The sequence below is a fragment of the Sturnus vulgaris genome, chromosome 3 (genome assembly GCF_052056855.1).
Source record: "Sturnus vulgaris isolate bStuVul1 chromosome 3, bStuVul1.hap1, whole genome shotgun sequence".
Lineage (NCBI taxonomy): Eukaryota > Metazoa > Chordata > Aves > Passeriformes > Sturnidae > Sturnus > Sturnus vulgaris.
In genome coordinates, this window is record NC_142245.1 from 59,346,934 (window position 1) to 59,491,112 (window position 144,179).

Below are 144,179 nucleotides of genomic sequence, written 5' to 3' on the forward strand. Positions count from 1 at the left end.
CGTGCCGCGGCGGCGGGGCGCGGGGCGGGCGGACCGGGGCCGCGCGCCCCACGGGGCCCTGCCGCCCCGCCCCTCCCGCGCGGCAGCGGCGGGAGCTCCCCGCGCCAGCGCCGCCGCCGCTCCCGCGCCGCGGGCCCTCGACGGCGCGCCCGCAGCCCCCCGTGCCCTGCGGCTGTCGCTGATGGAGCTGTCGGGGCGGGGGGCAGCCCCTCTCCCCTGTGCACGGCGGGTGGGGAAGGCGAGTCTCGCCACGGGGCGAGGACTCTGGGGCGGGACCCCGCGGGCAGCCCCCGGGCCACGCCGGTGCCTCCCTGGTGCCGGCGAGGGGAGGGTGGGCTGGACGGGTGCACCTGCTCCGCTCCCTGCGTGGCGTGCGGGCTGCAGCGGCTGCGGCCCTCGGGGGGCGAGCAACCCCCGCTGGCAATAGAATAGGAACTCGGAGGGAACTCGGAGGCGCCCGGGGCTGCCCGGGGCTTGACTGCGGTTGCCTCGCCGCGGGGGATTTCTGCTATAGTTCCCCTTGCTGCTGCCCGGTGGTGGATGCTGACTGCCGCCGTGGCGGCGGGAGGGGCGGCGGGTGTCCGATGAGCTCCAGAGAACACGTTTTTTGATACAGAAATGAGTCAGGATGTGAAAAATGGCGAAACATGCAAAGTTCCCAGGCTGCGCTGCTGCTTGAAAAATCATGGCTTTGCAGCGGTTTCGGCGCACTCGCCCTTTCCTCAAAGGCCCGCGGCTCATCAATGAGCTGCCGACGGGGCGGGCCGGGCCGGGGCGGGGCCGCGGGGCCGCTCCCGAGCCCGCGGCGCCGCTGCCGGAGGGCGCAGTGGGCTGCGAGGCGGGGCGGGCCGGGGCTGGGCGCTGGGTACAGCCCGCGGATAGCCCCGCACCGCCCCGCTTTGCTCCCGAAGGCTCCCGCGTAACGCGAGTCAGCGGCGCGGGCATGGACACGCAGCCGGGGCTTTACCTCCCCGAGCGGACGCATCGCTTCTTGGGATCACACCTCGTGCTGAATTAGCCGGAGGGTGCGCGTCGTTCCTGTTTTGCCCTACCCAAACCTCCGGCAGGAGGTGCCGTGCCTGCCGGCCTCTGTGTGCCTACCTGGAAGATGGGTCTGCTGCACCGGGGGCCAGCGTTAGTGCAGAGTGAAGTGTCTGCAAAGCATTTCTCTGCGAGGAAGCAGCGGGGAGTTTAATGCTAATCTGGAAAATTGAAGACTAATTCAGCTCTGTTCTACACTTTTGTATAAAATGCACTTTGGCATCAGCAGAGAACAAGGCGACTCCTATCCATTTTAAGTTGTTTTGTAGTTAGGTGGTTTTTTTTCCCTAGTAAATATGTATTTGGGCAATGAAGGAAATCAGGAGAAAATACAGAAAAACGTCTTAGTGTCCACAGTGTTTCCGGGTGTTTGGGATATTGCTGTTGCAAAATAAAAACTGATAATAAGCCACAGGAGTGTAAATTTTGTGTGTGTAAAATGTTTCTGAGCCCTTTACAGAAAGTTATTTAGAAGTAAGAGAGTTTTCTGAGTACTGCTCCACGGGTGAGCGTTGCTTACATACACAGAGGGCCCAGTGCTGGGCCTGTCATCAGTGCAGCTGTAAGGATATGACAGGATTCACTGGATCTACTGTTAAGGATATGTACTACTACTCTGTGACTGAAAATGCACGTTTCGCTGAAGTGGCATGGTCATTTTGCCTACAGTATCCCAGAGAGGCACAAACAAAACCGTGCAAGGTTATCTCTTCCTTCTTCTGCAAGAAACTCTTTCCCTTATTGATTTTTGCAAATATTTCGGTGTTAACTGAGATAAATCCAACATCTTCCCGATTTGGATGTAAATTTGCTGAATAAATGCAAAGAATGTCTATTATTGCTCTCAAGAGAGTTGTTAATATGCACAATTTTCTTCTGACAGCTTTTTTGCAAGACTACATTTCTTTTCCAGTGACTCTGAGGAAACACATTTTTTCATCCCAGATTGAAAAAAAGAATCCAATACATTTGGTTTGTAAGATTACATAAAATTGCAAATAAAACACATCTTACTGTGTTCAAAACAGAGAGGGAAATGACACCTCTGCTCCAGGTTTAAAGGTCAATCTTCCACAACTTTGCATATATAAACCCCACTAAAATCCGTATGGTGTGTGCATGCACTCCACTGATGTTGCTTCTTTCTTAATGTTTAAAATTTAGCTAGAAGCAAGCCACAACTCTGCTATTTTACTTTAGTTACCGAGCATCTGTAGCCTGGGGGACTTTACTCTGTGAGGGTTCTTTATAATATATTCTTGCCAAAGCCTAAAAGAAAAAGAAATCACCCTTCTACATCTCAACTTAGCTATCATATGCCTTATATGTGAAATAGCAGACTTCTTTCTACATTACCCTTCCAACTTCATTAATTAGTGATATCTCTGAGCCTATTTATAGTAATTGCATCAACTGACAGAATAATTGTAAACAGTGTAACTGAATGTTCTGGAGATTTTTTTTTAACTTACACAAATTATATAGGCAATTTCATAAAAGTAATTATATAAATGGTAAATACAAGTTGAATTACTTGATTTCCTGCACCTCCACTACAAACATAAACCTCAAGATGAAGTTTAAAAGCATGTGAAGAAAGGCTCAGGAATCCTGGTTAAACATCAAATCTGAGCTATGTTGTCTTCCTCCTTAGTGTTTTCCTGTTGTGATCTGCTGTTTAGCTGGCATGACTTGGGCTGAGTATTGCCAACGTCAGTTAACTGGGCATAACCAAGTAGAAAAGGAATCATGAAGGAAGTGAGAAGAACAGTAAGCCTGAAAACCAGGATTTTCCAAATGTACAGGAGATAGTTGCATACTTTCCTTTTAGACTTTGGAAAATCTCAGCAGCAGTCTCTACCTATGTGTTCCTATTTTTTCTGTGTTTGTCACAGAATCTGCAAGGAATACTGTGAAATCAGTGTCTAACAACTTGTATGATCACATGTGTTTTTTTCCTTATCAAAAGTCTTATAAATTGCCATCTTTCCCTCTGGTGCAAATATATCTTAGAATTCGAGAAGCATTTTTATAAAATGTGTGTTTATGTGTGCTTTTTTGTTTACTTTCTGCATTTCTTTCAGCCTGTGTATCATAAAACAACAAGCAACTTTCACTTTTTTAGTTTCACTTTTAGACTGTAGTTACGGTAAAGTTTCAACTGCAGTTCTGGTATATTTATAATTGAACATAAGGTGATTTTTGGTATTTTGGCCAGAAATGTTTTTAATACGTATTGTTAACACATCTGAAGCAAAATAAAAATGTATGTTTTCCTTTGATGTAGACTTCCTTACAAGTTCCTGATAAAAGGAGATAAGAAGATTGATTAAAAGTTCAGGAGAAGGGGGCAGGAGACCAGGGTTTAATGCCTCTTTTATCACTATCAAGTCACTTAGAGACAGATATTTAGCCATTCTTCCCTACCTGTGGATACAAATTATGTCCAACAATGTGCATTAATATTTTTGTTCCAGTAACCTGTTCAGAGTGTGAGGGCCAAGCTGGTGTCTTCCTGAGGGATACCTGCTCAAAGGTATCTGGATATGTTACCACCCAGATTTGCATTTTTGCTGGGACTCCAAGAACAGCAAACACTTTGGTGTGAGTGGCAACCACCTCCCCTGCTGAAAATGGACCTAACCTCGTCCTGGGTAAGGCCAAAACAGATGGCAACAGATGTGGGCCAGCAGGAGATGCAGCTACCTCCACACCATCATACTCACCTTTTCTTGCAGCCAGGCTGGAAAGCAAGAGGAAGGGTAGGAATCTGACTGGAAACTTTCAGCAGCTGGAAACAAGATCTCTCCTAGGATATGCATCCCTGTGCTTAGAGAAAGAAGAGGTGCCCTGCTGGCTCCTGCTCCAGCAGTGTAGATGGTGTAGCCTAGACCTTTAAATCTGTACCTCTGGTTTCTGCACATGCAGCTTTGGAGCCCTCTAGACCACTGTTACCCTGATTATAGCAGAGCACCTACAATGAAAACCCAGTGTGTTCTGGTGTACAACAGAAATAAGAGCAATGGTTCAGACTTACCAGTTGATTGCATTATATATTTTTCTTTATTTATTTTGAAAGTATAGTTGACCTTAGGTCAGGTAGCAATAAGAATTAAATGATAAGGTGAAACTGAATTAATTGAAATTTTATAGAACTTGATGAAATTCGGATCTTGAGCGAGGGAGCAAAGGTAAACCTTGCACTCTTCAGCAGAGTCTTTTCTTTGTGGTAAACCCTCTTTGTTTGTGTATGGCTTGGAAGGATAGTAATGCCTGAGGCCTTCCAACTGCAAAAATAGCTTACTATAGGAACTGAACATAGGCTGTACAAAAGCTGTTTTTTCATTTGTTCTGAAACAGCACGGTAGAGTAAGTGTAAAAGGAGGCTTGGGGCAAGTGGCACCAGATCTTTGGACACCAGCAGAACCCCATGTCCAGTTGTCTGCCCAAGCACAGTGGGCTCTGGAGTGTTCCCAGTGCAAGGCCTCCTCTGAAAATTAGCCTTTCCATGTAATGCCCTGCATCATCACACAGAACAATCTAATATCTTTTTAGAACTCAGTACTAACAATAAGAAGCATTCATTGCACTTACTCCAGCTTCATCTTTTTAGCCTCCAGCAGAGCACTGACATTCAAAGTAAAAGAAAATTTTGGTGGGGTATTGACATTGTATGTTACCTGTAGCAATACAGCCTTTCCAACTACTTTCATCACACATGAGACTATGTGGTTTCTTGACTTTATTATATTGCTAGCAACTACTGCTTGAAAGGCCATCATTATGTTTATTTATTTTTTAAAATATAAAATATTATGCGATAAAAATATTAGACAAATTTGATTAGTAACACAGGACAGGACAAATAAGTGTAAACATAGGCAAATAAGCTTATTTCCTTAAATGATTCCTTTAAGCATATTAATATGTCAAGGAACTGCAATATGCATTTCAAAATGATAAAGTAAACCCTATTCACAAAAGAAGTGATTTGTTCTATGTACATGTTTACCTACAAGGGTGTGGTTACTATAATGTATGCCTGGCTGGCAAGCAGAAAGGCTTTTGTTCTTTGGTTGCTTTTAAAAGTGTCCTCTGAGGGAGGTGCACTTTTGCACCGGTTTAGCTGAGAATTCCATCTGTTCCCTCTCTCCCATTTTTGCTCTTGTAAATACAAAGCAACTCTGGCGATGTTTCTCAAGGTTCTATAGGTATACCTGGCTGTACCTGAAAGCAGAGCTTAGTCTATAAACCATAGCAGTGTAGCTGAGAGTAAACACATACAAATGAGTTTGCACACCTATTTGTGCAATGCACAACATAGCAAGGTCCTGCAGACACCAACTGCCTACATTTAGCCTTTTTTCACTGTCATGCAGCTGGAAAGGCCTGGTTCCCCATTACAGCAGTCCTTCTTCCTTCTTGTTCTATTGGCTTGATAAATTGGATGGAAATACAAGGTGATTTACGCCAGTTTAAATAGAAGTGTGGGCAGACTCTTGTCAAGTCCATTGTCTGTAAAATTCATTAATTTCTCCTATTACTGGAAGATATGTAAAGGAGATTTGTTTCCTTCTGTGGTTCTAATTCACTGGTTGCAGTAATTTCTTACATGTTTTCTTTTAGATGTTAACCCATTATTAATCTCATTTTTTAGACTTGTCAGTGACACACTTCTCACGCAAAGCCCTATTTCCCATGTAGTCTGTTATTATCTTATTAAAATATTTTGTATTTTATATGCTTATAACCTTGCCCCTTTCAGACCTTCTCCCATCATTTAATTGACTCAATATTGTGAAGTGGAATCAATCTCTTTCCACTTTCCTGCACACTTACTCTACTGCTGTGATAGAGCCATGAAAGACTACTGTAGGCTAGCTACTAAAGCTTTTCATTTTCACCGTATCTGTTTAACATCCTCAGGCCCTATGTCACTCCATTAGTCAGTAGGAGGTGCCAAAATATTGGCAAGAAAAGTAAGTTTTTCAGGCCAAGACAGAATTAATCACCTCTATTCCTGTATCTTGCAACCCTTGTTACTCACTGCTGTTTAAGAGGTAGTCAAATTATGTTTGCAGTAAAGCTGTGTATACAAATGCAGCAGTGCTCCTTCCTCTCTTCCTTGTGCCCATAAGGAAAGCCATTCCTTGTACTGCCGTTTAATTCAACTATGTTACTCCTACATCACACTGGTAGTTTTTAAAGAAGTTTGCTGGATCTTAGAAGCAAGGCCAAGTGGTTGAAGAGGTGATTGCTATCACTTGGATAACTCTGAAGCAATCACTATGCTACTACTGAGTATTTGTGTCCAACAAAGTTTGGGTATGAACTTTGAAAATGTGTTCATCAAATATTTTTTAGCAATAATTCTTCAAATTGCATGTTTACATGCACTGTTTTTTTTTAGTGCTGGAAATAACTTCTGAGACCTGCAAAAATATTTCCCAAGCTGTCTTGTAAATGTCAATTGACAACATCAGGCAGCTTGGGCTTTGAAAGCTCAACCAGATAGGAAAAGAATAGTCAAAAATATTGGAAAAGCTTGTGCTCAGCTTCTTGAAGAGAGAAGTGCTGGGTGCTTAGTTTTCTTTAGGGAGCCTTTCTTTGAGCCTTTATAGGATTTACATGGCAAAATTTGCTGGAAAATTATTTTTGGTGGATAATTATAAAATGGAGATGGTTAAATGGACCCATAAAGAAAGTGAGTAGAACACCAAGTCTGTGGCCAGAGAAACCTGCTGGCAGTGCTTAGCTTTAGGTCCTGTGCTGTGCAGTAACTACAAAGATAAATTGTGAAAATGAAATCAGCTTTGAAAGACAGGTGTCAAAGTGGAATTTTCTGTGCTTTCCTTTACTTCTCCCTTTAGTGAAGCCTGGTGAGTTATATAGAAAATGATACTTGGAAGACTCTTTCATACATTTCTTATTTAGATACCCTGTTCTTTTTCTGCACACTCTCTCACACGTGTAAAAGAACCCATTAACTTTCACATTTACACTTCCAATGCTTTCATTACGTTCATTACTAATGACTGCACTTTCTGGACATGATGGTGTTTGTATCCCCATTCTTTAATGTTTTATTACTTCTGTTTTGTGCTTCCCATATGTTTCCGGGGAGAATTCCCTTCTTTCTTTTACTTGTCTTGTTTCTGCTTGCTCTTTCTGTGTATGCCAATTAATAATGAAGGCTATGCCTGTGCTTCCCCTCCCTATGGCACAATATGGTTTTCTCTAGCTCTCGCTTTTTGTGAAAAGTAGGCCATCTACTGTTGCTTTCTAGTATGGATTACAGATCCCCCAGCAAATGGCCATGCCATGCATATATCTCCAAACTGGGCTTCACAAGTGCCTGTTCTCCTGTTTATTGGCACTTCTTATTTTGCAGGCATATTGTGATGTAGTAGTTTCAATAGCAAACTGAAATCTTATTTCTTTTTTTTCCTTCTTGTGAATAGTAACCAATATAATTAGTTTATGTTCATCTGCCATAAACCAAATTTTTTATTTTGCAATCTAGATAGTATTCAGTGTTCTGGTTTGCTAATCTAAAACTTTTCCTCAAATGAACATTTTTCATAGTTATACATCAAGCACCTTTCCGCTTTTCCTTCCCCACTGAAGTTAGAGGGCAAGAGATGACCACCTATTGATTTAGGCAGCTATTAGTGACAGTTTTTGTCAGTTTAGCACATCTTTGTTGTGGGGTTTTTTTTTGTTTTAATTTGGGGTTTTTTTTCTTTTTTTTTCTTTTTTCTTTTTTTTTCAATGTGGTTTTGAACAGAAAAGTGACTTTAAAAATTGAATCTTGGTAGTACACATTCTCCATATGTCTTCTGAGTCATATCTGGATAGTACACTAATGAAAACAAGCTCCAGCATTGTCAGCACTGTAAAACACAAAGAGTCTTGAAAGGGGAGCTGGCCCATCATCTGCCTGTTGTACAGACCTGTGCAGGTCTGCAGTTGGGTTCTGATTCCTCAGCTATTTTTGGAGATGCTACAGAAACTGAGCATTGATAGTGCTCAACTTCTTATCTAAGGTGAACTTGCTGTGGGGGCAAGTGTTTGGACTTCAGTTTGATGGGGGTATTATTGCTAGATTAGAATCATATGCACCCAAATACAGCTTTTCTGGTCTGTACTTTTAGGTCAAAGTTGGATATTTCTTCCTTTCCTTTCTAAAAAACTGTCTGAGGGGCTTATCATACAACGTTACTTTTGTGAAAAAAAAATCCTTTGTTTAGTGACTTATTAGTCTTAGTTCTGCAGTAAAATATTTACTGCTTGTTTCATTAAGAATAAAGCATGAGTATAACAATTTTATTACATTCAGTTAATTTTTTTGTTCACTTGCAATTACATATTATTTCTCAGTGCCTTGTCTCTCTTTTCACATTAAACTGTCATTAATTTTTTTTATTTCAGTTTTAGGTAAGTTGCAGTTTTCAAGGATGTTCCCTTTTCTCAATTAGAAATATAAGGGATTGCAGTTTATCTGGGGAGTGATTTTTAAAAAATACATAAACAAAATTACAGAACCATTTCATCTTCTTGAGTATCTGACTCTTTAAACTGGTCACTAACAGGGAGGCAGTCTTCCTCTGGGTGCAATTGCTGTGCAAAAGAAAAGGAAACATAAAGTAGGTAAAGGCACCTTTAGTAGCTCTGAGAATGATAAACTTACATAGATCCTTAGTCCTTTATGGGTAGAAATATAAGGCAAGTGGAGACAACTCACTTTTCTTAAACAAGACAATTAGGGAACCAGCTAAATTGCTGAGGGGTTCATATGAATAAATAAAGCATCTGTCTTTACTGATCTATCACTTGTCAGATGCTGTTTTAATTTGATGAGGAGGCCAATATCTGCTTATGGCCCCACTGTCTGCTCAAATATGACTGGAGAGCAGGACTCAGCTCTTAGGGTGAGGCACTAGAGCTCAACAATGGCAACACACCAGCTAAGTGCCACGGTGGAGCTGCAACAAACAACATTTTGATAGGTGCATAGGAGCTACCTGATTACATTGGAAGGGGTATTAAAATTAACCTCAGATGCCCTAAATCTCAGTGTGGTAAGCTAACACACAGGCACAAATTCTCTTCCCTGGAGCCAGTGGCTTCTAGAGGTACAGAATGAAGTTGGAGGCATTTACTGTTGGTTAGAAGAAGTCTAAGTCTAGAGGAGTTTGGACAGAACTGAGAAACATTTTTAATGTTTCCAATATAAAGGATGAAATATTCAATGACAATGCTTAAATGGTCCATCTCTGGTTTTCAGACTTAGTCAAATGAATGTCATGAGCTTATCACAGGAGTTGCATCTTCAGACTGCTTTTAAACAGAGGCATAAATCCCATACCGGTTCAAATTAAACACATTTGACTAAAGAAAATATACATTAAACCTATTTTTACACTATCAGAAGTTGCTTTGGTGTCAAATCTTGATTTTTTTAACCTCAGATACCTCTTTGCAAGAAATACAGGCAATGTTGCTGTTTCTGTTAAATATACATTTTCAGGTACTCCTGGTAATAACAGACTTCAGCATTTTTGTAGAAAAGTACTCACAATTTGGTTTTGCTCCTTACCTAAATTGCTGTCTAAATGTTTCAGAAACGGCTGGACATTGTCAACATGGTCTGTACAGCCTCTATGTTCTGTGAATAGGTGGGTATATAGAGCTTTTTCTAGCGTCAGTCACTGAGATGGTAAGTGCTTCTCTGTGAAGTCTGTTTTATTTAGCTGACATAACAGGAGCTGATCTGTACGTAACTGTGCCAAGGAAGGATCATCTTGTCTGCACATTTCTTCCAGTCTCTGCCTTTGCTTCAGGACATTGAGGGCTGGTGATAATGCAGTAGAAATTATATCTTGCCAAAAAAGCTTTGAAACCTTGCCCTATAAACCCTGGCCTTTTTTTTTCTTTTTTTTTTTTTTTCTCCCTTTCCCCAGTAAGAGTTCCTCTGGAATTCCCCAGTAAGAAAACATACTCTTAACCTTCCTAGTGACATTTTAGTTGTACTTGACAATCACACAGTTCATAAGTGTTTTGGCTAATATTCTAGCCCAGCTGGCTATTTCTCTCCCTCTAGCGCACAAAGATTGATATCCACCCTTCTAGTCTCCCTCAGACAAAGCTGGTATTATCAGAAAATCACTTTTTTTTTTTTTTTACTTCCTTACTAAAGTGTCAGAATTCAGAGATTCTCATGCTTTTTTTACATGCTGTAGGCCACTCTAGAAATAGTGAATTTTTCAGCAGTTTCTGAAGGCCTCAGGGCCATCCTGTCTTCTATTTTCAGCTTCCTCTCCAGGTTTTAGGGATTACCCTAAACCTACAAAAAATATGCTTTTTTTTGTGCTTGTAGCTAGCAATTCACTACTGTTTGAAAAGGCAGGCATGACTGCCTTTACTCCACTCTGTAAGGTACTGGTCAGGCAAATGTAGTTCTGTTGGTTTTGACTTTCTCAAAGATCAATGGCCTGTGGAGTTCCCTGACCCTCTGGTGTTTGTTCTTTCTTCTACAGCATAAATATGAGAAGGAAGGAAGGAAGGAAGGAAGGAAGGAAGGAAGGAAGGAAGGAAGGAAGGAAGGAAGGAAGGAAGGAAGGAAGGAAGGAAGGAAGGAAGGAAGGAAGGAAGGAAGGAAGGAAGGAAGGAAGGAAGGAAGGAAGGAAGGAAGGAAGGAAGGAAGGAAGGAAGGAAGGAAGGAAGGAAGGAAGGAAGAAAGAAAGAAAGAAAGAAAGAAAGAAAGAAAGAAAGAAAGAAAGAAAGAAAGAAAGAAAGAAAGAAAGAAAGAAAGAAAGAAAGAAAGAAAGAAAGAAAGAAAGAAAGAAAGAAAGAAAGAAAGAAAGAAAGAAAGAAAGAAAGAAAGAAAGAAAGAAAGAAAGAAAGAAAGAAAGAAAGAAAGAAAGAAAGAAAGAAAAAAGAAAGAAAGAAAGAAAACAAAACCATTTTACTTTCATGTGGAACCATTCTTTGTGTTACAAGAAAACATTTTCAGGCAATTTGGAACACTACATCATTTTTTTAAATGGGTGTTGGAAAGGCCTCATCGTTCTATATTCCTTTCCTTTCTGATACAGATTAGCTGACTGCACAGAATGACCTCAGCACTAGTGTAGTCAGCAGTGAAACTCACAAAAGACTCATTTGTAGAATGTCTTGCACTGGTCTCATATCACAAAACAGCACAAAGCCCACCAGCTACTTCCTGCCTGAGGAAAATGCTCTCCACTTGCAGTGATCTTCTCCATGTTGAGAAATGAGATATGATCACTGCACCACTGATGCATCACTCTCCAGTTTTTCATCCTTCGTGACACTTTCAAGAGATCCACATTCTTCAGATGTCTCCTTTACTTCTGCATCAGCTGCATTGGTATGACACTACAGCTTAACAGACTGCAAACCTCTGTCTGTCCTGTGCACGGGGTCTCAATCAACAGCCCCAGTGTGCTGTCTCCTCTGTAAACTGCCCTTTGCCTTCCAGTTTTCCTGCTGAGCTACAGGGCAACACTGGCTTATTTTAGCTTGGATTGATAATGAAGGTAATTGTATACTGGCTCTGACAGTAGAAATACCAAGCCTGTTTTAAAGCTCCTGTGCTTGCCATGGAGTAGGAAACCTGCTTTCCAGGATTCATCACACTTAGCAACACAAGTAATAGAGCCTGAGAAGAACGGCTCTGCATGCTCCTTCTGGGTGCCTTATGTTCAGCACAGAACTGAAAAATGACCCTTCCTCTGTCATTTCCTACATTTTGCATTTCTAGCACATCTCTGATTAAGATTATTCTTGAAGGCCAATTTCCTATTTCTTAGGATCATCTCAGTGGTGTTCCTTGAGTGTCAGTGTTATGTGACTAGAAAGCTATCCACCAACCCTTTTCAGAAATAACAATTACTAGGTTTGTCTAAAATTTCATTACTTTCACAGTTGTGTCTTAGCAAGCACTTTGCACTGTCCCTTTGGCTGTATTACCATCTCATAAAGTTTTATTTAGATATTAAGCTATAGCTAAGTTTCTTGGTGCTTTCAAGGCTTTCATATTTTCTTTTCTTTTTTTTATTTTCCTCCCTCCTTGATTAGGAAAGCTATGATGGGCAAACCAACGTTCTCTTCCTACACAATTGCAAACTGATGTATCTCTCCCCTACATCTCACTGTCAATATAAAAACTTGGTAGCTGCCTGTGGGAAAGCCTTCTATTTTGGCTATTCTGTAACTTCATCAGTGTTATACTGCTTCAGAGTACTAAGGCCAGACTTAGATTTTCATCTTTACCAAAGTTAAGGTTGTTTATCTTGAAATCACACTGGAAACTGAGTGAAAACAGAGTGAAATGTGGCATAAAGCATATTCTTTTTGTTCAGCCTGACTCATTAATTTATCTCTAACTATCCATTTGGGATAAAATTTATATGAATGACACACGTCAATTATTTGTACTTCATCAGCTTAACTGAAAATGTTTTTAAACTGTATGGTCTTTCGTATAGACAAACCTATACTATTTACTTTCATTTAAATTTCCTAACTACATACACTTCTTGATGTACTGAGTTAGTAAAACCTACAATCTGAAGCTCTTGGAGAAGTTACTAGATTAGAGATAATAATATTTATTAGAGATAATATATGGCTGACCTCAGTGTTTATTGATTAGCTGCTTCATTCCTCTATTGAGGTTTGGGCATACAAACAACAGTTTTTGGCAAGGTCTCATAGACTTACAAAGATGGAAGGTGAGATGAAATAGAAGTGTACACTAGTCTAAGGAAAAGGTTGTTAGATACTGATAGAAAAAGATATGTACAAATATGAGTATATACATCAATTTAGACAGAATTCAGACTTACTTGGATGCAACCCTGAATTTGGTTCTTTAACAGGCTCTTTGCACGTCATGTTCCTGCTCCTGTTCATAGCAGAGTTTTCTATTCATCTAAATAAGAAAAGGACAAAGCTCAGAACATAACACGTGAAAGAAGGTCAGTCCCAGATGTAATGACTGCAAGAGCAATGGCCAGCAGAAATTCACACAGGTACAACTTCCTCAGGTGCTCAAGTGTAACTTGGAGCTGCTGAGCTCACTTGCCAGAGCTTAAGAGAAAAGGACTGCAAGCTGCAATTGATATGCTGCATGATCCAAAAACATATAATCTATCTTCTGCGGGTCTACCTTAAGGAATCTTACAAGGGTTAATAACATCTCCGTTCTTTAGAGGACATTGCAAAAATTAATCCATTAAAGTTCATGACAGTCACGAAATGATTGTGATGTAAATCAAATGGAAAATTACTGAAGCAAAAGAATTCTGAGAGATATCCCTCTTTTAAAACAGTTTTTTCTGTTCCACTTCTTTCTTCTTTCCACACAGTGGAAGTCAACAGAGACATTAATTTTTCTGATATCTACAGATTTTTATTACACAGTATTTAGGCAATTTTCTAAAAGGAAAGCAGTATTTATGCCTTTTTTTAGAGTCTTCCACATCTCTGGCCTGAGAAAGTTCAGCTTGGGCTCTTCTGTCAGATACTAAGGTCTGTTTCATTCTGGAACAAAATGCAACATTGAAGAGTAATGGTACTGCTGCCACCCATACAAGTGCGACCAGATGAAATATGGTGGGACTTCTTCTTTCATCTGGATCATTCCAAACTACTTTTTTCCTTTACAGCTTAATCACCACAAATGCATAAACTATTAGTGAGAAAAACTTCCTTGTTGATTTTTAATATTCTTATCTTTCTGCTGAGGCTTGAGAGATTTCAAAACATGGGGAGGACCTCTAACTAGGGCACATCTGATACATAAAAACAGCAAAGAAAGCAAAGCAAACAAAAAATTTGCATGAGTATAATGTTCTTTTGAAACAGCAGAGACGAACATGCCGTGCCATAGTTGTTTCCTACTCTTACAAAACATCAGTGCTCAGAGCCTCCGTTACAAGTGATAATGGCAATATTAATGTGGGTCCTTATCTGAGACCTGCTGAAGTCAGTTGAAGGCTTTCCATTGATTGCAGGGAATATTAGATCAGGCCCTTTCAGAACGTATTTTGGTCAACTCTTGCCCAACCGTTATTTCACATAGGAGAAATGGGGTTTATCTCCCTTCTGCACTCTGGGCTTCTATCAGCAGAGTGACATCCAAGTGAAGGATCCCAGCACGAGAAAGGTCCAGGCTGTCCTGGTGGTGAAGTACAGAGGGTGTGGATGTTTTAAAGAGTCTCAACACGATGACACATGAGAGAGAAAGGGAGAGTGAAACAAAATAAATCATAGGGCAAGACTGGAAGGCAATGAGGTAGAAAAGTATAAAAGCAGTTTTTTCTTCAGTTTTTCTACCAAAAATAGCCCAGTCATGTTAAGACGTGAACAGGTGGGAAAGTACAGCTTTGCAGCTTTAAATCTATATATTGTTTTTCATCTGTAACACAAAAGGGAGTTTGAAAAAAGTGAAAAATGTTCCAGCAGGTTTTGGAGCAGGAAGGAAATCATGCCAAATTACTGCTGATGTTCAGTCTTTACAGGTGTGCTTTCTCTTTCACCTTGATGGGAAATCCCCTCATTTAATCTCATACAATGTAGCAGAATGACTGTAAGCAACTTCCTACCTGCTGTCCTTTTCTTCTGCTTTTCAAACCACAGCGAGGCAACAGGAATTAAGACCCTGCAGGTTATGGATTATGGATGAAATCATATCAGCTTGCACAGCATCTCTGGCAGTGAGGTTCTGGAGGATGCTGGCAGCCCTGTGGAAGGAAACATTTAGCAGAACAGGGACCAGCTTGAGCTGTTTGCTATGGTTTGGTCTTCCTCTGAGTTACTTGCTCCCATATTTTCCAACAAAATTTGCTTTCCTCTGACAGGGGATTGCATTTCAGTAGGGAAGTGTTGACTGTAGGTGTGATGAGCATTTGTTTTATATTATTTCAAAATAAAGATGATTCATGGGGAAAAAGACCTTTAAAACCATATCCTATCACATCCTGCCACCGTTATGCAAACAGAACTAGATACTAATACCGCTGTTGCACATTTTATTGTTCAAAAACCAAAATGACAAAAAAATAAAAGGGCTAGCATGACCCAAAATGTATAATTTCCCTGAGATTGTCAGATTCTTTTAAAATATTGAAAAATTATCGGAAGACACTGTTAAAATACAAATATTTCACAAGATTTTACTTAACTTTTAAGTAGTTTGAATCTTATGACCATTATCAGCTTCCATATGTTATTGTCTTTTTCTTGCGCTATTTAATTTTTATTTGATTTTTAAGTTTTTTAAAACACTACATTACTGCTATGATGTCTATATTCTGTTAAATATTAGAGAAAAGAATAACACACTGTGCTTCTGAGTTGACATCATGTAGCAGAACCATTTCAATGTATAGTCCTTTGATACAATTGCTTTGATGTTTTTCCAGAAATATTTTGGAATTTTTTTTTGTAGAAAGCATATTGCAATATTTTGAGACTTTGCCCCAAATTTGGAAATGCAATTTCTTCTTACCTGGCACTAAGCTGATCGTCAGCACCATTCTCAGTTTTCGTGGAGTGCATATGAAATCAGATATTCTTGTCCATGCTCATTCCTACCCTGATTGCAGAGCCATAAAACCCACACTAGTCCTCTTCCCTGTACACTCACCCAACCACCTGGGACTAGAGCTGAGACATTTTTCACTTCCTGTAGGAGCACAGACTCTGGGACCCTGATAAACCTAGAGAGTTGGAAAAAACCAGGACCACATCTTATTCCACATCTTTTTAATAAGATACTTTTTAATTTTTTTGTAATTTATTAGTATAAAGGACAGAATGGGGGATGAATACATCTTGTATTATTTTGCAAACATACCACAAGAAAATGTACACCTCAGAATATTTGATAACAATTCATATAAACATTACTATTTGTGTATGTGCAATGAAAACATAAAGAATGGCAGTGTAATTTAGAAAATGTTAATTTTTGAAGAGATTATTATACATAGAGAGAAATATTCCATTAATTTTATTTTTAGTCATTATTGGTTTTCACTGTTTTTTGCACTCAATAAAGTGTTATAAATTAAATATTTGACTGGAGCAAATTAAGCAACAAGTTAGAACAAGCCTTGAGAAAAAAAGTTTTTCATTACTTTTGATCAATTTCCATACCTTTAGATTTTAGTGTGATGAGAGATATAATTAAACAATTTTCAACAAAGACCTCATCCAAAACTTGTGAAAGGTAGTAGGTACCATCACAATTTCATTAAAATAAATTGGCAAGTCTCCTTCATTAGAAGGAGCAAGATTTTGAGCATGGTAACTTGCCTGAATTTTGAAAATTCAAGCTTTATGTTTTGAGATTAAAATTCCTGTTCATACAAGTACAGCCTGTAAAAAGTAATGAACGGAAAGCAGGGTGGAAATCTAGAAGTGCTTGTTCAATTAAACAAGGAAAGAATAATGTGAATTACTGAATTTTATAATACTTTGGCAAGAAATTACAAAAATGGTTGACATTTCAATTTTCACATTCTGTATATTGATATACTAAACTGATGTTTGGATTAAATATTAGAAAAATAAGAAGAGTGGTCAGGCACTGGAATAAATTTCCCAGGGAGGTGGTAGAGTCATTATCTCTGCAAGTGTTCAAGAGGTGTCTGGATGTGGCACTTGGGAATTTGGTTTAGGGGTGACTATGGTGGTGCTGGGTTGATGGTTGAACTAGATGATCTTGAATGTCTCTTCCAACCTTGAGCATTCTGTGATTCTGTAAACTGGCAGGGCATTCTATACTTACTATTGCTGCTTTTTCTATCATAGAATTAGCCAAAATCTTAAGGCCTAAAATAAATCTTGTCATATACTGACAACAAAGTGTAATTCAGAATATAACAGAATGTTTCAGTTTGAAAAAAAATCAAATATTTAACTGCTGATTTGTGATGAAACAAAGTGTTGGTATCTCAAAGCTGCTCAGGGAGTGACACTGAGTTGCCACACTGGTGGTTGCTTTCTGCAGTCGTGCATGGCTTGCCAGTCCTTTGTCTTGAAGTCAGTGGAAATTTTGCCACTGAGAAAAACAGGATGACAGCTAAGAGTTTTATTTTCTTTTGAATAAGTATCTTTCACAGCATTTCTCTTCATCTCAACACCACCTTTTTCCTCTTGCATTCCCACAACTACCTCTTATTTCATATGGCTGCAGCCATTTCATCTCTGACAGACCACTGTAGGCTCAGTCCAGCTGGTTATGTGCCACATGGACTTTTTGTGATCCAAGTGTCCCCATTTCAGGGAGAGCTGTCTAATTGCAATGTTTGTCACAGCCCCATCTCTCTGTGATCAAAATCTATTCTTCTCATGTGATTTCAAGCTGGTTCTGCCCAGCCGGGAGGAAGGAGAAAAGAGGAAGGACGTCAGTGCGGTTATGGTGTTAGCCAGAGCCTCTGGGGATGAAGGTGTATTTCCCTGTTCTGCCACAAATGCCTGTCGTGGCTTCAGGCAAATGACTCGAAGTAGTATACAGGTCCCTAAAATGTTGCTTAGGCAGCAGAAAAGTGCTTTAAAAGACACAGGGCTGAAAACACTGATGGCTGCACCCTAAGCTTCTGCATCTCTCTGCCCGTGTGAGAAAAGCCTCAGTGAGGGCACGACTGAACAGCCCGGGGCCTGGCTCATGCCTGAGCTTGCCTGGCCAAAGAGCTTTGGTGCTTCTCTGCCTGCTCGTCCCGCTGGGACAGGGCCTGGCTAGTGGGTGTCCTGCTCTCATCCTGCCCGACTGCGCCCCAGGTGAGGGGACGCGCAGGGCTTTCACCGCACCTCACAGCTGCACCTCCCAGGGGAATGCCCTGCTCATCCTGCCCCACATGCCCTGTGCCCAGGGAATGCAGAGGCTGGGTGTTCTCTCAGGTGGAAGTAAGCTGGGAATGCCTGGCAGGAGCTTTCAGCTTTCACCTGGTGCCAGACCCCAGCTGCTCACAAACTGAAACCTCATGTAACATTCAGTGGGTGGACACTGGGTCATCAACATGAACTCATGTTGTGCCATGCAGTGCATCCATGCCTCTTGGGCTGCCCTATCTGCTCACCTAGATGCAAGAGTGAATTAAGAGCAGGGAGACTCCATGGCATCCTTTCTGGACCTTATCTCCCAGGGCTCTGCAGCAAGGATCCCCACCCAGACGGGAGAATTTCACACTCGCTTTAAGTTGGGTAATACCTTGCTTTAAGTTGAGTATTATCTTGCTTGAGTAAAATTTCATTTAAAAAAGATAAAAATAAATTCTCTCTTGGAATGAAAATTATTAGGCCAAATCCTGTGCTTAGTTGAATACATATAATAACCAAGATCTTGGGAATTTTCTTCCTCTATCATTGTAGAAGAGTCAGAGAACCTCTTAATCTGTCCTGATTTCCTTTACTAAAAGTCAAATACTGTCCTCTATTATTTTAACAAAATTGATTGGGAAGAACGGGAGCTCAACAATCTGTTTTCAGTGTCTTACAGACTTTTACATTTCCCTATTTTTTCTTAAGTGAACTCTTCCCCACACCTACTTTCTCACAGGTGTGAGAAACTGATGTACATTTGACCTCTCTCCCCTCTGTTTGGACTCCACCACTGTCAGGTGATTAGTTTAACTTCTGCAAAACTGTCTTTCTGTCTATATTGTTAAAATCTTCTGTTTTAATATCCTGACTCTCCTGGTGGTAACTTGAAAAAAAAATTAAAATACAGACTTTCATTAAGTAAAGGGATGCGTTGCAAGCCATGTTAATTAATCTTTGATAAAATCTTGAGGAAGACAAGACAACTGAAGTTTTTAAGCCCCATTGGCCAGTGGGGAGGGGTGAATGATTTTATGAGAGCTGAAAACACACCAAAAAAAGGCTAAAATTTTGAGTTTTTAAATCTTGTGCATTCAGTCTTTGAAGGAGATGAAAACTGAAGTAGAAGTCTAGAATACTTCAATGGCTGGTATCCAAGGGACAATGATTTTTCAGAAAGCTTGAGAAAATTTAAAAAGCTAGGTACAGTTCCAATGTACTAGTCAAAATAACTACAGTATGTTCCTCAGGCACTCCTTGACTAGATGAGAAAGATTAAAGATTGGGTTTTTTCCTTGTTTCAGGATTGTAGCGTGGATCGTGAATGAAATGGATCAAAACCAGCTCTCACTTTGTTTTTCTCTTCTTCATTTTAGAGAAGACAAGGTCTGTATACAGACCACATACCAGGTGCCTACAAAAGCAATATATAGTTTCAGTATGAAAACTATCACCTCTGTCCCTCAGAATCCTGTAACATTCACATCATACTACTTAATCTGGTGTATGTTATGACTGCCACTTTCAGGAGCATGAGAGCATAAGAGTAATACAAGCCAGCCGTGTCCTTCAGTCAGTCTTGGACTGGCCCTTGGCTGTCCTTTCTGAATTAAGCACTGGCTCACTCAAAATCCTTGTAAGAGCCACTTGGGGAAATATTTTCTAAAAAGTCCCCCACATTTTGAGTTCTTCTTTTTTTCTAAGATAGCCTAAATTAGACACCTGCTGGTAAGTCTTAAAGCCAGACAACCGTAAACAGAGGCATGCAAAGTCAGTGAATACTTTTGAGCCCTTTCAGCCTTACCTCTGTATGGCTGAATAATTTCTGATGTGATTTGGGAGGCCCAGATGAGATATATCAGGGCTTAATTGTGAAGTTTATGTTTTTATGTATAAAATTTGTTGAGTTTGTTTGTTGAGGGTTTTTTTTTTTTTTTTTGGTGTTTTGTTTTGCTTTGTTTTATTTTCCCCAAAAAGCTGATCAAGATCTTCATACTGTAAAGACTGAAGGTGAGACCTCAGTCTACCTGCATACCTGTCTATGCAATAGGGCCTGCTTGACAAGATGTATCTCTTGACCAAAGATGAAAGCAATGTATCTTCCATAACTTTAAGCACTTAAGACTGAGCTGAACTTCTCACTCCAGTCTTATTGCCAACAAGAAGACATGATTTGCAACTTAGTTCAAAACTGAAAAGGAAGGTACTATGAGGAGAAAACACGTCTGGTGGTGACGGTTTTACTGCTAAACTTGTCTCTGTCACAAGGAATTAAAAGGATAATCAATAAACAAAACATTAAAAACGGAGAAATCCACAAGAAAAAAAGAATATGACTCATGAAAGGTATGCTCTTACTTTCCCTTATTGGTAAAAATGAATCACAACTGTGTGTGAGAGCTAAGTGAAAAAAAAGATCAACTGTAAATACTGCTTTCTTTTTCCTACCTTTTATCCTGTTCTTGTACCTATGAAAAGAGTTGCTATGAAAAAGAAATTACATTTTCTGAAGCAATATTCACAGAGGCAGAATCTTCAAAACACTCAGCCAGCTAACCTGGAAGTTAACCGACGTTCACTTATTTTGTTCAGTTGCCAAAGCTTTGGGTCAAAGTGAACGAGGTAATTTTTTAAGGTTCAGCTCATCTGTCCTTGTACTTAAAGCCAGTATTTTTCCTTTCTTGGGAAGCTCCTGTAGTCAGCTAAGATGGAGAGGTGGTGTTTTGTCTGAGCAGGCTTTTGAATCTTTGATTCTGAAACCTCGTGCTTGCAATTTTAGTTTGCTATGTTTGATCAAACTTTCTTGTGTCTTGATGCCTATGAATAAGCCTGGCCTTTTTTCTGGGCAGTCTGTGATTGAAAAATAAAGAGAAGAAGTAAGGGTGATTTGACTTTGAAGTTAACAAAAAGTATAGGTATGATTCAGTACCTAAAAGAAATCCTGCCCCTAAACTTGACCTTAGTGGTTATTTGATGTTCAGTAAAAACAAAAGTAAACTAAAATCTATTGATTAATTGATTTTTTTTTACAATAAAAGATACCATATAAACCAGAAATGTGTATATATATTTTTTAATTCCTATAAACTGCCTTAATACTCCCATGTAAAATATCCACACAACATGGATGGATATATTAACATTTGAACAGGTAGGGCGAGATCCATGATCTCAGAACAACTTACATCAGACAAACTTACTTTTCCAAGTAGTGCTGCAGCCAGTTTTCCTCACTGAGGATCAGTGCTACTGCAAATTAATGATGGAAGTGTGGAGCTACTCCTGGAAGACTATTGCCACTAAAGTAAAAACTAGTGCAGTTGTGAGATTATCATTCAACCTGATCTTTAAATACTTCAGTCATTCTTCTAGGGAAGTGAGTAAAGTCTTCCAGAATCTGTCCAAAAAGCTTTTATCACCCATTTGCATACCACTACCATTTGTATTGTCTGAAGTAGTCTCTGAGTCAAATCCATGGATCCTTTTATCAACTTCACAATACCATATGCCTCCTCAAACCTACCCAGCACATGCAATATCCTGCCACCTCTGATTTAACAGGAGAACCAGAATGGATCGCAGGCTTGGCAAGAGGGTTTAGAAGCAGAATACATCTAAAATGCAATATAGATGTGACTAGAATGCTTTTGGGGCCCATAGTATTAGCACAGGTGGTGAAGGCACCATCAGAAATATCCCCAGCTCAGAATAAACCAGTATTTCCTTTTTTTCCCTAGCCATGTGATATGTCATCTCTCTGCTGTACTGGGCAATTTCTACTGTACTGTGCTAGTCACTATGGAAACATTAAACACAGCTGGATTCAGCAGACCCAAGGAAGAGTCACATCCACTTGAGCTACTGGGTTTTCTTGGTGAGAAGTCACTGATAAGCAGATTTGAAACCAATTCAGCCAACCTTATCTACCTGATGGTGACCATATCAAGATTCTGCTTCCTTCCAAGAACACCACATGGACAATGACAAACCTTTACTGAAGCAGAAATACAGCGCCTTCTGCTTCTTCCTTCTGTGCTTCTTATGTCTATTACCTGTCAAAGAAATGAATTAGTTTGGTGTGAAGTGGGCTGTTCTCAACACACCCCTGTTCCTTTTGTTAAAATCACTTTATTATCTTTAAGGCTGTTGATGTGGATTGTTCAGTAATTCATTACAGTATTTTATAGACTGATTAGTTTACGATGCTCAGCATCTTCACATCTTTCTTTCTCCCTCTGTAAAAGATTTCTGCCTTCTCTCATTTTCTAGAGTTTCCCTTGCCCTCCCCATGTTCCCACATGCAATCACTAATATTTGGGAAAATATTTTGGTTATTTCCAAAATCAGCTAGTTTGGCTACTTCAAACTTTTTCTCGTTTTGTCTAGGGTAAATTTCTTCTACCTCTTCTGGCTAAAACATTAATTTTTTTTATTTAACCTGCTTTTTCTGTACTCTGTCTGATACTCTTCTGTCCTTCTTAAAATATATGTTTTCTACATGTTTGATTGCAATATATCTTTCATGTTTGTGTGTATGTAAAGCCATGCTTGCTTGCTTTCTACATTATGTAATGGACCTATATATTGTTTTCCTCCTCTTTCTAATACATTCATAGCTACTTTTTTCCTTGCATTTTGTGCTTCATGATAATTTAAATATATTTTTCATCTGAGATTTTTCTGATTTTTCCCCATTTGATCATACTTGGAAATAATGCTTTTAAAATAATGCACATTTCAAGAGTGCTTGTTTTAGAAGAGGAAATCCTAACATAAATGCCAGGAAATACAAGTTTAAGTACTTAGCTTGCAAAATAAAGTTCCAAAAGAATGAGAACTAAAGTGACTGGGAAACAGGCAGCAGTCGTTGTTTAAAAAGAAAATTACTTCTTCCTTTCACTCAAAGCTAAAACCAGCAGCTGCATATTGTATGACACTAGGAACTAACTCAAATATATTGGATAAAGTATTTGTAATATCATGAAAATATGGAAGAAGGTGACTGATGTTATAAGGAAAATAGTGTCAAGATAACAAGATAAAAATTCTATTCTTTTTCCTATAGAAGACTGTATTTTAGGTTTGACATACAGATGCTGTAGCTGTATCATGAGATGTGTTGTGCTTCTCATGTGAATGACCTAAAATCTTTGTAAAGTATCATATGTCCTTCACAATTCTGTGAGTACATATTGCCCCTTGTATGGTCATGCATCTTTCTCTCTTCTGTTTAGAAGCCTAGGCTTTTATAAAGAATCTATGTTTTCTTTTAAAAGCTGTTGTGATATGCCTTTGAGCATGTTTCATTTGCTGTTTTGACTGGCTTGACTTTTCACTTCAACAATGCAGCTGAATTACAAGTCTTGCATTAATTTTAATTCATCCTTTTGATAACATTAATAACAAAGAAGTCAGTCTTATCAGGGGTAAGAATCAAGAAGGATTAAGAAGCTGAAGCATGTGAGACAGAAAAGAGCATGAATCAGGTCTGGAAGATGGAAAATGAAATTATGAAGAGTGAAGAGTAGGGGTAGCTCATGAAAAAGAAAAGAATGAAATTGGTGAATTTCGTGGGAATTCACAAATTATCAGACTTGCCTTCAGACATCCCAACCTTCTCTGAGAGGCACTGTGAGTACTGGCACTGCAGTTCTGGTATGGATGACACAGACAGAGAAAGGTGGCTGTCCGTGTTCCTGTACTGCATGAAACTGGGAGCAGGTCACACGTGGTTGCCATGGCAAGATCACATGTGATGAGATGAGCCTGTGAATGCCTGTGTGTTCAGGGATGCCTAGAGTGGAAGAAGAGGTTCCAAACCCTTTCCCACCCCTTCCATGGGGCAGTGGTGCTACAGATGAAGGAAAAGATGCTTCACCTCCCACCTGTCACCACATCCTCCCCAGGATCTCTTTGCTTGTACTCTGGAGATACATGCTGACCTTCTTGCCCTTGGCCACAAGGAAATTTTTTTAAGTGGCCTGGAAGAAATAGAAGAATTGGCTGAAGTAGATGGGTATCATACAGCCAAGGGCAAAGACTAGCTATGAATTTCTAGGTGCTGTTCTGGCCACATTACCTTGAAATGGAGACTGAGTTTTTAGCATGTTACTATTCATAATTGGATTTTCAAAACACTGAAGGGCAGTTAGTCACTTGTCCCCAGTGAACATCAGTGAGGACTAGACACTCAGCTCTCAGCTGCACCTCCCTTCTGCATCACTTACAGACTGACAGAAAGCTAAATCAGGAAAGAGGTAGACTAAGGAGTTTTGCTGGGGTGAGTAGGAATAAGAAAGGGAGAACAGCAACAGCAGAACATAACCTTGTCTTTGGCTTAAAGGACTACTATATTGACAGGGATTGGCAATCAGCCATGGGAAGTATGGATGCAGGAAAACACTTCTGTGTGGTTCTGTGGATAGAAGTAATTTTTAAAACAAAAGTCTTTAAACAAAACTTGCAGGTTGCATGTGTTGAAATCAATTCTTGCTTCATTAGAGTGTTTGCAGTGTGGCTGGTCAGTTTGCAGATATATAGATATATAGGTATATACATACATACATACACACACACACATATATCTCCTTGGGAATCCAAGCAGCTTTTCTCTGACTTCTAGTGTTATGTTTAAAATAGCATGATGGCTGTTACTATAATACAGCTTTATCATGTGTACTATTTAAGTCTGCCAAAATAAATGGGGATGTAAAGGAAAGAGAAGGATGGTGGCTGACTGAGTAATGTTCAAACTGTCAAATTTCTCATGAACAAATTAGCTGATCCTAATCTAGTTGACATTGGGAAACCATCCAGGATTTTTTTTATTATTTGGGGTTTTTGATATAAGATGACTTTTTATTGGAACTGAAACAACTGCTTCCTTGGCTCTGATTACATCCTTCCTCACCACAGAGTGCTTGGTAGGGCAAGCAGAGAGAAGTCTTATTCTTATGCATCCTGCCTGTGCATCAAGACAAACGGTTTCAGGAATAGGATAAGAAAAAAACTCTTTGCTGAAGGCAGCCTGGAGAAGAAAGCCTATGGTAGGCTGATGCAGATGTGAGAATGCTAAAGCTTTGCAAGGTTAGGCTAGAGCTGGGTCATTCCATCATATAAAAACAGTCATAATTTTGTCATGATCCTTCTGAAACTGGGCCTTTCCCATCTAGTTGGAATAATTATGTGCTCTTATTTTGTCCTTGAACATCTTGGAATCAAAACCCTGACAACAAATGCATAGAAGATAAGTCCTGATGTAAAAGACTTCTGTTGTTATGTAGGTGAGCCGTGCCAGTTTTAAATTGTCATGGGAAATCTCTGGATGTGCATATGATATGCTTAAATGTGGTGCTTGGGAGAGCTCTTCAGAAGTCTGCTCCTCAAGTTTTGTTCCTGTTCCAGTTCCAGCAGGCTGATCTACCATCTCAGCTTTCTGGTTGAAGAATGAACAATTTGTTACTTAAATACCTTTGGGTTACAGATTAAAAGTGAGGTTTGGCTAAGTATCACTGGATGGTTGCTGGATGCTGGGGAACTAAAAGACGACAACCAGAGGGAAAAGAAAGAATCTCATGTCTTCTGTTCAGAAACAAAGACAGAGAAAAAAGAAAACCCTTAAAGGGGGAAAATTAAGAGTTACAGCAACCACATATTAGAGCTAATTGCCCGGACACTTTACGAAATTTGATTTCAGTGTGGGGGAACTTAATTTGCTCTTGGCAACAGGGTAGAATGCTTAATTCAGCTTAACAAAAATACGTTTTTTGAAAGAGGAAACAAGACTGACAGAATTTTGGCATGTCAACAAAAGGCAAGAATACAAAAAGAAAAGGATTAGTGAAAAGAAGATCAAGAAAGGATCAAAAATATATTGGCTAGAATCCAGGAAACATTTGTTACATTTTATAAGCAAAGCTATTCTTCCAAAGTGTGTAGAACAGAGGAACTAGCTGATCTTTACCTAAAGCGATATTGGCCACCCTGTGTGCTAATGAACAGATGTCCCCATAGGAATCAGAAAAGCGTTGATCTCCGTATGGTAACTGAAATGGCATAAACTGCCAGGTCTACATGCATTTTCCTGAATGGAAAATTCAGTAGTGACTTGGACATCCAGACTGATTTACAAGTAAACAACACTGACCATATATTTAATACAATACAATAAAATGATTTTGCATTTAGTAAAAGCTTTCTTGGTTTTCACTTCTATTTCTTGCAACATAAGCACTTGAGCCACTCCATAAAATGGTCAGGTCTAATAGAAGGAGAATATTTTTTCCATGTGATATCCAAGTGTACTGTGGCAAAATCAGTGCCACGGGACAGCAAGGAGGTCAAAATGTAGATTAATTAAAAGACATCAATCAAATCAACACAGGATGGATTTATCAGGAGGTTTCAAATTGAGAGAGCCCTCATTTGCTAGTGGCCAATGTAGATGTTGAATACTGAGCAAGATTAGTCTTAGGTCTCACCCAGAACAAATATTTTTACAGTCTACTCTTGCACTCCTAATATCTGATTTTGTATCTGCCATATTTTTCTAACAAACAACTTGGGAAAAATTTACTCTTAGCTGCTATTCTCAGGTGAGGCTTGGTAACTAAATAAATAAGCATTCTGTTATGAAGTCAAATAGATTAGATCAAGACCAGCTAAGATTGGTTCAGTTAGTAGTCAGCCTCTTCAATATTGCACTGAAAGTGACTAGGAGTGTTCACAGGGACAGCAGTAATACAAGCAACAAATAATCCCAAACCTGATGTTTTTTCAATCACTAATGTATGCCTTGAAGTAGAATAAAAAATTCAGAGCAGAATTACTGGAAGAATTATCTGACTGTTGGTGCTGCTCACCCAAAATTTTCATGTTACCTGTTTTTAATAAGATACAGAGTGAACAGAGTAAAAAAAAATCTTCCTGAGGTATAGACTAGGAAGGGTATAATTTATTTTATTCAAATAATTTCTCTGCGAAACAGATTAAATTGAATGACTTTCCAAAACTATTCAAAGCTATTAGAAAACTGTATTATGTCACTTTTCAAAAGCGTTGCCTGCAAAATTTTTCTAAATACCTTGATACAGCTAGGATACATTTTTACCTTGCCGAAATTCAGATTAGCTGGGGAAAAAACATTTAGGACAGAAGACTGTGGGAACTGTCAAGAGGACTAGTAATTGTAGGCCAGGGTCTTTCACTGCTAAACATGGACACTGCTGAATACATCAAATTACTTTGATTTAGCTAAACTCAAACGACCTACAACTGTCTCTTTCTGATATGAAAAAGCTTTTTTTTTTGTTTTCAGTTTGTAGTACCTCATTTGGAAAGGGATTCATGGTTGACTGGGAAGAACCTTCTCATACCTGATAGAAAGTTCAAGCTATTTTTATCTGAGCAATGATACTGGTGTAAGCAAGCGACTCAACCTTCCTTTGTAAGTAAGGCAGAAATAACAACTCAAAGGCCATGGAAGTAACCAAGAGGCATAATCTGGTGGCATTACAGTGGTCTGCTAGCATGGATTCTGTTCTCTTGGTCCAGTTCCTGGGAGATGAACATCACCACCAGAATTCCAAGTAATTTACCGTCTGAGAGCAGTCAAGATTGATTCTCTGCACTGGAAATGACCTTCCAAGATACAAGGAGCTAGTAATGTAAGCAATCTTACCCATTAGAGCCTGCTGGTATGGCTGTTTAGAGGCTTAAAAAGAAGAAGAAAACTAAATCACAAGTTTTTAATATGAAAAGTTACCCAAACTATTTATTCACAAGGAAAAAAAAAAGTTTTTGAAACAACTAGAGATTGTTATGATTGTTATCAGAGTTTTTAAAATGGCAGTGAATCATCAGAAGTCACTTGCAGTGACTCATACTGTGGTCAGAGCTTTTATATGTCAAACAGGTATTTTTCTCAAAGAATACCTTTTCATGTTTCTTTGTTTATATTCAGTTATTTAGGATATGTCTTTGTCTTTAGTCTTCTCCACAAGTCCATATTATGAACACATTCACTTCATTCTGTCACACTAGCAAACTGTGCAACACTATGTTCTCTACCTCTTCTTGTTCCACGACTGTAAGCTTTGGATAGTCAAAGGCAGCTCAACTTGCCTTTGGATTACAGTGTGTAGGTACACAAGAAGAGCTCTTTTGCTGATTGCCATGGGATGGGTTGTGTTGGCTTCTGCCCAAGCACTGAGAGCAAATTCTCTGCCTCCTGCAATCAGGCCCTAAATCCAGTGCCCACCCACTGAAGCTCACTCATGTTTGACTTCACTGAGCTTTGGACCTGGATACTCCTTCAGAGTGTAGCAGCCATACTGTTATTTGACAGTGCCCTCTTTAACATCATCAGGATGATTTTAGTTGTCTGGAGCAATGCTAAGGCACTTTTAAGAAGGATGCAGTTGTACTCCAGACTTCCTTGTTAGCTCCTGCCTTTACTAACCACCTGTGCAATGGCAGTTCTTAGAGGTTCAAAAGCAACTAGATGGGTAGGATTTCACTTTCCTGTAATGCACTATTTATGCTACTTCCTTCATGATATACTCCTAAAATCGCTTCATTTTCAATAACATCTGTTAATTATTCGGTGGAATTTTTTATTTTTACGACTTCTCATTTGGCTTGAGTTTTAGTATTCTTTTCTGTATGGTATATAACATGCCTATCTTCAGAATTTTTCATTATTTTTACTATTAGTGAAGAACTGCACTGAATAAATGTGATATATTAATGTTATTCCTTACAGACACATTTGGAAGATGTGATAACATATAATGAAAGGACCAGAGTTTCTCTGAATAGTTCCTTAGAAATTAAAACCTTTTAAAAAACATTTTTGAAAGCTGCTGTAGAAATTTTTAAAGAAATTCATTTTTGGTTAATTTTAATGGTGTTCCTAGCATGGAGAAGACTAAAGACAAAGAAATATCCTGAATAACTGAGTATAAACAAAGAAACACGAGAAGGTATTCTTTGAGAAAAAAAACTGTTTGGCATGTGAAAACTCTGACCACAAGTAATGACTTCTTTTTAGAGGAATTTATTGCTGGTTTGGTGATTTGGGGAAGAATATTCTTTACCAGTACAATACAGTCTTTTACATAAGAGGCCTGATCCTTTACAAAGGTTCAACTTAAAATCAAAAAATTTAAAGCTGTAGTGTAGTTTTGCCAGTAGTTGCCTCCACACTTCTCCCTCCTGGCATTTTTGGAGAGATCGAGGGTTTGCCACAGGTGGAGTAAGCGTGTCTTGGAAAGTGTTCCTGGGGCACCACAGTGTTTCAGCTGGGCAGAGGAGTCAGGAGCACTGGCTAATCTACAGCAGTGACCAGGCTGATTCCCACGGCCCTTGTTAATACTAGTCTCATTTACAGTTTTGTCCTTTGTTCAACTCCCCAAAGCTGACATAGAGTAGCGCTTGAAGAAGTGGCTGGATTTGAGGAAGCAGTCATTTTGAGACTCCTCTTCTGGTATGTTAAAATAAAACTATGGAGACTTGTAACAGTGTGGTCTATGGATGTGTTATCTCTGTTCTGTTGTTTGACAGGCTTTTGATGCTGTGATGACTCATAAAAAAAAAGAGTTGGCAGAGAAGCCACGATGGGCATGTGCCCCACTGGTGATAGCAATGAAAAAACAATGTCTTGGACTAAAAGTTTGTCTCAGCCTTTGTTTCAGAAGATACCTTTTGTTATCATTCTTTGCTTTGAAACATATATTCATACAATTAATTATGCTCAATTTTTGGTCTTGCACTAATATATTAAAATGCTTCTGTGACAGTTATTCTTTTTTAATTGGACTTGGGATTTTTGTCAGTAGTCTAGAGAAAATTGATAATGCTAATCAAACTGAAATGATAATAAAATGTTCTGTGTGCCTACATTGCAAATGCTATAATTGTACATTGTATTTGTTTATGCAAGTAAACATTTGAATGTTTAGAACCGATGCATATACATATCAATATATTCCTTAGCTATTTTGTACACATACCTAATTGCATTTAAAGATGCATTTGGGGTATTTATTCATGCATATGCTTATTAAATAGCTTACTGCATGCTGAATATTTCTGATTGCTGGGAGGTTTTGTATTTGTAATTAATAGGTGGTTCCATAAGCAAAGGAATTGATGGCTTCCTACAGATTTGAATCTTTTGTGCCTTAGCCATTTTGACCTGTCTCAACAATAATTTTTTCATGGATGACCTGGCAAGACTGATGTGCTCTGTGGTGAGCCAGTATGTGTAGGTTCATTGCACAACAAGGCAAATATTTATTGGAACTACTGAGTTCTTCCTTTTGCTCTTCTGCAGTACTAATGTACAATGGTATTCCACTAAGTAGTTCAATTCCAAGAAGCATTTAGGATCATAATTATCTTTGAGATACATGCTACATTTTGAAATGTCTAGAAACTGGCTGGTGAAATCAAAAGGTATGGGGCAGGAGAAATGCAAAGGAAGAGATAGACCTCTGGACACAATCAAATGCACAATCAAATGCTCATTACCTTAGGAATTCAAGTTAAAAAAAGAGGAAAATTTATGACATTTGACTTACAGTATCTAACATACCTTTTCAACAGCTCTAGGACAGAGTTTGCCTCAGATCTATGGCTACCCTGGAATCCATGTCCTGAAACTAAGTTCAACTGAAAAAGCAACAACTGAAACAACAAAATCTTGTACAGCATTACTGTTGCAAACAAAACCTTCCCAATAAAGAGCAGTAAATCAAAGGTTTTTTCTACTTGGTCTTAGAGAAAACCTGATGTAAGAGTAGGGAAATCTTACAATCACATGATGATATGGGCTGTAAATACATTACTCTCACACAGTAGTTCCTCTGATCTAGCCAGAATAACCTGTAATTCCCTTTGCTTGGGTTGTTTCTACCTTGAAAAAATTTTCAAAATTTCTGGTGCTGTTGTATCTCCTTGGCCTAACTTTAGTCTTTTTTCACTTTTTTCTTGTTTCTAGTATTCAAGGTCTCTTAGCACCTGTTGACTGTCTCATTTCCCACAGTTTGTGTCATCATGTGATAACACCAGCTGAAGGGCTGCTTCTAAAACAACAACCACAAAGGCAGACTGTGGTTTTGAGAAAGGCACATTTTGCAGAGGGTGACATCCAACATTATCACGATGCCACCTGCATCTATATTTGAAGTAGTCTCAAAAGTAATATGAATCATGTCTGATTTTGTGTAAGTGTCAGAGGTCCAGTGTAGAAATTTGAAAAGAAAATTAGCTGCTTTTATAAAGAAGTTAGTTATTAGCAAGCAAAAAGAACATTTTAAGCACTGAAGTAAATTACCTCCACTAGGATAATTTGAGGCCCTAACCATATCATCACATACCATGACTCCTATGTCTTAGCTCTTTCCCAAATACAACAGCCCCAAACTCTGTACCACATTCCCATCCTACCTTGTGATCCCAGTAGCAGCTGTATACACAGAAGGTCTTTTTGCTTGGAGTTGCCCCTTATTCAATACTGTGAACATCTTCTTTCCTAAGACCTCATTCCTTGCCTTCAGACATATTGAGTGAAGAAGGAAGTGACACCTGCTGCCTACCTGAGAATAAAATTCACCACCCTCATGGAAGACTTATGATTGGGCAGCAACAGTCAAAAACTCCCTCTTTCCTCCCCAAAGACCCAGACAAAACCAGGATGGTATCAGTAGGTGTCTTTCAATGTTCAAATACTTCAGGTAGAAGGGCTGGATCTTTCACATCACTGCCTTCTCCTAGAGGATATGATACCTTTTGAAAGAAAGGTACTACCAAAAATGCCCCCAAGCCATGAGAAATACTAAAAAAACAAACCTAACCAAAAGATGCATGGATGACTATTTTAAAAAAAATACTTTCTATTATCCCTTCCCATGAATGAGAACAATGAGTGGCCTCCTCTTTCCACCTGAACCTATGAAGAAAATTCAATGTCATAAAAACTAACACTAACCTTAAATTCATACTGAACAGGCACCTATATAGTAGGTCTTCATATGCCACCCCCCCACCTCACAGTTCAGGAATAAGTTTGCTTCTAAGACAACTTCAGAAGACAATTGTATAGAGTTGTAACCAGAATAATTCAGATCAGAATAATTCATTCTCCTGTAAATGCTCAGGATTTTCAATTCTCAAAATGGTACTTTGTAATATTATTACAATTACAGTGATCCCACGATCAATTGCACCAGTTGTGAATGTTTCCTCAGATGTTACTTTCCCTGGGATGGACAACACCTGTCCATTTCCTCGGCAAGGACAGTCAGCTCTGTAAGCTGTTAGCCTGCTTTAAGGATAGCTTCCACACCACATATTTACTTGGGAGAATAAAGAGGAAACAAAATACGTGAGGACTGGGATGCAGGTTGAAAACGTAAGAATACACATCTTGGGGATTCTGAGGCTATGGTATACGAGCTATGTTTATTAGATACTCAGGAGTCAAGACAAATACATGGGAGGAGTGGAGTATGTGGAGAGGGAGTGTTGCATAAATGACAGAGTAGTAAACTGTAGATGAAGAAACCTAAGAGAGTGGCTGCATGCTTAGATAAAGGTCACGGAGCTTTTCTTACACATGCAAGTAAAACAGGGTCAGAGCTCAGACTCGTGCACCATTCTGCAGTTTCTGGTACTTCTACAGTTTTAGCACACTTTGATCCTTGACAACTAGCACTACTACCCCAGAAAATGTGTCAGTATCACTAAATGGACAGCATGTTACACAAACCTTTCCCATTAGTTCTGGATAAAATAAATCTGGTTGGGATGGAGTGGTGGGGATTTTTGGATCCACATCCATGTCATGTGTTTTCTGGGTCAATGCACAGTTTCCAGTCTGGTTTACCTATAAATGTAGTCCAAAAGACCTGTTGTAGAAAGGGAGCCAGAACAGAGTGGTCAGGGGTTGTTGGCTGCAGGTCTCGACCTTTTTTTCTGTCTTTCAAGCATTTACTCAAGACATCAGGATAAAATACTACATTAAAAGCCACTAATCAATTAAAATAAGAACTTCTTCAGATAGTTTATGTAGGAAGCCAGGTTATGTAATAACATCAGACTCTTCTTCATTTATAATCTTTAAAATTATCTGTATTGCTGGACAGGACAGAAAAGAATGTCAGAAAGGAACAATAAACTCGCAGAGAAACCAGGTAAGTAATTTGTGGGATGATGAAACCTGTCTCAAGGTTAAAGGCAGTTCCATTATTACTGAATGCTGGAGCTAAGTTGTAAATCAGCAGGAACTTGTGTGTGGGTTATAAATGAACATAATGTATTGTCTTCCAGCTCTCACTGCTGATACCAGGAAAAGCCTTACATCTTCACTGGCTGTTGAAAGAAGCATAATGAAGTGTAGTATTTCTAGTTAAACAAATCACGTTATCCTCGGTAATTACTCATTGCCTTTTGCACCCAGGCCAGAGGTTTCATTCACCTTTTTTGTAAATGTTTTCTTGTTTCTGCAGAGATCAATGTTTCATTTTGTGATTTTTTAAGGGGACACATTTTGATTTTTCAGAATCAGGTGGGGTTTTGAGAGCAGAGATGGAAATACTGAAATCAACTAATTTTTGTTTCTTAGTGGGAGGCCCACAGGAAAGAGCAAAAACAAGTTTCCTCAGCCCAGACAAGTTTAGCAAGATAGTGTGAGCTGAGAGCTCAGACATATACACTGATCATCTGCAGGCCATGTATCTGATGAGCATAGAGCCCTTATTGTTGATGGTGTACAAATCCCCCAGGAATTGCCACACTAATATTGCATAGCCAACCACTTTGTGCTCAGTAGAAATAATTTACCCTAATGAATGAAGGCACTCTTTGAGAAACACTGTTATGTGAATTCTCATATCCATGAATCAGAAATGAAAAAAATATAGCTTATTTTTTTTAATTTACTGATGATGGCTCAGCTATACTCCTTTATCAGAAGGGACTGTCCTAAGTCCTGATTGCACCATTAAGGCGATGGTGTTACACAGCTGCCTCAGATCATCCACATTAGTGTGTGTGTCCCTGACAGATACCTGAAGGCCACACTTGCTTCTTCCCTTGATCTCATCTGCCCCTCCTGTCACTGAGTCATATCAACATTGTTCCACCTCCAACCACTTTGCCACTTGAAAGGCTAAGTGTGGGCTTCACTTCTTGCTTTTCCAGGCTAAGTTTAGTTCATGAGAGGCTGCAGAAATACAAACAGGTATCATGGAACTGGAGCTCATTGCAGTTGTTTCGGGTGAAGCCAAGGTCACTGACAAACAGCAGGAAAGCTGAAGTCACAAACACTATTAATATAAGAGCTTTGCAACATATGGGAACGTACCTGTAGCTGGTTGTACTTGCAGAGGATGGATGGATGAATGTACAACATGATCTCCAGAATAAGCATGGCAGTACAGCTTGCCTGCTGCTCATGCCTTCCCAGCTCATGCCTTCCCTAACTCCTACCATCAGGAACCCTAATAAAGAGTAGTTATTATAATCTAGAGTTTGCACACTCTGACAACTGAGATCTACATTTTTAAGCTTACTTTTCTTCACTCATCTGGTGACCTGTGGTTATACAAGTTCATTTAATTAGACATTTATCCCTCAAGTAAAGAAAGGAAATAGAGTAAATAGTAAACATCTATGTCTGTGCTTCATAGAACTGGTAGAAATGATTTATTTTTTAAGTAATGATTTAATCAAATTGCTTTTCAAAGGTTTTTAAAGATTTGGATTTTTTATTATTACAATTGCCCTTTTCCTTGAAGATCTGATTGTAGGGAAAATGTGTATAGAAGAATCCATTATTCCTTTCTTGCCTGGGGCTGCAATTATTATGTTAGGCCAGATAGTACCTATTACCTGCCTGCTTCCTGTTATTTTTGGAATGATCTTAAACAAGGTGAAAGTGCTTATTCAGGGTGTGGGAATAGGAAGGTTTTATTTCACTTATCTAAATATAAACTCTGTCTTTAGCCAGTATTTTACATGACAAGCTAAGGACCAAAATCAATTCATCTTTATGTGACTCTTACAATAATGTCAAATAAATTGGATGAGACCCTGAAATAACAAGAATTACACATCCTGTGGGAATCTGCAGATGTTGCATTGTCGTTCTCAGCAAAAACTATACACTATGTGGCAGTGCCTGCAAGCAGCTCTTTTTTCACTTTCTAACTCTCACAAAGTATTTACTGTTCACAGAGTCAAGTGTGTTATGTCTGTATTAGGCTCAGACTATAAATAGTCACATAGCTTATAACTGGAACAGATTGATTGTTTGAGCATTCTCGTGAAATAAAACTTTTTACATCAAAGCAACACGTTCACACTTTCACCAGCTAAAACTTTCTCCTCAATACTCCTGATGCAGAGATCACATTTAAACTATATTGAACGTCTGTCTGTGTTTTGCTTTTTGCTGCTGATGTAAAGTACTGTAAGAGACAAATTTAGCTTCCAGAGAAACAGGATAGCATAAAAATTAGCAATCTGTTTGGGTAAAACTGGATGTAGACCTAGTTTTACAGATTTTGCCCTTGCTGAAGGAAATATTTGCAATCATTTTGACTCTCCTTAATTATTATTTTCGTTTCTTCATGTATATATCTTTATTATGGCTATATTTTTGTCCTCCATTCTCAATTGATTGATTTCTCCCTGGTTATTTACAATGGAAAAACATCTCAACAAGATTTCAATAGCTCATTTTGTGCCTTGGAAGCTCGGAACCAGTGTGACTAACCATGGGTTCTTTAATTTACTTTGGTAAGTAATACAGTTTTCTACTATTTCACACATAGCTTAGGATTCTTTTCAGGATGACATAATGACATAAAAGAGAAAAATCAGCTCCTCTGGGTCTATACCTGAACAGATTTTTTTTTTAGAAAGATATGGTACTTGCATAGAGTTATAAAGTGAAAGTTTTAAATCCTGTAAACTTAATGTGCCATCACATTAAAGGCGTCTGCAGAGTCAAGCAATGATGCTCATTTGGACATTAATTTATTTCAGGAGCCTACAGAAGTAATGCCATGTGTACAAATGCAACTCTGCTGTTAAGACTCAGAAGCGGCCTTCCAATACATTGACAGTGTTTTGACTGGTCATAAATATGAGTGCTTATTTTCATCTTTGAGATACCAATGTTTTACTGCTATTGCTCTTGTGTGTCATTTCTGGAGAAGAATCATGCTGTTGTAAGTTGGATAAAAATACAGGAAAAACCACAGACAATCCTTTATCCAAACAGCTTACAGCCCGAGACAAACATTTTTTTTCTGGCTGAGGAATAGTGACTTTTCAACAAACAAGAAGTTTTCTTAAAAATTTCAAATCAATTAGTCACAAAATACCTCTTTTTTCCTCTTTGTTTTGAAAGGTGATTTTTTTTTTCTGGATATGCACTCAAATATAACATGTCAAGTCTGCTTTAAAATACTGGAAATGGTAATGTCTTTATTGCAAGGTGAAGTGCTTATACAAGCACACAGTACTTGCTAAGTCCCCGTATTTTTCTAAACTGGCAGGCTTCCTCACCTGCCGAGGAAAAAAACCCCAGTACCACACCCAGGCCTCTTTAGGGCCTTCCCTCAGGCACAGTTCATTACCTGAAATGCAAACCCTACCAAACAGCAAAACACAACCTATTTCCCCTGAGTAAGGCACCTACAATCAGGAGTCCATGCAGCCAGTTGAGTTTCTGGTCCTCAGCAGAACTCACTTGATGCCTTCCCCTTTGGTCAAATAAAGGCTCAGGACTGGCAGGTTCCAGTGCTACTTTCTCACCTCCTCAGGCTCAAAGGGGCCCTTGGTTATTTGCCTTCTCTTTGCTGTATTTCACTTTTTTTTTAAATACCATCTTGTGTTTCCACAGATAAAATCCATTGACATTTTCTTGCTGCCTGAGAACATAGATAAGAAATTTGCTATACCTATTATTATCTTTTGTTGCTCAGCTCATGGTTTCTCTAGCAGTAATAGGGTGTCTAACACAAATTACTCCACTGGAACTTGATGCAAAATTTTGTGCTTTTGTTCTACCAAAATCCTCTTATTTATATATTTTCTTGGTCTGGTTAGTGTCAAATTAATTCAAGAAAACAAATGCAATTATCTCTATTGACTTCCTGAAGGATTGAATCGGGCTCCAAATTTTTATAAAATTTTTATAAAAAGATTACCAGTATCTTGTAGTTAGACAGTATTAGTAGCATTCTGCTGTAGCTTTTATTGGGAATGAAATGTGGATTTCCTCATGACCACAGATAAACTAAAGTGAAGTAGGAATATTTTTTGTTACTGTTGCAAAGGATGCCCTTACTCAGTCTGATAGCAACATTTCCAATCATTCTAAATTTTCCTTTAATAGAATTATGTGACCAATACAAAGGACTGACATTCCACCATAGCTGTAAATTATAACCTCAAATTTTTGAAATCCAGCAAATTACTGATGAATCTATCTAATGCTTCACCAGATTAAGGGTTTTGAGTGGCAAGTGGACATTTTATTATTAAATTTATTGCTACAGGATTAAAATGTATTCTTGATTAAATTTCACTTAATACACTATTATACCTTGCAAAGTAGATGACAGTGACTTAATTAATTCACTCTAAATTCTGCAGAGTGTCAATTATTAAACACTGAATAGAAGTAATTTCAGTAAGTCCTGTATTCATCTTACCATCAATTGAAGTAATGTGGATAGTTTTTGACGATTTCTATTAAATACTTCAGACTGTAGAAATTGTTTATGTCGAATAAAAGAGCTATTTCACAAGCATTGAAGGGATGAAACATGAATTCTTTTGCACTGTATCTGTTGTCCCCTAACTAATCTTCACAGCAGTAACCAGAATTGTCTCTATATCTCTGTGAACCATCACTGGGCCCACACTATGACTAATGTGAAACTGCATATACACAGAGCATGTAACACTCTGTGAGAGCGAACATGCATCAACATCCACTTTTTACATCTTTTTCCATCTGAGGGAGCACTAATTTGAGTCCCCCTCTTGCATCTTGCCATTGAATTAATGATGATTAAATATACAAAAATGGTTATTTTCGTAAACTTTGCTTCTATAAAAGTTTACAACACCCCCCCTCCCCTTACAAAAGCCTCCACAAAAATTACCAACATAGAATGAAAATTAAGTTCATTCTTTATTTCCATGAGTGCAGGGCAAAGAGAGACTTTATTGCTGCAGGGATCCCCTCCATTCAAAAATCATGTAGTTGATATTGCAAGTCAGAGATGTTAGCCTCTGGTGTTGGACAGGTATTGTCTGCAGGAATGGTTGGTGCAAAATTACCAGTATGAAGTATTGTGGGAAAATATTTTATCCATAGCAGAGAAACAGAAAGAACCATTGTCTCCATGCATGGTTTGGGGGAAAAAAATACTTCAATGCTAACTGAATTTGGCTTACACTGCAATGCTCTTGTCTTTCAGAGAATTCATTCCATGAATACAAACATAAAACATGTGGACTTCAATACAAAGATGAAAGTTAACCACATCTGCAATCAACAACAAAATCACAGTATATAAAACAACCCAATTAACAATTCTAAAACAATTATAATTTTAAGTACATTAAGCAAACATTTATATAGTTCACCCGCCTGTCCTCAGAGATAGCTTAGAAAATGAGACAATACTGTTTACCGATGGGCGTTTTTGAAGGTAGCATGATGCTTAATTAGAACATCCACATCAGTTCAGCTTTGGACACCACTATTAAAATATTGATCCGTAAGGCCTAAGCCATGTTTGCTTTTATAGAGCACAGATATGAAAATTGGGGAGATGAGTAAGATATCTCCACTTAAACTGAAATCATGCTGTCACCCATGAGGTAGCTGCTGCAGCACACTAAGACCAAAAGCTTACATGCTGCCTTTCATAATATATGGCGTACAAACCTGGAAACTTTGGACTGGTAATTTTATTTTTTAATTGGTGTTTCTCCTTTACACTTTGTGGCTAATGTTTTCCTATTATCGAGGTCTTGCATATTTTAAGCACCCACCCAATTCTGTGGTATTATGTATTTTTTTTAAGGTCTGAGTGACAAGTACATTGATATAAGTGAATCATCATTTTGCAGGCATAAATTTTTATCAGATTGGTTTTCTAATAGATTTATACATTTAAGACAGTGCATCTGCCATAAAAGATTAGCTCATGGAAGATACGACATTGTTCTAATAGCAAGTGATAGAATTTTATACTTTGAACATGTGAAACAAACTAGATAGTAAATGAGCATCTTGTTGTTTCTGGTTATCAGATAAAAAGAAAAAAATGGAACAAAAGGATATTATTGTACAAGATTTCCATTCCCTGCTAGAGTCACTGCTTTGTGCTGCAGAACTGCATTTGACTCTAGGATACACCAAATATAATCAGATGACAAAGCAAAAAATGCAAAATAAAAGAGCATCTGAAGTGCATTATATCCTCTGATTGCAGGATGAATTAGCAATACCTGCTATGGGATTATTCAGTGTGCAGTACATGAGAATTGTTTGAGAGATAAAGTGGGACTTGATAATTTCTTGAAGAACCAGTCTTTGAAAGTGAAATTTTTGGGGGGAGAGGAAACAAAAACTTTACTCAAAGACTGACGTATAGTATCAGTCTGAATGAAGCCACGTTTCTTATTCATCAAATGATGCTCCCTGACACACTCAATAACATCATATAAATATTTTCTGCCTCATGTATCTATCCCAGTTTTACAGATTCAGTTCTGAGCCTCATGTGTGAAGAAATGTGACTCAGAATAACCACGGGGATAGTGGATTTTTGAGAGAGGCAAGTACAGGGGGTTTCCCTGACTCAGTGGCCCAAACTACATACTTGGGATTGCCAAAGGCAGGTCCCAAAAATGTAAAAGTGCAGAACACAGAAAATCAGAGTAATTCTAACATAATTCTTAGACTTTAACAAGCTGTCTTCCCAACAAACTAAGTATGATTGTATCTCCCAGAAGCATACATGTGTCATCATTTGTTTTTATTTAAAGTCTATAAGAAGACATCAGTGGTGGAATGTCCCAGTCATATATGTGTCATTAATTACTCTATACAGAAAAGCGATGGATTTCTCAAACTATATTTACCCTGCTCTGATTTGCAGCTATGGATACTGGTGTAATGTCTCTCAAAAGACGTTTTCCTGGATATATGTTCGGTTTGTTTGGTGTTTTTTTTTCTACAGATGCAGTAGAAAAAGGTCTCACTGCTGTTACTAAAAGCTTGATTGCATCTCTATGTCCAATTATTACAGACAAACTGATGAAGTCACAGTTTATGGTAGTAGCCAAGATCCATGACAAACTTTTAAAATAGCTTGATAAACTGATGTATATAATCAGACATAACAGAATGCTGCCTATATGCAGTATAAATATATATATGTGTCATTCTAAATTGCTGTAGTGTGGACACATGCATCATATTCAACCAAGTCATAGTGGCAGCCTTCCATTTTGCCTTTTCCCTAGGTCTGCAGTTCCCTTAATTTATCCTGTCAGTTACCTGTAACAAGAAAAGTAGATGGAACCTCTAAAATGAAAATTTTAATACCTTGCAGAATTTTATATAAACTTTAAATATTTACTGTGATCATGTTTAAGTATCTTGTCATCTACACGAGGATCTAAACTATTTTAATCTTGCTAATTTTTTTAGCCATGATAATTTATTTTGCTCATGAACTTTGTAGTCTAATTCTATGCTGAATAAAAATGGTATACTTTTATCAGCTTAAAATTTGCCTTCTTTCAGTTTCAAGGAAATTGAGAAAAGCTGTTACTATGAGAAAAAAAACACCCAATGGTTATTTCTGAGCCATTCCTAGTATAAACTTTGGTCATGTTCCATTTTATACACCTTCTCTGTAAGACAAACTCTTAATCCTTTTCATCTTTCTTCATATAAGAAACTTCCCATACCTCTGATAATTTTCATCACGTCTCTCTCTCTGTACCAACAATAAACTTCATAGATCAACTAGAAGTGAATGTCACTCTGTTGTAATAAAATACTGTTTTTATTCAGGGGTAAAGCCAACAGATAATAGGTTTTCACTGAGTGTTTCACAGTGGCTTTAGCTACCATGCTCTTGGCAACCATGCGTGAATTTGAACTCCTTCTCTCCCAGCTGTGTGGTTCAAGGCAGTTGCCCTCCTTGAAGAGACTGAACTTTCCTTTCTGGGCCAATATTTGGGTCACTGTAGATGAGAAGCAGTCTGAGAGCCAGCAGGGAGGCAGCAGAGTGACAGAGGAATCTGGGATTGAAATCAAAATATTTCAGAAAGTATAGCTGTACCTAAACCCACTGAAATATTTTATTCCTTATTGTAACAGGAAGTTTACATACTTGTGAGGAACACAAATGTGGTTGACTTGGCAGTTAGGTTTATGGTTGGAGTGGACTCAATAATCCTAAAGGCCTTTTCTAGTCTTAATGATTCTATGTTAAACTACACAAATAGGTCACTTTTCCAGATTGAATTGCCATTACATTACCATTTCCCATCAGCTGGCATCTAACTTAGCTGTTAATAGATCCTGTTGAAACTGTGTAATGTCTTGACTTAATATAAATCACTCATATGTGAAACTTGTTGTTCTGCATTGATCCATTCCCAAAGAAATAATAAATATATTTAACAAGCTCATTCATACTGTGGAAAATTGGAGACAGTTGCTATTTACCATATGTAGAAAATGATAATTTATTAATACTCTTTGTTTTCTAACTTTTAAACCAGCTGCCTGGCATCATTTTAGACAAAACCAGACATGTATTTACTGGCTGCAGTTCTTTTGAGCTAGTCAGATAATTTAGCGACTGGAAATGTGTTTAGTGACATTGATAATATCTATATTTTAGAGCTTAACACTCACACCTGGTAGTGTGGTAAAACATCTGGAATTATGCTGTTTTTTTCCCAGACCAGGTCTTGCTTGACTTTGGTTTAAAAGGACAATACAATATTGAAGTAGACTGAATATTGTGTAACTAAGACTACTAAACTACTAAAAAGCTTGGCAGTTTCACTTTAAGAAGAAGTAACATCATATGAAAGACTTTCCACTTAGCTAAAATGGAATTACTGAATATTTTATTAACTGATTCTTATAGTTAGAAAAAAAAAAATCACAGTGCTGGGCCTGGGAGTGCCCAGCAGACTGCTGAAAAAATGAGGATGACCAGAAATGCTGCCACCTGGATTGAGACCAGTGATGTTAGTTCACTTAAGGCACACACCTTAAAGGAATATATAATCTCAGTGGGCAGGAAGGAAATGAATGCCAGAAGTGACCTGGTTAGCCATTCTTCAGTCAGAGCTGCTGGAGCCAGACTGACGAGGCTCTCTGATGATACTTTAATTGCTGCTGAAGGAATAATGTTTAGTTATAGACTGCTTTGCTACCACATGAATACTTTTAATGAACCTTACATTCACATACAAGTAGCACTGTCTGAGGTATAGCTAGGGCTTGTGGAATAAAGCTTATTATTTCTTGAACATCTTTCCCTAAAATATTTACATAGGTCTCAGAATTAAGAGAAGGCAAGGAATAATCACAGTTTGATTATTTATGACTCTTTGAGATACTAGTATAATATGAAATTAAGAAGTTGTTGTCTTTGGGTTCTTTTTCTTTAGGTCTTGTATGATATAACCTATTACACGTCAAATGAAGAAAAATAGCAACCTTTCAAGTTCACTGTTAATGCCATGGAAAGACTACATAGTATATCATCTCCATTACCTTTATATTCACCTTTATGTTTTTACAACTGTTATTTACTTTCCTGTTTTGAATTAATTTTGAAGTCTTGAAAACAATGTTACATTTGACTATCAAGCAAATGAAATGAGCATCATATCTGTGGAGGTCACAGATAATCAAGAGAGGCAATAAAAAAATTCAAACATGAAAAATTTATTATTTGATAAGCAGCTGGTGATTTATGTAAAAAGCATCAATAAGAAGGATAAAAGAAATATCTTTCCAACATAATGGTCAGGTGTGAGAAATGAGAACTGTCATAACCTGAAAAAAACCCTAAACCAACTAAATTTACATTATTAATATTTACTGGATTTTTTAATATTTGAAGAATGGGATGGAAGTGATTTCAAAGGCTGGAAAGTGTGCCATTTCCAAAGTAAAGCTGCTGGAGGCGGACTGGCAGGATGCTCTATAGTTGTAGTGATACAGTGCCTCAAGTTACTTCACTGAAGGCTCAGAAAGCAGATGCTGGAATCAGGTTTTGAATTTAGAAGTGTGCTACTGGCTGTAGTAATAATGGATGATAATAAGTCTTCACTTTTGTATCTTTGACTCATGTCAAGAGATTGGGACAGATAAGGATTAGCAAAACTACTGTCAAACCTCTGCTGCAAAGAACATTTAGGACTCTAATGGTCAACAGGATACCAGTATTAATCAGAATTCTTTGTTTCCAATTCTGCTTTAATCCTAGCACTGTATGAAAGTCATTATACAGAGCCTAAGCCTGTTCAGCTGCATGTGCTTCTCTGTAGAAATTAGGTATAAATATGGAAATAACATAAGGAAGCAATCTGCACCTCTGCATACTACTTGTATATGAACACAAACTTCTAGCTTATGGTCAATACTCCCTACCTCTAGTGGTGACCAGGAAGGATGTGGGATGGTAGTGACAATTTTGCCATGTGGGCAAGGACAGGACAATAGTTAGGTGGCAGGTGCAGAAGCAGGGCATGTGTGTTCGTAGAGATGCGTGGCTGTATGCTGGGGTATTGGAGGACACCTGGAGCATTCAGGTGGCTGGAGGGGGGCTTGATTTTTGGTATTGTCAAGAGTGGATGAAAAGATGGTAAATAAATTATTGGAAGTCTCAAAAGATGAAGACACATGACTTCAGAAATATTAATGGCATCATCTGCCTAGCAGGTCCCAAGCCCATAGATGAATGCAGGTACCTGGGAAACAACTGGGCGGGCAAATACAGAAACAGATTCTGTCAGAGCTGAAGCTCGTGAACTGGGATCTCTGTCTCAACTTCCTTTCTCACCAGAGCTTAAGGTCTTGTCTGCCCCAGCAAGAGGAGTAGCTGTAGGGACATTCCTCGGTTATCTGAACCCTTGGCAGCACAACTGCTACTGCAGATGGAAACTCGGCATTAGTGTCACAATAACGTGCCAATGTAGTCAGATCAAGGCTCCTTGGAGCCTAATGCTTTGACATTTTGCTTCTTGACACTGCCAACAGCAATGCTAATTATTGCAGCTTGCATTTACCTACAGCAGCTAATTTAAGCCTGGGCACTAGTCAGTCCCTGGATTGTAATGAGTAATAGCTACTCATCACCAAAAAAGCCAGGTCAACTGGAGATGTTTCAGATCCGGAATTAAGAAAGGCCTTATACATAAATCCAAAGCCTTTCAAACCCTTTTCCTCTGGTGGCACACATTTCACAGACACTTCAAGTGTGTTTAAATAAGCATACCCTTAATGAAACGTAGGCTTATCCAGAATGCTCCCTTTTCACTAATGATGCAACTGTTTTTGAATAAGCTTTAAAACACTTGCTTACATGTGCGCATGTAAAACTTCCCATTTTTGGCTTCAATCAAACTCATCATTGACAGAAAATGGGCATCTCATAACAAGCTTTTCCTTTTAACTCACAGACAGCTACTACAGATAGGCTACTAAACCCTGCAGAATCACAGCAACGTTTATTTAAGATGGAAGAGGCCTCCAAGATCATCGAGACCGAACTTGGGCTTGTTCCCTCCACGACAGCCACACCTCAGCTCCAAGCGCCACCTCCAGCCGCGACTCGAACGTCCCCCGGCCGTGGCTGTGGCCGGCGCTCCCTCCGCCCCCCGGGCCGCCTCAGCCGGGCCCGGGCGAGGGCGGGGCGCGAGCGCCTCTGGGAGCCGCCCCCGGCCCCGCGCCACCCGCCGGCCCGAGCGAGCGCGCGCGCGAACCAGGGCGGGACGGGCCATGCGCATGCCCAGCAGCGCGCGAGCGCGGAAGCGGTGCCCCGCGCGCCTGCGCAAGAGAGGATTCCGCCAGGCGCCGCCGGACTTCAACATGGCGACCTAGGCCGGCCGCGCCAGCGCCACCGCGGGCGGGCGAGCGAGACCGCCGCCGTCATGTCCCGGCACAGGAACGTCCGAGGATATAACTACGACGAAGGTAGCGGTTATGGCGAGCAGGTGCTGGTGGCAGAGCTGCGGGGTCCGCCGTAGCTGGCGGTCCTTCCGCACTCCCCCCGGCCCGTGCCCCTGCCACCGGCCGGGCCTCCCGTCCCGGTGGCCGCGGGCAGGAGGGTGTGGCGGGGCCACACGGCGGTAGGGGAGGGCCCGGGGGGGCTGTCGGAGGCGGTGGGAGGGGAAAAACCACCCCTCACCTCCCCTCGGCGGGGGTTGGATGGGGCTCCGGACGAGGTCTCTCCCCGCCCCGTTCCCGGCCCGTTTCCCGCCCGGGTGGGGAGGGTCGGGTACACGTGGCCGCTCTGCCATCCAGGACCTCCTCCTCCTCCTGCCGGGGCTTCCCGGGAGCTTCCGCACGGGGAGAGCGTGGCCTTCGTACGTGGCCCAAGCCACAGCTGGGTTGTACCTGCGTTGCCTTGAGCTGCCCAAATTGATGCTGCTTTTTAGTAGGGGCACTGACTTGAAAAAAACCTCAGTACGGTTGAATCCATCCATCTTCAGTCTTGAAAAACTTAAAAATTTGTATTCACGGCCAAACTAGCAAAATGTTGCTGATGTTAATAGATAGGAGTCAACAGCTGTTGCTTGAGGAAGAAATGTAATTCTTAAAGATGGAGTTGTGCATTTAGGGAATAATCTGTTTTTCAGGCACCTTTCTCGTTTTACTTAAGCTTCTTGCGTGGAATGAAGAAGTTGAGTTCTTCCATAAGAACTTGACTAGTACCTACAGTACTGCACCTTTCTTTGTGCCCTGGCCCCATTAACTTAGGCAAACTGTAAATCAGAGTATTTTTTTCCTCCTCCAAGTCTTTATTTTTGTTGGCTTGGGCTATGGAGAAATGGTCACACTTCAGTTCATACCAATATTTTACAGAACCCCTTGCTAAGAGAGCAGCAATTTTATTGCTTCACTTTGTCAGATTATTAAAAAAATGCAAGAAATGCTTCAGTCTGCTTCTGGTCTCCTGTTGAGTGAACAGACTACACGGTTTTAATGTATTATAGTAGTGCAAATTGGGTTTTGCTCTGTGATCTTGGAATTTCTTGGAAGTTGTAAATTCATGTGAGTTGTGATGGCTGTGTGTTCCCACCTTGTAGTTTATGCTAGTGTAAATTTACCTAATATAGGAAAAATCTTGAACTAGACTGGGAATTTTACTGCTTGATTTTTCATCCTCTAGCGACCAATTTTTATCACAGGTTGGTTGAAATGTTGATTTCAGCTGAGTCTCTGACTTTGGAGAAGTTGAGTGCGCAATCCATAGAGTTAATATTAGTGTTCGTACACTCATCAGTCTTTTCTAATGAGTTCGCTGAGATACACAGTAATTTGCTGTAGTCATTAAGTTGCTATTGCGCTTGGAAACATGACTGTGAGATTACCTGTCAGGTCTTTGCCCTTGTACCATATGTTTCTTCTGTAGTCACACAGAATCATTTATGGCCCAAATGAAATAGACTTGGTGTATTCTTCTCTAGTAAATAGAATATATTCTTTTTATGCTGCATGTGATTCTGTAATGCCCAAATATGAGTCACATTTCTAAACTAAGTATTTGCAGTATTTTTTGGTTTCCTTTCATACGAAGACTTCTGAGGCCTTAGATCTTAGGTCTGTATTTGACCATGTTCCATTTTTTCCCCCTCTCCTTTCTGAGATGTTATGATCATAACCAAATGTGATATTTCATCTACAAATATCCTGGCAATACAGCTGGAATGCTTCAGTAGCTTCTACTCCATTCTCTGTAATCTATGCAATTTTTAAATACTAATTTTTGTGGTCAGTGCATGCTGTGGTCTGTCTTTCAGAACAATAAAGAATAGATATGAAACTGCCAAGTGTAGTAGCGTCTTTAATAATAGTTTGTTAGTTTTTTCATGTATTTCATTACTACTTACTGAAAATTACACTGTTTTTAAATTTTGACATAATACTAGTTTTTGGAAGGAAAGGTGCATAACTTACTCTTTATATTTCTTGGTGCCTTTTTTTTTCACGAGGAAAGAATAATTTTATCTTCAAATGACTGTATAAGATACTTACTTTTTACCTCAAATGACTGTATAAGATACTTACTTTTTACCTGAAACAATTTTGCATATTCAAAGGGAATTGTGACTTGGTTTTTTTTTGCCTTGCTGAACTTCATTTGAAAGGTAGATGGATGCGAACATAAAATCGAGAAGAAAGGTGAGAAGTGCGTAGGAATGGAGTGGAAATACTGATTGTGAGTTGTTGGAGTAGAAATTGTAATTGAACTGTCTGTCTGGGGTAAAGACTGAGAGGTAATGAAAAAATATCAAGACAAGTGCCATGGGTAAAGATTTATGGAACTGTAGAAAGGTGGATTTAGTCTGTGAGGGCAAAGGAGATGCTGAAGGAGGAGGTGTGAAGTATGGTAGCTCTTAAAAATTTTCAGCCTAATGAATAGAGTATTAAATGTTAAATTATATTACTGTAATGAAATTCTGTTATTGGAACTTAGAAGGTTACTTCTTCCCTTAGAAAATAAACAGAACCTACCTGTACTTCTGGAAGAGAGGAAATGCATTATTTCATAAAACCTCATGCAGAACCTATGCTTTGAATTGTAATATTATTTAGAAATTGTGCAGATTAATCTTGCTGTTTTTGCTTCATAGACTTTGAAGATGATGATGTGTATGGCCAATCAGTAGAAGATGATTATTGCATTTCTCCTTCAACAGGTTAGTTCAAGTAATTATCAAGTATTGGTCATTGATACCTGTTCTGATATTTATTTCTAAATTAAAACAACTTTTAAAAGCCAGTGACACTTTTGAAAAAGTGCCTAGTGGCCATAATCCTGTTACAGTCAATTATGTAGTGTTAGGCATTGGACTTTTGAAAGTTCCATTAGATAACTGGCCACAGTTAATCCTGCATGTGTTTTATCCTAGATGGTTGGAATGTACTTGGTAATGTAAAAATCTGCTCTGTGGGAATGTGTTGATGATATTGAAACATTTGGTCTCTCCATATGATTAATAGGATCTACCTGGCCTTAAGAGTTGTTACTGTTACTGTTGCACCTGGTAGTTGATGTCTTTTATGAAACTGAGTAAATGTGGGGCAGAGAGTCTCATTGTGGATTGCAGTGCTGGTCTTCATTCAAGATCATGTGGAGCTAAACAGCCTTCCAGCATCTGGAATGTTGCAGAGTAGGTTTAAAAATAGTGATGGCTGTGTGCTCAGGTAAGGCATAATTGGAGTGGCTCAGCCCAGCTGAGTTCAGCCTGGCTGTAGAACCACTAGGTTGTGTTCTTCAGTCAAGTCTCTCAAGATTATCAGTTTAGCGTTTTCCTAGATTTGGTGGCAATGTTTCTAGAGCTGAGTAGGCCCTGGAAATAGCACAGCTGGTGTTGGCATGAAGCTGTGCTACTGCAGGTAACCGGTTTTGATCTAATCCCCTGTGACTGTGATATAGAGTGTGTCCTTTGGCTACAGGAGCTTGAGATAATTAGTTCTTTAAAACTGTGCTCTTCTCCCATGCTGTTGATTTCAGTGATGAAAATGTGCCTTGTGTACTTTTTGCTCAAGTATAGACTGATAAATGGCAAAATTAATTCCTGCCTGTGCACTGTAATTTTCCTAAGAACTCTTTGTGTGGAAGCTTCAATTATAAAATAATCTGATCAAGATTGTGTAACAATCTTAATAGTTGCTTCAGTTATGGTTTTTGAGTATAAAATGGTATGCATACATTTGGGAAGCATTTGCTAGAAGTTGCTACTTCTGCATAAACACCTGCTTTCAGTATGGATTTCAGAGCTGGGGAGGATATTACATCGCATAAGGCAATTTGATTACATTATGCTTTGCACATTTCTGAGAGAGTATAATAACTGGGGCTCTTGTTCAGCAAGAAGGTTTGTCTGTATATGCCTTAATGTTGCTAAACCAGTGTGAAACCACACACTTGTTTAAAGTTTTATGTGCATTTTTACTCATGGGCTGTATTTCTAATGAAATTCGAAGAAAGAAAGGATGTCTTGAAGTCCATTAAATTCTTATCAGTAATTTAACATACTGTAAAAGCAATGTTAATTTCATGCTAACTCTTTAAAATTCAAACTGTGTTTAAAAATGGTTGTGTAAGGTTCTAAAGACATTAGGCCGTAGATTTGTATAGAAAATACTGTTTTTCAAACCTGGAGTATAATCTCTTTTGTAATGATGAACTTTGCGGAATTAGTGCGTTCCATGAATACAAATATATTGCCCAGCCTGTAGTCTCACTGTGATGGCAACTTATTTATATTCTAGTATGAGCTGTTTTATGCTCTATGCAGTCCTCAGGTAGTAGTTATTACACAGTAATGTCTCACCACCCCCTTGAAACCACTGCAAAAATTCAGCATTCTATCTTACTTTACCTTTAGTTGTGTTTTGCTTTTAAAGGAGGAAAAAATTATTCTTTTATTTTAATACTTTGTTTTTTGCCTAATGCAGCAGCCCAATTTATTTACTCCAGACGAGACAAACCAGCCACATTTGCTGAGCCATTAGAAGAAGAATATGGCTGTGAAGGTACCGATTCTGCTGCTGATTGTTTTACATCCACTCATCAGTTGACTGAAGTTGATAGAGGTAATTATAGAAAACAACCATCAGAATAATCTCTTGCATGAATTGAAGATTTACTAGAATAGTCTTAAATTAATGTTTATTACTTTACTGACATTGCTGACAATTTTGGAATCTTGTTATAAAACAGTACCCTTCAGGGAGCTGCCTTCAGTGGTCATTCCTCAAGTTCGTAACAACCTTTTGTGTAGTTCTTGTAACTTGGTTGTATACACCTGAAATGTGCTCTTAGTTTCTTACTAGAAATAATGAGATTTTATGTGGAGACATTAGAACAGCTGTACTGACAGCTCAGATCTTGACTCTGAGTATTAATAACTGAGTATTAGTATTAGAATGATTTCTTTTTGTTTTGCATTCCAAATTACAGCAATTAGCAGTATTTAAGAGATGTTCCAAGTCTCGCATTTCCTTGAAAGACTAGCCAATATTCTGTACAATCTTTTCTTACACTGTTTTGCTTTCATAAGACTTTTGTTTCCATTCAGTCTTGCTGAGTTCTGAACTGAATGGTTGGGGAAGAATACTTGCTTTTGTTTTTTAAACTTGCTGCCTAATCATTTAATTACTTGCTTTGTGAAAAAGAGTCACAAGTCTTTTTCCTAAGTATGAATAGTTAATATAGTTTTTAATGTTTCGGAAATAATCAAGGTTATTTTTAAAATGTTGGAAAGATCAGAGTAAAGTGTGTTAAAATTTGGTACTTTAAAAAGTTGCAGAAAATTCAGAAAAGTGAATTGGGAAGAATTTTGATTCCATGTCAAGTGAATTGGTAGAAGTTAAGCTAACGCTTAGAGAGATGGTCAAATATGATACATTTGGGCATAATATACATGTTTTTACAGCAGGAAATAAAGCTGTGGAGGGCAATTTGAAAGAATGTGCCAATATAATGGTACAAGTGATCTACACAATGCAGTCCACTGGCTTTGCAGAATGCTTTTGACAGACTCAATCAGTTAACAGCTGGTACTGCAGCAGGAAGGAAAGTAACATTTTGGACTAAAAAAAAGAGGGAAAAGAAACATCAAAATATCCACTTCTACTGTGAAAACAGCAGTGGTCTCACAAGACCTATTGTGTTTGATGCAGTATGTAGCGTTGCCCATTAATACAAAATTGTTGGTGTAGCCAGGGTGGCTGCAAAGAGTTTCACAAGGTTGTTCTGATTGAGTATTAGATAGTAAAATGGTAACCAGCACATTGTGCAAAGCTCTGCACTAGTTTTGCAGGGCAAATGTCTAGGGAAGATTCACTTGCTATTTGAATTACAGGTAAAGGGTGCTAATACAGTTACCTTGTGGAGGTTAGAATTCTGTAGTATTGAATTCCCTTAAGCAAGCTTCTTTAAACATCTACCAGGAAGTGTTAAAATAAAAATATGTAGCTGTCTTCCTGTTCTTCAGTTCTTACTTTCTAAAATAGGAGTCAGAATCTGGGATTTCAGGAAGATTTCCTTCTGCTCTTTAGTGTTTGTATGGCTTCCAGTGAGTGGCAGCCTGGTGAATTTTTAGTCTCCTGTTGTGCAGCAAGTATCTTAGTAAAGACTTATAGTAGTTGCAGAAATATGCTGCAAAGAAAATTGATTTTATCAGCCAAAAATACATTACAGTTTTAGCAAAGATAAAGATTACAGGTAGTTTGAAACGTGGCATGTTGATCCAGGCTTTCATTTGTTGAGGCCTGAGGACCCTGAAAATGCTGTTTTACTTTGGGTGTTAATTGTAGCATCTGTAAACACTTAAAATATACTGTTCAATGGGATTCTATGTTGATTTACTATAATACTTTGGTTAATTTTAAGGTGATTATTTGTATTTCTGCTCTGCAGTGAAGGTAGTTATTTTACAACATCAAAATATTTCAGTACCGAGAGTTTCTAGATTAATAAATAGTAATGTGTTCTTTATTGCAATATCTGAAATAGGTCACATATTCTGCAGGATGTGGGAACAAAGTCTATCAGGGCAGTAAATGAGATTGAAATTTATTTCTAAAGGTTTTAACCTTTATTGTAATGTTTTTCCTTTCTGTTTTCTAATCAGAAGTGCAGTGCTAATGATTAGTCCATTGAAGATATATTTTTGGGCAGCTTATAACAGTAATGTGTTTCTTTCAGCCCGTCTTAATTCATGCCTTGATCAAATGAGAGAAGTTTTGGCAGAGTCCGTACCAGAACAAGCAATGGTGCAGGCAGTATTGGATACTGAATTTGATGTACAAAAGGCTTTGGATCTTGTGCTTTCACAAGGCAGTAAGCAAAATGTGAAGACCAAGAATAAGGATGCTGTGATTTTAGCAAAGACTACAAAAGGTATATTATGTTTAATTGTTTACATTCAAGGTGATTCATTTCTATCTATGGTTCAATTTGGGCTTTACGAACTGTGAAGACACTTATCATTGCAATAGTAATTTCTTGGAAAATGAAAGAAGACTGACTTATTATATGTGTGTTCTAAAGCATTTAAGGGAAAGAGCTTTTCTTGAGCTAGAAGTCAAAATAACACCTCAGTGTCAGTTTAAATTCAAGCTGAAACCATTTGCAGTTCATGATAGATTTTTGATTTGTAATATATGACTTATATGAACTAATTCATGTCCTTAAATTTGGAAAGCATTTTTAAATTTTTAGTACTTCTTTTATTTGTTTGGTAAACTGACATCTCTCATCCCTAGTATCTCCCTTTTTGGGTAGTGTCTATACAGTAGCTTTCTTATTTTGATTTGTACTTAAATATTTGTAATCTTTACTGGCATTCTCTGCTGATTCTTAAAATTCTTTTTGTATTTCAGTAGATACCTGTAATTTCATTGTAGAATGTTCTTTACTTTTGGATGACACATAGTAATTAAATGCCTTTTCATGTTTCTTGATTTTTTTTTTGTTGCTGCTGTCAACTTTTAAAAATGGGATATTCCATTGTGATGGACTTCCATCTGAAAATTATTGGCTATTGTAAGGTAAGGAGACTTACATTGTTGTCCAGAAATGTGTTTTGATACAGACAATTTCTCTTGTGCAGTAGACAGTTTTGCTGACAACACCAACAAAACTGGGTTTGGAAACTTGACAGCCAAGAGTGATTCAGCTCTTTATTCTTTAACTACTAATTTTGGAAAATCCAATATACCTTCATGTGAAAGGAAAGGATCGAAATCCTCTTCACTTGTTCTGTTATCTGAGTTCGGTGATGATTTGTGTAAAGGATCATTTTGTGAGCCTGTGAACAAACAGGCAGAGAAGCAGCTACCAGAAGGTGCTAATGCAGTAAGTTTGGTTCCTGATGGTCAAGATGTGTACTCTAGCATAGGAAGTAACCCACTGAAATGCAAGAAAACACAGGACTTGAAATCCTTGCTGATGCAGGATGTGGTTTGTGATTCTCTGAGTCCTGAACACAACATTCCTCTTGTATCCTCAACAGCTTCTGATTGTAATAGTAATGCAAATTTTTATAGTCCTCCATGTTTAGCAAGTGCTTTAGGAAACTTGGCTCTTGATAATGAAGTCAGTCACACTGTAAATAAAAAGAATGAACTTTTTGAAAATTTTTCTTTACTTGCACAAAGTAGAAAGCAAGAAAACCCCTCTTCAGACATGGCTGCTTTGCCAGTGTTAAGATCTGGAAGTACATCATTGGCTGACTTGCTTCAGGAGCACCAGGAAAGCAGTGCTAGCTACTGTTACTCTTTGGCTGATCTTTACACCCAGTCAACAGCAAGTCTTACTGATAGGCAATTGGGAACCTCATCATTATCACAACTAGTAAGTCAACCTCAAACTTCAGGTGGGATGCCGGAGCTAACAGGATCTTTGTCTTCTCTAGCCCTTTCTAAAGTTTCTCCAGTAAAGGAGGTTGAGAATTTATCACTCTCAGATTTAATAGCAGAGACTATTGAAATAGATAAAACTCAACAAAAGAAGGACTTGCCTTTGTGTGATGTAATTGAATTGAGGCCCTCTCAAGGTACCAACATTGATTTAAGTGTCCTTGTAAAAAATGTGGATGTATCTACAGAGAAAAGTGTGGTAGGACAGTCAAATATCTTAAGTCCTGAAACAAAACTTGTAAAAGAAAAACAAGGAAAATGTTCTGGTTTTGCCAAAACAAACAGAAAACCCAAAAAAGGGCTTGGTCTTAAGAGGCAGGATTTGTCCCTTTCATGGATAAAGGCGCTACGTGCAAGACCTTCAGCTTTTGCTTTAACCTTGTGCCTCCGTTATCCTCCAAAAGGGTATAAACGGCGTACAGTTGGGATACATAAAACTTTCCTATACAGTAGACAAGTACAAGATGTAAAACCCAAGGAAACTGGTCCTACAATAGCCATAACACCGTTTGACTTCAAATCAGCATCTCCTGATGATATTGTGAAAGCTAACCAAAGAAAAGCTTTTACAAGACAGTAATGAAAAAAAAAGAAAGCACCAGTGTTGGTATTGCATTATATTAAAAAAATTATATAGGACCTATTTATGATCCAGAATTGATTTTTTTTATTTTTTAAATGGACATATTACAGTTCTTGTTGATAGGTAGAAATTTGTATGTGAACTTTTAAAGTGTTGCACTGAATATCTTAATTTTTGCATAATTTTCACTGACAGTTTAACATTTTTAACTTTTGGAAAGTTTTGAACTTTACTATACAGATACTGCGTGTACAAAATTCTGTAAACACCATTAGAGTTCTTGAACTATTGCTCTAGGTGTTGGAGATACAGTTCATTGGGAAGAATAGTGAATTATTATTTTGTAAAGTAATTTACTTTTGCTATATGGTGTATAGTTTGGAGAGCAGGAACCTCAGTTTATATTACAACTGTTTCATTAAATGTTCTTAAGGTTAGGTTTTCTGATAAAGATGTGTTATTAAACTGCCAGACTTGTAATTGATGTTTCAAGTCAATGTCATTATTCTATCTTTATATTGATCACACTATTACAGCAGAAATGCCTTTAGTTTTTAAAAGCCTCAAGGACCTCAGGTTTTGACAGTTCTGGTTGTGGTAGTACATATTGTAGTTTTTGATAGGACCAAATTTGTAGGGGAGCAAGCAATTAAATTGTTGTTGTGCCCCCCCGACTCCAATTAGCTATCAAAATGCGATATCCAGCATTTTAAACCAGCAGTTTTATAGGTATGTACATGCTGCATGTATTTCATAAGAAGTTTCCCTAGGATTCTGTTGTTTATTCTCAAGTCTTTCAGAGAAGTACTGAAGTATCGGTTCTTTCAACTGTAGCATGAGAGTCTTTGCTCAATGGAAAAAAAATTCAGGCAAAGCCTAAGTGCTATTTGTGTCTGCCTCTTGTCTTTTTTGAAGAAAACTTCCTTTAGAAATGGAAATGCATTCTCTTCTACTGTTTGCACACATTGCTGTTTGAGTCTTTAGATAAAAGATCTATATCAGAACATTCTGGACTTACTGTGGTGCCCTGTTATTCAAACTAGTAGCTGCATGTATGTTTTAACTTTTCTTTTAGTACACATTATAACCTCTAATATATTGCCAGTGTCATTGTCAGTATTTTAGATTCAGAACAGCAATAAGTTCAATAGAGATACTGCTGCAACTAGAAAAATGTGTGTTCATGCACTTATGCTGAACTTGGCAGCTAGTATGAAACAGTAGATACGACTTTCATCTAGATTTAATCTAATTTTTGTTGAGGATGTTACATCAAAAAGACAAAACCTTTAGGTTTATTCCTGACTTCAGGTTGCACTACGATTTTGTTTAAAAATAAAATAAAACAAAACATGTTCCAGTTCTCTCAGGTACAAATTTAATGGTCTGTATATTTTGCTTGTTTGTCTAGTTGATGCATTTGTCATTCAGGACTAAGAGCAGTGTGATCTTTGACCTTGTGAATGAAATTAATGTTTCGTACTCTAATTAATAAAAGTTTTATATAATGACAGTGCTCCAGTGTTTATGTTCCAGTTGATGTGTTAATCTGTCCTAACCTATTTGGAGTTCCTGTAAAGGATTAAATAATACAACCCACTGTACATACTATGATCTGATAAGTTCATTAGCAGGAGCATAATTGATTTCCTGAGAAGACTTTCTATAGAAATAGCAAGTTCTACTGTCAAGAATATGAAATGCTTTTCAGTGATCTGTTTCTCTGCAGTTAGTCCAAGTCTTAACTTCCCTCTGCTTGAAAATCCAAGTCTGTTTTTCCTGCTGACCAAAGGGTCCTACTAGCAGAGTTTGTAATTAAAGCTCACTTTTCCCCAAACTGTGTGTATTTTTCTAGAAGAGAAATTCTAATTTTTCAACATTAAATATGAGTGCAAAGTTTGGCATTGTCATGCCTGTTATATTTGTAGGTGGTTTTGCTTTCCCATGTTTCAAATACTCCAGAGGACTTAATTAATGTCAGTAGAGATTTCTAATATATGTGGATCTTTTAAAATTGAAGAGCTTTGCTTTCCCATCTAAATCTTTTCTTATTTTCTCTGTCTAGCTTCTCTTTGGTTTTGGTCTGTTATCTCATTCCCCTGGCTGCCCTTATTTGTGTAAAACTTCTTAGCATTTGTAATGATTTTAGAGCATGAACTAGACACACAACTAAATATAGGTCCTGTGGATACCATTGGAACAGGTAGTAGGGGGCAATGTGTAGTACTTCAAGCTCAGTTTTGGCATAGTTTTCATGCAGATTAAAGCTTGAACAAGTGACTGAAGCCAAAGAGCATCAACATTGTATGTTTATTGTGGATCTTACAGTAGGATTGTTACTTTAGTAAACAACTTTGGATCTTGTTAGGTAGCTAGATTTTCATATATAATTACTTTTTCATTGGCATTTGATTCTGTGTGTTAGTGGTCATGAAGGAGCAGTATATGCTGTTTAGTGTGTAAACAGTAGGTGAAGGATTTTTCCACAGTTTGCAATCCTGAATCCTGAAGTGATCCTTGAATTAATACAGACCTGCAGGCTGAACATTGGAGAAGGTACATAAGTGGTGGATAAACCTGAATTCCAATTAATTTTCAGCAGAGATTTATTTTCATGCCTAAACAATTTTATAGTTTTGTTTTTCTAAACAAAAAGTATTGTATCACTATATTTGGTTTTTAAATTAAACAGGTATTTTAATAATTTCATTAATTATTACTTTAGTTCTTTACTGAGAATGAGGTTTATGGTATCAAGGACATGTTTAATTGTGTTAGAATATTGCATGATATGGTATGTGGCATTTTTGTGGAACAACTGTGTTTGGCCTTTGCACTGAAGGGTTTGTGCCTATTGAATGTTAGAATTCTAGTAAACTAAATCTGTCTGCTTGACATGGTGAGCTTATTTTCTTAATTTATGTATATATTTCCCCCCCCCACCTTGATTTTGCAGCTGCTGTCTAGCTAATATGGGTTAATTGTGTTACTTGTTTTGGAATTCACATATTAACATTGCAAAATACTTGCCTGTGTTTGCATATAAACAGAAAAAGATACCATTAAACTGCATAGACATACTACTGCTGTATACTCCTAAGGCATTTAGTACATCAAATTTATTTTGTGCATAAGTTTTAAATGGCTGTGACTATTTTTAATACAAGATTGACTTCTGGATGTTGCTTTATGTATGTAAATAAAACGCATATTATTAAAGGACTGAGTTAATTACAATTTCTTGTTAACTTACCTGATAGAAATAGAGTTGAATGTTCTGTAATGTTTGTATCTATTGTGGAAACAGACTCCAGTTCTTCTCTAGGTTTGCATGGGCATTCTTTGCACAGAAGATTCCTTTGGAGAAAGTAAGGCAAAATGTATTTGAACAATTTGGATAAGATTTTGGACAAGATTTTAAGTTTCACATGCAGCAAACTTCTTGAATTTCTAGAACTGTTGCATAGTAGTATTTCAAAATGTTATTTCTAAGAGACTAATTGGTGCAGGGAGGTAGTCTTTATAGTCCCATGTTTTGCCCTATTTCCTTTCTGTGTCATTCAAAAATATTCTTCTGTAATCAGCTATTTCTGAAAATCTGCATGTATGCAAAAAGTTAAACAGCAACAACTACTACTGCAAAAAGAAATGTCTGGACAAAAGATTTGTATGAAGGTAGGATATGACTTGACTTTTATGAAGCATATGTAGTTTATTACAGTGCCTTTATACAAGGGCATTAGTTTACCTTTATATAAGAGCTCTAGGCTAGGGTTATACAAACAATCATATCTTTTTCAAATCTAAAGTACTCAACTGCTGAAATTTTAAAAATGTTTCTGTATTAGGTTTAGGATTATGGATCAATATTTCAAGGAAATATTTAATCACATTGTAATTCATGTCGTAAAGGAAAACTTCCTAAAGTGCTGAAATGGGATGCTTCTGTTTTTTGGGTAGTTGTTAGGTTTTTCTTTTTCTTCGTTTTCTTTTTTTTCTTTTTATTTTAATTGAGTTGAATTTTTATGGATATCTTACATGTTTGAGTTTTTGTTTGTTTAATTTTGTTGAGATGTAGACAGCTGATAAACTTAGACTTTATGTTCAATTTCCTGCATCCAGGCTTCTAATTAGATGATAAGGAAATGTCATTACCTATCTGCACTGGAGAACAATGTCAGGAAACAAAAAGCCAGTGGTGATTTGTTTATTTATTTAAGCACACTCTTCCAAAATTGCTATCACAATGCAGTTCAATGGGAATGGGTCTTTATTTCAGTATTGCTGTATTATGCAGCAGTTGCTCCTTTGTGTGGTCTATTCAAGTACACCATTTTACCAAAAAGTAAAAACTAATTGCAGTTTGTGATTTTAGGTGATTCTTGAGATGAACTATCTATATGAAATTGCTCATCAGCTTCTAGCATCATCATGGAAGTGTTCTTTTTCGTTACATTGCATGCTTAAAAATGGCCCATTAGAAACAATTGTCAGTGACTTTTGAGGTATGTCAGTAGTTTGTTGCTCAAATAATTGATTAGAATGCTTAGTGTTGGTAGGATTCCTTTAGAAAATAACCTATTGCTCTATAATAAAGACCAGAAGATGACTAGAACCTGTAAAATGGTTGTAGTCTGTGGAGATTTAAATGATATTTGAAAGAGAATCCTTGAACCATTTCTTAAGAATTAGACTTATGAAAACATAATGAAAATTGTTTTACTCTTTCTATTATGAGATTATGGAGATTTTAGAGAAGAGTTGCTCTTGAAGTAACTACTCATCATTGAGGTCCCAGCTGAATAGAAGCTGGTGAGCATTGTCCTGATTTTCAAGATGGGCATTAAGGAGGACCCCAGAAACTACAGGCCTGTCAGTCTCACTTCAGTGTCTTGATAGTTATGGAGGAGATTATTCTGGGAGGTATTGAAAAACATCTGAAAGACAACACAGTCAGCTGTCACAGCCAGTATGGCTTCATGAGAGGAAAGTCCTGTCTGATTTTGTTTTATGACAAGGTAACCTGCCTAGTTGACCAAGGGAATCCAGTTGAGGTAATCTTTTTGGATTTCAGTAAGGCTTTCAATACTGTCTCTCACAGGACCCTTCCAGACAAAATGTCCACCACACAACTGGATAAACACATTGTGAGATGGGTAAACAGCTGGCTCATGGATCGGGCACAAAGGTTTATAGTGAGTGAGATGACGTCAGACATTCTCTAGTGGGGCTCCATCCTCAGCCCTGTGTTCTTCAACATCTTCATAAATTACTTGGATGCAGGACTGGAAGGAATACTGAGCAAGTTCACAGCTGATGGAAAACTGCGAGGAGCTGCTGACTCCCTTGAGAGCAGGGGGGCCCTGCAGAGAGACCTCAATAAATTGGAGGGTTGAGCAGTCACCAAGTCAACCAAGTGAAGGTCAACAAGGGAAAGTGTCAGATTCTGCACCTGGGGTGGGACAGCCCTGGGTGTACAGACAGTGGGAATGAGAGGCTGGAGAGCAGTGCCATGGAAAGGGACCTGGGGGTCCTGGTCCATGGCAAGTTGAACACGAGTCAGCAGTGCCCTGGCAGCCAGGAGGGCCAACCCTGTCCTGGGGGGCAGCAGGCACAGCATGGCCAGCCAGGCAAGGGAGGGGATTGTCCTGCTCTGCTCTGAGCTGGGGCAGCCTGCAGTGCTGGGGACAGTTTGGGGTGCCACAATATAACAACATGAAATTATTAGAGAGCATCCAAAGGAGGGCCGTGAGGATGGTGAAGGGCCTTGAGGGGAAGCCGTGTGAGGAGGGGCTGAGGTCGCTTGGTCTGTTCAGCCTGGAGGAGCCTGAGGGAAGACCTCACTGCAGTCTGCAGCCTCTTTGTGAAGGGTAGAGCAGGGGCAGGCACTGATCTCTGTGGGGACCAGTGACCAGATCCGAGGGCATGGCCTGAAGTTGTTTCAGGGGAGGTTTAAGTTGGATATCAGGAAAAGGTTGTTCGCCCTGAGGGTGGTTGGGCACTGGAACAGGCTCCCCAGGGCAGTGGTCACAGCAGCAATGTGACAGAGCTCAGGAGGTGTTTGTGCAATGCTCTCGGGCACATGGGGTGACTCGGGGATGGTGCTGTGCAGGCCTAGGATCTGGACTTGGTCCTTGTGGCTCCCTTCCAACTCAGAATATACTGTAATTTTGTGATTTTTGTCAAGGTATAAAGGTAATAGTTGATGAAGACAAACAGTATTTTGATATTTTGAATCTTTTTACCCATAACATGAAAGAATGAAAGCTTAATACAGGTTTCTCTTTTTTGACTGTTGGCATATGTTCTTGACACGTGTAGTGTTTCTCAGGTGTCCTTGTTCTGGTATTACTGATATTCAGAGAGTGCAGTTTGAAACATAGTCTTGTAGTAAGTTGTAGTCTTGTAGCCTCACTATAATCTTGTAGTCTTATTATAGTCAAGACAAGCAAAGATTTTTGTTTAGGGAAATGTAGCTGGTATTTATGGGTTCTCTGAGAAATCTTTCTTAAAATTCAGATTTCTAGAAAGTATTTATGTGAAAATGGTACTCTCAGTGAAAAAGATACGAATTTTCTGCATTTTCATTTCTGCATGTTTTTTTCCTAGCTAAACTACATTTTTATTTCTTCTTGCTTGTGTTAGTGTTGCAGAACAAACAGATATTGGTGATTGAGAAAGGTTTTCTTCTGTTTCAGGCATTGGATGGAATTGTTAACCACTTTATGACATTAAGATTTTTGATTTTAATGATGCTTGAGCAAGAAGGCGGTCAGATGTCTGTAAACGTGCAGTCCTTGCAGGAAATAAAAAGTCCTGCAAACAGTCTGTTTGGTTTGATTGTTGTAGGGGCAGCAAGGAATCTAGAGTTGAACTGTCTTTGTGGTGGCACTGACTATTTTGCTTTAGGGTAATTTCTCAAGAAGAACACCCAGAACAGGTCTGTTTTTGTAAATATTTAATAAGAAACAAACTTCACAGTAAAGAGTCAAAATTGAAAGTAAGGCACAGGAAGCTGAAAAGCCTTACTCATGACATGCCAGATAATCTAGGAATAGAGCACGTTTCATATTTAAGTCTAGGTTTGTCGATATTGGGCTTTACTACTTTCTTTCTCTAATAGAGAAGTAGTAGATGTTAATACAGAAACAGGTATTTTTTCACTGGCATGTATTTTTGGTTTATGCTTTTTATTAATTCTGCATGTATTCAGGATTTTGAAATAACTGTTAATACAGTGTGGGCAGTTTCAAGAAAAGCACAAATAAAATTGTCAGGTGCTTACTTGGCACTTTGTTAATGTTTCTTTTCATTTTCTGAATTTATTTTTTGCTTCTCCTGTGTATCTTCCTTCATTTTTGCTTTACACCAGTAACAGTTAAAAATGAAAAAAATCACACAAACATCACCACAATGTGACTTGATGTAATCTTTTTACGCAGTTGAATGCAGCAAGATTTGGTTTTGGTTCAGGATGGTAGGTTTTTCTCTTTCCATGGACAAATACTTACTTGTCTTCTGTCTTTTTATGTTGCTGATGGACTTTATGATAGCAGTTACTTCCTAGTGCGAAGTGTCAGAATGCAGATCATTGTGCTTTAACAGATAACTTTTATCACTTTTGGTTGTGGTTAATGGACAAATGAAGTTGAGAGTCTTCAATGGCAAAAAAACCCCAACCAAAACCAGATAAACTCATACTTTTGGATTTTATTTATAGGGAAAATTCCAAAGAAGAGGAAACATTCTGAAGTTTAATGGTGATTTGCAATATATTTTCATTAGATTTAGCTTCCTCGGGTTTTACTGCCATTTATAATATCAGGGTCTGATGCTTTGATTTTGCCCATTGAAAATCCATTATTTATACATTGGTAGCTCAGAAGAAATTTTTATTCCCACCTTCAGTTGGCTGTGGTAACTTTTCTGTAGCATTACAATTCTCAAATGCCTGCTACAGAGATGAGGATCTGTTGTACTTAGTTATACTCAGATATGTTATGCATTCTGTCTGTTACAAAGAAAATGTCTTTTCTCAATGGAAATGTTTGAAATCTGGCATGATAAAGCTTAAATCATGGAAAGTAAATGAGAATTTAAGGCTTCTGTGTTTTGGGTAAGAAAAATACATACACAGACTTTGCAAAGTTACTGAATCTTGACACGGAGGTACTGTGTGGGTTTTAGAAAGGAAGTGGCTTATTTCAGGGAAAAATGTGTCACCAGCAATGAAAAGCTTTTTAAAATCCTTTGAAATACATTTTTGAGATTCTCCTCATATATACTGTACACCTACACTGGAAAAAGTGACACTCCAGACTTTTTCTGAGTTTTCCTTTATGGTCCTCTAACATTAGTTTGGTTTACTTTTGTTAGGACAAAGTGTAAACCAATACAAAGTCAGTCATTTCCGTAGATGACTGTATCATCTATGAAAATTGAGTGTTTTGCTTGGAAGCTAAGAGAACTTGTATGGAACTAAAAATGACTGTGTCCTTTTTAGAACTTTGGGATTCCAGAAGAGCCATAGAAACGGGAAACTGTAGCTCCGCTTGTTCTTGCAGTGTCCTATCTCAGTCCATTCAGGTCACGATAAAGATTAACTATCACTTGGTTTTCTCAGTGTCTTTAGAAGGCGAAGTGAAGAATTTACTAAATTCTCAGATGGGAATACTGGATTGCCAGGAAGGTATAATTGGAGTCAGATTTTTTAAAAAAAATCCTGTCGTAAGGATGCGTGAATCACTGCTGCTGTACTGCTATCATGTATCAATTTAAAGATTGTCAATCCTACCTGAAGTTTGCACTTGACTACTCAAAGCAAGGCTATTGGGAATGCTGACATGGTAGTGTTCTGCAGTTGAAAACTAATGACATGGCGCATTTCATTTCTAGAAACTAGTAAGTCATATAAATGCTAGAAGTGGCATATCCAATCCAAAATAGTAGGAACAAAAGAAACATATTAAAATACATTACCTACTGGTAAAAAGGAGCTTGTGTGCTAACAGGAAACCTGGGAAAATTCAGAAAATAAGTTAAAAAGTAAAAAACAGGATGGTGTAAAAATGCAAGCTTTAAACGCAAAATTACTTCACAATGTCTGTTTATGCTAAGTATCTTTCACTAAAAATACTGTTCCTTCCCTAGAAAATTTGTGTCATCAATGCAGACTTCAGCTCTGTACAGTCTTCTGGATGTGTTTCTGCAGTATTGATGATTCTGAGTTGTTGCAAAGCATATTAGTAGTTGCAGTTGCATAGTCTAGTGTATTATGGCACATACATATCAGACATAACAAATGCCAGCGCAAGTGCCTCTTAGTTACACTTGAACTATATTCTTCTTGGGTGACAAGATGTGTCCCATTTTTCATCATCTCAGCTTCTGTTTTCACGGCCTTTCAGTCTTCAGCCAGGACACTTACAAATATGTGAAGTATCAGTTTCCTTCCTTCTGTTATATTTGTGGTGATTGAAATGGCCATTAAAACTCATGAGTCTGCTGTCAGAAATTAATGCTTAAAATGCCAAAAGCTTGGAAAACTAGCTGACTTTATTGCTGAAAATACTTGTGTCTGCAGAAGTTGTAATGCCATATTGTCAAAGACATGGAAGAGCTTTGACTGTTGCTTCAGTTATTTTTTCTGTATTTTTACTGCGTATAGAAGCTCACCCTAAGTGGAAATTTTGTATCTAATTAATTCCAAAATACGAGTTTAAGTTATTTTGGGTACTCCTTGTTCAAGTCCCTGCTGCAACTTTTTGTGGTTTTAGAATCACATTTTCCTATTTTTAATGTTTTCCTCTTCCCTATTGCTGACCCACATAAACAGGAAAATGACTAATTTTGCTTGTCCCCTAGGCAAGATGGCGTAACTGCGTATACACCAAGTGCTGTGCTTAAGTTGAAAAAAAGAAAAAAAAAGTGCCACCCAAAGATCTTAAATAAACATTTTTCAAAGCAGAAATGTGCTTTTAATTTGATGCTTTTGGTGCTATTTTTATGATAACATGTATGCAAAAAAACTATTACAAGATTGTAGATGCTATCTATGTGCTTACAGGTGCTACTGTAAATGTGAAGCGTAGAGAAAAAGATGAAGTAATCAACTTGAGTCTGTGCGAGTTCCCTTCTAAAGTCATGACAGAATGAAATGCACTGCTTCAGGCTGGCCAATGAAATTTTTCTGGCATTGATTGTACTTTGCTTACTTCAGCTTGGCCAGTATCTGCACTCTTCCTTGCAATGATTTCCCTGATAAATACAGTTAGAGCTTAGTTCTAGGATTTTATATCAGTTAGAGCCTCAAAGGCCTACTGTCAAATAAGTCACCAAATTAATAGTAGGTTCTCTAAATCCTTAGCAATGTCCGTTGTTGCTGGTATCATACATAATGTATTCCTTAGGTAAGTATGTCTTTCTGGTGTATAATCCATTGTAACTAGGTGCTTGTACATACTGCACAGCAATGGTCCAGGAAAACTTAGTGGATTTTCAAATAGCTTAAGATTAGTCTCTAAATTTGTGGTAATAGTTGTGTGAACTTTTTTCAGTTACTTTTTTTTTCTGCTAATATTTTGGTTTTGATGCTGTGGAGGTTCTGGATTGCAGATAAATTAAGTACCATTGATGCAGCTTAAGTTTGTTTTGCAAGTTAGATTCAGAGACCTTTAGCAGTTTCACAGCTAGCATTTGAATATTCTTTGGATTACCAGTAGGATACTTAAATAAGAAAGAATTTTAAAGATGGTGTTTAGTTTTTTTTCTTTGTACTTTTATTAGCCATTGCTTCCTTTTCATTTCTGCCCTTCCTCAAATGTACTCTATTTATGAACAGGATAAGATGACAGTGTGGCAAGCTAATTCTGTTTATTTAGGAAATGAGTAGGGTGCCTTCCATTAGAATTAAAGGAAGCAGCAAAAGTAGATGATGAATAAAGCCTGTTGATCTTACAGTGAAGACAAACAGAAAATATCACAAAAACTAATTAGAATAAAATGTGACAGTAAAGTATGACTTAGTAGTATCACAGCTCTAGTTTCTATCTCAAGCTTTGAGAATGTGGTCATCCTCTCCTGTAGATGTATTTGGTTATTACTTGTCTTTTGTTAAAGGTAGCTGCTCTTGAGTAGGTTTGTGTGTGTGATAATTGAACTTTCATCTGTTTAGCACTGAGGACAAAACTGAGATTGCACTTTCTTTCCAAAAGGTAGGAGTTGCTCGAGTTTAGGAGGTACCTGCAAAAAAAAAAAGTGTCATTTACAACACAGGAATATCTGGAAAGTCTACCAGCAAGAGATACTACTGGTGATATAGGTAGTTATATCAGAAAAGGTGATCTTTGAATGCCAGTAGTAAGGTAGAATAAAATAGTGGTTCACCAACGTAGTTATGAGCCGTCAAGATCTCTTCCAGTTGTGAGCAGTCACATGTGGATTAACACAACTTTATGTATCCCATTATGTTATGAACATATTACCAAGAACTATTTACATATGAGTGTGACTGGACTTGAAGCCTTATTTCCCTTTGTTTCTCTTCTGATGTTCCACCATGAATGGCAAATAGTATTGAGAAGGGAAGATGTTTAAAGTAGTATCGAAAAAAAATAGAGAAAACATTCTGCTAAAATAGCACATTGTGAAATGTAATCTCCAGCATTGAATTGTTTGTTTTGAGCATATTGTAGCATATTGATGGTGCACCTGCAACCTTTGGTTTCATAATGTAAGAACGCTGAAAATAAAATTAAGCTGGAAGGAGGAAATCTTAAGTGTTTTCTCCTGGTATTATGTTTTTAAAAATCAAATTCCTCTAGAGTACTTAAACTGTCCCATCTACATAAAAATAATTTGCAAATCTAATATTTTAAAAATTATTTTAGACTGAATGTGATGCAAAAAAAAAGTATTAAACTTTACTTAGCTTTTCTGAAATTTCTAGGAAAGAATTGTGATCCTGCACTTATTTTTTTAAACTTCCCCACTTAATATGTTGATGTTGAGTAATAATGCAAAATTGAACCAATAGCATGAAACATCATCCCTTCATCTGAAATCTTGCAACAGTTAAGGTGGGGAAGAGTAGGTTGATCAATATTAGTCTTTGGAGAAAAATGCAAAGGAGAAGCAGCACCTTGTTAATACCTTTTCTTGGTTCTCTTAGGTGTTTTTGCTTCATTATTTTACATTTAATCCTAGTACAAGAAGCACTGTCGAAGGGGGGTATGTTCACTCAGCATGTTTCCTTTGAACAGATTGTGTGAACTGTTTAACTTGACCTAATTTACATGTGCAAAGATCAATGTATTTTTAATTCCTTTTGTTTCCAATTTGCCGTTTCTTAACATTTAGTCTTTCCGAATGGTATAAATTTGAACATTTAACATTTTAATCTTTAAAGTAATTGTTCAAGTGGCTTTTAAATGTATGCATTTAACTGCTAAAGATTCAATTTTAAAAAATAAACTCAATATATTATTTAACTTTTTACAAGGTTATACATTTTTAGTAGCTGCTTAAGTTTTGAATATTAAGAGATTAGTTGGAGTAGCAAAAGAGGTAGGATTTTCAAGTTACAGTACCTTTGAGCTATTCTGTTTTGTAAAACTGTAAATACCATCTCTCCTACTGTATCATATTTGATTACACCTCTGGTAATTAGGGGGCCTATCAGCTCCTAGGTCTGGGAGTTCTGTATTGGCGCCTGTCACCTGTCAGAGGGACCTTTTCCATCATTCATGTGTATTATTAGTTCGTGTGAACTGTTTACAGTAATTGGATATTTATCTTGCCTAAAGTCTCTATGTACCCTGCTACAAATATCTGCTCTGAAAAAAATTCCTATTTTCATGGGGGCACACAGGCAGGCCCTGTTCTAGATTGCTTTAAAAAAGTGAGAGCAAGTATTAGGTGTAACGTTTTAGTTCCTATTTCACTTCTTATTCTTTGGTTCACTGAGCTAGCAGCCTTGCATAAAACACAACTCTTTCTGAAGGCAAGCTTGTTAGAATGTCAGTCTTGTGTTTTACTAGTTTTACCTTCACTGGAGCCTGCCTTCCAGTACCATTACTTCCATTCTGGTTAATACTGTCAGCTTTTTCCTTGTCAGTTTCCTCAATTTATTAAAATTCCTCCTGATCAAGAAACCCAAACACTTAACACTGTGTTTTGAGAGTTTGGAAAATGACTGTGTCTAATTTATTTGGTCAAAATAATGATTTTAAAGATTTTTGGTTTGGGATTTAAAATAGCACACTTGTTTTCACTGTGTTAGAGAGAAGTTTTTTGTTGGCAATAATTTTTTTTTGTGTTCTTGTATCTAATTGTAGTTTTCAATACAGAGAACCATAATATTCGAGTATTTTTTTTATATTATGACTATTTAGAGTATTATTTATATTTATGTTTCAGAAGAAAAAGTACTGGAACTTTATTAATCTTTGTTCCTTAGTATCTCTTTCTTCTGTAGCAGTTTTCTTTCTTAGTGAAAGCAGCGCAATGTCCTGAAGCAATTCTTCTTGAGCTCAGATCTCCATTATGGACATGGACTGTGGCATTCAAGAGGCATTTAAGTATTTGTAGCAAAAATGCAACTTAGGTCAGCTTTGAATTGTGTGTATGAACAAATACTGAACACAAAGATGGTTTTGAACTGAGGCTCACACCTAAAGCTGGTTAGTAGTTACAGTGAAATGCTTTTTAGTGGGAGGGTTGTCTCTTGCCGAAGTAGAAGAGGCCCCCAAAACATCAAGAGTCTGAATATTTACTGAGCTGTGGGCGATACCCATATTATCCACAGTTTCTGTCAGTTATAGTAAAGGCTTTGTACTTAGTTTTGCCAGATCCCAGAGAAGTACCCTACCTACTAGCTTAGGAAGAAGTCTCGATCTGTGTTGAGTAGGAGGTGGTGGGCATGGCAAGGATGATCAAGAAGGCAGTTTCATCAAACCAAAGCAAAAACCCTTGAAATACAAACTGTTCCACATAAGGTACTTCCATCTTTTCAGTTCCATTTCTGCTGACAATCCTATACCTCCACTCCTACTGTCTTTGCCTTTATTGGAATTCTAGTAAATACTGTCTCTTCCTTTATCTTCATTATAGGTAAAGCTTTCAAAATAGGAGTATTTGGCTGACTTTTTGTAACATATGTAAGTAGAATGTGTCTATTTTTTGTCTTTTTAAGAGGAAAAACCCACAAACTGAATGGGGCCATCTCTGAGGATTTGGTGTTTGATTACCATAACCTTGCAAGCAGAAATGCAAAAGTCAATGTCAGTCAGTGAGTTTCTCCCTTGTACTCAATAACAACTCCTAGTATTTTTTATTATACATTTATACATTTTATTATACATTTATACTTCAATTTACAGTAAGGGATGGGTGTTTGTGTATACACGGTATTATGAGTAATTGTTGTACTGTTGGACCTTGATTTTTTTTTTTTAACCTATACTCAACCTGTTGAATACTTGCTTCTTTAAAATCACATCTTACATAAGCTCCTGAACTGCTTTTTTCAGTAACTGATAAATTTTTGATATGTAATGAGGATTTTGGCCTTCTGAAGCCACCAGTCTTCCACTCTGAAATGTGCCTTGTGCTGTGGCATTGCTTTATGCTGTCTGCATTGCCATCCCTGAAGTCATGGAGCGGATCTGCTGTGATTGTAATGTCACCAGCAGGGAGTGTTGAGGATTCACAGAACCTAAATTTAAATAAAGCTTTAGCTAGAATACCTAGAAGTTCTTACCACACAATTTTTTTGCAATTTTCTGGAACTTAAAAATGGTAGAAATATTTGCAGCTTGAACAGTCATGTAGGGCTGAGAAATACATTTTCTTCTGCAACTTTAAAAGGCTACCTCGTTAAGTTTCTGGAGACAATTTGCAGAATGGTTGTGGGAAAGTTGAACAAATGTAAGATGGTTTTACTCTTTAAATACTACCAGTTTGCTTCTATGTTTTTCATGTTCACTGTTCTTAAACTTCTGTTTCATACTGAAGTAGTTTTAGTGCACAAATAAAAGTTGTGACTCAGGAAAGCTTTCTTTTTGTAAAATGCCTTGCAGTCCTTCAATACAATCAACAAGAATGTACTTGCATAAATAATGTTGACATGTAAAGGGCATGATGTTGTTTCTGAATCATCTGGATGATGTACAGGCAAATAGCACCATCCTCTGGCATTATGACATTACTTATGAATTAAACCTGAAATTGCTATTTGTTATTTTTGGAAATTCGATATAATTGTAATAGAACGTACATATTGTACTTTCAGTTTTACATACTCATTTTGGGCCAGGGTTTAACAGAAATTCTGGTAATTTGCATGGACTCTGTGTTCTGTTCAATTAAGTGACTGGTTAAAGGGGATATCTTTTTAGGGTTATCCTGCCCATAGTGCTGACTCTGCTCTTTACATGACCATTTATGGTAGGAGATTGCACTCCTGTATCAGACTGAGCTTTTTCTAAATCTCAGTGAAAGGCAATTCACAGTCATTTAAGAAAAATTCGTTGAGTTAGAAAACACCACCAACGACTTATGGTTGTGTATCTGGAGGAGAGTAAAGGTGTTGTTACAGAACAACTGCAAATGTCTAATAAATTATTTTTACAGGAGATTGTAGGTTCAGTTATGGATTGAGAACGGGTATCGTTGGCATTGCTAGAGTGCAAAGCAATAAGCCTCCCACAAATTAGGTTTCAGTAGTTACAGGATGAGTTGTGCTGAGTTAAGATCGTGTGAAGGACTGAATTTTAGTCCCTTGAACTATAAGCAGTAGGTATGAGAAATATCACAGGGGCATCCTTTTGAAGAATGTGGTGGATGAGAAAGTTGCTGTTTGATTGTTGAGTTCCTATTGGACCTTTATGCATTTTCTGTATCGGAAGCATCTAAAGGAGACAGCTGATGTTTGGGTACTCTCGAAAAGAAAACACGCACCACCCCCCAGTCCGCCTTTCTGTACAGGAGATCTCTGCTGTTTTGCAGGGGAGGTGTTGGCTTAGTGAAACTGGAAATCTCAAGAGTTTTGCTACAGCATCAATGCCTGTCTTTCCTCTAACTGATTAACTGTGAATGCAAACCAGACTAATTATCCATGTTTCTGGAAAGACTGTACAGATGGTCTGCATATAGAACTGGTCTGTGCATTTCTTTGCTGTTGTGTGTTGCTTAAACTTGATTTCATAAAAATTGGAATGTTGTATTAAGCATCCAAATATTTAGACATACAAGTTTAAGTTGTGAAAATGCTGAAAGCTCGAATTTGTAATAGACATGAGTAAAATATTTTATATAAAAATATACACTGTTCTCTGAGGCGTGTTTCTGTGGCAACATTAGATATTCTGAATGAAATGTGCACCATTTGATGGAATGATTGCAGTAAGGAGTCACTGGGAAAAAGTAGTTTTAATAGGTAACGTTAATTTTGTGCTGCTTGCAGGGTTGACCATGTATAATTTAAATAAGTCCTGATGGCCAGAAAATTCTCACAGAAAGATGTTTGTTTCAGATGAGAAGAGCAAGAGAATGCAGCTGTAACTGACTGCTGGATTCTGTATCATTTGGCTTCATTCGGGGAGGTAGTATTGATGGCAAGAGACATGGTGAGACTCCAGAAATTTTGGCTATGTTTCAGACAGGAAAGAAAATGTGTTGTTGCCTTGTTATAACACATTACGCTCCATCCACTTCAACCTGATCTGATATCTATGTCCTAATCCTCTAACTTAATCAGTTTGTTCAGTTTTTTTGTTGAGTTCGTCTTTGTGCCCTAAATACAGTATTTATTTCCTCATGTTATTTGAGATTTTTTTATTGCAGTTCCATTTTTTCTACTTTATAATTCCAAACTCCTTATGTAGCCATTTCCAGTTTCCTATCTATTTTTCCAGTCATTAGCCATTATTATTTTCTCTGTTTGCTCTTTTCCAGACATAGCTGGCATTTGCTTTCAGTTCTGCTCATTTTCTGCTTCTTTTCTTCACGTTTATCTCTGCATGTAACTTCTCATTGAGTATGTGAACTCCTACTTTCTCCTTCTCCTTATACACAATTTTTCCCCAAGTTAGGTTGTTTGCTAATACTGTCTTTTTTTTTTTTTTTTTTTTTTTCATGGTCACTCTATCCCTCATTTCATCTTCTCTGCTTGACTGGTTTTCATTGTTTTAGTTTTTGTCTGTCCTTGATCATCTGTGTGTCTTGCTGCTTGCCAGTTCTCACTATATTGTTTTCTTCTCTTACCCTCCAGTTTTGTTTGTTTTTATGATTTATCCAGAACAAATTTATGCCTCCAGTTTGTTGGTGTGGTAGGAAACTATGGAGACCACAGGAGAGGTGGAATTTGAGTTCAGATGACACAGTTGTGTCCACCCTGGACAAAATCAGTTGCAGCAGCTACATACTGAATGTTGATGAAATGTTTCAGGGAATTAGTTTTTAAAATGTAAGCCGTAAGAACATGTGAAAACTGTTTGCTAAGGCAAAATCAAGTGAGTTTTCAGAATGTGGAAAGATCACTTGAAGGATTTCGTTTATGCAAATAATACTTTCCTTAGGTTCCATTAAAAAAAAATCTTCTGTTGTATCTTTTATCTTCCAATTTGTTCTCCCTGTTTGGAAGTTTAAAAAAGAAAGGTCAACCCCAAGCAGGACCCTTACTTGAACAAATTAATTTTTGGACTTGCTGAAAGCTGCAAACATTGAAAGTAAAGCCAGAGAGGTGAGGAGTGCCAGCTGGTTGTAGCAGGCTGCCAGCCCTTCTGACTGTGGCTGCTGCACACCCAGTTTGTTGCAGCTGCATGCGGTGAAGCAAACTGTTTCTGGAACTTCAGTCTTGGGGTAGCAAGTTGTGCTGTTTGTGTGTTGTGGATCCCAGAAAACTGGCCCATGATGGAGAGACTCAGGAATGTCACCACTCAAGAACCTGCTGTATCTCTCTTCCCTCTTACTGTATTAAACCTTAAGAACAAACAAAAAAATTCTTGTAGTTAGGTGCAAATGAACATTTTTATTTTCAGCATTTTTCAGTGAAAATGCCAACTCCCAGTTTCATGAAAAAAAAAATCTTATTCACCATCTGAAACTTTGCAGAGAAGGTAATAGTTATAACAATGAGACCAAGTTACCTGGAAAGCCCCTGACTGTGGTTTCTATTAGGAAATAACCTTTCTTTTAAAAAGAAAAAGTTCAGAGTTCTTGTTTGGAGAATTGTTTTCAGTAATGTCTTTAGAATGGCTGTGTCTCATCACTGGATGGTGACTTAGCAAGTTGCCTTTTCTGTTATTTTGGACTGTTGCATTATTTTTGGAAGTACTGTGGATGTTCAGTAACATCCAGTGGTATATTATGGTTCATAGTAGCATATATGTCATACGGTTTTCTAAAACGGGATATTTTGAACCAGTTCAAATACTGAAATTTGCATATGGAAGGAATTCTGTAAGTTGTAGTTCTCACACATGCAGACTGCAGAAGTTTTTTGGGTGGCTTATGTGATGGGTTTATCAGATATTAATATAAACCCAGATGTAGGTGGGCAAACAGGTGATACATGCTTCTGAGCATGAAATTGTGTAGTATCTACATCTGTTTGACTCACTCATGTGTAGTCAATATTTGAAATATTTTCACAATTATTGGGTCTTAAAAATAGTTTAAAATCATAGTACAGCATATAGGAAGGGAAGTATTATCTTGAGAGGAGGCTCGGTTATTAATTCTGCTTTTCAGACAGAACTGTGTCTTCTCATGGCATGTGCACCAAGCTCATGATGTGGTGCATAAAACCAGTGCCCTGTTTTCTTTTATGTAATTGGTGGCTGTTGCTGTATAATTAGCAGACAGAGGTGTGAGTTGCTTGTTTGTGGTTATATAGAAAGTCTGTAGCAGAGGAAGGGATGCGAACTGTATCTTGTAAATTAGAAAGCATGGTGTTGCATGTGTGGTCTTTTTCACGGCAGTGCTGATTTAGATAGCATTAGGAGGACCTGCTTAAGTAACTTTATTTTGTCTGTCAAGTGTCAGTTAAATATAAGATCCTCAGCCCCATTCAAAATTGCAATAGTATGCAGCTGCCTTCAAGTGCACATCCATTTTTGAAAAGAGAAGATTCAGTATAACCAATAAAAATGTCAAAAGCATTCAAGGGAAAAACTAACTGCAAACTGCCTACAGTTAATTGGAACATAATTCCATTGAAAGTGTGGTTCTTTGCCAGTGCTTATATACCATTAGTAGTTGGTTTATAAGTAGACATGGATTTATTTAAATGGGATTGCCATCTGAAAAAGCATAGGCTCAAGACATGCCTGAATTGACGTTTGTCTTTGTTTTTCAAGCTGATTTCAGGCACATGAAACGTTCTGGTTCATTGTATCAGAAACAGGCTTCTCTGTGCAATGGGGTAGTTCAGTGTAAAGTTTCTGTAGCAATTTAGAGTTTGAGTGAAAGACTACTTGGGAGGAGAAGCTTCGGTGTATAGGAATTTAAAGCAGTGGCATTTTGTTTCTGCTGTTGGAAAGATATGGTCATCTGAACAAAGTCAGTGTGGACTTAAATACCCAGTGCTAGTGTGCATTTCTCCAAATATACCAATATCCATTTGGTATCAACATGTCTTTCTTGAGAGAATGGCTGTTTAACAGACTCCTCTTTTCATTTGCCTCTAAGCTACCTGGGAACAGACTAGACTGTCAATCAACTCTTCCATTTACTGAAACTTTCAATACCTCCCAACAGAATTAGAGAAAAGCTTAATTTTTATCTTCCTGTTGCTTTCACTGTTAAGTATGTATATGAACCAAAAGTGAAAAAAAGGATTTACCAAGCCTGTTATGTTTGATAATGTAGTAAGAGTAATCTTTTGATGTGTTTGTACAGATCTTCTACAGGTACTTACTACTTACAACCAGTTTTAGAAAAGAAGTCCAGAGGGAGTTTCTCACAGTAAAGGAAGATGGTTGACTAAATCTATGTACTTTTGCTATTCCATCTTGAACATCTAGAGAGACTGTGTTAATTTTTAAAGGCTTTCCCAATGTTTTACTTCCTTCCTGCATATGGAAGGAAGTCAGTGTCATGCTCATCATCGTCTATGTTTATCAGCCTGCAGGTACTTTATTGTGCCATCTCATTTTGGAATTGTACTGCTAATAATTTGAAGTTATATCAGGTGTCATTAGTAATACTTTTTGACTAAGTCAGCAATCTGTTAAGTCAGAAGACCAACTGGCAGGCACAGGAAAGGTAAAAACACAGCCAAGAATTAGAAGAGTACTTTGTCAAGGTTGTATTGGAGTAATGGCAGTGCAGGTCTGTCTGTTCCCTTTGGTGTTGGGCTGATCCCAGTTTAGTACTGAGACAAGGTTCATCAGTACACTTTTAGTTTTGTAGTAGTGTTTGACTTGTAGAGGCAGTGTGCTTTAGCCTAGGTACTCTGATGTCACTGCAGTCTAAATATCAAATACCTCTCTGGAAGCTATTTTGCTTAAAATAGGCTAGAAGTTTGGGGTTCTGAACATTCTGAATCATGAGAACTAACATGCTGATAAACCTTTAAGGTTTTACTTTTTAATTTTCAGTTTTAATTTTTATAATTCATAAATGCATACTATGTGTTTCTGTGGAAAGAAAATCTTTAAATTAGTGTTGCATCACTTGGTGCATTTACCTGTAGGGATACACACTTAGATTTACTTCTTGCAGAGTAGTGAAATGTAATGAGGTATTGGGACTTGTTTTGGAGTTTGTGAAAGATGCATCTGTTTTTATTTTATCTGTACTCTTGATTTAGGAAACGTATTGCCATGAATTACCTAGGTATGTGTTTGAGAATGTCTGAATGGCAGTAGGCATGAAGAACCTTATGAAGGCCTTGGCAAAAATCTGTATGTGCTTGTAATCCTTTCCCTTCAGAAGTTTATTTTCCACAGCTGCTCTTGTCATAATCAGATTGGGATTACTGTTTCTACATTTTTTCTGGGTTTGTAGTACACTTCAGTTGCCATAGGGTACCCTGCTTGTAGATTAAGAAGTGTTTTAAGCATTGTATCAGCTTTGTGCATTGACTTCCTTTTAGTTCCAAGGTGCAACTTAAGGATTTGCATGCAATCTGTTAAGTGCCGAATAGCTTTTGCTTTGCCTGCTAGAGCAGATAAGAATTTATCATGCAGTTTTCTCCGGTTCCCTATAGATTAGATAGTAAAGTATACTCCTTTCCCAGCCTTCTGTCCTTTGTAATGAAGCCATAATTATTAATCTTTAATGGCGCCTGCAATGCATAAAAGACAGACTTGGCCCTTATCTCAAATGTGCTGCTTGATTTTATTGTACTTGGTTATAAAAACATTGAAGGCATAAAATTGTATTTGATGCTTCTATCAGTAGTGTTACTAATAATTCTTGCCTTGCCTTTTCATCTGTTTGAATGTCGCCATTCTCGGATTATTTCTATGGTTTGATTTGTCTTTAAATGATCCCAGTCTGCTTCCTTGCTCCACCTATGCTTTAGCATTTATTAATTTATATAATTCTTTATTATTGTTATTGTTACTTATAAAACTAAAGTATATATATAAATAAAGACAAGAAGGCTCCAAACTGTCAGCTTTAATGGACTATTATTTCACTTTCTCTTATTCTTTGTGATTTTAGTTTTGTATATTCTTTCAACTTGTAGTGTTTCCTAGATTCTGGTTTTAACAGTTTTTCTGTCTCAAATACTCCATTTGTTGAATGCATTTAGTCTCCTTGTGCAATTTGACTTGGAGTCTGTGTCAAACACTGCACCATTATTTGTACAGAGTAAAGCTTAATTTTGAAATTAATTTTGATTAGAGAAGATATATTTTGTAAAACCTTTGACTTTTGAACGAATAGATTGCAAGTAATTTCAATTTGATTGGGTTTTTTTGTAATTATTAGTTCCTTGTAGCCAGATTTTGAGTATGATATTTTCTGAGAATTCAGCTTTGAAATGACATGTAAAGCATTCATGTTTACATGTCAGTTGAAAATTATGTCTGCTTGAAAATTATTAGAATTGATGCAGAAAATATCATACTAATTTGGCAACAAAAGTAGTGTAATTTTTACTGTAACTGAAGTGTTTACCTATTAAAAAAATGCTGTAGGTCACCTCTTCAAGAGCTTGAAGATGAAACACAATCTTTGTGCTTAATTAATAGTCTCTGTCCAGTGAGAATTTTATATTCTGAATATTTATATTTGTTTGTTACATGATTTGAGATTCTTGTGAGCCATGCTTTCTGTTGTTGCCTTTATTTCTCTTACTTTTGTTTCGTATTTGTATGCAACTATTAATAAACCACATACAGACTACTTCGTCCAGAGATCTGCAGGTGGCATATAAATAAAATGAGTATCAGCAGATGAGACAAATGAGGGAGATGAAGACCAAGTCATCAGATAAATAAGAATGTCTCCATCTGTATTGTGATTGTTTGATTTTTTTGATTTGCTTTTGTAGACATGTCTGTGGTATTCTGTTTCCTTGCCTGAAATCTTCAGCAGCCTTGACCGCAACCATTTATGTAACCTGCAAACCAATATGATCTTGTGGTTTAAAGGTGTAGCCGTTGTGCTTTAGAAAGAAGTGCAGCATTAACATAAATGAGTAGGGCCAAATGCCTCCAACAGTTCATCCTAATGTAGTATATCTAAAACACTTGAAAGAGTATCTTGGTATTCACTTGACTCTTGAATATACAAGTTGGTCTAATACTGGAAAAGTAGTGGCATTTTTCTAGTTTTTCAGACACACTTTTAGGTAAAGCATGTTTAAAAATTGCAGCTTAATTCTGAATTTGGGCTATTGTTTTGCTTTGTCACGTATAACATCCTTCAGAACACAATGTGCAGCAGGTGTCACAAATGCTGTAAAGCAGGAAGTCTTTTTCCTTGAAGGAAGAAGGGATCCTAACATAATAACAAGGAAACTGTATGAAGAACATGGCTAGTTTGCTTCCTTTATATAAACTCCTCTGCAGAGTAAACTATATATCTTTCTTTTACAGCTTGATAAGAAACTGGTAGCACTGTAGTGCTATTAGTTGTGCAACTGTTTTCACAAAATTAAGAATGAACTTTAATTGTGTGTTCATTTACGTTATGGTAAAAGTTAATACCTTTTAAGTAATTAAGTTTCAAGGTAATAATTTCTAAATAATCTTGAAATTAGCTAGCTTTGGAGTTTTGCTTGGCTTCTTGAGTGTAATTCATTATGAGACAACTCTGTTTTCAGGTTTCAGGGAAGGCCTTGCAGCCCACACATAGCTGGTGCTGCTGCTAGCATTCCCTGAGGTGGACATATTTTTTTGCTTTACAGTGTTAACAGTATTAAGGCAAAAGAAAAACTCTAAAGAAGAGCTAATCCAATTGTTTAGTGAGCACACCTGCAAACTATTTATTTACCTCACATTGCATGAAATGCTTCTGGCGTCCTGCAGAGCTGCTTCTAGTAAAGCTCTTGCATAGTGTAGGTGTCATATGACTGCTTGGAGATCGAGGTGAGATTGTCACAATAGCTCTAACTATAGATTATTTTGATTGATTATATAATATATTCACATAAGACACTGAAATATGAGAATTGGTCATGAAGGACTGGTATCATTGAGTTGGAGAGAGTAATGGGACTTGTTACACTTTATATTTAACACTTGTTATCACAACCTGAAGTTCAAACTTACTTTTTGTCTATTACTAGGAAAAACAAGGGATTCCCAGTCAGCCAGAATGGAATCTGAAATTGTGCCAAAAATTACCAAAATGACAGTGTCTGGAAAGAAACAATCTATGGGATTTGAAGTTCCATGGTAAGCCAAGCCCTCGTACATCAAGGTACATCAGCAGCTCTTCTTTCAGACTGATGCACCTGTAGCGAGTTTTCTTCTTATTTTTTCTATTTTTCATAGCAGTTTTAGTGTCACTCTTCAGAACTAACCATTTCAGCTTCTTGTTTGACTCAGAATTACTTTCAGAATATGGTACCTCACGTTTTGAGTTTAACAAATCCTTTCACTATGAATAGTGTCTAGAGATATCAGGTAGTCAGATTATTTAAACATCCGCTTCATAGAATACTGAACTTTCTTGGTGTTCGTTTATTTTAAATTTAGTTCTCTAAGTGGAATTATGAAATCAATAAATCTTAACTGTAATTGCTTGTTCTTCAAAGGAAGTAATATATTTAAGAATAGTTGATGGGGAAAACAATCACTTATGGCTAAACTTTGCCTTCCTCTGCAGCTTTTATTAACTTCAACAGGTGTGCAGGGTACAACTGTTGTAGAGTTTGGTCCTACTTTGTGCTATATCTAAATTAGAGTGGTTCTAATTTTATCCTGACTTGGAACTGTTGAGGATGTCTCATGAGAGCAAGAAGACAGACATCTGAATCAGAGTCTACCTACAGCAATAGCCAACAGTGAATAGTTAAAGAAATACATAAGGGCAGGCATGTGTGTTGGGAACATGGTCTATGAAATATAATTGTATAGTATTCTGTGGCTCCCCACAATTTTTATTTATTTTTTGGTGTTGTCTCTTTGTATTAAGAATGGTTAATGTATTTTTCTTGCTTAAGTCTCCTCATTCTATTTTTGAACACAGTATTATAATAGTCATCTAAATGTGTGGCAAGAAATTCCATAGTTCATCCTGACGTCAAAAAATTCTCAAGTGCCAACATCCCACACTCATCTTGCAGTGTTTGTAGTTCTGATCTGGAGAGCATTTTGGGGAGTAAGAGGGCAGCACAGTCTTTACCTTGCAGTATCTTGTGTATGTTTGATAACTGAGTGGAAAGGGAGCAGTTTCATTTACTTAGGCACATTTAATACAAGGTGTGAAGCCAATGTCATTATTCCTTTGTGCTGCTAAGTGTTGTTGCTGAAAGACATTACCCTCGATCTCCTTAGATGCAATAAGCTCCAAATAAAAAACTTCTGGGACTTTCAAAATATTTTGTGTGTACTGTTTGAGATTTGCAACATATAAAGGAAGTGTAAAATTTTTTTGTTTTTTTTTTTTTTTTTTTTTTGCTTGCTGTCTACTAAACAGTGACTCTAGGTTTGACAACTAGACTCGTGAAGTTCTGGGCACCTTCATCTCTTATGTTCTTATTAAACTTCTTAGAAGTCGGAGTTTTTCATGGGGACTTTTGTGTAGTAATTTAATTTGGATGGAAGTTTAGAAAAAGAAAGGAAAGTGATTGAAGAAGATCTGCCAGCTAATTTTAAGTAGTTGTGATTGATTATTTTTTAAAAATCTGTTACAATGGCTATTTAAAATGTTTGTTTCTAAAAAAGAGCAAATACAGAATTTTGTATCTCATACTTACTTAGCATGTGTGCCTGCTCCTCAGGAAAGAAGGAGATAAGAAGAATTCTTCCTCATCTGTAGACTAAAGTAATTCTGGGATAGGCTAATAATGACTCAGAATGTGATTAAAGGTGGATGTCTCCAACATGATTCTCAGCCATTCTGCTTCTTTTCAGGGACACTGACACAGTTTGTACCATTCTTACTTACAGTTCAGCAGCAGAAAACAGATTAAGCCCTCCGGACCTGTGGGTAAATCCTTTAGATAAATCCTTAATATTGCTCTTGTGAGACCCCATCTGGAGTGCTGCATTCAGTTCTGGGGTTTTCAGCACAGGAAAGACGTGGACCTACTGGAGAGGGCCCAGAGGAGGCCACCAAGATTATTAGAGGGATGAAGCACCTCTTCTATGAAGACAGCCTGAGAAAGCTGGGATTGCTCAGCCTGAAGAAGAGACTGCTTTGGGGTGACCTTATTGCAGCTTTCCAGTACCTAAAAGGGGTGTGGAAGAAAGATGGGGACAGACATTTTAGGAGGACTTGTTGAGGCAGGACAAAGGGTGTAATGGTTTTTAACTGCAGTAGAGTCTAGATCATATGTCAGGAAGAAGTTTTTTACAGTGAGGGTGTTAAATCACTGGAACAGGTTCTCCAAAGAGGTGATGGATGCCCCACTCATGGAAACTTTCAAAATCAGAGTGGACCAGGCTCTGAACAACCTGATCTAGTTGAAGATGTCCTTGCTTGTTGCAGGGAGTGGGGGTTGGACTAGATGGCCTTTAAAGACCATTTCTAACCTAAACTATTTTATCATTCTGTGGTTGTGAAGATAGTTTTTATTCATCTCACTTAATGCTGAAATACTAATTGAAAACAAATTCTTTTTACTGTAGAAATTGGATATACATTAGGTATTTAGCTTTAAGTGGGAGGAATAGGTAAGAAGTGGAATGATTTGTAAAAGAGCATGAGCTTTGGAGCACAGCCAATCAATGAATATAGAAGAAGATACAATTTAAATGGTAAAGTTACCTGCATGTCTTACAGACCCCTTCAAGGAGTCTGATGAGAGCCTCCTTTCTTCTTTTGTCTAGCAGACTGCTGTGGAGGCACTGCCAAGGCTTATGACCTCGACTTTATAGAAGCAGTGAATCATCTGTTTCAAAACTTGAAAAACAAAACCAAAACATGAACTTCTACCTCAATGCAATGAGTATTAGGATTGATTTTTTTTCTTCTGCAGTTACCTTCTGGATTAATGGCAGGATAAGATAACCATAACCTGTTAAGGAGCAGAAGGAATCTATGTTTCTTAACAGCTAAGAAAGACTTGTTCCTTTGACCCTTGTCATAACTTCTCTGTGTTCTTGTTTCATTGTAAATTTACTGCAGGATGTTTATAATAATACAGGTTTTTAAGTACATAGTTTGTCACTGACCAAAAGCACCAGTATAAATTACTCAGCGCATTCTAAATGGATTTTAAAACATCTGTAACTGTGTCCCCTACTTTTACCCCAAAATATTTGTATGGTGCTGATGCAGATACCATTAGAAGGAAATTGTATAGCACATATGAACTAGTTTTTGTTGTTGCCCATATGGGATCTTGAAGGTAATTTTTGGACCATGTTTTTAAAAGAAGCAGCTTTGTGCATTAGCAAAAAAACCCATTCTTTGACTAACTATTAAGTCTATGATTGAGTCTTGCTATGAGGTATAACCTCATATTAACCAGTGAATCTTATTTGAAATGGATGGATTATTATCAGTCTTTAATTGCTTTGGGCATTGATTGCCATTGTTGCTGGGTATTCTTAGTGGGATTGTCAATGGAAAATGGAGTTTGCTGGTAAATTGTTGCTCTAGCAAAACTGTTTACTGGCCTTTTTCCTTCTGTTAAGTAATAAAGGAAGCCAAAAGAGTTGTGACCAAAAAAGGGTCGATTATTTTAACTAGTCTGACCAATATTTTGTAATTAATAATTCTGAAAGGGGAAATAAATGTAGACATTTCTGTAATGACTGTAAGTACTCCGAAAGAGTCGGTTGTGTAAAAATAATTCTCCCAGCATCCAGACTAGAAGGTTGAAAATAATGTTTAAAAGCTAAATTCTAAAGAGTTAATACTGAGCAGATGAGCTTTCAGGTTCCTCTTTGAATGTGTGGTGGTATGAACCTTTCAATACTTGTGGGAGATCGAATGCCTTCTAACATGTCTTATAATGATACATGTTGTATGTGTTAATATTCCCCAGAAAACAGTAACGTAACCATAACATTTCATTCAGTTTACTGTTATGATCCTTGTTGGCAAGACAGCATAGGAAGTTTCTGGCCTAGCAGTTTTAATTTTGACTAAATGTTGGTCCTTGCCAGGCTTTGTCTGCTGATTTTCAAAAGACCTGTGGTAGACTGTTTTGACATTTGAGCCTGAATTACTGATGGTCAAGCTTTCTTGAGTGCATCATCTCAGTGCGCATGCAAGGTTCATAATAGTTCTGTCCTTTCAAAGAAGTTGAGTTGCATAATCAGTCAATGGCTCCATGTTACTAGACAGCAGTGGTTGGCAAGCTGAGACTGCTCTTGATAGTTCCATCAAGGTCTCAAACAAGGATGCAAGCAATGGTTTAAGAAATGGTCTTCTTCCAATATAAATTTTCCGTCATATAGTAGGTTGTCATGGCTCAGACCAAGCTGGAACTTTGCTACCAAAGATGCTTTCTAGTGCAGTTGACCTCAACTTATATTCTCAACTGCCTGCACTAGTGACATGCTAGGTACTGCCTTCTGAAAGGAATTTTCAGTTCAGTAATTTTGAAAAACCTTGTGGGAAGAGACTAGCTGAAGAGCGTTTCCAATGTCATTCATTTTGTCAGAAATGGAGCTCATTAGTATTTTTATGAGCCATTATCAAGCTTTCAATAAAATACTCATCTGGTTGCCATGAAGCATAACTAACTGTCAGGGTCTTACTGTTGCATTTCTCTTCATGTACTTCCATGAGACTGGAATTTAATCTGCTCACTTTTCTGTTTAGGTACCTAACAATAAACTTGCTCTCCTTTTCCCTGACACTGGTCAGCAAACACCTGAATTGTGTTGTTAGGGTTACTCTGTAAGTAGATCATATGCTCTGTCCATTGTGATGTTTCTGCTCTGAAATGGCAAGTCTAGGTTTATTGTGGCACAAGTTGTTTCCAGGTTTCCAAAATACAGTAATATCTAAAAGTTTTAAACTCTAGCAGTGTACTGACTGTTCAAACACTGTACCCTTGAAAAAGTAGCAAGGCCTAATGATGGCTGGAGCCCTGTTTCATTCATTTCATTTGTATTTAGCACTTTTTCTTAGCACCACCCAAAATAAAAGCTGTTTGGCAGCCTTAAGCAGTGGTGATTACAAAAAAAGCTATGTAGAAATGAGAGTACTTTTTCTCTCTGGCAGTAACTATGGTTCTTTCAGATGCTGTAATTAGTTTGAATCCTACCACACAAAATCCATCCTGTTTTGGGGAATCCTTACTGACATAGGGTTTGGCCTGTAGGAAGATCTTAGCATCTGAGATTAGAAAAATAATCATTACCTAGTTTAACGAAATAAAATTTAGAGGCTTACAAATAACCTCTTATCTGTTAATAGCCTGATGTGACAATGCTTGAATATATTTTGGAAAGTTATAGAAAAATATGAGAGTTATGGTTTTGGGTCACATTACTTTCAGCTTCATCTAAATAACTCCCTTTTAATTTTTTTTTTCACTTGAAAATTTGGTTTGGGAAGAAATGCAGACCCTGAAAAGGAGAGAAAGCTATTGCCAGCTGTAAAAGCTGCTTTGATACGTACGACTTCTTATACAAATAGTTTTCTCCAGAACTTCAAATATTAGACTTTCAAGGAAGAAAACTTGATACTAATGTAAAATATCATATTTGCATTTCAGTGTGACCTTTGCGTATTGGCACTAGGCCTGATATTCAATGTGAGCATGCTAGATATTTTGCTGAGAGTGAAGTGAAGCTTGTCTGAAAAAAGGGAAAAAGATGGAAGAGTCTTAATCTTGATGAACGTCATCTAATGCAAATTAATTGTAAATACATGAGGCTCTCTTAAATGATTGATATATTATTAATATAATAGTATTTGATTAAATAACAAAAATTATTTGGTATACTTTACATCATTCAGATGATTTTAATACGTCATTAAAATATGTTGAAAACTTTGTTGCCAAAATTCTCGGTATATTTACCCTCTATCAGCTTGATTGTTTCCAGTCTGTTTTTATGAAATAAAATTTCCCTGCAGGGACATTGGAGAAAATAATTGGTTTGCCATTCCAAAGTAGATTTTCAGCTGAAATTTAATGTACTATTTAAGGAATTTTAAAGACAGAACCTTCTCTTCAGCCTCATAGAAATGCACTTACCTTTTCTAGTAAAAGAAAGCATAAATAGTTGTAGTGACTTTTCTTCTCTGTGGAATAATTAGTGTGTAATCAACTTTCTTCACTGCTACACGTAAAGCAATGATGACCAACTATTGTTTTGATTTAGAGAATCAAGTGTTAAAGGTTATTCAGTTTGTCAAGCTGCAATGCTGTCTGTAACATTGGGGTGATAATAGGTGATACAGAACAGTTGGCTTTGTAGTGTGAATTCTAGAATGTCAAGACTGTGTGACCTAAGGCAGTAGTTTGATAGAAACTTGTCCTTCTCCTACAAGTGGTTTAGAATATTTTGATAGAGTGACTTCTTTTTAGAAAAGACTTGAATACAAAAATATAAATAAGACTTTATACATCTATATTTTATTTAATATCAAATAGACTTTATACAGAATTGTCTGTCCATTATGCAGAAGCACAGGTACCATCTATACCCCTCCAACCATCATGGCTGGCATAAAACAGGTTGTTTGTTTTTGGGAAGGATGCCTGGGTATCCAGTCTTGAGGCAAGAACCTGCTGACCTTGGGTTTTGGAACTGTAGCCAAAAAAAAGTGTGTTCGAATTTCTGCTTTGGTCTCAACAATCAAGAGAAAAACTTGGCTTTGGGCCTTATGAAAAGGTGTCAAAATCAGTCTGCTGCAGTACTGATAACACAGTTGGTTTCTGAAACTGTGGGGAAGAAGGGAAAGCCATAAAATGTCCCACGTTACTTAGTGCTGTACTGAGAAGCTTTAGTTTGCGTTTCATCTAAACATTTAAAATGTTCAATTTTTTAAATCATAACTCTTCAACAGCTTTATTTAGTAGACTAACGTGTTAAGACTGTGTTGTTCCATGAGATCTATGTAATGGAAAGGGACTAACGCAGTGCAAATACTCCTACGCAGACAGAAAATGAGAAGTAATGTCAAGTAAAAGCTGAGATGTCACAATGTGGGCTTCTAAAGTATCAAAACAAATAGTTTTGTTTGTAGAAGTTGAAAAGATTAAAACTGGGTAGTTAATTTTGGCATGTAAACAGAAAGTGGAGAGTGAAGATTTCACTGTGGATGTGGAAACACTTGACTCTGAGAGCCTGCAGGAACCTGTTCTAGAGAAAGCAGTCTGCAGCATGATGGTACTGTTCTTGTTTCTTGTATTAATGCCTCACCATGCAGCTCTGTCGGGCAGTAAGAAAGCTTTTGCTGTCTTTAAAATGTTGCTTAGTGTTTGTTTTTAGTGATCATCTTTGCTATGACAGGTAAATATTGTATATGCTCAGAAAACTTTGTGTAAATCAGGAAAATGTATTCATTTACAAAATGCGGATAAAAGGAGAGAATGTAAGAAAATAATACATTTAGGATTATTTACCATTAGGATTAATATGGTTATCTGTGGGAGAGCAGGGTGTCAGAAAAAAGGAGTTTGAGAATCCAAATCTCTTTAGTCCTGGGTTTCTTGTTTGATGAATGAAACAAATTTTTCAGTATTGATAAATCTTAACTCATCTGTTATAGTTCTATATAAGCATTGCACTTCAAATTACAGCTTACATGTGCTTAATATCAACTCTTTATGTTATATTACTGTTCTCAGAATAAAACATTGCTATGTTTAACTGTAGTAATGGTACTGTACGTGGAAACTGTTTCAGGATCTGTGCTTCAAAGTTTACTTGGGCTCTTAGTTCAGAGGAAACCTGCTCTGTGGTAGTTCTGCATAATTGTCCTTTCCCTTCCTGTTAAAGGAGGGGTCTATGGAAAGCTTGTTTATCTGTTTCATATATTTTACAACATTTCTTCTTATCTTGCTTTTGTAAACAGTGCTGCTTTTCAGACAAGATGTTCAGAGCTGGTATCTGTGCAGTTTTTATCCAGCTACTTATCAGTTCCACCTTAATGGGCTTATCACATTCTCCTTGGGGCTTACAGGATAGTGAAGGGAAAACTCAATTTCTCTCTCCTATTTCTATGTCTTCTTTGCCATTTGCATTCTTTGTTTTCTTTTTTCCCCTAGTGCAATTGCTGAGGAAAATGGCCACACCAATACACCTCAGAAAGGACTGTTACCTGAAGATGCCAGTGTAGCTTCTGGGGTACTTGAGGCTGCCTCAAAATCTATTCTTTCACCCCAAGTAGTGCATGTTTCAGAAGAGCAGAATATGGTGCCTACTCCAGCAAAAAAGTCAAGCAAGGCAAAACCACAAATAGATGTGAAAGCAGAGTTGGAGAAGAGACAAGGAGGAAAGCAACTGCTGAATTTGGTGGTAATAGGTAATACTGTTAAGTTACATTTCTGACAAACATAAAGTTTAAAAACTGTGTTGATTGAATCTGGAAGTGATACAGAAGCAAAACTGTCCTCAGTCCAGGGAAGGAAAATCTCCTACTGTTCGTTTTCAGTTGAATCTGCATTTTTTGGAGGGAGTGCATTCTGATGTCTTTGACTTGGGCAGTGAGGTTGACTTAGCATCCCTTTGAGCATACAGAACATGTTTGATTTGGTTTCATTGCTGTAGAGTGTTCTTTTTAGCATAAATTTGGAGACGCTCTATGGCTGTCATGCTAACTGGCTGTTACAATAAACTGTCTTCCTGTGTCTGTGTCTCACAGGATTATGAAGTTCTAGAGATTACAGAAGCATTATCAGTGCATGTGATGTTCATATGTTTAGTATATTTCTTGTGCTATACCTAAATTGCAAAAATGAGTAAAATGGCTTTATTTTCTTCCACAGGACATGTTGATGCAGGCAAAAGTACTTTAATGGGTCATTTGCTTTACCTTTTGGGAAATGTGAATAAAAGAACTATGCACAAATATGAACAGGAATCTAAAAAGGCTGGTAAAGCTTCCTTTGCCTATGCATGGGTCTTGGATGAAACTGGTGAAGAAAGAGAAAGGTAGAAATACATTTTGATGGGAGTTGCCTCTTTTTTTCTGTGAAAGAACGGCATTTGTTAGAAAATATTAGTCTGATAAACTAAGCATTGAAATGTCAGTTCGTCATGTGTGACTTACATTACTTTAAAAATAAAATCTAGAAATTAATTAAATTAACAATTGTATGCTTTATAAAAAGCCTTTATTGATTTGAAATATGAAATTTAAAATTACATTTTTATATTGAAGTGAGTTTGCTGAATTAGTATTTTTGTTTGATTCTGTTTTCTCTTTGCTCTGAGTTTTTTATTTAAAAAAAACCAACTTTCTGGAGTCATCTGTAAATGTTTGGGATTTTGGAGGGCTTATTTTGTTGTTGGGATTTTTTGGTGATTGGAAGTAGCATGCTAAAAGTATCTGCTACTACAAGATGTTTTGTCCCTTGGAAGTTCTATGTGTCTTTACTGTCTGTAAAGGGAGATGCAGATGACTTAACACAGATACAGACATGTGTATGGTAGGTATTTGCATTTGATGAGATGGATCCTATCCTTTGTGTCATGCAGAACATGTGGAGGTTAGTGAGATGTGGAACTGAGTCCAAGTGTGTTGTGATCCTTCATTGGCAGTCAGGAGTTCTGCCTGTGGATCTTTGCAAATGTGTAACTGTATCTCTACAGTCCTATACCACCTATTTTTTTTTAAACTCGGCTATGTTTCTCTTACTCTGATACCCGAAGAACTAAATATCAAAAGTATAATTAGTAGTGATTTAAATATGCAGTTCAGTTTTCATGTTCTCACTGTGCTTGTTGGGACACAATCTATGGGTGCATGGTAGTACTGGGAATTCTGAGTATTTTTCTTCATCGCTGGATTTACTAAATGCAGCTCTGGAGGTCTACTCTTCCAACATGCAGATATCCCTATGGTGAAGGCTAAATCAGGGAAAGCTATGAAGTGTATAATTTCATGGTTGTCTTTTTAATAGCTTACTTTATATCTCTGTGAAGTTTTAAAGCAGTTTTAATGGTGCGTTGCATGTATGCTTTGTTTAAGGGGAGTGACCATGGATGTGGGTATGACCAAATTCGAGACACCAACTAAAGTAATTACACTGATGGATGCTCCAGGCCACAAAGACTTCATTCCAAATATGATCACAGGAGCTGCGCAGGTAAAGATGGTCTAAAATGCTTTTTCCAATATCGGTATTATTTTAAAATTCTTCATAATTTTTTTTTTCTTTTAAAATCTAAGATGGAATGGAATCATTGATGGTGTTAATATAACTTTGCATTTTCTAAACTTAAAAAAGAATGTGTTTGTTACACATTAAAGGTGGTTACTTTTTTGATGTTAATGTTTAGGAGGAGGGTTTTATTATGCAAGTAATTTAATAGTAAATTTCAGTTTGATAAAATCAGATTTGAGCTTTGAAAGCTATTCAGATGTGGTATATAGCTACTCAATGAGTAGTTCTGGGAAAGTCTTGCTGTAGGTTGATTTTAAGTGATTTTGAGCTTAAAGAAGGATTTATAGGTCAAGCAAAACACGTTTTTCTGCTTTATAGGGTATTTTATAGGGGATAAGAAAACAGATATAGTTTATACAGGATGCATCCATCTGCATTCATGCCACTTGTTTTAGCAACAGTAGGTGAAGTCAAAAGCATTGGACACTACCTATTGAATTCAGTATGGCACTTACCAGTCTCCTATAGATTAGTTATTTGTGGAAACAATACCTCAGAGGTGGGGGGAAGATAACATGGTTACATGATACAAAAAGAGTGATTTTTTAAATTTTTTTTTTCACTTATGGGCACCCTTCTTTAAACAATAAAATTGATTCTTCAAAGTAGAGATTTAATCAATTTTTTTCCCAAAGCTAAGCTGTGTATAGGTTTTTGCTTTGTGTGTGTCATAACTGTTTGAAATACGGGTTATATCTTAAGATCTGTTTTGAGTATTTGGATGAGTACTGCTAGTATGATCTTACTAGATAGAGAACTGCACTGTAGGAAGACTGGTTTGTCCCTGGTTCTGCTTTAGCTCTGAAGCAGAGCCTAGGTGAGAATTTAGACCTTGTGACCCAGTGGTTAGGCTGCAAAAATAGTCAGAAGTTTGCAAATTATGGCGTAGTGTTTGTACAGCCATCTATATGACAGAATATGTGTTGTAGCAATTTTATGAGTTCTAAAATTAGAAGTGAATCTTTAGTTTCAGAGCAGTGGAAAATGTTGACTCAGATGTGCTATTTCTTTACAATTGTTAAAATAGTTTTTTCTTTGAGGGGAAAGGTAACACAAGCAGAAGTTTTAAGAGAAGAGTTGCAGAACCCCAAGCAGTTGTATCAGTTCACCAGAAGATAAGGCTGACCGAATAAAGCTTGATATCTCTGTTCCAGCTCTCAGGGTGATGAGGGGCTGGTCTGTTCTGGAACCTGTTAAGGAATCATTGAAACTTTGCAACTTTCTGTTGCCTGTTAGATTAGGCTCAGTGCTGAAGCAATGGCTGGAAATGGCTTTAGTGCCTTTTTATTGTGGAGAATGCTGTTAGGAGGTGAATCCCCAACTGCTGTTATGCAAAATGCAAATCAACCTTATCAAGGCCAGCATCTGGCCTTTGATACGCATTCAGTAAGTCCTGAGGTGCTGTTTTTATACTTTATAATGTAGAAAATGCAGGATGTCTTTTTTTTTTCTTGAACGAGAAGTTCATTGCAATGCACTTCTCAGGCTGGGAGCTCTGAGGAAATTCATCAGTCATCCTTTTCCTGTTCTCACACTCCTGCTGTCTCTGAGCTTGGGGATTTCATGCCTAGGATGAGGTGAGGGAAGTTCAGAGACAGGACTCTGTTCCTTTTCCTGGAATTCAGAAGCGTAAGCATTTAAGAAGAGAGGGAAAGTGCCACTTTTTCTTATCTTTTTCCATTATGCCCATCTTCTCAGTCCTCTGAAATTGTCTTACACCTGCCTGCTGGCACCAGTACCTTTGTTGTTCACATCTGTTGTCATCACTTAGTACATGATGATGATCTAACTGGCAATTACTTACCAAAGCAGGAAAAGTACAAGAAATATTAGCAGCATTTAAGGCTAACAGTAAGATCTGTGTTTTTCCCAATAATTACATGCTGACTTTTGTGCAGTGCTGTGGACTATTTGCTCTTAATGCTTTGACAGAGGGTTTGTCTAGGTGATAAAATAGGTGTCTTTTGATTTTGGCATGCTCCAGTGTGTCGAGTGGACTGTGAAGCATTCACATCCAGCAGTCAACTGTACAGTACAACTGGTAGTCCCAGTTGTATAGTGTGGTGATTTGTTTGTAATTTTTGCAGCTTCTAAGAAGGTGTACAGACTGAGGCAGAGAGAACTAGACATTGTACTCATACATTGTGTTCTAAAGCTTCTGAGCATAGGCTACTTTTGTTGAGATCTGTGCAGCATCCACAGTGGGTAGATTGAAGGGGACAGGTTCCCCAAAACAGCAGTTGTCCTGTGTTTAACCAGGAGGAGCTGGTTTATGACATAAGAAGACATAGTGCCATACTGTCTCACCAAAGTGGGTATGATACAGATGGGACTGAGCAGTTCCAATTATGTTTGGAGCACATCAGGATTTCTCCTACATAAAGTACATTTTGTGTGAAATGGTACTGATTGAGGTATTTACCCAGATTATTTCCACCTCTTAACCTCTTTTGACTTTTTTTTTTTTCTTTATAATGTAGGCTGATGTGGCAATTTTGGTTGTGGATGCCAGCAGAGGAGAGTTTGAGGCAGGGTTTGAGACTGGTGGACAAACACGAGAACATGGATTATTAGTGCGCTCTCTTGGAGTGACACAGTTGGCTGTTGCAGTCAATAAAATGGATCAGGTACACATTTAATCTCTTCATTCAAGTGAAGGGCTTCTGTCTAGATTTGTGGATATTAAGTTTAAGGATCAGTATTGTGAAACTAATAAGAAAGCATTATTTCTTTGCTTCCCTGCTTTGTCCCTTATGTTTAGACTTTATAATGCCATTCTTTTTATTTTTGGGTGTATTTTCAAAGCACACAGAAGGTTAATTTTGGTGCTAAAATGAGCAGAGGTCCCTTTTGTACTTGTGGAAATCTCACATAACAGTTGATCTCACTGGCATCTGTAAGATCGTCTTCATGGTCATTCAGGTCAAGACCTGAATAGTTTTATTTAAATGTGTAAAGTTTGCTAAAGATTACTATTTATGTTCTAAGTTACTACTGTATTGAATATATCTTGCTGAATCTGAATTTTGTGTAAATTTTTTTTAAAAAGCTACTGTTGAAATTAAAAGGGCTTACAATTTTAGTGGTGTGTTGTTTGTGATCAGTAATTGCTAATGTGTATGCTCTTATATATTCAAGTATGAATGCACCTGGAAATCTCATGTTTATAAATACACATCTGTTTCTACTACAGAATTGATGACATGCAGCTGTATGTTCAAATCATGGTTAAAAATCTATCATTCTATTATCAGATCATAATCTGTGCTTTATTTTAGGTCAATTGGCAACAGGAAAGATTTCAGGAAATTACAAGTAAGCTTGGCCAATTTCTTAAGCAAGCTGGCTTTAAGGTAATATATTTGTGAGGCCTTTGTTGCTTTGTTCAAGCATTTGGGTGGGATGAGCTTTTCCTACAGTCAGGTTATTTTGTGTCACCTCCTGCTACTGCTATGTGCACATAATGTGGCACATTTCTTTTCTTCCTAGTAGGGTGATACTGAGTCCTGCGTAAGGGCAGTCAGTTCTTTAATACTGTTTGTATCATCACCTTTGTTTAGGTCTATTGGATCTTTGGGGTACTCAGACCACTTGTAGTTTCTTGGGATTCTTGTCGACAAAGCAGAAGAGACCAAGAATGGTCTATCCTAATGTTCAAGATTGCATGAATGACAATAGAGAGTTTTATACTGGAGCAGGTGTCAGTGTGGATTATGAGCTCATGAGAACCCTCCTCTCGTGTTTTCTCAGTTCCAACTACTATTCATTTGGACTGGCTGTGGTCTTCCTGCAATCCCTATGCATAAAGCAGCAATTCAAACCAAAGTTTTGCCTGTCAAACACGGAGGAGTTTGTTACCTGAACTCAGTTTCTAGTTGCCATCATTGATACCATCATAGTGAAGGTTCTCCAACTCTTTGTTGGAGCAGAGTGATCAGGCAAGAGGTCACTACAAAGGAAATGATCCACTGAGTAACCTGCCTTCTCCAGGGGAAATACGAATGTGACATCTATTCTTTTAAAGTTTAGATGCTAACATTGAAAAATGCACTTCTTGCTTCTGCTAGGAGATTCTGTTGTTAATATATGCTTCACATCTGTTTGTTTTCTATTTATTAGGAATCAGATGTGGCTTATATCCCAACAAGTGGCCTTGGTGGTGAAAATCTAGTCACAAGGGGTCAGTCAAGTGACCTCACACAATGGTATAAAGGGAACTGTTTGTTAGAGCAAATTGGTAGGTGCAATTTTCGTCTTTTAAAATAATACATCTTAGTCCTGTGTGTGTTAAAACTTTTCTTTTGGGGAAAACATGAGACAAAGTTATTGGAATGCACCATAATTAATTTCTCTAACTGAGAAGTTGACGAGATAGTTGTTACATACAGATGTTCTAAAAGATCTTATCCATTTATTTGCAGATTCTTTCAAGCCACCACAGAGATCAGTGGATAAACCATTTAGACTGTGTGTTGCTGATGTTTTTAAAGGTTGGTTGTTTTTAAAATATTTTTACCAACATTTCACTGATATTTAGCACAAGTTAAAAAATGCTGTCAAAATAAGACTTAAAGTTGGAACTTCATGTGTACTCCTGGACCAGAATAGTACATTTTCAACCAACTTGCCAAATTTTAAATAGTACTGCTAAAGGTGAGACACACTGGAGAAGAAATTGAGGAAGATAATCTGCATGACCAGTTATTTTTCTGTGTAATGAGTTCATGGTTCTGTGGGACAGAATGTGGGACTTTCCCAAACTAGTTCTGCTGGACTAAATCAAGATCTCTCAAACTTTTTATGAGTGTGGCTTTGGGGTCTTTTGCTTTCTAGTCCTAGATTTTAAACAAGTTTGTCTTGTTCCTTTTCTGTTCATTGTTGTAGTTGTGAATAGTGATACATTCCTTAATTTTTCATAAAAATTTGAGCAGGTGAGATGGAAGAAAATGGTGGTGGTAAGACTGTTACAACCAGCCAAGGATTTAAGGAAGTGAACTATTCCCTAGCATTAATAAAGATAGGAACAGCAAGAACTATAACAAATTCTTATTTTCATTGTCTGATGAAAATAGACTGCCTTGAGCCTGTAAGATTTTCATGGTAGACTTGATTTTTTTTCCATTTAGTCACTTACAATTGCAGGTAACTTAGAAGAAATAAGGCTTCTGGATTCATCCCATTTGAAACATTTTGTAAGTCCCTTGGGAAATGTTGCAAACTAAATGACAGCATGATTTGAACTGTTGTAAATATTTGTAATCAAATATTATTACTGAAATTCATATTTTAAGAAGTTTTGCTTTCTATTTAAGGTGTTTATAAGGGAAAGTACAAAAAAAATCAGATCAAAATTCTGATTGTAAGTAGTATAAACCTAGAAATACCAGGTTTGTGTAATTTTCATGCGGGTCTTTGAGGCTAGATATTGTGCATGCCTTTGGTTAGCTTATTTAGCTGTAGCCATAATGCTAAATATTGAAAACTTGCATGGGAATTCACCCTAGTGTAATACCACTGGTTTTGTCATCTCTGCCATCTCTGTATTTATTTTTTCTTTTTTAATTTCATGAGCTGTGGGAAAGTGTGTTAGGATTATTGATTGAGATCTTTTAAAAGAATATCACAGCTTTTTAGTGGCAATAATCATTTTTGGGTTGAGCAAAGTTTCACAAAATGAGCAATTTTGACTACATGTATTTTGCTAAAGTATGCGAAAAAATAATTACTTTGGAATGGTCTCAATTTACATAAGGAGGGTTTATCACTAAATGCGGCTTTTTAGGTGTTTTTTTAGGCATTTCTTTTCTTACGTTATGATCTCAAAACTTAATTAACTTTGGTGCCACCAGAGGAAGTAGCTGCAGATACAAGTACATGAAGCAACAGTTGTTCTCAGCTCTGTTCTAGTACCTGTGCATGCTCAGCAGGAGTTGTCCATAGAAGTGTGTAAAAAGTGAGAGTGCTGAGTGTACTCCTACATAGTTTGGAAAACCCCTTTCTCTATTAAGGCTGCTCGCATATGATTCAGCCTCCACTGTCCTCCTAATATTCATTGTCTCCAGGCAAACTATCTCCTGATCTGAGAGTTCCCTGTAAAATCTCTTTGCTGCTGCATCAGTCCCCACTTACCATATTATAATTCTCTCTAGCATATGACTGATCTGACCTTAAAATGCCTTGTCCACCAACCAATCCTGAGGACAAAGAACATGTCCTGGCATAACCCAAATACCAGATGCACAGAAATTGGGCCATTTTTTATGCCCTGATTCTATCCCCCACTCCATTTTGCACTTGCACTGATTTCCGGGGGAGCTGAAGGAACATGACACTTTTAAGGAAGCAGTCAGCATGGGAGTTGAAGCTTCAAAGACCACATTGGTTTACCAAGCCAGACCTGGTGATGATGTGAACAAAAGATAAATGGTTCTCGATTGTGCTTGGGAGTGGTTGAGCATCTGGAATCAGTTCATGTTTCTGGTTGCCACAAGTGCTTGCAAAGCCAACTTCAGGTTGTTTTGTGTGCTGTATTGTGGTGGTGTCTGTAACGTGACTCGGGTATTCTTTTTCTAGCTAGTTATCAGCTTTTACAGTTTCGTGTTTGACATTTGATGTCATCTATTAATTGTCTGTGTTTCGTCTCGTTTGTTGGAATGAATTGATGAAAATTAGCATGCAGGCATACTGCTAATATTTTTCTAGGTAGAAAGATGGAAGCATTCATTACACAGAAGCATTCATCAGTAGCTGTGATGAATGCAAAGAGCAAGTCAGTAGTAAGTGACATCAAGATTTGAGATCAACTTGTTCTTTCAAATTCAGCTTTTAATTCAATATGAGACACAAAATACTAAAATGCTTGCTTGTATCACTGAATTCTGATGTTCAGCAAAAGATTATTTGTTTTTTGTGTGGATACTGAAAATGTCATTGGAGAATCAGTTCAGAGATTTCTTTTTAAACACACCTGCAAACACATGCTAAGAAAATGAGGCATTTGTTAAGGTGTATGTGCATAAATGTGCATGTGTAGCATATGTGGAAAGTAACTGGCATATCATTCAAACGATGAACAGAGTTCTGGGTACTGAAGATGAAAACTTTGCCAATCTTTTATTCAGAAATACTGAAATCATTCCTGTTATAATAGTTTCTTATATTAAATAGAAGTGAATCATTCTTTGACTTTTCCAGGAGTAAAAAGTAATATGCAGACAGAGTCTGTAGGATTCTGGCTGGGTTAAACAGTAAATGGCATAGGAATTTGCACCTGTATGCATGAGAATTATTATGAGAGGTCTATCATATTCTTTTTGTCTGTACTTATAGTGAGAAAGTGCTGAATTAAATAATATTGCTAGAAATTAAGGGGCTTAGTCTAATACTGAAAAAACTGAAAAATATTTCTTTATGTACCTACATTTGTTTAAAGAAGACTATTTCTTCCTTAGTTCTGAAAAACATAAGATCTAGAGGTTTTAAATTTGATGTTTCATTTTCATTATGATGCACAGCTGCCTAACTTGCAAGTACTGAACGCTGCTGAGAAGGGAAAAAAACATTATATTAAAAACTTGTCTATGCATTGGTGAAGGACTAACTTCTGATGGGAAACCGACTGTATTATGAATTTTTTTTTAATTGTTGCTGTGTTTATTACAGATCAAGGTTCAGGATTTTGTGTGACTGGTAAAATAGAAGCAGGCTATATTCAGGTTGGAGAACGACTTCTGGCAATGCCTCCCAATGAAACTTGCACTGCAAAAGGTACAGTCTTCAGAAGCATGTTTACTTTCAGGTCAATACTGGGCTAGAAACAGTTACTGAAATGGTAACAGACTGTCAAACTGATACTAACTGTCAAACATAAATTGTGAAAGCATAAAACGAATTTCTTTAGATGTGACTGTGTCTGTACAAATATGTCTGTGAAGAGTATGTGAAATCTTACGTGCTTTTTTTTTTACCCTATCAGATAGTCCAAAAGTTATAGCCTTGTGGATTTTGACATTGCTTTATGAAGAGCCTGTAAAAGCATTTGAGTTCCAGCGATGTCTATAAAGATATTCAGTACAGGAATCATTAGTATTCAGCTTTACTGTGGAGTTTTTCTGCTTTTAGGGAGTGTGAGGATATTGAACAACCTTTAGAAATTAATTTTACCTAATTGGTTGTGAAAAAGCTTGAGAATTAAGTCACCACTCCTGTTTGATGTTGTAAGATTTGTCACTGATCCTTTCATAGTATGAAACTTTCAGGATATAGTTGTCTTGAGCAACTAGAAAAGAGAAGAAAAATGGATTTAAATTTCAATGTATTTGATTTCTGAAAAGAAACAGCTAGACATTAAGTGCTTAGCTGTTTCCTGATTAAGCTTGCTGTCTTTGTACTGCAGAGTTGGTTTTGTTTCATATTCAAATAGAAAGATAAAATTATAATTTTCCTACAGTGGCCAGTGAATAAAAAACTGAGTCTTTGAGATATGAATAGCTTTTTGTATCTAAGTATTTAGCCTGAATTCAGCAATGTGTTGGTTTGGTTGTCTGTTCTATTCCAAACCCAGCTTGTTCAGTGCTAATTCGGGAAGCTCTTCAGTCTATCAACTTATACAGTTCTATGCACGTCATTCACATGCACAGGGATGTTACAATAATGTGGATGAATTTAGGTAGCAGACCACTGTAGTCACTCCTCTGTGTGGGGAGTGGACGAAGTGCCGTGGAAAAAGATGTATTTTGTCTGAGTATCTCCAGCAGCACGATTCTATGGTTTTTCTTTTGTACTGCCTCTCCTATGACTGAAATGCAAATGAAGGTTGGGCATATAAGTTCATTAAGCACGTACCATTTGTATTTAATGTAAAGAAGTGATAATTTAATTCAGCATACAGTATTTACTTAAGGCGGTGTGCACATTAGGATTCAAGTTGTTCATTTCAAGAGGCTGAATTTCTTTCATTCTGTAGCAATGATAGATATATCAAGTAATTATCAGTGCTGCTTAAAAATGGTACTTAACATGATGACAGTTGAATCATGCTTTCTGGCATGTTTTTTGCAAGTGGTTTTGGGAACAAGTCTGCAAGTCAAGAGGTACAATCTGCAGCAAAATAGAACCAGATCCTATAAATATATGCAGTATTTCTGAAAACCAGGTTTTTTCTTTTTTGCTTGGTGTCCACCAGAAACTTCAGGATGTTCAGTCAGAGCTAATTAGTCTTATCCTCACCCATCAACCAGGTTGTCTTTTAAAGAAATTAAAAGACATAAAAATCAGAACAAAATTGCATGTAAAGGTGCTTTCTAATAGGCACAATGTTGCGGACAAAAGGCTTCGGTTACACTTTTTTTATGAAAGAGTCAGCAAACCCACTTAAGGTAAATGAAAGTTGACACAGTACCATTAAAGTATATGAAAGATGCGGTCTAGGGTGTGCGTGTGCCTCAAAGGATGGGTGGGGCAGATATGGAGATATTAGTACTACAGCATTTTCAGGATTGCGTCATCTTTGCTGGTGACAAGGGCCAGGTTCCCTCCTCTGGCTTGAATAAGGCCATGTTATGGTGCAGGGTGCGGTGAGAGAGAATAGTGAATCCTCACCAAGGGGGGAAAAAATGCTTCCTCGGTCTTCTCAGTTAAAAAGCTTTTACTCTCAACCCATTCATACTGAAAATTGATGAGTAATGGTTGATGAAGCACAAATGGCCCAAACAGAGCTGTTTGTTTGTAGCTCAGAACCTAGGTACTTCACTGTGAGGTTCTGTTCTTACTCATTTCCAGGAATCACACTGCACGATGAACCAGTTGATTGGGCTGCAGCAGGAGATCACGTTAGTCTCACTTTGACCGGCATGGATATCATCAAAATCAAGTGAGCAAAACTGGGTTTCAGTCTAAGTAACGGTTTGTTTTTAATGAAAAGCTGTATAACTCTTACACTGGGCTATATTACAGCGGTTTACTTGAAGAATGATGTGGCTACCAGGATATTTAAAACCAAAGTGATGCATATCACCTGGCTTGCATGTACAAACGTTGGAAACATCTGCTGCATGTGCAACGGCAGCCTCAGAAGAATACTGTCAGTTTTCATCCTTTGCCCTAGTGCTGACACCAGTAACCTTCCAAGCCCTTTGCTTTTAGACTACTGCTTGGACAGTCCAGTTGACACATAAATTCAACCCATATTGTTAAATAACACAGAAAAATTTTAAAGAACTTCTCAATTTATCAATCATTCTAACAGGACACATACAAACAACTGCCGTTTTGCCACTAATAAGTAAATCTGTGCAAGTGAAATTGATGGAAACTGTTTATTCAACACATTTAGCTGCTTGTAAGATTTATTTTCCTAAGTGTTTTGCTAAGGGTTAGTCTGATATCGTGATAGCGGTGCTGAGGTACAGCAAATCTTTGTGTCTGTTCCAGTCAGTAGGATTCATGGTAAGCATTAGCCTCAAGCCTTTAAGTGTCAGTTGTTGTTCAAGCCAGATAATTGGATCCACAATTTGTTCACCTTTTTTACATTCCAATTGGACTTCAGACAGCAAACTTTCAAGCTACTATTTGAAGATCTCCTTGCATTGGTAGTTTTTCAAATCTATGCTTTGATTTAAGGGAAAAGTACAGGTAATCTGTGTTGCCATTTGATAGTGGGGTGGGAATCTCAGTGGTGCAAGGGTGAGGGAATTCTTGTTCTAGTTGTTGAATGAAGTCTTGAGTCAATTTGTTACCTGGATGTCATTCATCTTTTGGAGATCTGTTAGAGTTGTCAAGAAAACCTACGAATTTTCAAGTCTTCTTGATATTGATGAAATTTGATGTATATGTTTAATCATACTTTTTTTTCTCTTCTATCATGTTTTCCTATATGGAATTAATTTTCCTTTCATTTCAGATGGCTTAAAATAGCCCCTGCAAAAAAGTTGTGTCTAGTCTACATACCAACTTGTAACAAACAGCATTATTGTGACTCCATGTAGAATTTTTTGGAAATGAATATTGCTGGAAGCTCAGGTTTTGAGTCCTGATCATGATGTTCCCTTATTATCCAGAAAATATTTGAGCTACAAGCGGCAGTACTGCGATTTTGGGCACCCTGCAGTATTTTATGCTGTTGAACGGAAACCCTGAATCTCTGAATGAAAGTCTAATTCTTAAAAATATCTACACACAGGAAACAATGACATTTTCAGAAACTGATTAGCAGTGGACGCAATTGTTCACTGAACTAGACAGAGCCCTTCATGCATACACATAAAATAAGGTAGACATTGTCTAGGAACGTATTTTGTTGCAGGCTTCAATACAGTGTTCCTGGGTATCCACGCACCTACACCCCCCCACAACCCTGGCCATATTAAAATGATGTTGCTTTTCCTTTGCTTGTCCTAATCACTGCATTTGAAAAGAATAATTATTTAACACGTCTATGTCAAAAGATAACTGTTTGTTTGATTTTTGGGGGGTTTTTTTTGTTCTCTTATAGTGTGGGCTGTGTATTTTGTGATCCCAAGGAGCCCATTAAAGTTTGCACTCGGTTCAGAGCTCGGGTTCTCATCTTCAATATTGAGGTTCCAATCACTAAAGGATTTCCTGTAAGTCTCTGTAAAAACTGTGTTGATGGCATTGTTGCTCAGGGCGTTTCCTCTCTATGTTTGACCTCCCGAATACGAGATGCATTCAGAATCTAAAAGTGGTTCTATCTCTCCAGAGGAAACAGATTCTTCTGTAATTTTTAAGTGGTTAGATGGGGCTACTGTGGTTGTTTATGCATATTCTTAGTGACTTTTAATATATAACTGAGCCATTTCAGAGAATGTGAGTTCCATCACAGCTAGGCTTTAGAAGCTCACATCTTGTGGAAATATAATGATGTACTTAAGTGTAAGATACCTTTTAAAATAAATAAAATACCAGTTCATGCTACAGAAATACACTGAGGTGGCAAAAGCAAAATACTAAAGGATGAAAAGTGTATTTATGATGACATAAAATATGGCCTTTGTGTCATATCAGTCGTGATCACAAAGTTTGGGAACTAGAAGCAGTAACTGGATGTGAGGCAGACATTCCTGTGAGAGAAGTTTTATAAGTATTTGTTTTAAAAAAATCAGTCTTAATGCAATCTGCTGTTTTCAACTATTAGCACCGAGGATTGCTGATTATTGTAGGATGTTTAATAACTGCAGAAAATATTTTCAGGTGCTTTTACACTATCAAACAGTAAGTGAACCTGCTACTATTACAAGACTGTTGAGTGTCCTGCACAAAAGCACTGGTGAAGTGACAAAGAAAAAACCTAAGTAAGTGTTATGAATAGTTAATAATTATTCAAGAAATGGGTTGATGTTTAATACACAGTATATCAAACAGGTTCTACTATGAATCAATTGTATGTTATAAGAATATGCTTTTATTGTTTTAGTTGGTTTCATGTTTGAATTTCAGTGTGCTTTACAAACTGAAAAACCTCCTGCCCTCTTGATAAATGCACAATACCTGAGAAGTATAATGACTTAGGCCTAGGGTCACTTGCAGAATTGGGAAAGTATCATAAATCAGCAGCCCTTCGCTTAAAGGACTTTTTTTCCTCTCTCTCTTCCGTTTTTTTTTTTAACAGTATTTCTTCTCTTACTGTTAAAGCATGGGATACTTACGTAATTCTGGAGATGGCTAACTGTCTAAACCACACTTGACTAGACAGTGTGTCAGTGCAAAAGAAATTTAGGGAGTCTTCCCATACAACTACGTCCCTCTAGTAACATCTCTCTAGTTACTTAAAGCTGTATTTGGCTAGAAATGCTTTTTGATGCTTAGAACATTTTCAGAATAGTCCTTTTCCAGAAATTTCATGGTTGAAACTGTTGCAGACTTCTGCAAAGTAATGAATTGGCTCTTTAGTTGTGGGGTTGAAACAAGACTTGATTTCCACTTGACACAGTGAAAAAACAGGTATTAATGAGATAATTAGATTCAAAGCAATTTATTAAATACTGTGGTGAGTGCCAAGAAGTTTTTGAAGAAAACTTAGATGACTTATGAAAATGTATGTTCCAGGAAAATTAGTTTTCAGTCTCATGGCTTGGGTTATACTTGAAATCAAGCTTGATAATTATACTCTGGGCCTTCCAAAATGATTTTTTATGTTTATTCATTGTTCTTTTCTTCATTTATCTGTGCATACATTTCTAATAGAGTTTTCTGCTTTTTTTACCTGCAGGTTCTTGGCTAAAGGCCAGAATGCTCTGATAGAGCTACAGACTCAAAGACCTGTTGCTTTGGAGTTGTACAAAGATTTTAAAGAGCTGGGGAGGTTTATGTTACGCTACAGTGGTTCCACTATTGCTGCAGGAGTTGTTACAGAGGTACGGCAGTTTCATAATAGACTTTCTGTACTGCACAGGAATTATGTTATGGTTAAGACCTGTTTTACACCCTCTAGCCCGAAAAGTGATTTTTTTTTCTGCTAAAAAAGAGACAGTGCTTCAGCAAGATGCAAAAAAAACTTGTCGTGATTTATTAGGTGTGAAAATCACCCTGTTTAGGATTTCCCCTCTTTTCCCTTGATTTAATGTAAATCAGTCTTTTTGAAATCTGCCTGTATGCATATACTGGAAGCAGTTTATAAATAAGAAGTGTTGACAATTTTAAGTGTGTCTAGGTTGGGTCCAATGTCTTTTTCTGTTAAAATTAAAGACAATTGTATATTTGATTCTTACTGATGCCTAAAAACACTTTCTGATCCTGTGTGAAAGGGAATAAAGACTGTGGGGCTAAACATAAATGTTTTATCTTCTACTAGAAGCAAAAAACATGAATGTCCATCTATCTGTCCCTTTAAAAAATCTTGCACATTAATCAAGTTCTGGTACTGAGAACTTAAGGCTGAGTAATTTGATGTCAAAACTTAGAATTAGAGTGTGAACATTTCTGGTTTCTCCAGTTATGCACAGAATGATGTCCTAGGTCAGTCAGAGGCTTTATGGATGTATAATGCTCCTAAAAATCTGTCTGATCTTAAATAAGATCCAGAAATAGAATGGATTGCACCCATTTTTCATTAAATTCAAGTTGAGGTGAGTGGGATTCTATTTAGATCTGCAATGTTTAGAACTAAGCTAATGTTTTAGACTAAATAACTTCTTTGATATATTATTTGGCAATTGCTATTTTAGTACTTGTCTTCTTGTTCTGAGAATTTAAGTGGAAAAGGAATTATTTTTCCCACAGCTATATAATACTGAAAAACACTGGGATCATTTTATACTTACTATTTTAATTTTTCACCATCGGTTTTTTTCTGTTTGCTTATATTTTTAGATTAAAGAATGACAGTGGTGACAGAATTTCCACCGTCCAATCAAAACTCTATCAGATACCCAAACTTCTATTTAAGAATCCAATAATTTCAGTTGAAGGAACAAGTGCAATTAACTGGGGAGAAGATGGTGGTGACAAAAGTCGAATTGTGTGAGACATCTGGGGATCCCTTCATCAGTCTCTCCTGCTGCAGAACAATATGCCAACTGACAAGGAACTGCAAGTGTTGCACTTCTTGATCTCACGAATCTCATGAATTTCTCCATGTGGAATTTAGCCCTTAGAGAAGTTGATGGCAAAATATTAGAAAGTTGAATTAGAGGAAAAGATGAATTATCATGAAACAAACTCCTTACTTCCAGATATAAATTGTTTACATATTTTCTTTGATTGCTTTTTTGCTGCACATTAATTCAGTAAAGTAACTTTATTGGTCTAAAATATTTTTAAGTTTGAGTTGAATGCATATTCAGGGAGAAAAAAGAACTATTTACCTTGTTTTCAAGAGAATGGCATGTAGTATTATCGTGGGATTGTTTTTCCTGTCCCAAAATTTATTTAAGAAAAAAAGAAATTTTCTTTTGCTGTGTAGTGGAAGCTGTGCCAACTTTGGCTAATTTTATTTTTAAACAGTAAGAATAATAAAATGAATTTGTCTGAGCATTTTTGTCTCCTTCATCTTTTGTTATTTAAACACTCCTAAATTGTGTTAAATCATTCTTCACTTACCATAACTGAGAAGTTTCAGAGTAAACTTATGAGTTAAAATGTGAAACCGGCATCCAATTTGGCTTTCTGAAGAAATAATTTCAGTTTTTCTCATGTTACTTAGTGCAGCCACTGTGCATACACATCTCTTTCATCCAGACTTAGTGCTCTTTTGAGCAAAGGCTGACAGTTTAATCTTGTGGTGTCTGCTAAAGCCAAATTATGCTGACTTATGCCTGTAACTCTTTCCTGCTTTTCAGTAATGGGGCAGATGAAACCTCCCAGCTGAAAGGAGGGTCCTTCTGCCACCTCCAGCTCAGGACAGACACACTTTACTATGCCTTGTAAGCTTTTTCGGTAGGAGTTTTGACCTCAGGTATTTCAGGACCTGTATGTGAGTGCAGAGTGGAGACAATTCACCTTTGCCCAAAGTTAGTGAGAGGCAGGAACTGAAGCACTCACTCTGCAGCATCGATGGTTAACCAAAGTAAAGTTGTGTCCAGTGTAGTGAAGAACACAAAAATGCTCTGGTTGTTATTTAGTTCACAGTCCTATATAGTCTGTACCAACTCTTCCAACGTGATTTTTTTTTTGTAGATAACTTTTTTTGCACTTTGGTGCTTTAGCCCCAATTCAGCAGCTACCTGCACTTGACCACATAGATAAATTGTACTGTTGACTGCATGGATATTTGTAGAAGTATCAGCAATACTTTATGTGGAAATGACTTTTGTAAAAACTTATGAATCTGAAATACCTGCAAACTGTTACTGCCAAGTTTATGAATTACCACTATTTGTTATGTCTTTTTATAGACCAAAAATTGCACTTAAATATTTGCCAGTTTCAACATGCCACTGTGAAGGTTTAGGTGCCTTTGTTGTATTCCAGAAGTTTATACTGCCAAGCTCCTGCATTGAACCTGTTCCACTTGAGCTTGCCTTCAAACTTAGAAAATGTTTAGGTTGCTCTTAAGTCAGGGGGCAGTTACATCTTCAGTTCTAAGACTTGCATAAATTCCTTACTGTTTAAGGACAAGGAAGTGTGATACAGGGTGAACCTCTGATTACTCTTCTCACACATGTTGGCATTAAATTTTGAGGCTCACTTTTCTGTGATGACAGAAAAGCTACTTGCATGCTTTCCCAGTTTGCAGCTTGGGAGAAGCAGAGGTGTTACGTAATCCAGTTTCAACGTGACTGCACTACCTTTCAACACAGATTTGAACTCTACCCAGAGGTGCCACTTGGTTGAAGCATAAATGATCTGTTGTTGTGCAATAGAAGCATATCACCTTTCTTCAATCCAAATATGATTGCATGTTAATCCACGTGAAACTTGATGGCTTGGCAGCTGTCTAGGATGCAAAACCTTCCTGAACTGCTGATTGAGATATTCACAATTTCCTGGTAAGAACATACTGCTCTCGGGGTGTAGTGTTTTGAATATCTCTGTAGAACAAAGAGGTGGCATGCAATCTTAAAGCAATTTGATAATCCTCAGCATTGTCTTGAAGAAAATGTCTTTTATACAGCTCTTACTGGGCAGTTCAGGTTCATGGGAAGTTAACAAAAAAACTTGCAGTAACAGCCTTTTCTGTACTTCCACTGGAATACCTATGGAAGGGAAAGCATGACAACGAGTGTCTTGCTTTTTTGCTGGAGGAAAAATCAGATTAATTTCTGTCAACATGTAACAGTGTACCAGGTAGAATTGTGCTTCTCAGCTGTTTGTATTGTTTGATGTTTGGGGATATTGGTGGAAAAGTTTCTTGGTGCTTAAAATCTTTTGGTTTGATAGGTGCATTGGTTTTGGAGATACAAGGAAAAGTATTGATAATAACAAAACAGTGAACATGAGCTGCAGACATACTGGTCTTAAGTGTCTTTTCTTTTGTATGCTGACACTTAGAAGCAGGTTCCTGGCTAGGTGTTTGAGTGTTGAATTATTTTGTTTAGTTTTTGCAAAATGTCTTCAAACTGTAAATTCAGAAACTCTTTCAGGTAGAAATTCCTTTGTCAAACCATTCTTTTTCTCTTTTTTTTCGGTACTTTATTTCCTACAGATAGAGAAAAGCTGGTTTCCAGCAACTGTGCTATTCTTCCCTTCTTACTTCAATTCCTAGAAGAGAACCAAGTGTCACAGAAATACTAATATTTTCCCCTTTCCTCTTTCCTGATGCTGTTGCCAGGGTTTATTCCCACTTGTAAATAAGTGGTGCGGGGAAGACAGAGAGACGGGGGAGGAGTTCGGACTCACTGTGCAAATATATACAGACATACTAATCTAAATTGATGCCTCATTGAAAAAAAAATCACAGGTGAAGCAAGCAACCAACAATGGCTCACTCAAAGGCTCTGTTAGTGCTGGAAAACTTCATAGGTGGCAAATTTGTTCCTTGTTCCTCCTACATAGACTCCTATAATCCGTCCACTGGAGATGTCTATTGCAGGGTTCCAGACAGTGGCAAAGAAGAGGTGAGTACTATCCACATGTACAAATAAGTGAAAAAAGTTAAATGCATGTAACAATAACCTTTTGAGTGAGGTGAGAGGTGAGGCTGGAATTGAGAGAACAGAAAAATGATCACTTCAATGCTTAAACAAGTAAATTCTTGATTATATTGTAGTATTGCGTAATCCACTGCTGTGGCAGCAAATGCTGTCATTTTTTTACATTTTGCTATTAGAAAGTTATGGTCTGGATTCTAACCTGGTGTGAATCAACAAAGCTTCAGTTACTTGCATGGAACAATAACACCGAGACAGGCTGTAAATACAAACAATCTGTAAGTGAGAACAGTTTATTGATCTCTTCTGTAAATAAGTTTAGAGGCACCATATGCAACTGTACTCTCCCTTAGTGTCTTGATGATTTGCAGTTTTCATTGAAAAGAGTTTTTGGCTTGGTGTCTCTTCTCTGAAGATGGTAAAAAGCTTTCAGATGTCTCTGGTTTTGATGTTAGCAGTTCGATATTCAGTGGCTGTGATGAGTGTGTTTCTTCAAAGCATACCCTGTCGTCTGCATCCATAGGGTTTCCTGGTCTCGTGCTCTCTACTGGGGTGAATGTTTCCTGGAACCTTGTATGTATTCAGGAGTGGATGGGAAATGATGTTCGTCAGGGGAGCTGCAGTTTCACTGATGCTGCTTTATAGAGGACCTACAAGTCTGTATTTCAGACTTAGTGAAGAGGGAAGTGACTGGGCAAGCTTGGATAGCACAGAGGGCTTGGAAAATACTGTCAAATATTGAACAGCATTTTGAAAATGTTTCTTGCAACAAACTGCTACAGTGTGTAGCTGTTCCCTTCACTTGTATTTCAGCCTTATTGACAGCTTCTCTCAGCAGAAACCTTTGCACTGTAATTTCAATTGGGTAAATATTTGTTAGATGCTGATGACCAAGGGTTAAAGAGTAACAGGTTGGGTTTGTTGGAATACATCTGTGCAAGTTCGTTCCAATCCTAATTATGCCTGAAAAGTTTGCTCTTTGATGTGCTGGTGCAAATCTTCCTGTCCATTCATTTGCAAAATCATTAAAAGCAGAGAGATCTGAGAATGCCAGAGGCTGCTGGCCACTCTAGAGATACAGTTCAAACATCCTAAGAGCAATACTTTTCTCTTTCAGCTTTCTGAGTCAGTGTTTGTGTGTAGCAATGGGAACCCAGTTTAAAGACCTGTAAATTTGGTGAGTGCTTTAGTCCTGCCTTTAGACATCTATACAAGAAGCCTGTGCTCCGCAGAGCTGGCATCCGCTGGTGACTGAAGAAAATGCTGAAGAAAATGCAATCACCTATTGCTTGAGGTTATCTAGAGATACCAAAGTAAATATCTAGACCAGAGTTCAAAAAAGGACTCAGGGTGCTGGTTTCTAGCAAAGCTCAATGTCCAGTTGCATACTATCTTAGTTAATTTTACTGGGAAGTTAGAAGGTGAAACTAGGGAAGACTGTGAGTCTGTTGCTGACCCTGCAGTTTAACACCAGGTCAGCTGCTGCGGCCATTTTAGCCAGATACTGCCAAAAACACTGAATGCATTTTTTTCCTAGGGGTTAGTTTATTCCCCAGCTAGATACCTTAAATTCTACTTAGCAGTACCACAGCAAGATGAGCAGGTGCCCTGTATATCCAAAAGACAGGCTGATGACTAATTAGTGCTAGTGAATATCTATTTTAAACACTTCTCTTTAAAGAACCTGGCTCCTGGACATCATTCCCTGCAAAAGCAAACATCTTGTCATGAGGGCAGTTCAGCTTGGTGTATTTTGATAGCAACCTTTTACAATGGGTCTGGATTGTAGGTTGCTTTTCTGTGTCTGTCTTGTGCAGAAGAGGAAAGCAGAAGGAAGTGATTCAGACACAGGAGTTCATAGTTGAATTCTTACGCGTGTTTTCTTTGTGGCTTGACTTTCTTTGCTGGTTTTTGCTAGTCAAAGTAATTAAGTAACTGTTTTACCTTTGTATGCTTAGTTCTTCTCTTCAAATCTTTTTTTCTCTTACTTTTTCTTAGATTAATCTTCTGCCACTTAAATCCTTCTATTGCTTGTTTTCTCTTCTGCTGTTTGTGGAAAAACAGTATTTTTGTCCTTCTTCTAAACCCACTGAAGGGTTAAAAATGCAGACAGTATTGACTGTCCCCTTTCCTGGCAGCACCTGGTAAAAAGGCCACAGAGGAGAGGACAGATGAGCAGCAGCAGCAGCAGCACAGGATGGGAGGGTGGAAGAATAAGTTAATTAGTGAAGCTGATATGGTTTCACAGAAGGCGAATATTTTCAGGGTAGAATGGCTTCTGCCCTGGACTACTCATGAAGCTGCAGTTCCCCTTTCCCAGGCCTGGTTTGGTCCTGCTTCAGTGGCTGACAGCGTGCTGCCATTGGCACTTTGGCAGGAAGTTGTTGAACTACAGTCAAAAGAGAAGAGTCTAGGCTTCTGAGCTTGGCCAGTGATCCATGTGACCCTCTGCACATTGGTTTATTTCCCACCTTGCCCCCTGCACTGGTGTTGTTCTGGCTTTCAAAGTCTATGTGTTATTTTTATGGGGCCCAAAAATTCTGATGTGTGTGGGAGAGGGAAGGAGAAGGGGTAGATAGAATTTTTTTTTTTTTTTGCTTGCTTGAACTTTTGTGTGCCTTCATTAATAAAATGTCTTTGGAGTACCTGTAAATTATTTTGTGATGGTGTTAAAAGACCCATCACAATCTGAAGGAATGGGAACTCAGTTTTATGGAATTGGTGAAAAGGAGCCTTCAGTGACTTCATGGGAACTAGCAGTATGGCAACATTCAGAAAGGTCATAATGGTCTGATTAATATTACATTAGCATCCTCCTATAGTTATTAATTTGGGCAGATTTCCAAAACTGAAGAAATTGTATGAGCAAAATTTCAGCTAAGATAGCTTTAACTAAACCACCACTTTGATGCATATATTAGACATTGGGAGTATTGAATAAGTGATGCATAGGAAGCAAAAGTTGGGAAATAGGCCAGTTAAAATATGGAAGGATATTGATGGCCGTCTTTAGTTAGTGTGAGACTGGTAAACATGAAGTAGGAACTGTTTATAAATCAACAGATGAATGATGCAGGTAACTTCCATTTAAGAGTCCAGAGGAAATGGCTAATGAGACAGAAAGACTTCTGCTGAACTTTAATCCTTTGAAGATGGGTCTGTTTCAGAAAAGTTCTGGTAATCTGCCACTGTTCAGAAATGTCAAGCTGAAGGACCGTGCAGCAGTCATGTACGTCTCAAGCAAAATACTGATAGGAGTAGAGTGCATCTGTATAAATGCATATATGATTCTTATCTGTAGGCTTTATTAGGTGTCTGGTAAGAGAACTGACTAAGCCCCTAGAGTTTTAAAAGGAACTTTTTTTTCTGTGAGGGCATTAATGACAATCTAGCTGTGATCAGGTAAGATAATTTTTTTCTCTGAATGTCCATTCCCTAAACATATTCTTAGCCCTTGCTTGAACCAAATTGTGAAAATCAAGAGCTAGCAGAGCATCCAGTCTATTTCTTCACCAGCCCCTCTTTCATCATTGCCTGGTGTGGCTGAAGTCTTGTGTTGCAAGGGTTGTGCATGTTTAGACTGAAGCTACATTTGCTCTGGGGAGATTCTTTCTCTTTCCTCCATGAGAAACAAGATTCTTTTTTGTTTTGGCCAGTGGCACCTGCTGGTTTCCAGTTGATCAGTCCAGCATTTCTTCCAGGCCTGCAGGGTGGCCTACAAGTTGCTGTAACTTGGAGAAAAACAAGAGTTCCAGTGGAAGTTTATTTTCTATATATTCTGTTTCAGTAACACTTCTTGAATTATGGGGTAGTGTTTTGATAGCAATGGAGAAGCTCTAAGGAGTTGTCATCTTCCCAGCAATGTGGTCTGGATTATTAGTTTCTGAAATATGAATTCATCTGCTGAGAGTTTAATATTTTCTTAAGCCTTCCATTAGCATTCACCATCTGTCTTTTGCTTTTAGGTGGAAGCTGCTGTCAAAGCTGCCAAAGACGCATTCCCAATTTGGTCCTCAAAAAGTCCATTGGAAAGATCTCAGATACTGAACAAATTGGCAGACCTGATTGAACATGACCTGGAAGCATTTGCACAAGCAGAGTCAAAGGATCAGGGTGAGAACTGGAACTGTTGATCTCAAATATAGCATGCCTTGCTGAATATTGAAATGGAGGATTTAGATGATTTTTTTTTGTATGGTATGAACTGTTGGAGCAAATTGGAGTTCATGTGCATGAGCCTTGAGGAGGTTTTGGATTTGGGATTCCTGGGGCATTCTTGCTTTTCAGAATTGCTGACTTTGACTTCAGTTGTCAGATATTTGGAATTAATTACCAGAGGGGAGCTGTTGTCATTGACTACGGGTGCACTGTGCTGGGGATTACTTGGGCACAGGACAAAAGACATTTCCTAAAAGACACACAAATCAACTTTTAGAGCAGGCTGTAAAGCAGTGTTTCTGTCCATGATGACAGCAGCATGTTTGTTTTTGTTTCAGGAAAAACTATTACGTTTGCCAGAACAACGGACATCCCTCGGGCCGTGCACAATTTCCGATTCTTTGCCTCCTCCATCCTTCATCATGTCACAGAGTGCACCGAAATGCCAACCATGGGCTGTGTGCACTACACCTCGAGGGCACCTGTGGGAGTTGGTATGATGATCCTCACATACTGAAAAGCTTGGCAGAATGTCTGCCTCATTAGGGGCTCAGCAAAGAAAAGATTTTTTTGAAAGCATTTATTTTCTCTGAGTCATGTGCTAAATATGGGCCTGTCTGCTAAAGTATCAGGAGCTCCATGTAAAATCAGTTTTTCTACTTCATGGCAAAAAAAAAGAAAAAAAGATTGCATGCCTAAAAGGCTTAATCTATTGCTCTCATTTTCACAATATCTCTTTTGTTTTTTCCGTGTGTGCCTGTGGGTGAGCATTACAGCTGTGGATCAGTGAGATGTGGAGAGCACTGAGCTCCTGCTCCAGCGGGAAGAGCAGGATCTCCTTCTCCTTTGGGAAAGCAGTAGTAGTCTGTGACCCGAATGCACATGGATGAATAAACCACTCTAGCCGGGGAGTTGCTGAACTCGGCCACTAGATGCTGCTGCTGCTTCAGAAAATAATGTGGTTGTCCTGGGCTGACAAGTAGTGGTGTTGTAATGATATCATTGTTAGGTTATGTCATACATATATAACGTTAAATATATGTGAGTTCTCCACATTTACGCTTGAATTATTTAACACATAAAACTGTCTAACTTAGAGGACCTTTTTAAAGCTTTTCTTGAGCAGTGGAGAGCATGACTTTTTCTGGTAAAATTATTCTGATAAGGAAAAGTCCTTTGCTAAACCTGCTCCATCAAACAGAAAGGAATTACGTGGCTTTTGCAAGGAGTCACATGTGACAATTACAGATTTATTTTTTTTTCATAATTTTCTGTTAATATGTAAAGTGAAAATATTCCTACAGGCAATTACTGAAAATAATTCTGGTCATTCAGCAATTCATGGGAGCAACAGGTTATACAATGATGAATTTTGGCACTCATAAGATAGACTAAAATATATCTGGAAAATGCGTACTATATGTTTTACAGAGTTTGTGTAATATTAAAACTGAAAAATAAAAAACAACTTTAAAGAGCAAGAGAAAGCAGGAATATGATCTGAGCTGGCACATTCAGCCTGGAGAAGAGAAAGCTCTTGGGAGACCTACAAGAGAGCTTAAGAGGGACAAGGACTACAAGTGTAGTGATAGGACAAGGGGTAATGGCTTCAAACTGAACGAGGGTAGGTTTAGATTAGATGTTAGGAAGAAATTATTTACTGTGAGGGTGATGAGGCACTGGCACAGGTTGCCTGAAGAAATGGAGAGCGCCCCAACCCTGGCAGTGTTCAAGGCCTTTGGGACTTTGAGCAACCTGGTCTAGTGAAAGGTGTCCCTGGGGGGTTGGAACCAAATGGTCTTTAAGGACCCTCTCAACCCAAATCATTCCATAATTACTTTCACTTGCTCTTTGCTAACACGAAGTATTATGTGTTGACATAATAGACCAGTTGTAAATTATTGTTATGGCTAACCTTGTGTTAATGTTCCTACAAAACAGTAGTCAACTTCTTGAGGATATAAGATTCTGCCTTGAAGAAGCAGCAAAACTTATTTTGAGAGTTCAGCTGATCAGTTTTAGAATAATTTGCACAGATGTTTTAAGAAGTTACTATTGTGAGAAATGCTGCAAATTTCTAGTGCATTTTTCTGGAAATAAAAGCCATGGCCAAATTCCCTTCATAGATCTGAACTGGTGTATAACTGCTTGAGGTCAGAGGAATGAGTTTTGTATCACAGCAGACTGACCTCCTGTCTTTGTGCTTTTGTTTTGTAGCTGGTTTAATCAGTCCTTGGAATTTGCCACTGTATTTGTTGACTTGGAAAATAGCTCCTGCCATTGCATGTGGAAACACTGTGGTTGCCAAGCCAAGTGAGATGACATCTGTCACTGCCTGGATGATGTGCAAGCTCTTGGAGAAAGCAGGTAAGTCCTGTAGCATGCTAAGGAGCAGGAATTGAATGGAAATGTTTGTCTGTGCATCAGATTTTATTGAACTGCAGAAATCAGAAGGTGCTCAAAGGCTTTGGGAAAGACTGCTGTAGCTGAATGTTGCACTGGAGAACAAAAAACTTTCACTGTCCTCATACTATCATATCTTCCCAGTCCAGCTATTGCTCATTTTTTTCCATTATATTCTGATGAAAAGTTTTGCCTCTCCTGCATTCCACTTATGGATATCCTAAGTCATGGTGCAAGCAAAGGAGCCATGAGAGAATAAAGGAGTGAGAATCGGCTCTTGGTAACTGTGTCATGGCTGTATTTGGTGCATTATTAATTAAAATTGGGATAACAGTTGCTTGTTCCCTGAATGACTATACACTACATTTCTGATGATGCATGTCAGACAAGCTTGATTAGTGGAACTGGTTTTATCATTTAACCCGTGTCCCATAGAGCTGGGTAACATTGTGGATTTCTGCTACAACTGAAATTAAGGGTTAGTATTTTTCACCCTGGAGCTGCTGGTAACTTTCTAGCTTCAGGGACAAAACAGAGTGAAGTTACAATGACTGTGTGCCTTTGTTCCCATCAGGGGTGCCTCCTGGGGTGGTGAATGTGGTGTTTGGAACGGGTGCCAAGGCAGGAGAGGCCCTGGTGTGCCACCCTGACGTGCCTCTGATCTCCTTCACGGGCAGCACGCTGACAGCCCAGCGCATCACGGAGAAAAGTGCTCCACACTGCAAGAGGCTCTCGCTGGAGCTGGGAGGCAAAAACCCCGCCATCATCTTTGATGATGCCGACTTGAGCCAGTGCATCCCCACCACCGTGAGGTCCAGCTTTGCCAACCAGGTGCCTCCCACCCCTGTAACACATAAACCCCACTGGCAGCAGGAGGGGCGGGTGCCTGAGGGCTTGTGTGCATGCGTGCGCCTGCCTTTGGATCTGAATCCCAAACTGTCAAGGTCTATTTCAAGATCGTGTTTGAGAAAACTCTTAAGTAGAAAAATATGAAAAAGGGTTCTTTTCTCCTCAAGGAGGGAAACAAAGTAAGAAAAGGCTCTTCTTCCTGCTCTCCATCAGAAGATAACAAGGTGTTATTACTCCTCTCAAAGTAGATATATTTCTTCTCTCTCAGGGAAAAAACTGCCTTTAAGTCCCACTGCACAAGTAAGTGGGAAGCTTGTTGATTTGTTAGAATTCAATTAGGGGACTTCCCCCCAAATTTTACCAAGATTATTCTTCCCTCATCACCACCCTCAGGAGAGAGCACCAAACCCAGGAAATTGTATCTGGGCAAATGTTAGAAAAATAGCTTGATATCAGAGAGAGATTATCAGGAAATGAAGACAGAGAAATGTTGGAGAAAAAAACATATAATCGATCAAATCATATTTACTTATGGTAGTGGTTGCATGATACTGATACTGTTTTGCCTTTCCTTCTCCTTTTTTTTTTTTTTTTTTTTTTTTTTTTTTTTTTTTTTTAATCTGGAAATAATCCCACTTTGCAATGTGGGTTAAAGTAGTTTGCACTCCCGAGGATGCAGGGACATGAGTGAAGTGAGTTGTAATTCCTAGTACATGTCAGTAGTGCAATGTAATGTGAACCAATATTGTTGATTTCTTGCTTGTTTCTTTGTTTTTGTTAGGGCGAAATCTGTCTCTGCACCTCCAGGATCTTTGTTCAGAGGGGAATATACAGTGAATTTTTGAAGAGGTTTGTGGAAGAGGCCAAGAAGTGGAAGACTGGGAATCCCTCAGATCCTACAATAAATGTGGGAGCGCTAATAAGTAAAGAACATCTAGAAAAGGTGATGTTACATGGAGTTTATGTGGTTTCATCTCATCTTTTAGAGGGCTACAAAAGGTAGTTTCAGGAGTCTGTGGGAAAGGATCTTGTCATCTCTTAGAAAAGCTCTGAGGGATAACTCAAAGCTATTATAAGGTATCTTTCTAATGAAGTTTCTGTTGCCTGTGGCTTGGGATCATGTGATTACTCTGAAAAAAGACAAACTCCCTGGGATAAATGATTTAAAAGAATATTTTCTCCTGTTTGAATGAGAAAATTCTAACAATTCTAAGTCCTGAATTTATACTCACAAATCTTAGAGTTCAACATTTTCTTGTATTTTAATAGTGCATTTGCTATGATCACTAATTTGCCTAATAAGTTAGTTGACAAGGTAAAAGTTTTATTTTTATATCACTCTGGAAAATTCTGCCTTGTACAAAAGTTTCCTAGGACTACTTGCAGTAGTTTGTAATGGTCTGTGTGTGGAGAGCAGCTGAGGTGCACAGTGAGACACAGCCTGCTTTAGTGGCTTATATGAAATGAAAGTTGTGGTATCAGAGATCAGGGAGAACAGATGCTCATATCCCAGAACTGTGTGACGCAAGAAGCAGACTGAAAAACCACAGAGTGAGAGAAAGCCAGGCCTTTGATATGCTTCCTGATGCCTCAGAAGGTTCTCCAGGTTCTCTTGCTCAGAAGTAGAATGGTAGAAAAACCCACTTCCTGAGGTCCTTTGTAGCACAACAGAGAACTTCCAAGTTTTACCTACCAAGGTGGCTAAGAGGAGAAAAAGATAAGGAAGACCTGTGGTATCTCTGTGGTCTTTTGTAAGGAGAGAAACCAGGCAACAATTGCAGAAGAGCAGAAGCAAATCAACAGTACATCCTATGTGTTCAAGGTAGCAAGCATATGGCAGCTGCAGCCATGGAAACATCTTTAATCATTTATTGATGAGCTTTTCTGTAGCTCTCATGGCTTCATCATCCTAGTGGCATGTAAATATTTTAAAATGTTTGCATTTTAAAAATGTTTGCCTGTGAGGCAGGAAAATGCTACTTATTCTTTGGAGTAAATGAGTGAACCATGGCATGGGATACATGGCAAACTGCCCAGGCTCCTGGGAGAAGAGAGGAAGGGAGGCTCTGGGACCACTTGTGTTTTCATCAAGGGCCTTACCTTTCTGACAATACTTAGCGGGAAGGGTCAGCAGTGTTGTCTGCTAGGCTAGTAAGTGTTAGGAAAGAGAAAACAGTTGCTTTTCTTCAGCAACAAGCACACAGCTTTGCATATAAAGAAACATTAACACCAAAAGTTGGGGAATGCTGCCCTCTGTTGTAAGAGGGCAGCATGTTCCAGCTGGAGATGTTAAACGACTCCTGATGTGTGAACCCTTGGGATTTGGTGTCCTTTAGCAGTGATGTTCTTCTGCTGCTTCCCCAGGTAAGGAACTATGTGAAGAAAGCCCAGGCTGAAGGAGCCAGAGTCCTCTGCGGAGAGGGAGTGGATCCTTTGGCCCTCCCGCCTGGCAACCAGAAAGGCTATTTCATGTTGCCCACAGTTATTGCTGAAGTCAAGGATGAGTCTTGTTGCATGCAAGAAGAGATCTTTGGTCCTGTGACATGTGTGGTAGCATTTGATACAGAAGAGGAGGTGATCAAAAGAGCCAACGGTGTGAAATATGGCTTGGCAGCCACAGTGTGGTCCAGCAACGTGGGACGTGTTCACAGGGTGGCACACAAGCTGCAGTCTGGATTGGTGTGGACCAACTGCTGGCTTGTGAGAGACCTGAACTTGCCATTTGGTGGGATGAAAGCCTCAGGCATAGGCAGGGAGGGAGCAAAGGATTCCTACGAGTTCTTCACTGAGGTCAAAACCATCACAATAAAGCACTGACATGTGTCAACAGAAGTATTTTAGAGTGAAATAAATGACAGCAATTTGAGTTACGAAATATGGCTCCTTAGAACACAGGCTGCTATTGTGGCCATTCCTTTCTTGAACTTTGGTCAAGTAATATCGATGACAGCTGAAAATGATCTTCCCAAATGCTAATGTAAAAATCAGCTTTTCATGTTGCATGAGAAGACCAATGTGGACTCCACAATCAACCCATCCCAAGCCAGATGACTTGCTTGTCTTATAGATCCTAAATATTTTTGATATTCCTGCCTCAAAAGTCTGTCCCTTTAAGACAGATTGGAGAAAGAGTAATATATGACAGTCGCTCTGGTTGGTGAATTACCTTGAGGAACAGTAGCAAGCACATGGTGAGTGAGACTGATTGTGAAGGGGAATCAGCTCATTTTCACTCTAAACAGTGGTCCACACATCCGCCTATGTTACACTTCACTGATAGCAGCCAAGGATTGATACTACACTGCACTGAAAGCCTGAGTAACTACCTTTAACCTACTAAGTGGTTTTAAACCATGACATTCTCTTAGTATTCACAGAGACAATAAATGTTTTAATTATAACCTTCTTTATGGCAGAGAGTTGAATCATCCTAATACCTCTTCTCTGACTATTTTGAAATTAAAGTCTTTTGTCACTTTGAGACCTCAGTGATGGTGGTTTTTACATCCCTGCACAAAAATATGGTTACATCACAGACAGCGTCAGTCTTCTTTAATAAAACCTAGAATTTACTCCTGAGAGAACAAACTGCTGGAAATGTCTGTCACCAAAATATAAAACCACTTCCAACTATTACTCACTTGTTTGCAGAGACTTTTTTTTTTATTGAATATCTCACAAACTTTTTTCTTTCAACAAAAAGAGAAATAGAGTTGGATACACCTCCCCATCTCTGGATGCCACCTGGTTGCAGGGCAGACCTAGCAGTCAGGTTGGAACTGTGGACATTTGATGGATTTGGTACCAGAACCCCCATTTGAAGGCATGTTAAGGAAATATGTAAAAATGATAGGCTTAGCGAATTGATGTATTCTGAATAAGCATAAACATTTTGCATTAAAAATGCCTAGGTCTGTTCATGACCATGTGGTGGCAGCAGAACACCTGCTTTGGTGTTTTTAATCCCCAGTCACTCAGATGGGAGGGGAATAAACAGCCATATCAGTGCATGTTTCATTCTGTCGATTTCTTTTCTATTCACACATCCTGTTTGGAAGAGCACAAGAACCCAAAAACTGTGAAACAGTTCATTAGTTGCGGGGTGATGCGGGGGACGGACATTTTCAGCAACAGCAGATGGAATATTGCACAATTAGTAGAAATGGATGGATACCATCCGCCACCTGGATCTGGTCTAGGTTTAGGTTTAATGAGATGAATTTCCTTTCAGGGGTTGATTTTATCTTTGCATTAGATGTGATGGGAGATTTCTAGATGAATTTCACTTGCTGGAGACAAAGGTCTGTGTGTCATCTGTGTGATTCTGGCCCAAGACATCAGAGGTGGAGTAGTGGGTGGGATGGGGACAGAGCTCTGCTCTGCTCACCCCAGATGTGGGGTATAGAGATGGCAGCTCTGTGTCCAGCATGGCTATAAAGGTTTCTCAGAGGTGAGCTTCTGGGAAGCCTCATTCTATCATGCCTGTGTCCAGCACCTCAGAGAGGTAAGGGAGGTCTGCTGGTGCTAATGATGCTGCTAACTTTTGGGCAGGAGGGAGAGTCCATGTGAAGATACAAAATATTGTCCCTTTCTGTGTTTTCTATTTCTAATGGGTGGACTCCTTCCTTCTGTGGTTAATATGCAGTTCAAGTACCTTGCTTATTCTGCTATTTCTTGCCCTTTTAGATTACTAGACATTCACACATATACATGTACAGATGTAAGGGTTTCCCAGTGGGGAAATTTCCTGCCAGGAGTAATGGGTAATTCTTGCATTTCCCATGCCTACCTCCAGCCTCAGGTCCTAGCCCCAAAGGGCACTGCTGATGCTTGTGGCAGTGAAGAATGTGCCATGGGACAGGTTATCTGCTTGTACCAGGAGCTCTCTATGGGCACACAGAATTTTTTTATATACCAAGAGCTATGAGCTTTCCCATGTTTTTTATTCAGACTGACTTCCAGTGTAGCAATATGTATGGATAATTTTCTCATCTTACAAATGAAGCAGTCCAAGGACTTCCTACAGATAATGAAGGTGTCTATTACAGCTGCTTTATTTCTGAGTTTTCTGCTCTCACTCTAAGTGGACAGTGAAGAGGATATCCTGGAGGACGATGCAGGCTGATCCAAGTGGATGGGGCTGGTGGCTCTTGTGGAGCTCTTCAGGCTGCGCCTTCTGGAATTTTCCAACATGACAGTAAAGCTTTTTTTTGTAGACTGCCCTGGCTTGTACATGAAATCATGTGGCCATTGTGAGGATTTGTTTAATTACTGTTACATAAATCTCAAAGAGTTGCTCCATCTGTTAATTCTTACTGATGGAGTGAGTACAGTTCTGTTTAACACTAGAAGATTATCTCACTGGTGTGAGATGATTACTTTACATGGGGAGGTATTAATATATTTGCCATCCTTTACAGCTCTCAATTAGCATAGGGATATTTTGGTTCTATTTCAGATCTTTTCTCAGCCTATTTATGCCTGTACCCTGTTATTGTATAATGCCTGAAAGCAGCTTTGCTTAGGGAGACTCTGCATGTAGTTTGGAGAGGGGTCACATCAGCTCTAATGTTTATCCTCAAATCAAGCTATGTCCATGTTCCCACAGTGTTTGTAACTTAGGCAAAGCAAGACATATTTGTAAAACTCTCAGGGATGAAAACAGACTTGACTTTTTGCGTCAGAGAAAGTTTCATGCCTAACTTAAATGTGCAGAACGAGAATGTAAGCTAGGCTGGTTTTAAAACCCAAGCTTTGAATTTCCAAACTTTAGAAAGCTATACCTTAAGATTCAACTTCACAGGCAGAGTCAGACACTTAAGACTTTCCTCTTAATAATAACAACAGAAAAAGAAGAAAAAAAAAGACAGTGGGATTGTGAGGGAACTGTGAGGAATTTCCAGGCTTGTCTTCAGGGCTGAGGATTAAGTTTTTGTTCATATTTGAAGCTTGAGCTCAACACTTGTCTCAGCTCTAGAAAGGATGCTGGCTGAAGTGTCCAAGTATTTGTCCTCAAGCTTCTTATTAAATTAATGTATTTTCTGTGTGGTGAGAGAGTGAAAAATGAAAATGGAATGAAATATTCTTAGTCTTAGAGTAAGACCAGGGTCTCACTTTCCACCCTGGACGGTAATTAAATATGCTATAGAAAGCTAAATATAATGAATAAAGGAAACCAACAACAGTTGCAGGAAATTCTGGGACATTTTCTTCATTGAATTCTGTTCCCCTCCTTTCCAAGCATTTGTTTCTGTGCTTGGAGGGTGATGTTTGTACTTAAGGGATAACAATGCACAGGGTCTTTTTCTAGAATACATCAAATCTCTTTTGGTAACAGTTGTAATTTAGGTGAAGATCGGGGTATAATGAGAAAAAGAGGGAAGCCTTGCAGTATTATAACTGGTTAACCAGGGTGCATCTTAATGCAGCTGAGGGCTAGTTATGCAGCCAGAAACTATGTGTGTGATGCTGCCTCCTGAAAAGGAACAGCTGAAGTGGATTTGGAGATTATGAGGGAAAGCTCAATCAGTGTGAGAATACCACTTCAGCCAAAGCAGCCCAACAGTGTAGAACTCAGCTGGAGCTCTGCTACATCGTTGCAATTAACAGGAGAGCCAGCATGATCCTGGAGCTAAAAAGCAGAACTGTGCTAAATCTGCAAATAATCTTTACCTTTGTATGTAATATTACTGTCATGTTGTGCATCTATTTCTGTTCTCTTTAACAGAGAGATTTGGAGGGAGAAAAATGACTCGAAATTCTGAAAAAAGTCCTTCTAGTGTGGGACTTGGGTGATGTGTTGCAACACCTTTTGGCTTCACAAATGCCTGTTTTACAAAGACAACTGGTGTGTGTGTGTGTGTGTGTGTGTTCACATGCAGGGAAGGAATTGCAAGGGTCAGTGATGAGTCCAGAGGGGCAGATGCACACTTTTGGGCTGCTGTGTTGAAGAGCAAGTTTTGTCTCTTAAACACAGGAGGTGGTGGAACACACCTGATAGGTTTGTTCTCTGGTGGGACAAGTTAACCATGGCACAGCCTACCTTGTGGCATTTCTTTCTGGCACCAAGTGTCCTTAATAATATCCTAGAAAATGCAGATGCTCCCACAGAAGGGAGCACCTGGATGGGCAGTTGTTTACAGTGGAAAGGGGAAGTTGTGACCTGTCAGGTTGATCAGGCCAAGGTTTCTCACCTGGATGCTACCACTCTGTTTTTGTCCTGAGCTTTGGGAAGATGTGCTGGGCCTTTCAGTTTGGCTCAAGTGTAGGCAGGAGAGCCTGGTCCAAAGAGCCCACTGGGACATGAGGAGGTGACAGACAGCTGCTGGGCTGCAGTGGACGCTGAGGCAAAAGCACTTGCGTAGTGTCCCATGTGTAGGCGCTGCCTTTGTGCAGTTACCTGAAATATTAAATAGGAACATTTCCCTGTGTGTAAGAGCTTCTGTGGAGCCCAGATATGATAATTATGGGGCTTGTAATATTACCCAAACCTGCAAAAGGCTTTTTCCAGGGTATTGCTAATGAGAGCTATCTCCTGGTTTCAGAGAAATGGAAGCAATTACAGACTATTTTTTGTGAAGTGAGGACACACATTCATTCGCAGGGTGCTAAACTTGTCCAATTAACTTTGAGCTCCTGAAATAATAATGAAAAGATTATGCTATCGTTTTAGTAATTGGATTTTCTCTTCCTTTGGGAACAGTGCCTATTAAAGTGATGGTCTATCCTTGGTTACAGAGAGATTTCATGTTTTTATTCAAGTCTGGCTGACCCAACAAAAAAGTCAGGCAGAGTCACATTTTCTGCAGCTGTAAAATGGCATTTTCACGAGTTGACTTATAAAATAATTTTAAAAAGAAAAGGAACATTTCCTAATGTTGCCTTAATTTTTAAAAACTGATTTGTTTACACTTACTTGGCTGCAGTGAATTGACTGTGTTTAACAGATGAAGATACATGCTTTTGTCCTCAGGATGAATGCCAAAATGTTTATTGGTGGAAACAGCAGAATATCTGTCTCTCTGGGATTCTTGTGGTGAAATACCCATGTTTTCACATGAGTACTAATTCGCTGAAAGTAGGTGATTTCAGTCCTGCTGAATGGCTATATTTCAGTCACCCTTTTCCAAGGAGAGAGACACTGTAGCCAGCTTTCCAAGTAAAGGACATTGAGTAGGTATGATAAGATAGCCTTAGAAGTTTGATTAGGAAATTACCTCCTTCCTGTGCTGATTTGCTTCCAGAACTGCACTAAGCTTTTTGAGGATGGAAAGGATACTCTTGTAACCTATAATTATATTCCTACAGTTAATAATTTTTTTCCAGAGTTGTCAGTTTTGACTATTCAAATGCATAGTGTGGAGAGACTTTTTTCGATGGTTAAATGTGTCTCTGGCCTTTGTGGCTTTGAGTCATATGGGACAGGGGTGAAAACAAGCATCCTGCAAGAGCCACATGCACCAGAGTTTGTTGGTGATTCAGAGGGAAATTTGCTGTTACAGCACTCTGAGATTCTTCTAATCAGTTGACCCCTGCAAGGAGCTTCAGGCTGCTTCCTCTGTGGGTGATATGTTTTGAAACCTTTACTTTATGTTTAAAAAATAAATATGTGTATGTGCATAACTGTTCAGATATGCAGTTTCCATAGTGTGGTCCTTCAGTTAGAAGGGCAGGCTAAAGTACTGATCCAAGTGCTTCCAAAGAAAATCTCACTCTGGTCTGAGACTTTACTTTCCTGTTCAGTTTATTTGCATGAGCAGCCAGAAAGAAAACAAGTTTTTTAGATTCCTGAGCTCTTTATAGCACAACATGCTATGTATTTGTAGTGCTTAACACCATCCACTTATCTAAATAATAAAACTACCTTATTTTGAGAACAAGGGTTCAGGAGAGGTCACATTCCTCTCAGCTGATACAAATCAATGGCTACTTTTGGTAGTCAGCTGGTGGTTTGGTTCTGGTTTTGCTGTCATCCTGCCAAAGACTCACTTTTCTTCCCAGGGTCTGACCAATACCTCTTTTCCACAGTAGAATTAGAACCAAATTGTTTACCAAAGCAAATTGTGCTTCTTTGCCTGAGAGATGTAACTGTTCACCACTGGGGGAGGAAAGTAATTCCTCCCATTGTTCTTCTTGAGGTTTGGCTAAGTTATTGTAGTTCATGAAGTTTGGATGTAAGGATGATAATATTCTAAGGACAAAATACAGCAAGAGGTACATTTCGGTTTGATTTTTAAATATGCTTATTCTTTCCTTCCTAATTGATATTTAGAAATGTGCTGTCATGTACTCAGATTCACTTGTTGTTTTGCTACCACATACCACTTCTCACCAGTGTTAGTCAGTGATCTGAATTATTTAATGGACATTCTGTGCAACAGAAACAGCATTTTTAGCTGAGCTGTTATGTACTTGGACAGACACAGAAAAAAATTACTTTTTGAGGGAGCTGTCAGAAATCTGCTTTTTAAACATTAAAACTATGAGCCCTGAATGCTGAAGAAAATGTCATAATAGTCCAGCTAGATTTACTCTAACGCCCCATTTGGGTTACCTGTCAAAAATAGGTAGTGAAATCACAGCTCTGACTGAAATACAGCTGGGAAATACCAGTCTCTAAGCAACTTAGGCTCTAAGTAAAACTTGTATGACTAATACTACATTTGGACAATTTCTCTGTTGTACACATTCTGTGCAGCATTGATCTTCTTTTTATGAGGTTGGAAAAGATGGATTCTGGTTATCTGTTCTCAACGCTTCCTTTAGAGGTCTTTCCACCTTCAAAGCAGTGTATGAACTTCAGTTAATTAACCTTCTTTGCACATCTTACATCTGGAAATGTGAGGCGTTTTTCCTCTTGCTGCTGAGGCAATTTAAGGACAGACTATACTGTGATGCCTGCAAGACATTTCTTCAAAGTGAGTTGAGGGTAGTCTTTTCCCTCATGCAGTCATGTTCTGAACAGTTTGACTAATCTCACCAGAGAAGAAAGTTGCTTTGTAAGGGAGAGGCAGAATGTTCCTGGCTGAAATTTTCTTGCTTATTCCTTTCTTTGTTGGTAATAGGATTCATGTTATCTTCAGGCATCCTGGAAAACTAACTGCTGAAACTCAAGGAAAAAGGTGTCAGCTGGTAGGTACTCTGGCTGCTAGGTGTCTGGTAGGGATAAGTTAGAGCAGAACTGAGGTAGGAAGAGTGAAAGATTTCAGTGTGCATCACTGGGAGGTCAGACTCTTTAATTCAGGAAGGCTAGTTAGTTCTCACTTCACTATAGACGAATCTTGTAAATCAATTTATATACCTCTAAATAATAAAGATACTTAAAGTAACAGCAGATGTAAGGAAGCAGAATATAAGTGAGGACTGGACTCAGGTGAAGCTCAGAAAAGGAAAAAATAACTTCTATAGGGGGTATTGGCTTTTGCCTTTGAGATCATTCAAATCATGTACAAAGAGAAAAAGCAACTGCTGACACTCATCTGTGTGCAGGAAAATAATAAATCTACAGCAATATTGTGAACAATACAAAATTTTCTTTTGGATTTCACTGCCATGAAGTAGTATAGGAACTTAACTTGTTTTGGTTTTATGAAACAGCTATGAAGGGCTGGATTTGTACTCCATGGAGTTGTCACTGGGATGCTGCCAGATTTGGAGTGCTCTTGAAAGAGCTCTGGTCCTTGAAGCTAAGTCAGGTAATTTTTATGATTAATTCACAGCACTCTTTCTCTTTCCACATGTGGCTACTTAGCTATCCTCTGAGTTAAATTTAAGAAATGTGAACACTCACTCAGTGATTGTGCATGGACTAAGCCCTGCATGATCAGAGCAGCAGGTGCATTAGGCATGCCAAATCAGGGTTGTCTTAACTAAACTGGAAGCTGCCTGGGGTTTCACAAACCTCATGTGAAATTTGTTTTGGTTTTATTCTGTGTGGCCCTGAACAATTTGCTGTGCTTTGAATAGCTATGATTTGTGGTCCTGTAGATCTCCATGCAGAACACTTGGTATCTGAAGCATCAAAATGGTAATAACTCTTGTTTCTTTGTAGGGGAGACTGATACTTCATTGATGGAAAAACGTGAACAAGGAAAGTGCTCTCTAGTCCTAGGGAAGATGCTGAATGCAACATTTTGTTCTTCCAACATCAATGGATGCCTTTTTACCCTTAGGGACAGTTTTAGTCTGGATGGGTAAGCGTGGGGGTAAGCTCAGACCAGCCCTGCAGCTGGGAGGACTCAGCCTATTCTCATTATTTGGCTTCTGGTCATCACAATAAGAAGGTTGGCCAAGCACAGCTCCGGCTCTTAACTTTCCACTTAGAGCTGCAATTCTCCCTGGAGTGGGATGGAGCAACGGTAAAGAGACAGTGATTAGGCTGTGTGAGCAAAGTATTGTTTAAAGGTGACTGTATATCTCAGTCTCGTTTTCCCCCTTTCCCTCCAGAAGGTTAATACAGTTCATGGTCTCAGGCAGCAGTCACGCAGAGTGGCACTGCACCCTTTCCTCAGGATGCATCCCGTGCAGCCCAGTCTTTGTAAAGACCAGATCCTGAACTGAGAGGTGAAGGTCATGTTGCCACACCTGGAAATGAGAAACCTTTTCTTACAGTTCTTGTAAATGTCAAGACTAAGTGATGAGCCCTGGGAAGAGGTGAGGGGAATCTCCCCACCCTATCCACGGACCTTTTGGCACTACATTGTGCGTTGTGAAACCCTGGGTGATAAAAGGAGAGTTGCTATTTCTGTATTTTGGCAGTGCTGGCTCCCCACTGCAGGTTCACAGTGATAAACTGGCTGTGAGCTGCTCTCACAGAGCAGTTATGGTGGCGGCTGTACTTTGTCCCTTGGTGGCAAGGCAGAGCTTGCCATGTGGGAATGAGGAGTAGCTCTGGTTGGTAACAGCGATTCGTGGCACATCCTCAGCTACTCAGGAGGATAAATATGGGCAGGGTCACACACTCTTTCCTCAACCCCCTCATTACCTTGAAATAACACTTTCCAAAGGGGCATTGCTCTTGCCTGGTGTGATTTTAAATGATGGCTCTGTGCCATTTTTAGGGTGGTGCTTTCTTTCTACTGTAGAATATTTGCATTGTGGTTATTTAGAGTTGTTTCCTCCACCACCCCTAATTCTGAGAAAACCATAGGTGAAATTCAGAGAAATGCTGGTGGAATTTACAGCCCAAGAGACTGGCACTGACTCCTCCCCAAATGGAGGCAGATCAAGCAATGTCTTCTGCAGTAGTGCCTCAGCTCTGCCCTGCTAGGACTAAGAACAAGAAGTTCCTTCTGTGTGCCCAGTAAAGGTGCTGGCAGCCGTGTTAATGCCAAGGCTTGGATCAAACTCTTTCATTTGGTGCTGCTCCTCAAAGAGGCACTGGGCAGCACAGGCTTTGAGCTAGAGCACTAACTCGAATCAGGACTGCAGTGATAGCCTAGCTAACAAAAAGTTCTGCAATAGATAGCTGCTCTAAGGTCCCTGGGAACGTTCAAGGCCAGTTCAAAGGGATTTTGAACAACCTGATCTAAATGCAGGTATCCCAGTTCATGACAGGGGGATTGGACTAGATGACCTTTCAAGGTCCCTTCTAATCCAAACTGCTCTACAATTCTTTGATTCTGTTATCTGAGAAAGTGAATAAAAATATTGTTGCAGAAGGAGGAGTGTGTACACACTCACCACCCTCCTCCTTGTCCTGCACAGTGAGATTGCACCAGGGTCTTGTAGCCTCCCTTCTAATTATGAATCTGTTTTAACCCTTGAAGTGGAAGCATGTCTTTTGCTTGATGCAGTGGTTAACTGCCGAGGGATGTGTATAAACATGTTTACTCTTCCATAAATCCCATTATCTGGTAATTCTTCACAGTAGCTGGAACCTCATATCATGCTGCTTTTGCTCCTATTAGAGGTCAGAGAGAGTGACTGAGCATGTAAATAAACTCCCCAACAATTCTGCACCCTGCTGTGGACCACCCTGAGAGCACAAGCCTGCCATTTGAGCACTCTTTTCTTGTAAGGCAGCTGGAAAGCAGTAAACATCCCAGTTCCCTCCCTATAAGCCCATCACAGATTTTTGCTGTCCTGTCCCTGTACGTCTGCAGTCACATGTGTGTGCAAGTTCTTGTGCAGTTGAGTAGACTTACAGAGCCAGCTTTGGATAGACAAGGCAAGGCACTGAGTAATTTTCACTGCAATTTCCCGGGCCCCTGCTTGGCCGTCGTATAAACTTGCCACCCTCTGTGCGTTTAACATCCAAATGTTCCAGGCTTCTCAATCCTTTCACATGAGTGTCTAGAAGCATTATGATTTCTGCCTCATGCCTCACTTGCAGCTGACAGGGAGGGGGCACGGAAGTCCCTGATAAGGATTTATTTTTCGTACGTTCCCTAAAGGTAAACTGTGTTACAGTGGGAGAGCTAGGTACACAAAACTCCTGTTTTCTTGCTCCCAGGACAGCATGTCCAACTTATTTAATGAAACATAAAACCAGTTTTTAATAGAAGCGCCTGTAATTGGTGGAGCAATAACCCAGAATGGCTCTTCTCTGGAGCTGTTTGTCACCTTCACCTTCTCTAGTGAACTAGTATCTATACCCAGCACTATGAATTTTCTTTTGCATCTAAAAACTTGGAGTATTATGTCTAGATTGCATTGAAGTTGTGAGCTTTTACATGGTTTCTGGAATGTTTTTAAAAGGTTAAAGTGGAGGGAGAAAATGGTGTCACTATCGAGGGAAAGGAAGGTCACACTTTTCCTATCACTCTATCTGATTGCCTGCTCTCTCCTTCCTCTGCCCTTCCCAGAATATGAACAGGGAGTTCGGGGGTGTTTCCTGCAGGCCAGCTGTGGTATCACTGCTGGAAAGTCTCAGTTACAAGTGAAGAGCACGGGCTGGATGAGAAGTGGTGAGTTACTGGTGACTGATCTCAGCTGATGGGGGAAAAATGACTCCTCGGTGAACTAGGCTTGTTCCCAAAAGAAATCCATCACTTTGAGAAAGAGATGAATGGAGTACATCCAGCAGCTCTGCTGGCCCCTGGACAGCGGCTTGCACTGAAGCCACCGGATGAGGCGTTTTGTTGTGTCATCATGCAATTATTTATATCTTCCGTTGACTAGCACATTTGTTTCCCCAAAGCAGAGTGGGTGTATGATTTGCTATTTTTTATTCTTTATTAAGTTCTAAATATAAACCAGCCCTGAGGGGTGTGTAGAGCTGTCCTGCTGATTGATTTGGATGGGATGGGAGAGGCTGAGGACCTACCCTGCCCGTAGAGGTCTTCTCTCCTTCTCAGCATTCACAGACTTCTGAGCCAAGAAAGGAATTTTCCTTTCTGCCTGGTGGCTCTTTACTGGAGGAATGGTTTGACTTAGTCTGCAGGATTAAGGTGGTTTTATATCTCTTACCTTAAGCACAAAAAATAATTTATGAAAATAAAAATTTGCAGGGAGTGGTGGTGGTGTATGTATTTTCAATTCTGACACTTGTAAGCTTCTGTGGAAATACAAAGCAAGGAGGACTAAGTTTGAAGGCATTTTAGTAGTGCTGAACTGCAAATGAAATCTTGAAGCAAATTTGTTGATAGCTGTAGAAAACTTACCTGACTGATCATATATATTGGGAGAGGAAAGTATTCTCAGGTCTTTCCCTCCTGCTTTTGTTATGTTTGTTTTTTTTTTTTCAAGTACTGTATGAAACTACACTTCAGGTTTGTAGTAATTTAAGTTTTAGAAGGGCAAAATGATTTTTTATGTATTTACAAATCTAATATTTAAATTGAAAAGAGAATGGATGAAAATGCTCTGCTATTTCTGCAAAAACTGATTAATGTTTAAACAAAAGGAACATCAAATTCTCATTCTGGGTCACATATACTAATTTCAAACTGTGGAAGGTATATGGCTGGAGGGCCTCCCTACTTTTGAGTAGGAGACTCATTTGTGAAGAGCATTTTCACAAGGCTTTCCTGTCACAGATGATTTCCCAGCAAGTAGTTCTCAGTCTCTCTGGACAAGGAGAAGTTAGTGGCTTTCATCTCAAAGCTTATTTGTCTTTATCACTGGGGTCAGTGTCCAGTGTTGCAGACAGTGAAAGAATTCAAAATTATTTCAAAATCATAAGTAAGAATTTTTAAAAAATTACTTACTGAAGCTCACCAGCTTCTAAAATTTAAATTTGGTTCTGATTATTAAAGCCCCCCTTTTCTATCATCTTTTTACAGTGACCTTTTCCCTGACTACTTTAAACTTGCAGAGGCAAAGGTAAAGCAAAATACAACAAAAGGACAAAGCACTAAAAAGGTAGCAGGAAAGTTGTTCCTGTGAGGAACTCATGTGCATAAGGTTTCAGATTCAGGTACTAGACCAGCTCCACATGTGATATACTTCAAAATATTAAATCTTTGGATATTTTCCTGAAATTAGTGTCAACCTGTGCCCGTGAAAAGGTCCAGCCACTTCTAGTGGCAGATTCTGTTGGGGTTTTCTTTCAGATTCCACTTTCTATGCTGAGACTTTAAGCTAGTATCTTTTAAATGGAAGTGAAGTATCTTTTAATTTACAGTTGTGTAAGACCTGATTAACATTATGAAATGGACCATAGACATCAGGCTTTATAAGGCAGGTTTAGCTGAGGTAAAGCAAGCTCAGTTACTGTGCATGAAAAAGCACAGCAATGTGAAAGTATATAGGGAAAAGCAACATGCATTTTATCAGTTGAAACTGGAAAAATCTAGGTGATATGTTTTTGACAAGTCCAGAAATAGGTAGCAGAGGCAAAAAAAATTTTCCACTGGTATGTTCCCATTTCAGAGCCAGCTGAGTTAAGCAGAAATAAAGTGGCTTTTCAGATTCACTGTGAAGTAGCTCTTACTAAAACTGCTCAGTCTTTTTACTTATTTATTTTCCTGTATGTGACCATTCTTTTACATGAAAACTGTAAGAAAAAATACAGATTACCTAGGAAAATGCTATGGAAAGTACCTACATTTTTTTTTTGTTGTTTTTTTGGGTTTTTTTTCCCCCAACTATAGCCTCAAAGACTTTGTGTGTGTTTCTTGATATCAGAGAACTATTTGCAATGAATTTCAGGGATATTGTGTGTGCTTTACTTTTGAAACAGAGCATCAGAGCCTGCTTAATCCCAGGCGACCCTTGGGACCTCACTGTCCATGAGGATGTTGTCTTTTGTAGCAGCTTGTATTCATATTGCATATAAAGGCCATGTGCCTTTGTGGCAGGTGGTAGCAAGACACTGGGTCCTCGATTATCCTACAGTGACCTCAAGGAAAGACATCTGACCTTTTTATACTGGGCATGGTGACTGAAAGGGCAGAGGGAATAGCTGGAAGTTGCAAAAGCCCAACTCTGCTTCAACTGAGTCATGAGGACACTGATGAGGAACTGAGTTTTCCTCCTAAAATTCCAAAGAAGTAGTTCAGGAGCAGGCTTGAGAGCATCTCCTAAAAGCAGATACTTTAAGAGGTCTCAGGTTTTTCAGCATAGCAAATAGTTTCAGAAATTGTTACAAAGTTACCTGTTTGTAACCTTAAGGCTAAACAGCAACTTCTGTCTTCCTATTCTCTCTGCTTTGATACCTTTTCATTTATTCTTTCCCACATACCTGTTTTTTCCGTCTGACTAGCCAGGAATATTTTTCAGTTCTTGGTGGACAAGCTGGTACTATATTTGTTCTTTGCTCCATGAACCTCTGATAAAAATTGAATATATTGTGCAAGAAGACTATAGACTTATGGTCATGGTTTGGATATCCCTTGTAACTGTTTTGATCATGATTAGCATTTGCGTATAGAGTCCATCAGGTGTTCTTTACAGAGGAAGTGAACGAAAAGATTTCCTTGCCAAGGAAAGGGAAGTTTCCTTGTAGATTAAACACCTGTTCTGTAGTATCGTCTTCGGGATGTTTGTATAGAGAATGAAAGAGTTGTTAATTCTTCAGTGCTAAGTGGCCTTTCAGAGCAAGCTGGACAATCATTGTCTTGGTGCTGCTTATCAGAGCTAATAAAGACTCACTGCAGTATGTTCAGCCAGCAGGAGGAACAGCAGCAGCTAGTAAAACAATTTAATTCTGAAGGTGTGAATCTTCACATGACAATCAAAACATTCTGCCTTTCACCACAAGTGCTCTGCTACTGATCATTGCCATAGCAACTATATTGTATTGAGTAAAAGAAGAAAAAGTCTGTGTAGTGAGTTAACCACAAATTTACTTTTAAACAGAATTCTGGCTGACATCAGAAGGCAACTTGCATGCTTAAATTTAAATATGTGTGTAGATACTTACTAAAGCTGAGCAGCTCCCAGAGATATTATTATGCCTTAAGACAAAATCTTACATTTAGCTGGGTGGAGACGCCTCTTTAAAAGTCTGTTGTGGCAATAAATAAAGGAAACCATAATCTGGCATTCAAAGTTAATAACACAAAGTTAAGGCCTCCTTATTTCAGAATTATACGTGGAAACAGTGGAAACTAAGGAGCTTTGCTAGAGCAAAACTATAGGACACAATTATCAAATAATGTGAGAAATAGCGAAGATATTGCAGTGCTTCAGCCAGAGCATTGCTGTAGTGTTCAGTGGAAGCTGTCCTTGCTTGGCACCCTCTCAGCTATGGGGAAGTGAACAGCTTCACCCATGACAAATCAAACTGTCTGGGGTCAATGTCATCAAGAGTTGAAAGAGCTGAAAGAGAGGACACTTTGTCCCAGACACCCTTGGCAAGTTAGTGGCCATTGCCTCACATTTCCAAATACCTGTTTCCTGGTTTGCAGGCTACTCATGTGTGGTCAAATGTTCTAAGGTGATTTGTTCATGCCTGGAACCTGGGCTTTTGATATCCACAGCTTCAGGTGTCTTTATCTGAGTCAGATAAACTTGGCTTTTTCAGCTCCTGGCACATGTGTCTTCTTCCTAGTTCGTTTACTCACACTCAGCATTTATCTTCAGAAGTGAAGTGAAACATGAAAATGCACTTGTTACTCCTATGATAAGAATGTCCACACATGGGGAATTAAATGTTATCACAACTGCAAGAGATGATGCTCTTCATGCAGCCAGGCATGAAGAACATCTCCTTTACCCCAAAGAGAATTTATTTCACCACAGCAATAGGTGATATTAGGCTGATCCTTGTAAATAAGTAAATTACCTAAAAACCAAAGTTGTACTGACTGCTTGCCCTTCACACTAAATAGAAAGCACATTTAAATACTCCTGTGTGAAATAAAAGCTGTCTATCCAGGTACAAAGGGGCAGACCAGCTTTTTGGGAGGTGCTAGTAAGGGAGATCCACTGGGAGAGGATGTAGTGATACTTCTTGGAGGGTGCTCATTGTGTCTGTCAGTAAGGTGTCAGGCTTCCTGTAGAAAAAGTGAGGAAATTATGAGCTGATCCCATTCCCACCGAAGCTGCCAAGAGATTTATTTGCTGGGCTCAGCATGGGCAGTCACTCTGGCTGACTGTATATCTTGCAAGAAAAAACACAGGTCTTCCAGTCATTTTCTGAATTCCGTCAAAATTCCAGTAAAGGGAAATTAATTTCTAATATAGTGTTTGGATTATCTGCTGTGATCTATTTTAAAAACTTGGGAATATGCAAACCACCCTACAAATCATAATGAATCATACAGCAGATGTCTGGGGTGAGAAAACTTCAATCTCTCTGTTACAGATGAGCAACTGGGGCACAGGGAAAATCAAAGATTTAGCTAAGCCCTTTGGTTTAATTTTTAATTAACGTTTTTCCTGTACAAATCCAGCTTAAAAAATAAAGTTGTGTGAAACTGTTAGCCACAGAAAGCAGAGATACTGGTTTACTAAGTAGAGTTTAATAGAAAGAATGTATTCATCTCCATTCTTCTATTGGTAGGCTTAAAATATGGTGCAGGGGCATCAAATCAACTTATCTTTCTTCTGGCTAATATTTTTTTCCACCTATTACACTGCTTAGATACCAGGGCAGTGAGGTGATGATATCATTATTGCTCTAAAACCTAGAATAGAACAATACAAAGAAACTAGAATGGCTACAAAAATATCTAGAAATTGCCTTTTGTTACAGTAAAACCCACTAGCTTAATTATCTTTTTGGGCCATCTTTTTGGGCTTTACAGCAGTCTAATTCCACTGTCCCTACTTCAGTACCTCCTAATTTACACCAGTATGTGTGAAATCAGGCTGTACTTGTATTTTGACCCTACATTAGCAGCTGGAAGGAAGCTCATTTTTTACTAGGCTAGAATTTTAATATCAGAGGTTCATGGAGCAAGGAGGGTTTGAAGAATCTCATTAACTTGTCTAGGCTTTGCTTCTGGACAGAGTAATTAGACCTGTATTTTTAATGAATTTTTCAGTAAGGATCTCTGGATGAAGGAAGTCACAGCCTCTCAGGCACCCTATTCCCCTTTCTCTACCTCTGCTGCTGAAGTGCTTTTTGCTAGCATGCAACCTGAGTTCTCCTAACTGTGAATGAAGGCCATTACATCTTCCTCCTATCCTTGATGGGCAGGAAGATTTTATTACTTCTCTTTTCAGTAGCTTTTGGTATATTTTTAGGTGCTCTTACCTCATGCAAGTCTTCCTTGTATGCAATGCTTTCTGGATCTCTCATTGTTCACTGCTTTCCACTGGATCTCTTCACACACATTGTGAAGGTGGCACCAAATCCTGCCTATGCTATCCAAATGAGAGCTTGCCAGGACAAAATAGGGCAAAAGGACTTACATGATTTCCTGCGTGTCAAGTAGGTTGAAAATTATGTGTTAGTGGTGAATATAGATCAGCTTTGAGCTATTAAAACACTCAGATCTGCTCTTCTACTATTCTAGAAGCCTGTTCACCACTGTTTTTAATACACCATCTCAGACTCTATATGTTCATGGTGTTGTTATGGCCCAATAAGCAAACAGTAGTTTTCAGGAAAGTATTTTGAGTTGAAGGGGGAAAAAAAAAGTTATTTTTTGGGAAAAGGTAAATGCTGCACCAGTGCATAAAGACTTGTTCAATCAAAAATGTTCAAAAGTATTTCTTTGGTTTTGCATTAGGAATTTTGCTTTCTCACTGATAATATAGAAAAAACCCATCTCTGGGAAGCTATGAGCTGTATTTGGCACTTCTAAATCCCAGGCTTGTTGTCTGGTCTTCCTCTCACTCATCTTCCTCTCAGCTAGGAATAAAGAAGATAAAACATAGATTTGCTGGCGAGGGAAAGGCAGCAGTCCCATATAGCACTCACTGGAGCAGTGGACACACATGGTGGTCACATGCCAAAGTCCTGACCATGCAGCTGCATCCCATTCCCCACCTTTATGTGCAGCCTGCAGCTGTCTCCTGGCCAAGGGCAGCTACACTACAAAGGGATGGGTTTCTTCAGGCCAAATTGGAGCAGAAATGAAATGTGTGGAATTTCCTGGCATGTAGCCCAGCACTTAGCTCATGGGAATGTGTGGCTTCTGGAAGGCACGTGCACCTGAACCTCAACTCACAGGATGGGGATAAATCAGATTTAGAGTAACTGCCAGCATCCAGAAATCTCTGTATGTCGTGAAGTCTTCTGTGATGAGAAATCCTAGGTTTATTTTCTTTTAAAACAAAGTTTCCTTCCCGTTTGTGTGTTTTTTCACACCTGTGAAATAAATATTTTGGGCTAGCTCTAGTTAACTACGGGTAGTCGAAACAGGTAAGCTGCAGTGCTGCAGAGCTCCCAGTTAGATTTAGGACAGCTGTCATTTGGCACTGCAGCCACTGATTACACCTGCCCTACCAGGAGAGGCAATTTAGGGGGCTTTTTTGGGTTTTTTTGGGGGAGTTTTTTTTGGTGTGTGTTTTTTTTTTAACATGAAAATATAATTTAGTGTGCGGATTTCTTTTTCTGCTTTTTTTCCTTTAAGAAAAGAAGCAGTAGATGGCACTGTGTTACCGTGGGACAAGCCATCTCCCTCTAAGATGGATGAAAGACATTGCCTGCCTCTGAGTTTTCAGCTGTCTGCTTTAATCTTTACTAGGAAACAAAATGAAAAAAAATACCAAACCCCCACAAACCCACAGCCTGGGTCTGTGTCACTCAAATGTGCTTTAGCACGGTTTCCCCTCCTCTGTCTTCAGGGTTGCTAGCCCTGAATCATTTCCCTGTGGGACATTCTGGTTAGAATAATAGACTTTATATGCCTTGATTTTTGCACTCTCTTCTTTTAGCTTGTTTTTCTCTCCTGGCTATCACAAATGTAAAATAATCAAAAGGCCCAGTGAAAAAAAGTGAGATCAGATCTCTAGTATAAGACTAAGCTCCTCCAAACTCGGTTGATGTTTGGGAATGCTGATCCCCAGCTAGGCTTCTAAGTTCTTTAAGTAAATGAAAACAAAAACTAATGAATGTGCTTAGCTACATACACGTAAATGGCTAATCAAAAACCATCCATGGACACGTGAGTGTAGATAGAATTGTTCACTGAGCTGTAGTTTCAATAAATATGCTGCAAATTCTCTTAGCCAGAGGCTTGACCAAAATTACCGTCAGCCACAAAGCTTGGAAAATTGAGCTGTCTCATGATTGCAGAGTTGCTTGAAATAGCTTAACATTTTTATACATCCTTGAAATTCATAAATTCACGGTTTAACAGAAAAAGAGAATAAACTAATGAAAAAATCATTAAGGTGTATAAAATGTTTACTGAAGCCTAAATGAAACATTTTTGGTCATTTCCTATCAACTCAAAGAACCTTTATATAGTAGTGTTTCTTTCCTTAAGAAACCTTGCTGAGTAGTAGCACTTGGAAGGAGCTCTTCTTTGCAATCTTGGAAAATCTGTCCCACCGTGCTGTTCTCTTTAGTAGCTGCTGTAGCTGCAACACAGTTACAGAGGGAAGAAGTCTGATTGTTGAGAGGGAGACCAACTTATTCACGGAATTTGAAAGAAATTGCACTGCACATAAAAATGTGATTCCTGCCTTAATACCGCTTTAATCCATTTTTGTGTTACAAGACCATTAAGATGAAAAGTATTTGACTTTTGAATGTGAGTCTTGAAAGGAATGGTGCCACAACTGTGCCCAATTTCCTCTCTTGTTAAGAAGGTTGGTTAGGCTAGAGCTGCAGCCTGCTGATAACAAAGGATGATAGATTAGCTTTGTCAAATAATGCATGTTTGTCAGCAGTCACAGGATATAGATTTTCATAATTATTTTATTGTATTTCCCCTTTAAATTCACAAATAGATATTTATTTCCATGTGAACTCATTGCAGTTGGAGGAGTGATGATTCTATACGCTTCATTCTCTCCATGGCAACTGTAAATGGGTCAAGCACGGGCTCAGCCTGGCACACAGCAGCTGTGGGAAGGCAGCTGCAGTAGTCTGCCCTCACAATGCCCTGCATTATCCTCACCTGGAGCTCCCATGGATGACACTTCCTAGGGCCGCAATCAAGAATTATCATGGAAGAGGGCTTTTCCAGTGGTCACTAAACCTCGAGTATCCCCTGGACCTGCTGCAGGTTGTGTTGGACACCTGGTGCTGCAGAGACCTGTGCTTTGTGTCTGTGTGATTGCTGCAGGTGCATTATGGTGATTTCCCATTCTGGCACAGTGCCTGTCCCAGGCTGTGTCCCAGATCCATGACCAAGAGAGTCTGAGCTAAGGCAGTCTGGGGGAAGTATTTGGGGGAAAAATGGATGATGAGACTGTCATGTTGAGCACAAGAAAGGAAGGAGAGCTATGGGCACAAGGAATTCAGGCTTTGCTCAGTTGCAAAATATAGTCATATTCAGCACATTGGGATGCAGGGAGAACTCGGGATAGAGGCACACAGAGAAGCAGCAGCAAGGAAGGGTGTCCTAGTACTTTGGTGCAGGGGTACCTCGGCATTGGGCAGCTCCGTTTGGATCTTGGATTATGTGTTTGTGAGGCTACTCACCTTCCATGTGGATAAGCAGTTACGTGGTCTGAAGGTAGCTAGATTCAGTGCTGCAGCTGAAATGGAGATGAAACAAGAATCAGAAATGACCCAACTTTGCAATATTGCTAGAGTAATTCTAGACTGACTGTTGAGGGAGAAAACCCAGACATGTTTAATTATAAAATTATGGTAGCGCTAGACAGATGAGATGGAGACATCCATTAGAGTTTTGTAATAGGAACACTGAGAGCTATTCTCAAGGCCAAAATGCAACCTACATTTCTGAACATCTGCCTGTGCAAACTGGGATGGGTAACTCAAACCTGGTCTCTTGTCCCTGCAAGTTTTGATACCGTATCTTTTAATTCTCACAACAGTCTTGATCATTGAGTACTTCGAGGCTTGAAGAACAAGTCATCGATGTAGCCACTTATTGTCTCCATTACAGACTGGGGCAAATACGGTGCATGGGTGGATGGAGAAGAGCTTTTGGATGAGTTTCTTGCTCAGATAATGTAGTTTGAATATGCTAAAACCACACGGCAAATCCAACTGATGGATGATGAATTATGACAGTTGAGGTTTCACTTCAACACTGATTCGGAAGGGCAGTATGGGCACAACCTAGTGACCACAGCAACAGTGGGTTGTTAGGGCCAAATGCTTCTGGTGTCAACATGGAGATGCTTTTGTTCTCAAGTGATTATAAACTCAGCAGGGCAGAGGTTCCTTTGTCTGCAAATGTCTAAATGATCACTTAGCTCACCATGGCAGTTAATATTTTTTCTTACTAAAATACATGTCATGACACAATGGTTAGATCATTTGCCCTCGGGATGTTCTTCATACAGTTTTTCTAACCTGTTAATTCAAAACCCTTTCTCTTCTGAGTCTCAAAATACGTACATGAACTTATCTGAGTCAGACACATTCTTGCTTTTCAGCAGCATGCAGCAGTTAGAATTATTCATTGATTTAAAGACCATTATTTCAAATGCTTACAATACCCTTCAGGTGCAGAACCTGAGACACATAGAAGCTGCTTTTGGAGGAGAGTGGAGCAGTCACAATTGCATCTACACCAGTGCCTGGAGTATGGGCAACAAGCAGGAGGAGCTGGATGCCATCGTGCAGCAGGAAAGCCATGACATAGTCACCACTGGGGAAATGTGGTGGGGTGGCTGTCGTGGCTGGAGTGCTGCAGCAGGTGGCTACGAGCTCTTCAGAGGGGACAGACAAGGAAGAAAGGCAGAGTGCCCACAAAGCTATAGGACTTTATGGTTCTTGATGGATTAAGGAAGTGGTCAACAGAACCTTTACCTTGGACTTATGGAAGGCAGAACTTTGGCATCTTCAGGACACTGGTTCAGAGAGTCCCTTAGGAAACAGTTCTTAAAAATGAAGTGGTCCAGGAAGGCTAGGCATATTTTAAGGGGGAAATCTTAGAGATGCTGAGGCAGACTGTCCTTATGTGCTGAAAGAGAAGACACCAGGGAAGATTGCCCTGGTTGAACAGGGAGTTTTCACAGGAACTCAGGGAAAAAAAGAGATTTTGATCTTTAGAAGAAAGGGCAGGCAACTCAGGAAGAGTACAAAGGTGTTGTTGGATCACAGAGCCACTCTATGAAAGACAATAAAAATGCTTTTATAAATATATTAACAACAAAAGGAGGGCCAAGGAAAACTTCCATCCTTTATTGAATGCAGGGGGTGGGACATCGTCACCATGGACGAGGAAAAGACTGAAGTACTTAATGCCTTCTTTGCCTGAGTATAACAGAAAGACCAGTTATCCTCAGAGCAACTGCCCCCTGAGTGGGTAAGCAGAGATGGAGAGCAGAATGGATCTCCTGTGATCCAGGAGGAGGTAGTCAGTGACCTGTGGGGCCACTTAGGCACTCAAAAGTCTACGAGGCTGGATGGCATCCACCTGAGGATATTGAGGGAAGTGGTGGAAGAGCTTGCCAAGTCACTGTCCATCATTTATCTTCAGTTCTGGCTAACCAGGGAGGTCCCACATGAATGGAATCTGGCCAGTGTGACACCCATCCACAAGAAGGGCCAGAAGGAGGATCCAAGGAAATTACAGGGCTGTCAGCCTGGCCTTGGTGCTGGGGGAGGTTATGGAACAGATTGAGTGCTCTCATGTAGCACATATAGGGGATCAGACCCAGCCAGCATGAGTTTAGGAAACCAGGTCCTTGACCAACCTGATCTTCTTTTATGAGCAGGTGACCCACCTGGTGGATGAAGGAAAGGCTATGGATGTTGTCTACATGGAATTCAGTACTGTCTCCCACAGCAAACTCCTGGAAAAGCTGACAGCCCATGGCTTGGACAGGAGCACTCTCTGCTGGGTTAGGAATTGGCTGGATGGCCAGGCCCAGAGAGTGGTGAATGGTGCTGCATCCAGCTGGGATCATCACCAGTGGTGTCCCCCAAGGCTCAGTATTTGGCCCAGCCCTGTTTAACATCTTTACTGATGATCTGGGTGAGGGGATTGAGTGCAGCCCCAGTAAGCTCAGGCTGGTCTATTTGATGTGTAGTTGCCAAAGGCAAGTTGCACTTCATTCAGGTTTGGTTTCTCTCCTCCATCTTTTAGAGAGTTTCCAGAACTATACCTTGATAAGACAAACGTTAGAGGAAGAAGTTTGTACTGTCGGGCAGTAATGAATTAAAGGATGATTTTGTTGCATCAGATCTGTGGAATATGGTTCAGCTGATAAGCTGTATGGACTTTCTGAATAGTTTTTGGGTTTTTTTTGCCCAGTATTATGAGCAGTAATATATCAAGTTAAAAGTTTTTAAGCTGGAACTTACCTTCCTAATCCTTACCTTTGGAAATGAGATTGTTTCTAAGAAGGAGTGTAGTTTCCATCTAGAAGGAGTTTGGAGTGTAGAATATGTATAGTTTGGGAGTGTATCAGAACACAAAACCTTCCTGTATCTTCTCTCCACTTATTTTCATTGCACATAAAAGGCTTTGAAATAGATATCAAGAAAAGGTAATATCTATTGTCTGCTTGGGGAAATTTAACATAAAAGCATCTGTAAGAAGGAAATTGCATAAAAATGAGATGGCAGAAGTAATGGAGTTTTAAATGAGAAGAAATCATTATGAGATAAGAAGATTGCTTATCTGGCTGTGTATTAGAATAGAGTTCATCTATGGGATTTCTGTTGGTGAAGCTAGATAATGGAATGAACATAATTTTCTTGCCTTTGGAGCTGGTAATTTCTATCCTTAGTGGGTGTATTGTTCATGTGTTTCTAAATGTTATGCATATCACAAATAATACAAATATGGAATTCAGTAAACATGATTGATGTAAACATTAAACAATCAAAGTACATTTAAATCAATTTAATGAATCACATCTTGACAAAAAAAAGAAAGCCGACTATCAGGACAACTGGGAGTCGGAAAAGCAAATCTTCAACAATATTTTGTGGAAATTATCTATTCTGAGATGCACAATTTACCAGTTAAATAGATGGGATATACTAAAATACAGAATATGACTCTCTGGCAATGCTGTGAACTGTACTGGGAAAAGCTGACTATAGGGACACAGTCTCTCATCCTGCAGATGCTTATGAATGGGTTTAACTTTAATCACTGATTTCTGTTGAAGTCAGGGCTAAGAACAGCCTGCTTAACTAGGCCAAATTACATCTAAGAATTTGTGGGAGAGCTTTCTTCGGTGATATAAAATTTTTGCAGTATGCATTAGTGGTCAATGAAACAAAAATGAAAAAAAATGGATGACTGCCATTCCCTGGCATTATTTCTAGTGTACACATGTTGTGAATTTGGTTTTGGTTTTTTTTGCTTGGTTGATTTTTTTACTGCAAATGGTATCTCTGCTCTCATAGACCTGGAAGCTGTTCCACAGTACTCTCTTAGTAGTCCAGTCTCAATGGAAAAGCATCATGTCAGCAGGCAACATACCTAAGAGGGAATATGGGATAGACACCGTGTCCTCAGAGCTGTTCTGGCTCCCTGCAGTCCTGTGGGTGCACTTTGGGGTGTTGGTTCTGACACTAGTTGGACTGGGAGTGGAGCCATGTTTCTAAAGCTGAGCCCTTCTCTTGTTTCCTCTTCCTATAAAAGGGATGGGAGAATGGGCAGGGCATTCTCTTCCATAAATCCTTCTGAAATTTACTTTCTCCTCTGTTTGGGAAGCACTACAAAAGGCAGCAACAGTTGCTAGCATTCGGAACAAGTTGCATGTCCCTGCTTGCAGTCCAAAACAGGACTTCATTCCCACATCTTCCCTTCCCAGTTTTAAGCTCCCTACTTCCTTTTACACACCCTAAAGCAGCAGTTCACTCTCTGGCTTCTTCCTTCCCTTCTTTTCCTGTCTGCCAAAATGGGGAGTCCTATCCTATCCTATCCTTCTGCTTTCTAAATCGCTCTTCTTTCACCTCAGAGGTAAATATGATCTAGCTTTCCTTCTATCCTAATCCAATGATCCCTACCTCATTCTGCCAAGTTCTTGGCATTTGCATTGTCATTAAAGGCATGGTTGTGTTGGTTGCTAATTGTTTCAACTCCCAGTTGCTCTGTGAGAAACATGGGGGGTTTATCCAGCAGCTCCTGGGGAAATATCTGTGCAGCCAGTGCAAGAACTGCTGCTGCCACCTGTCCCAAATTCACCATGGAAGAGTTTTCAATACCACTTGTTGCATGCAGACCATGGATAGCCAACCTCAGATCATGATATCTGTTATGTGGGAGTGCCAGGAATACAGAAGGACTGGAGCTTTAGGTGAGGTTCATTCTGTGGAATGTCTGCATATGCTGAAAAAGAATATATGCTTGATTAGAGAGATGGGAAGGAGGGTTTGTACATGAGTTGAAGGAATGTGAACTGGGCATCCATAGTATCGTAGTTGTGCCTCATAATTTCCAGCATTATATTAACTTTATGCATGAAGAATGATTCTCCATTTAAAACTAACTGTCTGGGACCACAAAAAAAAAGCCCAACCAAACAACAACATCATCAACAATAAAAACACCAAACAAGACCATTGTAACCTTTTATAGGTGCATGAATCTGTAGCTTGAAATGATCACTTTCAGCATCAAGATTTACAATAGCTACCCTCCAAGATTCATAATGCACTAGCCTTTTCCTTTCTGAAATATTTGGAGAAGATCAGTGTTTCTAAAGGATACCAACTAGCTGGGTCCTCATTCCAGTGGCAATTGCACCTTTAACTTACTTAGACTGGTTTGAGAAAGTCAAATGCACTGGAGAAAAACACCCCCAAGAAGAAAGTGTCTAGTTGTTTAGTAGAGTCTCATTCATATCTGGAAAACACTGTGTGCTTTGTGTTTAGGCTGTGCTTAGAATGGCTCAAGTAAACAATTAGAGGACATTTACATAATCAGTTCATGGATTGTGAGATCCCTGTTGACTCTGTTCCATTAGTGTGCACTTTATAGACACTGCCTATGCCTGCATGGAAAGTTTACTGCTAATGTTCTTCTCAGAGGCTCAGGAGGACACTTGTCTTATCAGTCAAGCTTTTATAAAGAAAGCAGTGTGTGTTATGTAGAAACTTGATGGAAACCTGGGGCCTGTGCTGCGATGAGCTGTGTTCAATACAAAAGCTTTCAGATGCAACAGTAAAACTTGTCCAAATAGCAGGGAAACTTGATTTTTTCAGATCAATCTTTGTAAAATCTCCATCAGTATGTGCTCACATTCACAAAAACATTGTGTCTGTGACTTGAATGTTTATTTACAGCCATATTTCATAGGTAAGCAGTATTGTTTTAACAGCTTTGAAAGAAAGATGGTTTGGGAAAGGCTCTCTGTTCAAACTGAATGATCCAGGTACCTTGGGTCAAGATACAAGGCATTGAACTAGGTGCAAGTTAGTTGAAGTTCATCTCATCTCTGTGCCATTGTTCTCTTGAAAGATGGGAGAGACATCTCTTCCTACTCTTGGGTCTCCTTTTCCGTGTTCATTAGCTTTGTTTACACTGTAACATCTTGGAACAGAGATTCAGGTCCAATCCATCAATATTACCTAAAGTCTCAAGTGACTTTCAGAGGGGCTGATCTATTCATCCACCATATCTTTCTAGACTGAACATGAAGGGAATCTAACTTAGATGACAGTCAGTAACAGTCAATATTCAAGTCTGTAGGTGGATAATCAGTTTATGTATGTGGGCTCTCTAAGGACATCTGTAACTTAAATGAGCTCTATGCCTAGAAGCATAAAGTGTTTACTTCCTAGAATATATGCTAGCTCTAATTTGTTTTAGACTTTACTGCTGATTAAAGATCTTAGACAATATAAATAAATGTATTCAAAAGACATCTGGGTGTAGACTTAGGCAACCAACTCTAGATGACACTGTTTGAACAGAGGGCTTGGACAAAATCACTTCCAGAGTTCCCATTCAACCTTGACCAGCCTGTGAGTCTGTGAAATACAAGAGAAACTAGAGAATAGAATGCAGAAGGGGGAAAGCAAATCTGTAATATTGTGGGGAGATAGACAGGAGTAAATGTAAATGCAAAAGCCTGTGGGATTTATGCTGAATGAGCTGTGAAATGTGGCAAAGTAGCAAACAGGGATGACTGCAGCCTATTTTGCCTTTAGGTGGAAAAGATGCAGGCAGCAATTTGGGCCCTTAATATATTGGGCCTTGTGTCCAGAAGTCAAAGCACTTCGTCTCTGCCATACACCTCTCCTTTATTTATGCCCTTTTTGACCCTGATACTGAAACCCAGACAACATTATTTTACTCTAGCAATACATGTCTTATTGGGAGATATAAGTGAAAACTGGGCTTTTTGCAATTTTTAGTCTCAAATTAGTCTAGCATAAAAATTTACAGAACTTAACCATCACCATATAGAAAAATTTCCACTCCTTTGGATTAACCTAGACAGTTAATTTCCATACTTAATTTTTGTGCCTTCCAAATGCTTACAGCTACCTCGATCTTAGAAGTTTTTTGGTCGAGTTAACCACGCTTAATGGTTTTATTCTTTCTGCATAAATCAGACTCACATAGCTGTACACTCCAGGCATCAGTTGGAGGAGATGAAGGAAGATAATGTCATGGATTAATATTCCCACCCCATGTGTGTTCATCTTGTTGACAGATGGTCAAGAGAAGAGATTTTTAATATATTCCTGGATATAAATATTCCTGGTTGGTCAGGGCAAGAATGCTTCTTATCTCCTTTTAAAAATCTATATGGCCCAACAGTGAGGATAGTCCAGGGGCTGGAACACCAGAATTTACAAGTGAAGTCAGGAATGTATAAATTTATGTCTCTGTTTCATTTTCAACCACCTTTTCCCTATAACTCTTGGCAGACCACTCAGAGGTGCTGTACTCAGGTTTTTTCCTCAGTGCTGCAACATCTGACTCCTTCAGGGCCACTCCAAGCACTGAGTTGGAAGTGCAGGTTTCCTATGCTGTGTGCCAGGAGAAGCAGCCTCCTGTGTAGAGGCAGTAATGAGCAAAATACACTGGAAGGTTTTTTGACACCAGCATAGAAGGTTTCATCAGAAGTGGATACTCACTTGGCAGAATTCCTATCTGTTCACACTTTTTCCAGAAGTGGTTGCATTGCTCAAATATGGTACCAAACAATACATGAGTAGCTGCTGGACTGCATTGAAAATACCCAAGATGACAAAGGGAATAATTCAGTTCTTTGCATAACTTGGAGCAAAAACTCAAAGTCTTCCTCATCTGGTGGGGTAGCCATGGATAAAATCTTCTGCCACTTTGCTGGAAGGATATTGCTCTGCCCTTGGACTTTGGTCTGCTCATGGTGAGTTCACAAGGGACTGGATTCCCTTCATCAGCTCACCTGGCAGATGGGGATAACAGTGCTTTGCTGTTTCTTAGGGGTGCCGTAAGGATAAATAGATTAAAAGATTTTGTAGTGCTCAGAGATGTGTGATGGGGGCTGTGGAAGAAGTTGGGATCAGTAAACTGGCAGCAGAACAATAAAAGGTCTCCTCCTGTTTAAGAACTGCAATATTGATGATGCCTTGCAAGGATTATCTATGTCTTCTTAACAGAAATATCAAAATAACTTTCATTTTTGGAAAAGAAGCACTTCTGTCTGTCTGAAACGGTTGGGTTGATTTTTTTTTCTTTTTTTATGGCAAACTTACGTTCAAAGGCT

The 144,179-nt window shown here is 38.5% G+C and overlaps 2 protein-coding genes across 3 annotated transcripts; both read left to right on the forward strand.

The window, feature by feature from the left end:
- The first annotated feature begins 44,979 nt into the window (after positions 1-44,979).
- Positions 44,980-103,125, forward strand: HBS1L (HBS1 like translational GTPase). 2 transcript variants are annotated; one of them, XM_014874183.2, is made up of 18 exons: positions 44,980-45,163; positions 47,827-47,892; positions 49,658-49,795; positions 51,912-52,106; positions 77,956-78,064; positions 86,017-86,273; positions 86,737-86,902; positions 87,942-88,059; positions 90,618-90,764; positions 91,416-91,490; positions 92,257-92,374; positions 92,559-92,627; positions 95,800-95,904; positions 97,918-98,008; positions 99,629-99,737; positions 100,345-100,445; positions 101,363-101,507; positions 102,463-103,125. In XM_014874183.2, the coding sequence occupies exons 1-18, from the start codon at positions 45,121-45,123 to the stop codon at positions 102,472-102,474; spliced, it is 2,064 nt and encodes a 687-aa protein (XP_014729669.2). In that variant the 5' UTR covers positions 44,980-45,120; the 3' UTR covers positions 102,475-103,125. The 2 variants fall into 2 exon arrangements, with proteins under 2 accessions (XP_014729669.2, XP_014729670.2); XM_014874184.2 differs by lacking the exons at positions 77,956-78,064; positions 86,017-86,273; positions 86,737-86,902; ... (9 more) ...; positions 101,363-101,507; positions 102,463-103,125 and adding an exon at positions 52,762-55,722 and having other exon boundaries at positions 44,981-45,163.
- A 2,274-nt stretch (positions 103,126-105,399) lies between these two features.
- Positions 105,400-116,726, forward strand: ALDH8A1 (aldehyde dehydrogenase 8 family member A1). Its single transcript, XM_014874185.2, has 7 exons — positions 105,400-105,647; positions 109,646-109,793; positions 110,177-110,332; positions 112,056-112,205; positions 112,816-113,072; positions 113,872-114,033; positions 115,455-116,726. The coding sequence occupies exons 1-7, from the start codon at positions 105,510-105,512 to the stop codon at positions 115,905-115,907; spliced, it is 1,464 nt and encodes a 487-aa protein (XP_014729671.2). The 5' UTR covers positions 105,400-105,509; the 3' UTR covers positions 115,908-116,726.
- The last annotated feature ends 27,453 nt before the right edge of the window (positions 116,727-144,179 follow it).

Coding starts and splice junctions, on each gene's coding strand:
- ALDH8A1 (XM_014874185.2), top strand. CDS start 105,510: ATGGCTCACTCAAAGGCTCTGTTAGTGCTGGAAAACTTCATAGGTGGC. Junction 112,206..112,815: donor CAAGCTCTTGGAGAAAGCAG/GTAAGTCCTGTA, acceptor TGTTCCCATCAG/GGGTGCCTCCTGGGGTGGTG. Junction 113,073..113,871: donor GGTCCAGCTTTGCCAACCAG/GTGCCTCCCACC, acceptor TGTTTTTGTTAG/GGCGAAATCTGTCTCTGCAC.
- HBS1L (XM_014874183.2), top strand. CDS start 45,121: ATGTCCCGGCACAGGAACGTCCGAGGATATAACTACGACGAAG. Junction 49,796..51,911: donor GTTGACTGAAGTTGATAGAG/GTAATTATAGAA, acceptor TGTTTCTTTCAG/CCCGTCTTAATTCATGCCTT. Junction 88,060..90,617: donor TGATCACAGGAGCTGCGCAG/GTAAAGATGGTC, acceptor TTTATAATGTAG/GCTGATGTGGCAATTTTGGT.